Source organism: Caretta caretta, chromosome 1 (genome assembly GCF_965140235.1).
Source record: "Caretta caretta isolate rCarCar2 chromosome 1, rCarCar1.hap1, whole genome shotgun sequence".
Lineage (NCBI taxonomy): Eukaryota > Metazoa > Chordata > Testudines > Cheloniidae > Caretta > Caretta caretta.
Genome location: NC_134206.1, coordinates 142,572,731 through 142,710,317, shown reverse-complemented (window position 1 = coordinate 142,710,317; position 137,587 = coordinate 142,572,731). Strand labels below are relative to the sequence as shown.

At 42.5% G+C, this 137,587-nt stretch overlaps 1 protein-coding gene across 2 annotated transcripts; it reads right to left on the bottom strand.

The window, feature by feature from the left end:
* Positions 1–22,284: 22,284 nt before the first annotated feature.
* On the bottom strand, positions 22,285–100,089 carry SMS (spermine synthase). 2 transcript variants are annotated; one of them, XM_048862942.2, is made up of 11 exons: positions 99,880–100,089; positions 68,361–68,481; positions 57,234–57,327; positions 54,764–54,828; positions 52,514–52,689; positions 50,842–50,996; positions 49,984–50,073; positions 48,727–48,841; positions 46,285–46,364; positions 27,500–27,615; positions 22,285–25,124 (listed from the first exon to the last, which is right to left on the bottom strand). In XM_048862942.2, exons 1-11 carry the CDS (start codon positions 99,932–99,934, stop codon positions 25,082–25,084), a joined length of 1,110 nt encoding a protein of 369 aa, XP_048718899.1. In that variant the 5' UTR covers positions 99,935–100,089; the 3' UTR covers positions 22,285–25,081. The 2 variants fall into 2 exon arrangements, with proteins under 2 accessions (XP_048718899.1, XP_048718909.1); XM_048862952.2 differs by lacking the exon at positions 99,880–100,089 and adding an exon at positions 99,117–99,162.
* Positions 100,090–137,587: the final 37,498 nt, after the last annotated feature.

The following is a 137,587-nucleotide window of genomic DNA, read 5'->3' as shown; positions in this document are numbered from 1 at the left end:
ATATGAGTCGCCAGGCATCGGCAGACCCTGGGAATATCTGAACCACTGCTTGGTGGCAGGATTGTATGTCGGTGGATAAGGTGGTTGGCACTTGGGATCCAGGCTGTGAGATTGGGCAAGTGAAAAGGAGGAATCCAGGTCTGCGAAGCACTCGGACTTAGAGGGTGGTCCAGGATGGGTGGAGCTAATAGTGCAAGGTGGGAAGAAGAAGTGCGCTGCTCAGAGTGGAGCAGGGGAAATTCGTCTGCCAAAGAAGGCAGGACCCACGTGTCCAGGGGACTAGAGAGCTGTAGAGAACCTGAGTGTAGGAGCAACAGCTCCTCAGTAGGCATCAGTGGTTCCAGGCATCCAGAGAGTCACACGTGGTAGTCTGGAGAGGCCTGGTGGCATCGTTGGTGCTGGTGGTGACAATAGTGCCAGACCGGGAACTATGGCTTAAGGAGGCACCAGTGCTTAGCATTGGTGCTTCACCTTGTGCTCTGTCCAGGGTTTCTTGGGAGCCAGAGCAGTCAGGTCAATGCACAACTTCACACCCAATCTGGCTCGACTCAGGGAGGCAACGCTGCATTTCGGGGTGGTCCACTGTAGGTAGCGGCCCTTATGCCCATATCCGTGCTTCTTATGCTCACAGTGGGGCTTCACAGGCTGCAGCAGTCCTGATGGCTCCAGTGCCAAGGAGTAAGACAGAGGGGTGCTCACCAGAGAAGATGGACGTCATTCCAGTGGATCCGCCAGTCCCAGTTCTGACTGTGCATGTGAACGCATAGCCTCCTCCGTTAGGAACTTACAGAGGTGAAGTTATCTAGCTTCTCATGTCCTGAGTGGGACCAATCGGCAGATGTTGCAGCAGGCAACAACGTGGGCTTCTCTGAGGCAATAAAGGCACCATTGGATCTCATCACTCACGGAGAAGGAGCTCAGGCACAAAGCACAGCTTTTGAAGCCGACTTGCCTAGGCATAATCCCCAGAAGGGGGGATCTCCCCAACAGGGGAAGAAGACCAACGGGGAGTCTAACTATGAGTCTATCAGATACTATATACAACTATAAACAACTATATACAAAATGGACAATCAGCTCTTTTACTAAGCTAAAAGCACAGAGGTACAGTGGTTCCGACTCTGGCCATGTGGCAGTTAAGAGGGAACTGGAGTGGTGTCTCATAGCTTCGGATGCAAATTCGCGGACGATGTCATGACGCATGTGAGGGTCAATGGACGCTACTACAAAACTGTTCCAGTTCTGGCGCACGGCACACATGTGCACCACAGTTAGAGTCCATATGGGGACCATCACTTGCAGAAGAACCGTGAATACAAAGAAGTTGCACTATACATTTTTTAAAATAATACATCCAGATGATCTTTGTTAGCATTAAAAAAATGTTATTACACAATCATGCAGCTGTGCAAACTTAGCTGACCATGTGCTCCAGGAATACAGTTTTTCTCTCCGTAGTTTAATGTCCTTTTATCTCTCTCCCCCTCACCCTTCCATATGCTGCTGATATGGTAAAAAAATAAAGAATAAGGGGGAAAAGGTAATTTAAAACTATCTCCTTCCTTGTTGAGCCGTGATAATGCCATTTTTGTGGAGGGTGGGGGAGCTGACTGGGTGGAGGGTGAAAGAAAAATAAGCACCATAATGGGGGTGTCCGGCAGGACACAGCAAGATTACATGAAGTTTTGTGTATTCATATTACTATAAAAAGGAATGGAGAGTTTGTACAGTTTTCAGCGTAGCCTTTGCATTGAGCACTGGAGGGGATGGGGATGGGGTAGTTTGAAAGTCCAGGAGGAGGAGGAGGAGAAAGTGAGACTGACATGGGGGTGTCCTTTCAGTTCCTGGGCCTGCTCTCCCTGGCAAAAAAAAAAAAAAAAACCAACAGTAGAAGGCAAGCCGCAGAAAAATTGCCTCTCCACCCTTAGGTGAGCCTTGCTGGTACACAGGGGGAATCAAGTGGCATAGGCATGCACAATATACACCTTCTTCTGGGAGCTCAGGCAAACTTGGCCCATAATCTGTGAAACATCTTGGGAACTTTTAGGACAGAAAGTGAGAGAGACAAAGTTATGAATAAAATATGAGCAGCCTCAACCCACAGCTGCAAAAGGTGATTTCTGGCAGTTTTTGAAATGTTACATGGAGCATGTGTGAGTCAGCATCTCCAAGTACCCCCGAGCACCAAGAGAAGGTTAATGTTGCAATCAAAGCAATTTCGTATAAGTGTGCTGTGATGCGACCCATTAGCAGGTCATGTCCCCACAAATTCCATATCCATGCACACTACTAGAGCTGCAAACACCTCCCTTGACTATTCTTATCCAAGGAGAGGTTGCACATGGGCCCAGTTATATAATGTTTGCAAAACAGTGAACAATCTCAGGAAGAAAATTGTCATTTAAATGGAACATTCATTGACTTATTCGTTCAATCAGAATTACCCTGGCTGAGATTCCTAACAATAGGATCATTATTGTAACAATGCCAGAACTAATGTTGTTAGCATTTCCATTAGAATTCTATTTACAAGAACTGGTAGATAAACTGTAAACTATTTTAAGCCAAAGCAATGTGAAAAATAGCCCAGAAATGTTGGGTGTGTGTTTTTAAGACACACACACAAACTGCAGATCTGGTTGTTTTTAAGGTGGGAGAACAAACTCAATGCTGGTGTAAGTGGATACAACTCCCATAGAAATCAACTGAGTTGTGTCTGCTTATGCAGTGGTCAGTTGACCTAAAGAGCTCAGGGATTGTCTACAGTGCCCCGCAGTTCAGACCACGGGGAATGAACAGCAGTGCACACCAAGGGGCTGCCCTGTAACTCCCTTGGTGGATGCTGCAGGCACAAACTAAAAAGTTCCTTGTTAGCCTTAACATAGTCCTCTTCAAACAGGATTACATTCTTCAATTGGCAATTCTTCAACAACAAAAAACTTCAAAAACAGACTCCAATGAGAAACTGCAGAACTGGAATTAATTTGCAAACTGGACTCCATCAAATTAGGCCTGAATAAAGTCTGGGAATGGCTGGGTCACTAAAAAAAACTAATTTCCCCGTGCTGATACTCACACTTTCTTGTCAACTGTTTGAAATGGGCCACCTTGACTACATTGGCCCCATTAGCACTACAAAAGTGATTTCTACCCCTTCTTGTCAACTGTTGAGAATAGCCCACTTCTGCCTTAATTGAATTGGCTCATTAGCACTGACCCCCACTTGGTAAAGCAACTCCCATCTTTTCATATGATGTGTATTTATACCTCCCTACTGTATTTTCCACTTCATGCATCTGATGAAGTGGGTTTTAGCCCATGAAAACTTATGCCCAAATCAATGCGTTAGTCTCAAAGGTGCCACAAGGACTCCTCGTTGTTTTTGCAGGTACAGACTAACATGGCTACCACTCTGAAACCTGATTACATTAATGTGAACCTCTGAGATCACAGCTGTATAGGCCCCCCAGGGCAGTTTGATTGTTGACAACTCGTGATTTTGTCACAAGTCTCACTCTTAATTCAGTTAACGTGTACAATGACTGTATAACCATTTAGACAAAGGCCTGATATAAAACTATACTTTGATTAAGAAATGTTAATTCTAAATTGTCTGAAATTAAAAATGAATAAGTGTTTAAAGTAGAGTAAATATAGATAGATAACACAATATGGCTGTGTAATTATAAAATAATTTGTCCACAATTGCTTCACAGGAGTTCCAGTGCCTTCAATACCACAAAGCCCACACATTTTGCCTATTTTCAACTGGAAACGATTCAAAACCACAGGGATGTGCAGTTTGTACCGTAAGGCATCTGGAATTATAAAGCAGCACAAACTTGTTCCAAACTCTGCCTCGGTTTGTGGAAAGTTTTGAGAATAGCTGTGCAGAAGTATTTTCCTGCTTGTATAGTTCAAAATTACTGGATTTTTTTTTTTAAAAGTAACTGGCAAAAAAGAAAATGACTCATTTTTCACGAAAAAATTAAACAATGCATTTAAAATACATTGCTAGCTCCTTAGAGGGTTATGTTATTTATCCTCAGTCTTTTTTGCAAAATTTCTTAAGCTTTTGTTCCTCCCTGTGTCCTTTTAGCATTATTTCTAGCTCTAGCATGAGAGGAAATGGGGCATTGGGAGCAGAAGCACAGCCACTATCCCACTCACTTCTCTTGGCCAGCTGAACCGGAGGTTAGGCCATTTATCCCTTGTGTCCTCACCCTGAGTGTTGCTACGAAAAAAACACCAATATTTATTGACAGGTTGTCTTATAGAAACCGGTCTAAGCTTGACCTGATCAGTTCAGAGAACAACTTCCTGCTGCAATAAAAGTAGTTTGATTTCCCTGGGGAGTGTTTTTAACTTGTTGTAAGAGGAAGAAAGCTGCTGCTTTAGCTTCCAAAATTGTTGGGAGAAAATATTCTCTGTAGGGTTCAGTGAGCAGCTGTAGAATATCACTCTACAGAAAAGGGTGGAGTGTCTGGTGCTAGGAGCTAGTGTGATGTGTGTGGGTGGGAGGTAGGGCGGTACAGAATGTGAGTCAGTCTTGAAAGAGAGCTGAATGCTGTTGGAGAGAAATCTAAAAGGCTGATATGCAGCCAAAGTCACTTCCAGGAACAGAGAAGTACAGTACCTAAGGATTGTGTTTCCTGGATATGCAGGTCTCAAACTGAGGGAGAATTCTGAGCTAACACTGATGAATTTGGTTAATATATTGTATATGAGAAAAGGAAGCGAGAGAAAGAAAGTTCCCTTTTTGTTTAGGGACTGATCAGGCCAGTGAGCTTTGGATCAGGGCTTTAAACCCTATGATTATGCATCTGTTCCAGACAGAATAGTTGTATGCAGTGTAGTTGTAGCTGGGTTGGTCCCAGAATATTAGAGAGAGAAGGTGGGTGAGATAATATCTTTTATTGGACCAACTTCTGTTGGCGAGAGAGACAAGCTTTCAAGCCACACAGTGCTCTTCTTCAAAGGCTGTGTTTCCCAGGCCTGAAGAAGAGCTCTGTGTGGCTCGAAAGCTTGTCTCTCTTGCCAACAGAAGTTGGTCCAATATAAGATACTACCTCATCTACCTTGTCTCAGATAGAATAGGTCAGTTATGTTTTAAGGACGTGCAACATGGACAAACACAAACACACTCTGAACATCTGTCACTAGATTGCTGAATCATGTGGGCCGTACCCTGAATCTCTCAGCTATTTAAAAACTTTCCGTTATAGCTGGGCAGCTGCCAGGTTCTTGGCGCAAACATCCTTTTTCTTCATATGTCAGGAAGTCAGAGCGCTCTACGTGCCTTGCCAATGTGGACGGGGAGTGAGTTGGAGGGCTCTGGGCGGCTTTATTGCAGTACAACATGCAAGTGCAGCTAAGGCCTTTGTTACCTTCTATTGATATAGCAACATCACAGAAAACATCAGCACAGCTGTGGGAGTATGGGTAGTTAACTAACAGCCACCACAGAGCAAGCAGAAGAGGACTTCAGAACCCCAAACTTCGCTTGTGCCTACATCTTTCACCAACAGTCTCTTTCTTAATGCTGGAATGGTAGATTTTACATAGAGGCAGAGAATATGGAAAGTATGCCCTGCTAGACTGAAACTAACTCCAAACTGGGGCCTAACCTAAACGCGTTAATCCAAGAAAAGTGTGTGCGTGTGTTGCAGGAATACTTACAAAAGCATCCTCTTTTCAAATAAAGTTTGTATCTAACCCAAGGAGCAACTCTGAAAGCCAACATCTCGAGTGATTAAAGTTAAAGTTAGAACTGTTCTAAGAACCACACCAATTCAATCATAATATATGTGTGTTTATCAACAAGCTCAGAATGGTTCTGAGAGGAGTTGTTTTAGGCCTTTGTGTAATTTTCTTTAAGAAACAGAGTGGATTAAGGCTAAACTCAATAGAGCCTAACTATCTTAAAGGCCCTGTTTGCACTAAGATTTGAACAACTGATAGCAAAAGAACATGCTTATAAATGGCCACCAGCTGTGCAGCAATAATCATCTATCACCCTCTAGCACAAATCTAGGATGGAGTCCTTATGCAGTGTGTACAGACATGACTTCTGAGAAGTGTTATAAGAAAAATCCTAATGCTACTCATTGGCCCCATCAATGCGAAAAGAATGTTTGAACATGTTTGGGACACCTGGGCCCTGTCTACACTAGTCTGATTTGGGGAATCTCCCACTGTTTCACTAGCACCAGTGCAGCTCCCCCATTGGTAGCAACAGTAGGTGAGCTAATTGAGATAGGACACTAGTGTTCACTGGTTTCCTTAAGCAATGTGTCATCTAGACCAGTGGTTCTCAAAGCCAGTCCGCCACTTGTTCAGAGAAAGCCCCTGGTGGGCCAGGCCGGTTTGTTTACCTGCCGCGTCCGCGTGTTCGGCCGATCGCGGCTCCCACTGGCCGCAGTTCACCGCTCCAGGCCAATGGGGGCTGCGGGAAGGGCGGCCAGTATGTCCCTTGACCTGTGCCACTTCCCGCAGCCCCCATTGGCCTGGAGCGGCGAACTGCGGCCAGTGGGAGCCGCGATTGGCCAAACCTGTGGATGCGGCAGGTAAACAAACCAGTCCGGCCCGCCAGGGGCTTTCCCTGAACAAGCGGCGGACCAGCTTTGAGAACCACTGATCTAGACCAGCTCTGAGCATCAAGAGCCTGAATCATCTGCTCTGTTCAAACCAGTTGTATCATCACATCTGCCACCGCAACAGGAGTCACTCTGCTCTCTCAGGTATCATTACAACAAGTTTTGGATCTTTGTAAATGCGATTTACAGTTGTCATGTCTTTCCCTCAAGCAGAACCCTTTCCCTCTTCCTGTACTCAAAAAGAAGAGGATTAGAATTAAGTTGTGGTATTCATATTGCTAAAAGCCAGAAAATTCAAAAATTTAGATTATATCCTTAACACTTACGCCACGGCAGCAAGAGACTAAGGTTATGTCTACACTATGGATTGAACCACTGCAGCTGCACCACTATAAGGACTCCCATGTAGCTGCTCTGTGCTGGCAGGAGAGAGCTCTCCTGTCAGCACAATTAAAACCACCCCCAACAAGTGCTGTTGGCTATATCAGCAGGAGAGTGTCTCCCACTGACAGTGCTGTCCACGCTGTCACTTTTGTCGGTGAAACTTATGTCCGTCAGGGGTGTTTTTTCACACCTATGCCCGACAAAAGTGCTAGCGTAGACAAAGCCTCAGTGAGACTCAGCAAGAGACTTTGGCTTAGAGAGTTCTAACTGTTGACTATGTGTGTCACATCTTTAATGCTACTTAAATGATTGTGTGAGCATAACAACTACAAACAGCAGCAACTTGGAAGGATTTAAATGGCATTTAATTGCTGAAGTTCTCATGATGGGAGCGGGGGACCCGAAACCACCATACAAAGCCCCATTGAATGGAATAATGGAGACCAAATGTTTGCTTTCCTTAAAGCACAAAAGACCCGCAGAACCAAACATTAAAGAACTAAATATAATTATCTTGGTAAACCAAATTGCAATGTCTGGCAGCTCTTCCTTGAGGTTCCCTTTATAATTAACATTTATATCTGAAATAAAGTGTTTTTAAAAAACAACAACAACAAGACCAGAGGAAAGCATACAGCTAGGTCTCCTTCATATTTTTATTTGTATTTATATCCAAGCTCTATGAAGAACCTTTGAGCAAAATACATGGAGCTCACACAGATTATACGCCATGTTCATAAATGCCAGGTTTCAGAGCAGCAGCCGTGTTAGTCTGTATTCGCAAAAAGAAAAGGAGGACTTGTGGCACCTTAGAGACTAACCAATTTATTTGAGCATAAGCTTTCGTGAGCTACAGCTCACTTCATCGGATGCATAAAGTGGAAAATACAGCGTTCATAAATGTATCTCGAGTTAGTGACTTAGGTCTTCATTTTCTTTAAAATGTGTCGTGATTCATCAGGGGGTGTAAAAAGCCGGGCGGCGGAGTTATTATATGGGAAGGAAGGAGGGAAAAGTTAGCCCTGTTTTCGTTTTATCAGGTTTTGCTGGTTTTCATTTCTTTCCAACTTCTGTGCCCCTTTGAAGAATTTACATTAACAAAACATACGTCTGAAAGCTTTTGGATACTAGAAATATTAAGCTCGATTTTCACTGTGGATGAGAATGTTTAGCTATTCTAAGTTAAAATGGAGGGCGAGCTAGGTTCTTTTTAGGCTTCTAGAAGAGATCAAACTTACAGAATTGTCTATAAACATGAAGGGGAATGGGAAGGAGTCATTGGTGACTGGAAAGAGGGGACTGGCTCATGAGCAGAATAGTCTCATTATATTTACATTCAGGTTTCACCCATTAGTGGCCTACAGTCAATGCAATGACACTGATGCAAACCTGAAGTATAGATAAGAAAGCTGTGGTTTTCAAACCTGAGCTAGCCACAGGTTTAAATTGGGGTAAAATCAACAAGTTGTAGTTTTCTTTATCTACATTTTGGGCAAAATCCTGGCTCCACTGAAACCCCAGGTAAAAATTCCAGTGAGGCCAGTCTATTACCCTTGAAGTTTGCGACATCTGGCCGGTGGGCAGAACATCTAATAAAGTAGCTGAACATAAAGCTGGCTAGATATTAATTTTTATTCTTCATATTGTTAAACTCCCTTGTCATAAATATAAAGGGAAGGGTAACCACCTTTAAATCCCTCCTGGTCAGAGGAAAAATCCTTTCACCTGTAAAGGGTTAAGAAGCTAAATATAACCTCGCTGGCACCTGACCAAAATGACCAATGAGGAGACAAGATACTTTCAAAGTTGGAGCGGGGGGAAACAAAGCGTTCTCTCTGTCTATGCTGTTTTTGCCGGGACCAGAGCAGGAATGCAGATCAGAACTCCTGTAAAGAGTTAATAAGAAATCTAGTTAGATATGCATTAGATTCTGTTTTGTTTAAATGGCTGAGAAAATAAGCTGTGCTGAATGGAATGTATATTACTGTTTTTGTGTCTTTTTGTAACTTAAGGTTTTGCCAAGAGGGATTCTCTATGTTTTGAATCTGATTACCCTGTAAGGTATTTACCATCCTGATTTTACAGAGGTGATTCTTTTACTTTTTTCTTCAATTAAAATTCTTCTTTTAAGAACCTGATTGCTTTTTCATTGTTCTTAAGATCCAAGGGTTTAGGTCTGTGTTCACCTATGCAAATTGGTGAGGATTCTTAGCAAGCCTTCCCCAGGAAAGGGGGTGTAGGGCTTGTGGGGATTTTGGGGGGAAGACGTTTCCAAGTGGGCTCTTTCCCTGTTATTTTTGTTAGACACTTGGTGGTGGCAGCAATAAGGTCCAGGGACAAAAGGTAAAATAGTTTGTACCTTGGGGAAGTTTTAACCTAAGCTGGTAAAAATAAGCTTAAGGGGTTTTTCATGCAGGTCCCTACATCTCTACCCTAGAGTTCAGAGTGGGGAAGGAACCTTGACTCACTGAATGGTTGTTCAAACATAACATTAAGGCTACTGATCAATACTGAAAATAGGTGATTAAACATCCATGTATGAGTTTCTCTAAATAAAATGTGAATATTTTCAAGGTTCATTAAGTAGCAAGAGAGAAAGTATTCATGCTCCTTTAATAAACACAGAAAAATAAATGCAGAAAATCAATTTCTTCAGCTTCAAATGTGCCGTGAAGGAAAGAAAGTCTATTGAAGCAGAGATTGATGATCTCACAAGTAAAATATATTTGTTGCCATCATAGTCAAAGCATAGCTGTTTAAGGCTCTTTGAAATGTCTGTAAACACCATCAGTCTCTTGGCTGATTCGATTGGTTGATTAAAATGGCGGATTAATGACCAAGCTTCCCAATGACACTTGGTCGAACTCTCAAGAAGATCATGCCTGTACATTTTGATCCAACCAGTATCAGTATTTTGAAATTTGTATGAAGGATGACTTTGGTCAAAACTTACTAGAAGTCCATATTTTATATAACAGAAACTCAACAGACAGGTACCAGAACTTCCAAAAACAACTGGAAGAAGTTTCAGAAGAACTGGGCAGGTTTACAGAGGGATGGATGACACTGTAGTTGCAGTTGATAAAGTGTATTTGTATTTAAGGGTAGAAAGAAAAATGTTAGGCCAAAATAGGCAGCAGAATAGAATTATGATGTTTTACTTACAGAATTGCAGGCTTTGTATTTGTACATGGGAAACGTGGCAATATGCTCATGAAGTGAATCTCATAATATATGTTTTGAGTTTCACTTGAAAAAACTTTTTGTAGGTTTCTGGATCCATTCCCCCAACCTAGTTTCTCTCTCACAGACACACTCTATACTTAAGTTTGGGGAACCACCACCACCCTAGTTAAATTGACTGTAATATTGAGAAATAATTGCTATTAATCTTAAGCATTTATAAAATGTCTCATTGCATGCATCAAGGCATGTAACAGAAAATTTAAAATTAAAGCCATTTTGATGTGTATGGGGTGTATTTTGCCACAATACATGTACATGACTCAAGGGACAGGAACTACTAACCCTGGTTTACAACTGAATAGTATAGACTACTGAATTTAGATTATTATAGAGCAGTACACTTCATATTCTATCAAACTTACTGTTCTGTTACCAATAAAATGCAAGCTTATGCCTTCACTCTTACATCTTGTGTCCTCAGATGCAGCAGGTTTCCTTCCCTAACCTTTCCAACACCAAAGGAAGATATTTATATTCGAGGACTGCTGAACTGAAATCAGTACTCATTCAGTCATACTGGGATTTGCAATGAGTGTTCCTAAGAAGTTGGTTCACATTCACAACTCAAAATAATCTTAAGATTTTCCAGTATCGAGCACGTTATACGACATAACAGTGACTGCTTCTGTTAAGCGAAGGAAACAGTCTCAGACTGCTTCAAAACAACCCACTGAGAACATTTTTGCAGCTATCGCTAAGGAAGCAAGTCCAATGGCCCTCTTACCCTTAACAAAAAGCATCAGGTCATTTCATACCCCGTGACATTCTTTTTTTTTCCTACAAGCAGCTCAACAACTGGATGTAAAACACATTGCTAATTTTGCAAACAATTGAAATAAAGGGAGGGGCTGAACTTTATATTTTGAGAAAGCATGAGCGTGCGTGCACACTGTTGTAGCTATATGGCTCAATTGCCAGGAAGCTTTGAATGCATAACATAAAAATAAACTGTCTGTAAACCTGAAGCTTGATCATGTCGTCCTTAGATCTTAAACACGTAAAGAATGTACATTATTCAAAATACATTTATCTAAAATGAACTGGGATGGGAGAGCATATGTTGCTAATTAATAGAGATGGAGGTTCCTTGACAATCCAGGAGGTAAGCCTTGCAATAAACAACTGAAAAGAAAATACACCAGTTCGTGGATCCAGTTATAGACCAAACTCTCTTAACTACCTCCCAGTTAGCCCAAGTGTCATTGTAGCTTCTAGTCGACTGTCCTAAATTCATCCCAAACCCAAATTACCTGAAAGTTTTGGATAAATGGGTTAACATGGGAATCAAAACAACAACAAAACAATCAAGCCTTAACTCCATTTCAAACGATCACTTCTTTCTTTTCAAAGGTGATTTGAACCAAGAGACTGATATTTCAACCATATACTAGGAGGGATGGGCAAACTGGTTTGAATAGAGTAAAAATCAACCACAATGTTCAAACAAACAAACTAACCTGAAATACTTTTGAACTTTGAAAAGCTGAAGTTAATTAAATGTTCATGCACCTCTGCATTTTCTGTTATCAACTGGAACCAGAATTAAAGGTACCAAAATACCAAGAGAAAAGCTATTTTTGCTGAATTTTGCAGTCACACTAAGCCAAAAAATGCTGTAAATGAGTCAGCTCTTGTGATATTTCTAGTACAACCTACAAAATAAAGATAAATTTGGAAACGTTTTGCACAATCATCCAAACCTCTTGATGCTCCTCTGAATCAAACCTCTTACAATCACTATTGCTCAGGGGCTTTCCACGGTCAACATTTCCAAAAGTGACTTATATTCTTGGGTGCCCAACCTAACAGTGGCTAGGTCTCTTTCATCTCTAATTTGACTAAATCTGCTCTTCCATCTGCCAATGCAGATGTTCCTTGAAGTACGTCAACCAGCTTCTATAATCACTCTCCCACCTTGTTTATCCTCTTCACATACTCACATTTACCATGTCCTTGTCCAGTCCTGTGAACATATTTCCCATCTCAACTTGTGAACTAAATTTAGTTTTCTGGAGAGAGCTAGATGTTGAGTGACTGGATCAGGTTACAGTTCTATATGTAAGCACACATGATTAGCCCTGAACATCCCATTTCTTATTTTTAAATGGAAGAACTGCTACCATTCTCTATTACAGTAAATCCTCACTTAACGTCCTCCCAGTTAACATTGTTTTGTTGTTACACCGCTGATCAATTAGAGAACATGCTCATTTAAAGTTGCGCAATGCTCCCTTATAACGTCGTTTGGCCTCCTGCTTTGTCCACTGCTTGGAGGATTCTCTGGAAGAGCAGCCCGTACTTGCGGGGGGTTTGGAAACCAGGATGGGATGGCAGCTCCCCACCACCACCCGCAGTGCCTCCCGCCTGCCAGTGGGCCCCATGGATCAGTGCTTCCACACTAGGGTAACCAGATGTCCCGATTTTATAGGGACAGTCCGGATATTTGGGGCTTTGACTTATATAGGCTTCTATTACCTCCCACCCCCATCCCGATTTTTCACACTTGCTGTTTGGTCACCCTCTTCCGCACTGCCTCCCCGAGCCTCCTGCCCACTGCAATCAGCTGTTTCACGGCATTCAGGAGGCTGGCGGGGGGGGGGGTAGGAGTAAGAGTAAGGCTGTGGCGGGCTCGGCAGAGGAGCAGGAGCGGGAAGAGGCGGAAGGCCTTGGCGGGACAGTGGTGGAGGGGGGGGCTTGCGCAGAGCCGGGGGTTGAGCACCCCCCAGCACTTTAAATCAGCGCCTGTGCTTGTACCCGAGTCACAATGGGGGACTCCGCCGCTGCCACTGGTCAAGGTGCTTTCTAGCCTAATGTGGCACCTTCGTCTGCAGGGGGCTGTGCCTGTGTGGGGTAAGGCAGGGGCACTTCCCAACTAGGTTTGTAAACACACTCCTCATGCACACTACCCTGCAGCGATTCACCATCCCTTTATAGCCCAGCTGCTGCCCTCTTCCCTGCAAAGCAGCTGTGGGGGGTGCACAGCGGTGGCCCCGCCTTGCTGCCTTGCGCCTGCTGACACAACATTCCACCTGCTCCCCCCCGTTCACAAGCCGGGGGTAAGGACACAGGGGGCAGCAGCCCACACAAAGCGATTTAATAGCTTTCCAGGCCTGCCTCGCTCTAGCAATGGGGAGAAGCAGTGTAGGGATGCACAGAACCTGGCCCTGCTCCCACGAAAGTCTACAAAATCCACGGGAGCTTTGCCATTCACTTCAATGCCAGTTGCATCTCTCTGCCCCTGCATGCACGCAGCAGGGAGGGGCGCAGGTCTGCAGCAAACATTATTTTCCTCCTCTTACAATAGTCACAGCTTCATTGGCTGCAATGCTTCCCCAATGCTGAGTGAATGGTTTCTATGGGAGGTACAGCAGGGCTGGTTTTTCCAGGTCACCCTGGAAGCCAGGCCTTTGGTCTTCCAGCAGGGCTCCTGTGAAAGTAGGAACCTGCAAGTGAAACTGACTCCATAACTAGTCCTAGCCTAAACCCACACAGCTTCCAGTAGGGGAGCAGATTACCATGGAGAATGACATGGGTTTTCCAAATTGTTTCCCTTTCAGTAGTTGATTGATGCTGCACGACCCCAACCACTCCAGGCTGAGGGGAGTGAAGAGTAACACGTGCATGCACCGTCCAGAGGTGTGCTCCTGAAGGCTGGGATAGCGTGGGTTCATCACCACCTTAGGGAAGTGTTTGCAGCCACTACCATGCATCTATTGTGTCTCCTCCCTCCTGCCTCAGTCAGTGCTGCCTTGTAGAGTGGGAGGCTACATTAACAACAACGAGCAGGTCCCCAGACAATCTTCTGATTAGTGACTGCAGGGAGATTTGGGGAAAGGGGAGCTGCTGCTAACATGCATGAGCAAGAAACAGAAGGGGCTTAAGGAGCTGACATAGGATATTGTTCCAGTGGCCCGGTGCGAATCTGTTTTAAATGTAATGATGGAGGGCTCGTTGGGATTGTACTGTACAGTATCACCCAGCATCAGGAGTCAAAAATGCCCAGCAAGTGATAGTGGAGTGCCTTGCAGTAGCAGTACCACTAACAGTAAGAAAATCAGGAAAACCATTAGTATGGGTACTAAATTAGACGTTTTAAGGCATTTTGATGCAGGCAAGCATGGGGTAGACATTGGCATTGCTCTAGGTCTTACTCTGTCCACTGTGAGAACAATTTGGAGTAATGCCGACAAGACCAGGGTAGGGCTCGGCATGTAACACTGCTTAGTGCTACTAAAATAAGTCGATCAAGAAGTAGTTTGATGGAAAACGTGGAGCGTCTTCTCTCAGTGTGGATAGAGGACCAAAAGCAGCAGAACATACCTCTAAAGTTTGCTAGTGATACAAGCTAAGGCAAAAGGTTTGTATGATAATTTGAAGAGACACCACGGTGAAGAATCACAGAGACGTTCACAGTAAGGTTTGATCGGTTCAAGAGGCGGCTTCCACCTGCATAACATCAAGATGTCCGCTGAGGCAACTAGTGCTGATAATGCAGCAGCCAAAAATTTCCCCATCTCAAGAAAATAGTTGAGGAAGGCAGCTATTCACCTAAGCAAGTCTTCACTGTCGATGAAACGGGCGTCCACTGGAAGAGGATGCCCGAACAGACTTACATTGCCCGAAAGAAGACAGCACCCAGATTTAAAGCAGCTAAAGACCACCTAACCTTGCTTCTAGATAGTAATGCTGCCGGAGACATGAAGATGAAACCGCTGACAGCGTACCAATCCAAAACACCACAAGCTCTCAAGGGATTTTTAAAGCAACACCTTCCAGTCATTTGAGATCCAAAAAGAAGGCATGGATAACTGGACCTATTTTTTTCCGAATGGCTGATTCTCTATCCCATCCCTGCATGGAAGGAATACTGTGCCAAGGAAAATCTTGATTTCAAGAATTTATTACTTATTGATAATGCACCTGCTCATCCAATCAACTGGGACAACCTGTGTGAAAACATCAAAGTTGTCTTTCTGCCACCTAACACCACATCACTCATCCAACCTATGGACCAAGGAGCCATTGCTGCATTTAAGGCATATTATTTACTCCATACTTTCGACCAGCTCATCAGAGGCACCGATGGGGAACACAAGCCTACAATTCAGCAATTTTGGCGTGACAACAACATCAATAACACTGGTGAGCCCTGGGCTGAAGTTACTCAGGAATGCATGAATGGTGTGTGGGGGAAGTTGTGGCCTGAATGTGTCAATGACTTAAAAGGATTTAAAGATATTGTCCCTGCTATGAAGAAAGATATCCTCGGCTTGGCCAAGAAAGTGGGTTTTGATGAGGTGGAAGAAGCCGACATTACACAACTTCTGCAATCACACAGAGAAGAGCTAACCAATGAAGATCTGATGCAACTAGAGGTGATGAGAGCAATGGAAGAAGAGGGCCAAGAAGTAAAAAGAACCAACCCATCAAAATTTGACCGCCAAATGTTTTTCTGAAGCTTTCAAAATGATTGAAGCTGGCTTGCAAATCCTTTGCGATGATGATCCTGACAGGGAATGCAGCTCCAAAGTGATTAGGGGAGTTGGTCATGTAATTAATTGCTATAAAGAAATTTACCAAGAAAAATAAAAGGAAAGCAAAACAATCTCTAGATGTGTTTTTTCAAGTTGGGAAAAGTTCAGCAAGAGAAACAGCCAGATGATCCACCCTCTTCCACCCTAACTCCACCACCTCAACCAAGCTTCACAATCATCATTTCTGACTACAGTATTAAATTGTTTGTTTACATTGTTTAAAACTTATACTGTATATGTATATAACATCTTTTGTCTGGCGAAAAAAAAGTTTCCCTGGAGCCTAATTCCCCACCCATTTACATTAATGCTTATGGGAAAATTGGATTCTCTTAACATCATTTTGCTTAAAGTCACATTTTTCAAGAACATAACTACGATGTTAAGTGAGAAGTTACTGTATTTAGGATAGTTTGAGGAATTGGCAACTTCAAATCCACCAGAGATTCTTTTTCTATTAAATAGGAACATCAGAAATGATACACCCAATACAGAGCTTAAAAAGCAAAAGAGCCTTTGTCATAAATATAAAGGGAAGGGTAAACCCCTTTGAAATCCCTCCTGGCCAGGGGAAAGCTCCTCTCACCTGTAAAGGGTTAAGAAGCTAAAGGTAACCTCGCTGGCACCTGACCAAAATGACCAATGAGGAGACAAGATACTTTCAAAAGCTGGGAGGAGGGAGAGAAACAAAGGGTCTGTGGCTCTCTGTATGCTGCTCTTGCCAGGGACAGAACAGGAATGGAGTCTTAGAACTTTTAGTAAGTAATCTAGCTAGGTATGTGTTAGATTATGATTTCTTTAAATGGCTGAGAAAAGAATTGTGCTGAATAGAATAACTATTTCTGTCTATGTATCTTTTTTGTAACTTAAGGTTTTGCCTAGAGGGGTTCTCTATGTTTTTGAATCTAATTACCCTGTAAGATATCTACCATCCTGATTTTACAGGGGGGATTTCTTTATTTCTATTTACTTCTATTTTTTATTAAAAGTCTTCTTGTAAAAAACTGAATGCTTTTTCATTGTTCTCAGATCCAAGGGTTTGGGTCTGTGGTCACCTATGCAAATTGGTGAGGCTTTTTATCCAACATTTCCCAGGAAAGGGGGGGTGCAAGTGTTGGGAGGATTGTTCATTGTTCTTAAGATCCAAGGGTCTGGGTCTGTAGTCACCTCGGCAAATTGGTGAGGCTTTTTACCAAACCTTGTCCAGGAAGTGGGGTGCAAGGTTTTGGGAAGTATTTTGGGGGGAAGGACGCGTCCAAACAGCTCTTCCCCAGTAACCAGTATTAGTTTGGTGGTGGTAGCGGCCAGTCCAAGGACAACGGGGGGAATATTTTGTACCTTGGGGAAGTTTTGACCTAAGCTGGTAAAGATAAGCTTAGGAGGTTTTTCATGCAGGTCCCCACATCTGTACCCTAGAGTTCAGAGTGGGGGAGGAACCTTGACAGCCTTTTACTGTACAACAGGTCTTTGCAGGAAGCCCCCTCCCTTTCTGTCCAGTGGAGTGATAGTACTGATACAACGAAGATTACTTTCAATACCAAATGTAAAACTGAATTTGCACTTAGTAAATATCTGGGCTTCTTTGCTCAGGTGAACTACACAAACAGTTTTACAACAGGATTCTACATGGTTTTTTTACATGGACAGATTACTGGCTAGCTTTGAAGTTTGTTTATTAGTACGTAATATGTCGCAGTTACTCAGTGAGCTGTGCCTTAGACCCCCATTTAGCCTCTCCCTAGTGCATCCCTCAGGTGACAGGCCTGGCTCCCAGCGCCTTACTTTGGGTAGAACCTACCACTCTTCACTTGGATCTCTGAGCTTCAGTCCTCCCCTCCCAGTTCCCAACCTTGTTACCCCAACAGACCCAATGGAGTTCAGCACTTGTGAGTCTTTTCCTCCAGCAGCCTATGACAGTGGCTGACTAGTGACTCAAAAACAGCTTCTTCAGAACAAAGCATTTTTTTATTTTCATCCAAAAGTATATAGCACACAAAGGGTTAACACAAAGTCTTCTATATGCACATTCATTTCCCCTTTCCTACACCTTAATCTTTCCTTACAAACATTTGAGTTGCTCTGCCCAGCTAACCCCTCTCAGGCTGGGGGAAGCAGACTGTCTTGCTCACGGCATGCTTTCTCTGTCTCTGCATCTCCTGGCGTACCTGTTCCCTCTCCTGGACGTGCCCTGGGTAGCCCCCTCCTTCCCAAGGCCATCATCAGGAAGGTTGAGGATCCTCTTTGATCCTTGGCTTAGCCTTGGGAAGATGGAGCCAGGTTGAGGATATTCCCCAATTAACAGCTTCTCTATTGATTTACCTCTGGCAGGCAGACAGGCAGGTTAAAACAGATAACCTGAGGGGCATATGATATTTATAAAAAAAAATAGTGCTGTACAGCTCCCTCAGCCTCCATAATGCAACAGCAATTATTAAATGAATAGTATTACGTAAATGTCTGGAATCACCACTACGGATGGCAGAAAGAGACCAACAGATTGCTCCTTGGATTACAGGTGTAATGCTTTTTCTCCTTTTCCATTCTCCTCTTCTGTGCATGGAGAAGGTCTGATTCTGATCCACTTACATGGGAGAAATCAAGTGGAATCATTCAAGGAAGGGGAGGGTTTGAAGAAAACCATGCTGAACTTGAGCTGAAGCAGAACATCTGGGAGGAAATGTGTGACGTATGAGAGACCTGGGAAGCTTCAATGGGCTATTTATTATATTGAGATGGGCCAAATGCTGTGAGTGCCAGGGATTAGTCAAACTTAGGCATCTATTAATGTTTTATATACCATTGTGCGCCACGGAATTTATATTAGCTCCAGGGAGGAGGGTTACAGAACTTTCTGCAGGAGCTGAAATCAATGGGGAGTAATTACTGAAAATCCTGAGACAGGTAAACAACACCAGAGAAGAGACATCCCTGGGGGAATTACATAGAATCATAGAATCATATATACTGGCTCAGACTGGGTTCAAGAGGCCCAGCAGACAAAGATTTTGGGCTTGAAGGACCAGTCTGGGCTGGCCGAGGATCTCTCATTTATATCCAAAAACTGATATAAGATTGTAACCAAGAGGGCAACACCACACCCCCCCCCCGCAAAGGTTGAAGGATTGAAGTGTGCCACGGTCTCCATGTGGAAAATGGGTGACGCCCAGCAAGCTTAGCATGTGTGATCATTGTTCTATACATTTTCTCTGTAATGCTTTTGTGCTAAAATAAATGTACTGTGCTTTGCAAAAGCTGGCTTGTTGTTAATAACCTATCATTGTCCCTGAGATAGTGAGAGGGCAAAAAGCAGGTGCTGGACTAAGGTCAGACCTGCTGGGATAAGCACAGTGAATTGCAAAGGGACAGTAAACCTAAATCCCTGGTCTAAAGGGAAAGGGACATAGGCCCCTGCCCAGAGAGGTGATGACTGGAGACCTCACACCTAAAGGCAACATCCCTTGAGCAGACCAGAGGGGGAAAGAGGTGCAGTTAACCTCAAACTGAGACATGGTATCTTGAGAAGCAGTTGGAGATGCAACTCAAGAGGTTGGTTGGTGTGTGGCTCTCCCTTCCTCCGAGTGTTTTAGTTACTTACAAGTTAAAGCTTCTGACCCTGGAGGTGGAAAAGCTTTTACAAAAAAACCTAGGTGTTTTGAAAATTTTATCCTCAGTGACTTAAGGGTCTAAGTCTTTTTTGAGAATTGAACTTCAGCTCTGAAACTCAATTAGATGCTTTTCAAAATTTTACCCATTGCCATAAGACTTGTTGCCTGGAAACTCAGGTTAGTTTCCCAGAAAAAAATGCATTAAGTGGTTATAAAATAGCATTCAAAGTACACAAGAATCATAAGTAAAGCCAACAGTTGATACACACTTTCCCAAGACGTTCCAAAGTAAGGTTTTAGAGCAATATTTAGACAAGCATGAGAAAAAAGGAAGCAAAAATATTAGTTTTGATATGGCACTAAAGGAAAGCAAATAGCAAATTAATATACATTAGACGCTGCCCGAAAACTAAAAATATTTGACAATAGCGAAGTGCTAGATCTGCATACACTGGTTATGTTATTGCTGGTCAACTCAGGGCACTGTTTTGAAATTCCATCACTGTTTGCCTTGTATATACAAAGATCACTCAGATACTGCTTTATTAGTGAAGAATAAAGCAGAACAAACTTTAAATAGCCCAAGACCCAAATAATTAATATTGCCCTTTCAAGAACTTCCCTCTTCCCACACCTTTGTGCTGCATAATATTAAACTCTGTTCTTACCCTCCATGTCACTGTCAACCAATCCATCTGCAAGATCTCTTCCAGGGTCCTTCTCTCTGATTCCCAAAACAAGCTCTCTTCCTCTCCAGTTAGTCTCCCACCCTTCAACTTTCATATTGATAGCCCAGCCAGCCACTTCACCTCCTACCTCTTCATTTGACCTTAGTTAACTCAACTCACCAACGTACCCAACAAGGCTATTTCCTGGACTTTATCTCCACTAAGGAATGCTCATTCTGATCTCTTAATAGAGTTCCCCCTCTGACCATCAACTCATCTCCTTTAGCATTGCCTACTCCCCTCTTGCTCACCAGTCCATCTTTACCAGGATATCAGCTCCATTATCATCCCTTACTAATCTGCTCTCAGAACATTACTTCACAGCTGACTCCCTCAAATTCGCTCACCAACAATGGATGAGTCATTTACTCCTCTCTCTAGTGCACTACTCACTCCAAATCTCAGACACTTAGCATGCTCCTAATTTAATGTCATGGTTTTTCCGCTTGCCTTCTCTCCATTTCCAATCTCTCCAATGGTTTCATTTACCCCAATTCCTGCCCAGTTTCTCAAGACCCTTGACCCTATGCTCCCTCCCATAACCACTATTTTCCCCTCACCAAAGCACCATGCTTTCCCCTCCCTCCACTCCTAATTTTTAAACACTACCGACTCCAGCCAACAATCGTATTTCCCAATTCTTCCCTGTACCTGTAAAGCTCACTGAACATGCTGTTTACAATCACTATCTCAACTTCCTTACCTAACGCTCACTCCTGATCTAATCCAGCTTCCACTTTTTCCATTCCACAGAAGATATCGTCACAAAGGCCACTAAGAACCTCTTCCTATTAAGTCTCAAGTCCATTTTCCTAACCTTTCCACTGATAGTATTAATTCCTCTTTCCCTCACATCCTCATCTCCTGGGTTTCTTTCTCTCTGGCTGCTTTTTCAGCCTCTCCTTTGGTGGCTGATCCTCCTCTCCACTGCCTTTCTCCATGGGAGATTGTGTGGTGCTGTCACTTATTTTTGGGCAACCTCATCCAATCACACAGTTCCCCATTACCTAGGCTATTATCTACACTGAGAAATCAAATCTTCTGCTCATCTGGTTTCCCCCCTCTCTTCTCTCTCAGATATTGCATACAAGGCAGTTTGTCAACAACTGAAGCTCAACATAGACAAAACTGAGGTGCTTTTTTTCCCTCTTGTATCTTCTCCACCATTCTCCATTATTATCAACACAAGTAGTTTCTCCATTGCGAAAGTCTGCAACCTAGAATGACCTTCAATTCCTCTCCCCATACACAGTTGCAAACAGATCTTGCCTTCTTCCCCAAAGTATCTAGAACCTGCTCTCTTCTTTTCTGCACCAATGCCATAATCACCCACCATGATATCTACAACTTCCTTTTCTCCAGTTATCTTGATCCCACCCACCAAAATCCATCCAGCATTATGCCTCTAAAGTCATCTTCCAGCACTCTGACCAGAGGAATCCTCTCTTTGAAACCTGTTGTTAGCTCATTGTCCTGTTAGCAGGGTCAAACTTGTTCTTTCAGAAGCCCTCCACACTAACTCTACCCTTATCTCCTACGCTGTGTCACAAACGATGCTATTCTTGACTCCTCTTTTCCTTCTGATGCCCCCTCCTCAGCATCTTTCTCTATACCTCTCCAGGTATGGAATGTCCTTCTAAAGCCATTTTGCCAACCCATTTTGCCAGCATACATACAAACCATCAACTTCCATTTAAATCCCTCCTGAATAATCACTTCTGCAATTTCTCCTACGATTTAACATTACATATGTAAAAATAAATGCAGTTGTGCACTTGCCATTGTCAATACCAAGTAACCCTATGATTATGTTGTTGGAACCCATGTCCTCCCACAGTCCTGACCAGTCCTGTTGTTTTGTTTCCCCATCCACAGGGCAGGCTGGAAATTTTACTGTAAGCTGTTCCTGGCAGGGACCTCTTCTTTTATAGGTCACGATAAAGTTCCTAACACATTCCTGCATGATGGTAAAAAAAACCCAAAACCTGAAATTACGGATCATGAGAGGCAGGAAAAACTCCTTTAATATCTCAATAAAAGGACATAAAACTCAACAATATTGTGCATCTATATTGGGTGGGGATTGGAAAAGAATGGAGACATGTTGATGGTCACCACATCAGACCATTGCATGGTCTTTAATACTGAATATGGGAAGCCACAAGTGAATTTAACAATTCAGTCATACAGCTAATAAGAGAGTGTACCTTTATTTTAACATGTGCACTGCACTCGTGCAGTAGATACAATGCCAGCAGTCTTCCTTCAGCACAGTCAAATGACTACCAATCAAGTTTTTAAATATTTAATCACATTTCTTGGTGGAAGCAGCATTTAGTGCAAAGAATAAAAACCATTTTTTCAGTCTCTGTTTCCATGTGTAGTGAGGCACTCGTCCAACTATGTCCCAACTGGCTTTAAATGTAAGATGTTGTTCAACTATAGCAAGTTTCATCTGAAATTCACATGAAGCTGATTTTGTTTAAGTTTACACTACAGCAATAACAAATAAATAATGAGTGACAGTGTTTTAAACAAGGCAGTAATGTAAAGAGAAAAACAGCTGTGTTCAGTGTTTGCCAGTTTGTTTTCTACTACATCTATCTCTTTAAGAAAGTCTACATAAAAACATTCCGAATCAAAAGAGTTACACTCCCCATCCTCTTTTCACAATGTCAATATACGAGGAAAAATTGTCATATGTATTGATCAGCTTTCAAAACAATGCTTCCTCCCACCTCCCCATCACCCATCAATTTAAGACTCCTCTCCCTCATTGAACATTCCAGGGACTGATTTCACAGCATCTTTCCACTTTCAAACAGCTCTAATTCCATGTATCTCTGCAAAACAAAGCAAGTCTTGGTGCTAGAAACCTATCAAGTGTATTAGATCATGTTCTAATCCACAAGCCTGTGGAGGATGGGGGGTGTACGTGTCTAGAACCACTCCAAACACCAGGACATGGGCTATCTTAAACCTCACTCCTGCATGCATCCATGCACGCACACTTAACCTTACTTACATGAGTCATCACAACCAAGTCAATGGTACTACTCATACATGTGAAGTTAAGCACGTGTTTTTGCAGCATCAGGGCCATATATAATCCCACTGACTTCAACCTTCAGCCACAGATGCACAATTACAACTGTTCAGGGTCTAGCAGTATGGTCACTACAATGTTCTGTGCTCTGGATGTGACACTGCCACGAATGCCAAGGACCAGGAGAGGGCTCTTTCCACTTTCCTACAAGGAGACTATTCTGTAAGAGATGGTGGGACTGCACAGGCTGTAAATCAAGGAGTGATTTGGCCTCAGGCGTATGAAATCAGTAATGCTGCTTGCAATCGGTTAAAGCAGCAACTTAAAACAGGGAATACAAAGAACCTCACTTAGCTTCCCAAGTTAAAGTGGTCCCTCTAATAGCATAATCATACATACAAAAATATACACCAAGTGAAGAGCAACGGGGATTTTTTTTTTGGCAAGGGTTCTAATTAATATCATTTTGGATTTCTTCACAGGCTATTTACAGTTCGCTCGTAGTTTTGACACGATAAAACACATCAGTTGTACTGTTTCTTCAGAGTGTAATAATTGGAAATTAGTTTTTTGACAATCTGAATTCACTGTTAATGCGGGGGGGGTGGGGGGGGGAGGGAACCACTTCACCTCAAACTACAGTACATGGGAAACCTGGTGTTTAAAGATAGTCTCATATTGGTCCACAATCTCAGATCCTCAGGGAGGGACAGTGAATTTTTTTATTCTCTCTTTCAGACATACCAAAGGCTTAGACTTCTTACCTCCTCTGAGGTGGAATCTTTTTAATGTTCTGCTTACAAATAAAGTTGGCAATCGGTAAATAGCAAGCTTTTACAAAAATATAATTTCAGATGATGTGCAGAAATATTGAAGGGAAGAAATTTTTTCCTTAAAAAATCCCACAAAAAATAATGCACCCTTCCTTCCATTGGAATTTTGACTTACCAGTGAATACCATGTCTGGGCCTAATCCTGAATTAGTGTCACTGTGGACACCTGACTCCCTATGATCAAAGTTTAACCTAGTGAAGTGAATACATCTGTTTCAAAACACAAACTATGAATGAACAAGGACCTAAATCACTTTCTCTCGTCTTCCCTTTTACGCGACTTTCATTCTCTATGGACATAATGTTCTGCCATAAAGCTAATGGGTGTCTGACTACTAGAAGCCTCATTACACATTTCAACATCCCACATTCAGGTGGGAATGAAAATAGGTTTTAATTTTCAAAAGTTATGGTGCTGAAAATACCTCTATAACCTACTCTTAATCCATATTAAAATCAAACTAATAAATGTGACAGGAGCTAAGTAATTCTAAGTGGTGACAGGTGAGAGCTTTGTCTGCTGAAGAGACTGCAGCAGCATGATGAATGAAACTAAGGCGTAAACAAATGAAACCTCATATTAGCTCCTCCCCTTTATAAGTAAGGACATAGAGTATTCTTTTAAAAAGTTATGCCCTTCACGTTTTCTGTAATGGAAGCACAGTGGTATTCACTTAAGAGAAACCCGCAGTCCTTTAAAAGCACCATAATCTATAAGTGAGTTAATATCTGGAGAAAAAAAAATACAGGGACCACCCTCAGGAATGAAATGTTAAAGATGTTTTTTTTTTAATCAGTTTGTGAAGATCTACAAAAAAATAAAAAGGATCACATTCTAAAGGTTCAGTGCATTCAGCAGCTATAGTTTTGCTGCTAATTCATCTTTAAGTTGACTTTCAAAAATAACACCCTACCTCATCAAAATATACATTTTCCATTTGCTTTTAAATTAAAATAATAATAAAAAACATTTAAAGAATTCACAATCAATAGCATGACTAAGTTTCAGGATCATCTACAGCATATAATTTAAAGGTTCAAGATGCCAATATGCAGCACGCGGCAAGCCTATATGCTCCATGCAGCACACAATTAGAATATCTTGATCTTCACACTTCAGTTCTCGTCTTCCAAATGGTGTAAAACACCCACCTGAAGAAAAAAAAAGTCAAGGAACAAAGCAAACTGTGTAGTATATTGTCAAAGAAACACTTTTAGAACTAAAGTTAAATAAATCTCCAAATAACCCCTGTTTATTATAACTCAGAAAGATAGGGTGGGTAATATCCCCAACATTCCTTCTGGATCCCAGGAAGTAGCACCCCTTTGACATGTAGGGGTAGATGCCATTTTTGTGAAGTACCTCTTTGCCTCACACTCATTTTTTTTATTTAGTATCATGTATTTTTCCTGTAGTTATATGGAAAGATTTGTTCCACAACTGCCATGACTTCTACTTATAGTTTCTGTCATTTCTGTCCCTTTCTTACTTTGCCTGCCATCACACTTTCTTGGGTATTCCTCGTAATGTTTCCCTCTTCTTGTTGTACATTGGGCTGGAAGCAGTTAGCACAACATTTTGTTCTGCTGGCAGCAGATTCTGGCCCCTTCTTCATGAGTGCAGAGGGATCCAGATACAGCAAAACCAACACACTTCCACTGTGCAGAAGATGTGAAGAGGCAGTGGCAAGGAGAAGTGATCTGCTTGAACTCCCTGTTTTCTGTTATTCATGGGGCATGATGAAAATTAGATCCACTTCTGTGTAAATCTACTTGCCCCCTGTGGTATGGGAAGGAGGGAGGTAAGGCGAAGACTAGGGCAAAGTTTAGGATGAGAGTAGTATGCATTGCTCTGCAGCACTAACAGATGACAGTGATCTAAACAGAGTACGGATGGAATTTCCTTCCCATTCTTATGTCAATTTTTCTGGAATACTTATTAGTTTTAATATCTAGTTTTCCTTTTTTTTTTTTTTTTTTTTTTTAGAATAAAATGTATGCTGTTCACATTAATGCATACCAGAAGTCTAAGTTAAACAAACAAAAGTTATGTCCTGCAGACATGCCGGAGGCTAGTCTGAAGGCAGCATGACTCCTGCTGCCCTTATTAGCATTTCTGTATATATGGTGGGTTATCTTGTCATGTCGACAGTTAGACAGAATGAATGAAAACTTGCCCTTTATAAGAGCTGTTCACTGGGAAGCCTGATTATGCCTATTTAGTAGCCAGAATTAATAGAATTATCTTTAGTGGCATTTCATGTCAATTACCTCACCGGAAACATTTAAATATACTTTCCAGAGGAATGAGTATTCTTCTTGCCATAGTTCATGTAGAAGCATTTTGCAATACTACTGCACAAACAACACTTAAAGTCTTTCATACAAAATACACCCAAACCATTTACAGAGTTAAATTAAGCAAAGCATGGCCTATATAATAGACAGTGAAAAATATGGTTTACTAAATACATTAAAGCTGTTAGTCATAAGGGTAAAGCCAAAAGAGATGGCATTTACGTCTTTTCTATTTGTCTTAAAGATGCTTTAAGATGCCATCTGAATATTGATGGATAGTTGGCAAGGTCAAGAGAAACAGGAAGATCGTTCCAGAGGGCAGGGCTTCAGAACAGAAGGCTCTGGAAACAACTGTACCAAGACAGTACACAGGAACAGAAAGGAAGCTGTACAGGGAGAAAACACACAGAGACAGAGGCAGAGTGTGGCAAAACCACACAACACTTTAAAAACCAAGCAGAGCAGACCTAAGTACGCAGGAAAAAGTGGGCAACACCAAGCAAGAGTCTGGAGAGAGAAACTCTAGGAGATCACAGAGGAGGAGCTGCAATAATCAAGGCAAGCGCAATCCTTTCAGGGCAGGCCACCCATGAAGATGCCTCTATGGAGGTGAAGACTTGGGCAGCCTTTTCATGCCTCAAACCTCTTCCCTTGATGGGGGGAGAGGAAAAAAAATACAAGCTCAGAGGAAAGATTTCCTGACTCTCATTCCTCTGTTTTTCCACAGGAGGTGGCTATTTAGACCAAGGAGGGAAAATAATCATCAAGGTGAAGGGACAGAGACAAAGACAAGTTGAAGGGATGAGGGGAGGGAGGGAGGAGCAGCTTGTCCTGGGCCCTGAAAATCCTGGCCAAATCCCTGACTCCTTGATTTTTCATTCCCCAGGTTTATGAGTTTATCCTATGGAGGTATACTCCACCACTGACTACTTTATAGGAGAGTTAAGGAACAAGTGGCCCAATTTTGAAAGGTGCCGGGCCCCTCTCACAGGGACATCAAATGGGAGCTGTGGTTTCATGGCACTTTTAAGCCATCCTCTCCCCCGTCCCCTACTACAGTAGTTCACTTCCTGTTTAGTAATTACAAAACATGTTTAGATTAGGGCATTTAAAACTGTTGTCTTGTTCGTTTAAAGAAAAAAACTATTCAGTTCACTCCAACCCAACAAACTGGGGTTGTTTGATTTATTAATCATGCAGGCTCAACCTTTTATATTTGTCAAGGATACAATTCCATGTATGAGGGTACACATACAGTTTCCTTTGAGAACTCCACAGGGCAATAAAGCCTACCAAGCTGTTCTTCATAGAGGGTCAAGGCTTCAGTCAGATTGATACAGTTTCCCTGAGAGGAGGACAAAAACAAACAAAATACATCAAGTCCAAGTTACAATGAAGTAAAGAAAAATTACAGGTGCATAGGCACAAACACATTATACATTAATTCTAGGCTGCTCTGCACTACTGAGATATGTTTGAGCTCTTCTTAATACACAGTGCTTCTAATGTCAAATGCAAGATGAAGTCTGAATAACTTGTTTTTCCATCTCACTTACCCATTCATGTAAAGACACCTACCCAATCACAATTTGTAATGAATTTGTAAGTACTAGAGGATTGTCTGACTCCCTTCTCATTAGCAGGAGCATTCACTGCATCAGTGCTTCCAATTACAGCAGACATTAATGGTATTTATATGAACAGCATCTACTCCATAATCATTTACTTTATGATTGTTTCCATACATTAGTAAACAGCATTATAAGTCAGGTTTTTCTTAATTAAAATCTTAATCAGACTATGTTGTATGAGTTAATCTACATTTAACAATTTAATCTACTCATCCATAAAACAATATGTTGAAACAACAGAGATTCAGCAGTGGGATTTCTCCCTTACCTTTAGTTCCTTTGTGTCACATTACTGAAATGCAGGTGCTTCCCAAGAATACTTTTTTTGTATCTAAGCAACCAACAGCAGTTTTCTCCCCTCCAAAAATATTAGCAATTATTTGCTGAGCAAAAGAAAGTAAAATCTAAATGACCTGCTATTATTTCCCCTCGTAACACTATCACCAAGACACCACCACCTCCACAGGAGGACAAACTAAAAACCATATTCTTCCATTCCAAGTAACGAACTCCACAACAACCACCCACCCCAACAAGCCAGGCAGTTCTTGGGGTATACAACCTTTTATGAGACTAACTTGAAAAACTGAAAAGCCATGGTTTAAGAATCATACTCTTCAACAGGCAATTGAGAAAGTGAGATATGAGGTCGCCATGTAAAGAGGGTGGTAAGTAGAAGTCATGCAGACACTTCTCTGTACCTGGTTTGAAAAAAAATTAGGGATAAGTCAATCCCTTCTGAACATCTCAGGAAAAGAAGGTAAGTCCATAGTGTAGGCTATTATTTTAGGTGGTTCTGCAAGTCTAAGAAAGAGGTCCATATCAAAAATGTATGTCATTTGTTCCATGGTAGCCATCCCACTTGTGGATTTTGGTACCAACTGTAGAATTGAAGGCAAGACAACCAATTTTGAAGAGGAGGTGCTCTGCCATTTTAACAAAGTGCTCCAACAACAATTCCCCATTTAAGCACATGTACATACTTGCAGTTCATTTGTTTTCCCAACTGAACAAAAACATGCTCTCTCATCACTTTAACCAGGAAAAGATGTAATGTTGCTAGATAAACAACTTTATTCAGTGACATTTGCTGGAAATGTTATATTTTGTTCCTGAAAGATATACTGAGCATACTGACAGTCCAGCCCAGGCTTGTACTCACTGAAGGGACATCGGATTAAGATTCAGCAGAGGCATTTCCTCCTTCGAGAGACAGATACAAACACACCTTACATTTGGTGCAATCTGCTCATTCTAAAGTTCTAGGTTTTTTTCCTTTGGTATATTTTTAAAGGGTTCTTCAGAAGTATTTTTATGACTCCCAGAGATAAGTCATCTGACAGGGATAGTTTAGCAGCCCCCAAAGACTCCATCAGAAACAAGAAAATCTTCATTTCAATTTGGTTGTCCAGGAGATTTACCAAATAGCTTTCCAGATGGTTTCCAGGAGTCCCATTCAGCACATCCCTGTTAGAGAAAAGTCAACTGGGGAACTAATTCAGGATCTCTACTGTCACAAACAATCAACAGTTTCCTCCGCAACATGCATATATTCTATTTTAAAGAAACATCTAAGAAAATGGTTGTCATAAATATAAAGGGAAGGGTAAACACCTTTAAATGCTTCCTGGCCTGAGGAAAAATCCTTTCACCTGTAAAGGGTTAAGAAGCTAAGACAACTTCGCTGGCACCTGACCAAAATGACCAATGAGGAGACAAGATACTTTCAAAGCTGGGGGGGGCTGAGCGGGGGAGAAACAAAGGGTTCTCTCTGTCTGTGTGCTTTTTTTTGCTGGGACCAGAGCAGGAATGCAGGTCAGAACTCCTGTAAAGAGTTAATAAGAAATCTAGTTAGATATGCATTAGATTCTGTTTTGTTTAAATGGCTGAGAAAATAAGTTGTGCTGAATGGAATATATATTCCTGTTTTTGTGTCTTTTTGTAACTTAAGGTTTTGCCGAGAGGGATTCTCTAATGTTTTGAATCTGATTACCCTGTAAGGTATTTACTATCCTGATTTTACAGAGGTGATTCTTTTACTTTTTCTTCAATTAAAATTCTTCTTTTAAGAACCTGATTGCTTTTTCATTGTTCTTAAGATCCAAGGGTTTGGGTCTGTGTTCACCTATGCAAATTGGTGAGGATTTTTATCAAGCCTTCCCCAGGAAAGGGGGTGTAGGGATTTTGGGGGGAAAGACATTTCCAAGTGGGCTCTTTCCCTGTTATTTTTGTTAGATGCTTGGTGGTGGCAGCAATAAGGTCCAGGGACAAAAGGTAAAATAGTTTGTACCTTGGAGAAGTTTTAACCTAAGCTGGTACAAATAAGCTTAGGGGGGTTTTCATGCAGGTCCCCACATCTCTACCCTAGAGTTCAGAGTGGGGAAGGAACCGTGACATGGTGGCAGAACGGTGGGATTAACTTGAAATCATTTTGAGATCAATTTGAACCAGAAGCACAGATTTAAAAGGTGTTTACCCTTCCCTTTATATTTATGACCATGGTCTATAACAAAAAGTCTATTGGTTCTTTACAGTCTTATGCCCAAGTAGAATATTTCGTTATTCCACACTAGAAAACACTCCCTTTATTCCTCAAATCAATCTTACGTCTGGACTCTTATGTTAGCATTCAGCGAGTATCTGAGTGCACCTTATACTTCAAAAATACTCAATTGGAAGACACTAAACACTGCTTTAGATGTCATCTGTTGACACGCTAAGAATGCTAAAATCAAAACAGGTTAGCTTTGGCTGGTCTGCTGAGGTCTCTGAGCATTACAGCCCTTGGTTAACAAAATTCCCTTTTATTATGAGTTACATAGAGGATAAATGCAAGGTTTTTCTTTTTCTCAGTTTTCTCCTCAATAGATTAATACAAGAAATCTTTATTGGCACATTCTTGCTAAAGGTAGATTTGAGATCTCTAATCTTTGGGGTCAGCCTAGTAACATTTTACCCCTGCTGCAATAGACTAGACCTGTAAAAGAGATATCGGGGTGTGTGTGTGTGGTGTGTGTGTGTGAGAGAGAGAGAGAATCATAGGGGGCACCTCGAAAGGTGTTCCTTCTTCAAGGAACAAACATAGCTACATAGGACTTAGACTTGTATGAAACGCAAAAAATCCAGATGGTCCAAGTGAGAAAACAATGAACAATAAAACCTGAGCTGGCATTTATTTTTATATATATATGTATATACACACACACACACACACACAGAGGGCCTGTACTGGACATTTCCAAGAGATTTCCAAGAAGGGGATGAATCCTTTCTCCAGATTTGCAGACCTGCACCGGAATCACTACTGCATCCTCAGCCAAGCCACTCCTTTCCCCCTAATCACAATGGCAGGTGATCAACAGAGTTGCAGACTCAGCTCCCTTATTTGCTCCTTGTCTGGATTCTGCTGACTCTGCATTGAGGCACAGGGAACCCAGGACCACACAGGTAAGTAGATATGGTTATCAGCTATCTAGATGAGGACTGGAACAGCCAACCTTCCATCTAAAGAGATAAAAGCTACTTACCTCTGTCACTTAAACCAAAGGCAATGCTGCTTACCTTCATGTGGCAGGAAGAGAGCTTATATTTTGCAGACCTCCAGTCACTAGAAGCAGAAGCATGAACTAACAGATCTTCAACTCCACTTTCAGTAGCAACAATAGCTTTTTTACCATTTTTTAATTTCCAATGGATGTGTCACATTTATCATAGCAGACAAAAAACAGAAGAACTTATATGTAATGGTATAATCAAATCTTACTGACGTAATAACGTCTGAGCAAAAGTCCCTAAAAACATGTTCACGAGAAGAACTAAGCCTCAACATTGTCACTATTTATTGAGAGTAGCACTCATAATAATAGACCATTAATCTTAATAACATAGGAGAGTCATCATTAAACAAACTCTTGGCTGCATTCTAATCTTTCAAGAATTTTAAAGAATTGGATAATTCAACAACCAGCACCAGCTTCACAGTTTCTAGAATGACCTTTTCATTACATGCCCAAAAATCTACCCATCATAACCCTAGAAGATGTATTGCTTTTGACCTTTACATCTTAAATTTGCATGGAAAAGAGACAAAGGCAAAAAAGCCTAAAGTAACAAAACACTGCCTAAGCAAAAGCAATTTTTTTCACCTGTTTTGAGAAACTTTTGGAGTAGTCTGAATACAGAGATTTAAAAAAAAAAATTAAGCAAGGTATCTTCTTTTTTTCCTTCCAGACTACTTGCATGATTTGTACCTGACTGGAAAGACGTAAAATACTACCACTGCTATATATATATATATATATCTGGTTCTCATTCTAAAGACTTAAATTTCACCCTTTTTTCTAAAAGTCCTCTTATCTGAAGGTGAGGATCAAGCTCTTTTAATGACTTTGATGACAAAAACCAAGGTGGATAAAAATCAAATTTTTTTAAAAAAAATAAATAAAAATCGGGTTTTATTTAAATCGGATTTTTTTGATAAAATGCTTTTTGATGAAAAACCTATCTCAAGATAGTTTTAATTAAGATACATTATAGCTCAAAGATATCATCATGGAATAGGGATTATAAATTCTAACTGATAGTATGAGACAACATATTCATGTAATGTTTAAGAAAAGTTTTGTAAATGAGTTCCAATAGTTTGTGGATTAGGGACCCAATCTTATGGGGTTTCAGGGGCTTCTGCATAGATGATTTAGGCTAATCTTTCTATCTACCCAATGGGACTCAGTGCTCAGTCTAGAAGATACCATCAAAGATGCTTAGTTTTGCAGTTCTCAAACTGTGGATTTGTGTCTCCAGAGATAACATGCTTGTTAACAGCAAAAATGTAGATAGACAGACAGACAGACAGACAGCCTATTGTCCCTCTGCACATTTGTGTACACAAAGTCAATCCCTTACCTCTCTCTAAAAGTGCAAAGTTTCAAAAAGTTCAATGAATAGAGGATTGTTGGAGGCGGAATAGAGCTGGACAAGCAGAAGAAGTCTGGAGATAAATGGGAGAAGGGAGGGACAGGCAGTACAAACAAAAGTGAAACTGTTTGAGTGGCATATTCCAGCGGCATATTCCATTTCTGAGTATAGCCTTCGTTGATTTGAGATCTATCATACCATTCTCTCACTAGAAGGGAAAACCTCTAATGGCAGCAGGCCATAAAAGAGACCCAGTTTGGGAATATTTTAATGAAGTTCTTCTACGTGTGGATAAGACAGGAATGCGTGCAAACAGCACAACAAAGAAATGCAAGGCTTGGTGATGTTCTCCTCCTAATACAACATGGCAAGAAAATCCTCCAAATATTAATTTGTTGAATTGGAGATAGTTCACCTCCCTGTGACTTCATAAATATCTGCTTCAATTACCTTTGGTAAATGAAATAACCAAACAATCATTCATTTTCTGATATAGCTGTAAAACTAATCTGAAAAGTTTTCAAAAATACATCACTTTAAAAAATATATTTACTTCCAAAAATGAAACCTACATGTGTGAAATCCATGATTAAATCGAGTCTTCCTGACTAGTAATTTAAATCAATTTGAAACAGAGTTAATTAACGCAGCACTTTCAAATGATCTTTCACATACAATATTCATATGTTTTGCTAAAGTATTATAGAGTTTTGTTTTTTGAGAACAGACTTTACTTAAGACACCAATCAGAATTTTACTATTGTGTTTCTTCTTGGAAGACAATTTCTAATTTGTTAAAAAATAACTCTAATTTAATATAAGCTTATTTTTGGACACAGACATAAAAAAATCAGCCCAAACAACAGACACATGTAATTAGAAGAGACTGAACCAAGCAGATCTTATATTTAATCTAGTATAGTTGAGCAGTTTCTTTCAAGACTGTTTCTTCCATGTGGCAGGCCCAGATAATAACTAGAAAGTAAGCCCAACCTGTCTATTTTGACTTTGGGAATGAAAAGGTATGAAACAGTTTCTTTGCTTCCTACTATTGAGTATTTGAAACAAACCTGAAAGTGTTCAGAGGAGTTTGGAAGGGAGATAGGGAGAGATGTCATCCCACTTTTATTTTATTGTACCTTGATTTTTTGCATTTACTGTAAGTTCCATGGATGGAATAAAGAAAGCTTTCGGTCTTACAAAGTATTTTTTTAAACATCTTTTACCCTTAAGATGCTCACTTTCAGTTTGCTGGAATGCCAAAGAGAGTTGGGAAAACAGTGATCATTAAAACTGAAATGATATTTCATTTACAAATGCACTCTTGATTACACAGCCCAAGATTGCACATGCCACTCTGCAATGTTTCATACTTATTTCCGAATAGGTTTACGACTACTATAGGTATCAGGAAATGGAAAAGAAGAGATTTATAAAAAGGTAAGAGTTAGGTACTTTAACTTAGCACAACTGTATAAAGCAATACACTGAAGAGACTATTGTAGTACTCGTTTAGTAACCTATTATTATCCAGAGGACTGCAATGGTTATTTGGTTCAGCTGTCCTTTACCAACCATATAATTTTGTTTTGACATCAGATTGAATGAGAGTACCAAAACAGCTTGTGTGTGTAATTTAAGATTCACAAATAGAAAATAGTGCTTGGTAATTTATGGAACATACCACCATTATGGAGGAAGTTTAATGGTGAGACCAATAAGGCACACAATGACATATATATATATATATATATATATATAATAGACTAGTTTCCCAGACTGTCATCTTCGTATCCTAGCCCTTCTCCTGTCTTCATATATGACAGAGGAATCACTATAGCCAATGTGACAAACAAATTACAGGAAAGAACAAAACACTTCAGTATGTAATTTCTACATTTTGTCAAACCCACAAACTCCCACCCCTCAAATCAAGACTTGCCCTAAGAGTGGTCAGACACATTCCATTTTACAGTATTTTTAACACCCTCTTTGAATTGAGGTATATAGAAATGTACATTTTATATTGGTTTTGTTTCAAAGAAGTTGTCTACTTTTATTTAACAAGCCAAAAACAATACAAAAAACACTGCCTAGAAAATTTAGATATGGCCATTACAATAATCAAACAAATTATCTAAAAACATCCCCTCCTCACTAACAGTTGACAGGCAACTAGAATAGTTTAATCAATTGTAGCAAAAGGCTTCACTTAGATTACTTGCAGGTTGCAGTTATGATGCCAAGTTAGAGCAAATTTAGGAGAGTTCCTGCACCACCGAAATTATTCAGAAAGGGATCAAGACTAACACACAAATGACCATCTTCAGTCAGATAGGGGAAATAGTTAAAAAATTAGTGTAGGTTGAAGGAACACAATTCAAGGGTGTAGCAATACACTTTTTCTTCCATCTAGCCATTTTGTATTCAGTAACGGACGATATTAGACAAAGCCAGAGGCTTCATTCCATCTCACTTATACTGAGTTTAAACAGGTTGAGTAATGGAATTACTCCTCTTTTATATGGTAATATGTGAGATAAGAGTTAGGCCCTTAATTTTTCCCCTTTTTGTTCAGCAAAAGCGTTCAGCACACCATAGAGTTGGAGAAGTCTTTTCTATTTTGTACTTTAACCATCTTGAAGGAAGTTTTCCCAATTTATTTTGGTTTTGGCTTTTTCTTTATAGGTGCCATGATGAGATAGCTCTGCAGCTTTCTGAACAGGAGAGTACCTAACGTGATTTGTAACTCTCAAGCATATTAGACATGGGGAATTTTAAATAAGCTTACTTGCATTGTAAAAAGACTACATATTTCTATACAGTAAGATTTAAACATCCCTTGCATTCTTACATGGATTAGAATACTTACGCCTTTCACTGTCCATGCCTTTCTCCAAATGTAAACTATCTCAACTCTTAGAGACTGTAAGCTCTTTGGGATACAGGCTATCATGTATAATATGCACAGTGAAGAACTAGCCAGGCTGACCTCGAAGCACTATTGCAATATGAATAGTGAATCCAGAAAGTGTCAAAACTTTTCATGAAAAGGTTGTCCCTTTCTTATGCACCATACCCCACCCCACCTCCACGAAGTTACTCAAAAACTTTCAACCAGCTCCTGTTAAATCCCCACTACATACACAATATTAGTGTCAATACTTCCCCAAGTCATATTTTAAGATAAGCCTATCCCTTGCAACATTTTTTCTTTCGTCTGCCACATAAGCACATACCCTTCCACCACGCTTTGTGTGGTAGCAGCCAGCTTTCCTACTAAAAGGAAACAGGAAGGGTAACATCAATAGCTCTTTTCTTAATGGGACTAGGGCAAAGGAAAGAGTTGAATTTGGCCAATATTCCCTTTCCCTTTTATTTCAGCGTGACTAAGGGCCAGAAGATATCTATTCTACAGCAAGACAGAAAATCATTTTGGCTAAGTGTATGTGCGTGGTGGGAGATGGGGGCAGTTATCAAGAGATAAGTGAGCTGAATCGGTTCAAAGGAGGACTCTGCAGTGTTTTATGAAAATACAGTTCATTTTGAAAATTGGATACAATTAACTTAGGCTTGAATAGAGACTGGGAGCAGTTGAGTCATTATATAAAGTAAAGCTATTTCCCCTTGTTTATTCCCCCCCCCCCCCCCGTTCCTCAGATGTTCTTGTTAATTCCTGGATGTGTGCTGGAAATGGCCCACCTTGATTATCACTTTAAAAGGTTTTCTCTCCCCCCACCCCACTCTCCAGCTGGTAATAGCTCATCTTAAGTGATCGCTCTCCTTACAATGTGTATAATGAACACCCATTTTTTCATGGTCTGTGTGTATATAAATCTCCTCACTGTATTTTCCACTTTATGCATCTGATTAAGTGAGTTGTAGCTCACGAAAGCGTATGCTCAAATAAATTGGTTAGTCTCTAAGGTGCCACAAATACTCCTTTTCTTTTTGTGAATACAGACTAACATGGCTGCTACTCTGAAAGAAATACCTATAACTGGAGGTTCTTGAGATGCGTGGTCTCTATCCATATTCCATATGTGGGTGTGCATGGTGCACATGTGTACCCATGTGTGGAACACACACAAACATACATAGGAACCATGCCTCAAAAGTAGTAGTGTTGGTCAGAAGAATTTTGAAAGAACAAACTGACAAGAAATTACACACACACAGGAGCAGCTATGAGGCAATGGCCCAACGGGTCTGAAGAATCTACAAGAGCAGACTTCTAATATATTGGAGAGTGGCTGGGAAGGAGCAACATGACAGATGGCGGCGTGGGGGAAGAAATCTGATCCTCACGACAGTAGTTAGTGGAATGCACAAAAACCAAACCATAAACATTCTGAGAACATTTTTATCTGGATGGGAAAGATGACCCAGACAAGGAAGTGCAGTTCCCGTACAAAAATATTTTTGAAGTATTCATTTCATAAACAGGCTCAAGATGACAGCTATTGGCTGAGAAGGTTAGATCAGCAGGGCAAGTACCTGGCATCAAGAATAGTGGCTATCAGTTAAAATGGCTGGGTTATACAAAACAGCCAATGACTGATAATTAAACAGCCATCAAACAGCAGCTGTTAGAGACCCTTCCAGCAGGTTTGGACAGCATGCAAAAAGGTAGTTTTGAGGCAGTCAGGACAACTCTGAGTGGGATTTTCAAAAGCACGTAAGTGATTTAGGAGTGGGATGGTTTTCAACCTTTTTTCATTTGCAGACCCCTAAAAATTTTCAAATAGAGGTGCAGACCCCTCTGGAAATCTTACACATAGTCTGCAGACCCCCAGAGTTCCACAGATCACAGGTTGAAACCGACTGACTTAGGCAATTTTGAAAATCCCACCCTATTCCTTTAAGAAAAGAATATTTTACCCTGCATGGAACAGAAACATGGCCCAAACAGCATTGTAAGTAGTGAGATCTGGAAAGAATGACAATATGGGACTCAGTCAGGAGGTCCCAAGTTCTAAGATTGGTCAACAACTCAGGGCTCTATCCTTCAAGATTCTGAGAAGGGTACTCAGCACCGCATAGGACCAAGCCCTCACCATGTAACCTTTGGCAAATCAGTTAACTTCTCTGCTTCACAGAAGAGGGAATGATGAAAAACAGTAATTACACCATGGGCCAACCCTTTAAACCCTTAGCACCTCATGCATTCCTATTCAAATCAATGGGACTATGTTCAGTAGTATGTCTTCGGGCCCTTTTTGCTTCTTTATGATATATAAAGGACTGAAAGGGTCTCTCTCCAACTCACAACATGCTGGGGGAAGTTGTTGGCTTGCTTTTTTGCACTGGAGATTCAGATCCTGTGTATGCTGCAGAACTATGATGCCTGAGGAACTACTGAAAGAGTGAGGTTATAAGAGCCAAGAGTCCAAGCTGAACAACTGAGAGGAAACTGAATAGTTTTCATGTGCTGTACATGTGTGTCAAGCATATTCAGAGATAAAAAGTCACACTATCCTATCACAACTATTAGCCACGTTAAAAATCTAATCTTCTCTTTTCAAACTCAACTTTCCAACTTATATATATCTTCTTACTATATGTTCCATTCTATGCATCCGATGAAGTGGGCTGTAGCCCACGAAAGCTTGTGCTCTAATAAATTTGTTCGTCTCTCAGGAGCCACAAGTACTCCTGTTCTTTTTGCGGATACAGACTAACACAGCTGCTACTCTGAAACCTGTCTTCCATATCTACAATATAAAAACAAATCCTACAACTAGCCAAGTCTGTCCTAGCACTTTTGTTAATGCAAATAAATCCTCAAAATTCTCTCACACAAAACTTTTCCGTAGACTCTGGTGTGCTGAGAAGTTGCTAGCCAATATTAGTCTTTTTTCTCCACCTAGTGGTACAAGATCATACTGCACAATACTCATATTATCTAAGTCAGTGGTTCTCAACCAGGGGTACATGTAGGGTACTCTGGGGGTACTCAGAGGTCTTCCAGGGGTCACATCATCTCATCTAGATATTTGCCTCATTTTACAACAGGCTACATAAAAAACACTAGTGAAGTCAGTGCAAACTAACATTTCATACTGCTCTGTACACGATACACTGAAATGTAAGTACAATATTTACATTCCAATTAATTTATTTTATAATTGTATGGTAAAAATGAGAACGTAAGCAATTTTTCAGTGACAGTGTGCTGTGATACTTGTATTTTTATGTCTGATTTTGTAAGCAAGTAATTTTTAAGTGAGGTGAAACTTGGGGTTTGCAAGACAAAGACTCCTGAAAGGGGTCTGAAAAGGTTGAGAGCTACTGCTGTAATCAGTCTCCGAATGTCTAAGAAATGATCAAGCTGTGGAATGGAAAGCATATGAAGAAAAATTTGGAAAGAACAAGTATATTTTGAGAAGGTTGGGAGGGCAGTGTAACTCTGTAAATCACAGCTATAAAAAGAATGTAAAGATACAAGCTCATTTCTACCCTTTTTCATGATATATTCCTGGTACAATAGAGACTCCTGCCAAGCCTAGAAAAATACCAAACCTGCCTTGTTTAAAAGCATAATGAACAAATTTTACATCACAGAACCTGGCTAAATGTTCCCGCGAGCCCTCACTATTAGGCAATTTCGGTTGAGAATAACGTGCAAATTTTGCAGAAGAAAAAAAGACAAACAAATGAAGCCTCACTCCATTTTACTACCTTCATTGTGCTCACCCTCCAAAAGACATACATCTTGTCTGGATAATTCTTCTCTGTGTGAGCCTGATCCAAAGCCCACTGAAATCAACAGAAAGCCCCCCACTGATTTCAGTGGGCTTTGGATCAGGCCCCAGATGTAGCTCCGTTTGGAGTCTTTCAACTCTGGTTGGCAGTGAAGACTTGAGAGATAAGCAATAGACTGCCTCTGCACATATTTCACAGCTTTCCTGAAGAACACTGATGGACAAACCCCCGGCCAGTTACACCTACAGTTTCATTTATTTCGTGCCCTTTTGTTCATGAGGAGTATACAGATGTATTATCTGCTCAACACAGTCATGCAGAAACAAGGATTTTGGTGTGCCAGTGAAGCTTTCATGAATTTGGAACTTAAGTTATTTAATTAGAAATAGTACCATGTGACCAGTTTGAAGGATTGGTGACTTTTTTCCCCATTCATGCATGTTATACTCTCAAAAGATCAAAAAAATCCCTAAGAAATAAGGGAAAAAACAGCAAGTTCTGATTTCAGAACAAACCAAAGCACTGCATATGTACAGCACATAAATTCATAAGACTGAATTAGCCTAGGAACAGTAACTAGAATATTGGAGAAGGAAAAAAAAAGGATATTACACAGCTAGATGTGGAGGATAAAAATAATTAAGCAACAGCAAGGTACATTCAATTACTATTCTTTCAGACTTTCATCCTGGCTCTGCAGCCTACAACTATTACCACCCCCCTTCCCCCAACACTTCTGTATTTATTTACCTGCTAGTAACTGTTGGTATTTCTTGAACTTCCCTAGCTACTGTCAAGGAGCTATCTATTTGATACTCTTGGGCTCTACATCCTGTGCTTCTGCACTACATAAAACTGTATCTGCAAATGCAGTCTGCTGAGCCTAAAGTCGTGCAATACATGTAATTGTACTGTTAGTTTATAGTGATACAGTTGTGGTACAGTATAATCAGTGTGTATAAACTTTTTTCTTCTATATCCAGCACATGTAAGGTAGTTTTTACTTAACTCATAAAACCAAAATTTTAAATGCTGTTTTTGTGCCTTTTTAATTGAATGCAAATTTCCATCCAAATTCAGCTTAAATGCAAATCACAAGTAAAAAATGAATCTAGTTAATAAGTAATATAACATTCACCATTTTCTAACAAAAAATATAAGAGTTCAGAATCTTACTAAACACATGTTAAGCTATATAATTGCTTGAATTAACGTGTACAGCTATAGCGTACCCACTTGGTTTGCATAAAGTTCCTAATTTAGTGTAAAGACTATATTTGGTTGCAAATCAACATGTTTTAATGATTACTATCCTATGAGAATCAATCTTTCTTTAAAAAAAGAAAAGGAGTACTTGTGGCACCTTTTCTTTTTGCAAATACAGACTAACACGGCTGTTACTCTGAAACCAATCTTTCTTTAGGATAACTAAAAAGGTACTTATACAAAACAAACGGTTTTCAGCTTGCTCATTTAAAAAAAAAAATCAATCCACCCCCAAGTATATTTGCTTTAAAAAGCATCAAGATACTAAAAAGGTAAACTTTAGCCTAGTGAAATATGTACAAATCATTGATAACACGTAATCTGACTCTGTAACACAAGCTAGTCATTGAGAAAGTAACACTCCAAAGTAGGTGGAAGGTTTGGGTGTGTAAATGAAGCTATGTTGTGGGAGAAAGTTTGCCCAGACACTGGGAAGAAACAATATTCTAACCAGACAGCCCTTCATCTGACAGCTTTCCCAGTTGAAAGGTTGACTGTACTGCATGCTTGGCAACCCCTACAGCCAGTGTTCAAACACCAGCACAAAGCACAGCAGACTCCAGCTGGAGCCTTGTTGAGGCAGCTGGCCAGTAATAAGTAGAAGGTCTACTCCATTATTAGACACCTTGATTTCTGCCGACAAGTGTCTGCTCATTATGGGAAAAGCCAAGATGTAACATAGGGAGAAGTGACAAGCCAGAATGAATAGATGGGCAAATAAACCATTACTTTTTCTGGTATCACTTAATACATTATTTTCCAGCTTCAGAGTTTTCAGCTCCCTGGGGAAGGCAATCTCAGTTTTTACAAATGCCTTCTTTGAGAAAATGAAGTTACTTTGCTAAGCAAATACAAACGACACCATGCAGACCCAGACAGCAGTCTAAGACATAGCAAATTGGAGTAACACTATGTAACAGAATCTATAAACTAAACAACCCTCCACTACCAAACCACACAGACTGGCAAACTGCAATACAGAGACCAATACAAGTCAGCATTTATCAAGACATCATAGTATTCAACAGGCTGCAGTTTTCAACACTTGCTTAAACTAGGCTCCAATACCATAAAGGTTACTGTTGGTAATGTTGACTTTTACTAAAATAATTAAAATTGGCAGATTCCTCATGAATACGTAAAACCGTGGTTACAATTTTACATATTTTACAGTTATAGAAGGCTGATTTTACTATATTTTACAAGTGAAATGAGTTAAACTCTGATGACTGGCTATCAAAAAAATAAACCAAAAAAACCATTACTACCTCCCCCCACACACACACAACCAGTGAAAGTGTTTGTTTGTTTGTTTGTTTTTTTAATACACACAGTGTGTAGATTAAGATCAGTTTGAAAAAAGCCAAACTTTTTCTATGGTGCCTTTATACTTTCTGAAAATAAGTAAATTTCAACTCCTCAGCAGGTCAAGCTGTGTAAGAGCACATGACTCCCGTGCTCAGGACCCTCCATTGGTTACCAGTTAGACTACAGTGCCAATTTAAAGTGTTTCCACTGATCTTCAGATCTGTAAATGGTCAGGATCTAACTACATGAAATTGCCTCTCCATCCCGACAACTCTCCATCATTGGGTTCCTTTGGGATAATGATGCTTTAAAAACAAAAGAAGCTTACCACCCTCCCAACCCCCTGACACACACACACACCAGGCCCCCAGAATCTGAGGACCAGAGATAAAGTATTCTTTAAAGGGGAGGGGGTGTCTGTTCAACAAGCTACTAGGGGAGATTAGCCTGAGAAAGTCTGACCAGTTTTAGAATACAACTCAAGACCTACCCATTTGCTAAATACTTCCTATGTCTAACCAGAGCACAACATTCATACCTGTCTGTCCACTCCTGTATCTGCATACAGAACTAATTTAGAGCAGTCACCTGGGTGATAAGCATTATTGCAAAACCTACAGTTATAAGGGGAAAAAAAACCCAGAACAAATTGTGTATATATTCTCTTTGTATATGAGAATTAATTTTGTGTCTGCTGCAGATATGGCATCAGTCATCAAAATATGTCCTGCATCCAATAAAAGATGTAGATATTAAACAGACTCTGAGCTTTGAAATGAGATTTCGTATTGTTACATTAAAAGTCATTAGAGAGAACTGTTTAAGCTTTAGACAGCACAATAAGAATGCAACAGTGATTTTAAAAGATTGTATTACACATTACAGTGACCAGATTAAGAGAATAACTCGCCTGTACAACCAAGAGGGTCTACAATAATGAAACACATTAAGGTGGGTAATAATGGAAACCAACACAAAATAAGTGGTGGTGGTGGCTGGGGGGGCTTTTGTAGGCCAACCTTATTTTTTTGGGAACTTACGCACTGCAATCTAGCATAAAAGCCATTTCCTTTACAAACGCCTAGCTTAGACAGACATTAAGTTCACAGACTTGTTCGCCATTCAAGAATTATTGCAGAGTACTAAGTGGAAAAAAAAATTCAACATACTACAGCTGCATGCTAGATATATTGAAAGACAAGTTATGCTGAGTGCATAGGGAGGGAAAAAAAATACCTTAAGAGTTACAGTTCAGATATGTGCTGGAGAACAGAAAATAGCAGCAAACATTTTATGTTTAAAACAATGATAGAAAACTGTATGTGCAGTTATGACTACATATTTGTGATAAGCAGAGTCCAGACATCCCAGAGGAAGAAAAGGGGCTTGAAAGCTCCAAAATAAGCAACTGAATACTGTATACAATACTATTATACTATAAAAGTGTATTAAGTAAGGTCTTTTATGAAAGCCAGCAACACACTGGTCATGAATATCATTGTGAAATGTATGTATTAATTAATGATTAATTAATGTATGTACTGTGAGGAAGCATGGATACTCACTGATATTATGCACTCAAGTCTAATCAGACTAAAGCCTTGGCTATACTTACAGACATACAGCGCTGTGAGTTAAACCCGCCTTCGTACAGCTGAGTAGGGAAAGAGCTGCAGTGGCCACATTTGCAGCACTTGCAGCTGCATTGCGAGTGGTGCATTATGGGCAGCTGTCCCAGCATTCAAGTGGCTGCAATGTGCTTTTCAAATGGGGGAGGGGTGGGTGGAGTGTGACAGGGAGCGTGGGGGGGAGAAAGTGTTTTTTGGGGTGCTGAGAGTGTGTCAGTACCTTGTAAGTAACAGATCTTCCTCCCTCCCCCCGCCTCTCTCTCACTCACTGAAAGCAAACAGCAGCTGTTTCTTTTTTTTCTCATAGATGAGATAAGCAGCCGCTTTCGGAAAGGGACCCCAATCCCCTGCCCCTCCCCTCCCCTCCCTTCCCCCTGCTGCCTCTCTCTTCAAGCAAACATTAGCTGTCGCTCCAAACAGAGCCCTCCGCCTGCCCCTCACTCACTCAAAGCAAACAGTAGCTGTGTTTTGTTTTTTCGATAAGCAGCCCCCCGGAAACGGCACTTCCGCGTCCGGAGTTCACAACAAAACAAGACAGGACGCTTCAAGTGGTTTGAGCACTGGCCTGCTAAACCCAGGCTTGTGAGTTCAATCCTTGAGGGGGCCATTTAGGGATTTGGGGCAAAAATTGGGAATTGGTCCTGCTTTGAGCAGGGGGTTGGACTAGATGACCTCCTGAGGTCCCTTCCAACCCTGATATTCTATGAATTAAAAGGATTATGGGGAGTTTCCGGAGGTCAATCCAGCTCCGTTTACACTGGAGCTGGAGCATCTCAGCCAATGCGCAACAGCTGTTAATCCTCTCGGGGAGGTGGAGTACCAGGAGCGCTCCAGCCAGGGAGTCAGAGAGCTCTACGTGCCTTGCCAGTGTGGACGGGGAGTAAGGTAGAGCGCCCTGGTAGGCTTTATTGTGGTATAACGTGCAAGTGTAGCCAAAGCCAAAGGGAGAAACACGGTTTCTCTCAGAGAGAGGGAAGGTAGCTCTCTCCCTCTCCCTAATATAAATTAGGCAACATGGAACCAACACAATGGAAGCTCCATCTACATATGAGTCAACAGGGGGATGGGAAGTCAACAGGAGGAGATGAACAGCGGGGGGTCATCCTGCTTCTGGAGACAAAACAATGAGTTTGGAGAAGTATAAAGATAAGCAAGAAGCCATTACTTAATGGACACAGAGGCCAGTACTCCTGAAATCTATGAAAAGTGGATCACTCAGCCATGTGGGTTGAGGACACTGATCTGACTGTAACAGTGAAATTGCCTGAGACCAAGATTGTAATCTGTTAAATTTTAGACACTGGAAAATATGTTTTATTTTTGTTTTGTCACCATTTTCTGTTTCTATTATTCTTGCTTATTCTCACTTACATCGCTATTCTTATTAATAGACTTACTTTTGGTTTTATCATAATGCAGTGTTGTGCATTAAAGTGTGGATTGTCAGCTAAATTAACAGGCTGGTGCATACACTGCCTCTTTAGATGCAGTAAACTTGATACTTTCTGTGAATGTCTAGTGATAGGAGCTGAATACTGCAGAGGAACGCTCTCCCAGGGCCGTCAGGAACTCGGGTTCACTGAATGTTACCTTCAAGGCTAGGTTAAGACTGACAGAATCTTGAGGAGTTTGCTGGTGAGGTGGACACAATGGTGTGGCAGGGACCCGACACACAGTTTAAGCTCCAGCAAAGCTCTCTCTTGCTGAGGCAGAGGGGTAACAGTGGCTTACGGTTTTGGGCACCCAGAGAAAGCATCACAATATTTTAAAAGTCTCTTCCAGTGAAAGTTTGATTAGAATTACACCTGAAGTGGTTTTACATCAGTTACTATATTAAAAGGCTTTTATATTTTTTCAATCATTTAAGTTAATGAATATTAGGCCAGAGGTTTCAACATTAATGGGCACTTGGAGGTGCCACAAGTACTCCTTTTCTTTTTGGAAATCAGAGTTTTGCCACTATCTTCACCTGAAGTGTTTTTACAAGTGCCAAAATTAGACCAGGTTTTCAAAAGTTGCCTCTAATTTTGTGGCTGGAAAAATGCAGGCAAAAATTTACATTTGCAAATCTGGTCCTTGAAGTTGGAGCTAGCAATCTAAACATACTATGGGGATGTGTTCTTTATTAACTCTCCATTTATTGCTGGTTCAGCACCCAGTAGGTCAGTTTTCAACTCACTCATGCCTTATGGACAACATAAGTTTTCATCTTTTGTTTATATATTACTAGAGCCATTGGCCTGAAAACTGGTTCATTGTTTAACAATTCACCAGTTCTTGCTTTTTTAAACACCACTTGAAGACATAATCCTCTGTGACAAGCCAACTAGTTTCTGAAGAAGTGATTATAAATGTCAAAACTAATACACTATGACCTCAGCTGAGAACATGCACCACCAGAAACAAATGAGTCAGCAGCAACAAAGACCATGTTTCAAACAAATATCCCTAGCAATATATTAAAGAAAAAGTCAGACAGTATTTTTTCAAGATCCGAAAATGTAAGTCACTATATAGAGAGAGAATGCAGAATTATTTCTTTTAATCACAGTGTCATACCTGCGTGAAATATTTTCCATCATGTTTCAGGACTTTCATTGAAAGGTCAAGAATCAATCGTAGAAACTCCCATGTAGAATCTGGATATAAAGAATGAATTAGAATTTTCAAGTACTAGTGGCTTGCTAAGCATTACATAACTAATATTTAAGCACTGCTACGGAATATTTCAGCAGGATGATTATTTTTCTCCATCATTAGTTTAAATAAAGTGTTGATTACCAGCACGTGGGCTGTTTGGATTTTTGTCAGGTTTTTTAAGCATTTCTGAGAGACTTTCCATAACCTGTAGTGTGAATTCCCACACGTATTTTCATGAGTTCCCACTATTCAGCTGACTGTGCTTAAAGTCAAACTAAAGGGTAAACAAAGAAAATTTCAGGAAAAAAAATCAAGTCTTCGATGCCAGTAATTGGACTTTTTAAGCACAGAATATCAATAGAAAAGTATTTCATTACCAATAAGGTAATGCAGTTTCCACACAGCCAAGGGCATAGAAGAAGCAAGCCTGCAATCCTAAACTATGGAGGTTAGATGCGTGACATTCCCCCTTCAGCTCTAATTTTTCCACACTGCAAGGTGCATATTGGGAGCAGTTCAAGATGAACAGCTCCAGAGCCCTGAAAATAAGAAAAATCTGCAGAAGAAAAAATGTAATGTGATTCTTTACGTCATTGGATGAATGCATTACACTAACCCTCAGGAAGATTTAACTTATTTCTCAAGCATAACTGCAATCGGCAACTCAAGCTAACAGTTATCTGTCATCTAGAAGGCATTACAGGAAAGAGACCTAAAATAGCGCCACCTAATGAAATATTGAGATCTTACTGTCCTTCAACATATAGCACAATAAGACTTCAACTTCCTCTAGTCATTCCAGCCCCACTGTGTCTTCTGCAAGGAAAATTCTATTCTCCATAGGGAAGGTATCTTATGTTCCCTAAAGTGTTCCACATCCATATTTTAACAGAATGGTGATATAGTACATAATAATTCTGAAGTCCTCAACTGTTTTGAAAAAGGACCTCAACTTTCAGCGTAAATGGGAGGAGAGGGAAGAAATGCTCCAAACAGAAAAGAAATCTGGGCAAAAAGTGCTCCAAAAATGTACATGCTAGAGCAGCAACTCAAATATAGGGATACACTATTACATTTATTTTAAAAAAACACATCTCCCTGCCTGAGAACATAAAATAACGTGTCCCCCAATTTCATAAGACCCAATTAAAGAAAACGTACATTCATGTTCTGTAGGTCACAAATCTATGGCAAGCTGTAAAAAACAGATTTGTGTTTCCAAAGTCTTCCATAGTTTATAAACTAGCTGTACTGTTTAAATTCAACTCGGGAAGTGGAGGTGGGGGAAAATAAAGATTCTTCTGTGACATTTACTTCAAAATTTGCAAGGAAAGTGCTCCTCACTTCCCCTTTTTCCCAATTCAGGAACTGAATGCTAAAATTTAGAAGTCCTGATAGTCACAATTCTTCTCTCCACCTGCATGCATGTGCACTCCCTTTCCTCCCCCCCCTTGCTTTTCTTCCTAGTGCTCCTAATTATGAGAACATCTCTGGTCTCAAAAGAGCATGTTACTTACAGAAACTGCTGCGAATACCACCCCACGCACTGCTGAATGAGACTCTGACATGGCTGAAATAAACTCTTAGTAAGTGTACAGTTGGGTTCATTGCTGTGCAGTGACTAGGTCCCCATCACCACCAATATCCAGAAAAGGGGGGGGGGGCCTTCGGGAGGAACGATGTACTTGTGGATATATGTCTATACTTCTGCAGGGGAAAAAGCCATGGCAGAGTCTTAGAGCCCACATCAACTGACTCAGGCTCACACTACAGGGGTAAAAATAGCACTGCAGATGTTCCCACAGCAAGACGGGGTGGTCTCAGAGCCTGTGCTCCGGCCCAACTGGGAACACTGACACTACTGTTTTTAGCCCCGCATGAAATGACCCAGGCTGAGATTCCCTGCCACAGGTTTTGTTTTGGGGTTGGTTTTTTTTGCAGTGTAGGTGTACCCCATCACTGCACTCTGCTATTTAGCTTTTGGTACAACTGGCTGTGACCCAGGAGCCCCATGGGACTAGACAATCCAGGCAGATGCTCCGGAGTTGGAGTGTGCCTTTCACTAACCTGCAGAGAGTCAGCAGGGCTGAGTAGGCCTAGAAGAGCATGCTTGTGTTGCCCATGGAGTTGGGGAGCTGACCCATGGCAGGTACAGACAAGGTTTCCTCAAGGTGAAGCCAGGAGGATGGGGCAGGATGCACAAGGGGCAGCAAGGTTCCTCACAACGCAGGGTACCCCCAAGCAGCAAGCATCACATAAGGTAAAAAGATCCCCCTCATTTTAACCCCCAAAATAATATTTTGCTGCAAACTGTCAAGAAAGCGAAGTGTTAAAAACAGTTAGTATAAACAAAGAATTAACCTTCTTCAGGAGATGTGGAGATTGGAACAGCTGTCAGATCATTAATTACATAATCAAACATCCTTCCTTCTTTGGCATACCTCTTCAGTACTGGAACACAGTCTTCTATTAGAACCTAAAAAATTACTATGTTTTAATAAGTGATCAAAATCTTCTTAAACTGACTGGACTAATATGATGTATAAGCATTGAAATAGGGAAAAAGGTCAGAATTAAGTCTGACTTTAACATAAGGTTCTAATCTTAGCTTTTTATATCTCCATATAGAAGGCAATGCGTGGGGGATGGAGCGCGGGAGTGATGCAGCAGCGAATCAGAATTTCCATTCCCAGCTCTGTCACCGACTGCTGGATGACGACTTAGATCACTTGTGCCTCTGTTATTCCCCATTTTTTAGATGGGGAAGTAGTTACTAGCCTCACAAGATAGTGGCAAGTTTTGAGATCCTTGGATGAAAGGCACTTAACACATGCAAAATATCATGCAATTTTTGCTAGTTTTTCTCCAAGAAAACTAGCAAGTATTCAAAGATATGTCCTTAGGAAGAATAACCTTGCAGTTAAGATACCGAATTATGATCCAGTAGCTGTGGGCTAGTTTACCTGCTCTGACAGACATGATATGTTACATACCCTTCTCAGTAACCCAGTTTCTTCTTTCTTCCAATGGGGGAAAGAGGGTAGAATATTTACTCGTATGAATAGAATTTGCCAACAGATTTCAAGCAAATAATAGCACAGATAAAACCAAATTAACCCCTCAATCATGTGAACTATATCTGAGATTCTGAATGATGTACTAGCAATTGAATTAAGCTTATGATTTGCATTACTTCTCAGCCAGTTTATACTGGGAGTTATTAGATACCATACTCTAATTTTATATTAATATTACCTATTTTCACTCAGCTACTAACAAGGTTTGGTGATGCCAATATGCATTATTACGCTTCAAGTTTCTTTATTATTCCAAGTGTGGGTTGTAAATATTAAGAAAGCAGAGTGGGTTTGGAGAGGCAGAGTTAAATATTCCAAAATTAATGAATCAGTGTTTTGAATCCAAACCCTAGTGCAAACTATACCATGATTCAGAAATGCAGATATGGATTAAGCCTAAAATAGTAGGAAAGAAAATGTTAAGAAGTCAGATGGCATACAAAAAACTTCCCAAAACAATAAATTGCCAGATCTAAATCTAGATCTAAATCATATTTTCATTTGTAAAAGTTACTTGCAATGAAGGCAACAGATAGATTACCTGATAGCATTCTCCTTTAAGATTGTCTAAGACATCTCCACATGTTTTACGCATGTATTTTCTACACCCGTCGATCACCATTTGGTCAATGTTTGATGTTAGTTAAGGAACATTAAATTCTGTTCACCTTTTATTAACCAAAGTTTTGGGGGTTTTATCCTTTTATCAAAGAGATACAGTCAATCTTATGGAGGAATAGTAATAGTAATACATATTTACTGCAACATCTAGGATTAGGAATTCATTCCCAACCTCAATTAGAGGTTTAAGATATTATTTATATTAAAAAAAAATTCTTTCCAACCAGCATTGTTGGCACCATAATTTACCATACATTTTAAAAGTGTACTGTTTTAATACAATGATGATGATAATTATTTTGGTTTATAGACTAATGAAATTTGCTATGTACAGTGACTAATAGCAAATCAGATCTGGAAAATGGAACTTTGAAATCTTATTTATGAAGCCACCTTTGGATCATTTTCTTTAACTGATATCTGAGAAAGAGGATACGGTTGACATATGCCATCATCATTAAGAACCAAATCCTGAAGTCTTTAATCAGACATCAATGGCTTTAAGTTACCTAAATAAGGAAATCAGGATTCAATCAAAGTGCAGAAAATGCTGTTCGAGAGCTACGATTTGGATTAGGAACTTGGCCAGGATCAGATCTCACAGTCAGTGCCTGCATGTTGTAGTGATTGGGTCTAAAACCATTCCTATTTTTTGGCTTAGACAGAACCAGTCTCCCAACACAAGTTCATACAAGAGACATTTAACTTGAGGTCCCAAGATACATAAGGAAGAGTATGCTGGATTATTAACATGAATGGTCATTTGTTGAAAGGATATCTCCACCATGGTGACCATCTTTGGTTTCAGTTTGACTATTTCATACAGTATACCCCCATCACCACCTCCTAGGATCAGCACTTCTTTCCCAGTGAAGTCTTCTTTCCCACTGCCCATTATGGCTTGCGTATATGCCAGGTCACTCTCTGCCAGATCTGGAAGGAACAAAGAGAAAGTTGGTCAGAAGCTTTGCATTTGTAAGTCTGTTAATTACTAACTACAGTAGACCAGATGCATCTTAAAAGCAATGCTGTGTATTGTCAGTGTGAAAACCAGCATGGATTTTATATTCTTCCAGAACAAAAACACCAACACTTACAAGTGTTAACGTTACAAAGTCCAGCTCTCCAAAGTGAGGACATGCCAGAACTAAGGGCTTTCCCTGCATGGAATTTTTATGGTTACTTCGGTCCCCATCCCATCATTTACTTTGCATGGGTAGATCTGCATGATGACCCCTACTAGGGTCAGTGAACTCTGTGCAGATGTGACCACAAGCAGCCAGTTGCAGGTGGGGGCATTACTGCATACCCTCTGCTAATTCATTGGCTTTTTCTTACACCTCAGTTAATTGAGCAGTTCCCTGGGCTATCATTTTATTATATATATTTATTTATTTGTCTACACAATGCCTGCAAAGCGCACCATAGGGGTTTGAAATCACGGCAGATCTGGCAATGTTCTTTCCTGTGGCCCTCCTCCAGACACTTGAGACAACTTAAGTGAGGGTCACTGGTAGGCATAGGCTTGCCACAGGAAGCACACTGTTTAAACCCCAGTGACCGAGGCATGCCCCGGTACTGGGGGAGGGATGGACAGCCTCTCCGGGCATGGAGAGGAGCCCTACCCCTACTACACTAAAACAACTAAAAACTAGACTAAGAAACTATGTACAGGAAAACTATAGAGAGAACCACTAAAGGCACTTTGCAAACGCAAAGAGGCAGTTCCAACAGCCCTCACGGACAGTAAGAAGGAACTGAAGAGCACAGGCTCAGCGGGCCCCTTATATCAGTTCTATGATCACACAGCTCCAGGGGGTGCCAGAGCTAAGCCATCGGATACCACTAGAGGAAACATTCCCGACAGCTGTGCTCAGGGCATGCACACACCCAAATCAGAATGGACATGTACAAGTACTCGAAGAAGTAGTATTGATGGAGAGATTGAGACTGCTAAAAGGCTGAGATTTGGCTACCCCTAGCTGGCCTCAACCAAAGAAAATTAGTTAACAAGTAGAAAGCAAGTCGCCAAAGGCCCAAATATTTTACAGGGGGAAATAAGCCATCTAACAAGGTTATGAAACCTTAAGGCAGACTAGGGAAAATCATTTCATTTGTCTTTTAAAATAATGGGCAGTTGTTTAGAAGATAGATCACTGAGTTTGCTTTCCTGTCCATTAAAGTAGCTCTCAGAGGTTGCATAGCCTGGGGAGTGGGAAAGGGTTAAATATAAGAGAGTTTTCTTCACTTATACATTTTCTCTGAAACTTTCTGTTTGATACTTTGAAAAGGGTGCCTTTAAAACACGCACACGCACACACACACACACACACCGCCCAAAAAAATCCACACAACCTCTTACTTGCAGGGAAACTAACAAAGGGGTGTTCTGACAAGATAGACTCCAAATGACCTACAGCTTTAGCACATTGTAAAAAGACTATACTTACTAACATCCCCACTGAGGATAAGAATATTCCCAAACTGTTTCGAATGTAGAATTTTAATATTCTGATAAGGCGACTCTTCGTCATAAACAACCTCATCTATGTCATACTCTACCAAACGCCCATCAGCCGTGGGCCAGTATCTATCAATGGCTCCTCCTCTCACAGTTGCTGGCAATCTAAGGAAGGGGAAAACAAAAACTATTCACGATTCACTCTGAAAGTTAACAAACATTCCTCATTCTCCTTTAATTTAGCATGAATACAATACATGAGAGATGCTCTCCCACCCCATAGTACTTAACATTTTCTTATCATCATTAGGAATGCAGTACTACATAACTGAATGTTGTGGACACCAACTCAAATACACGTTTAATCTATGATTTTGCAAGAAAATACAATCCAAATAGCATTCATACAAAAAATAAAAATTTTCAATGTGATTTTTACATTTTTCTTGTATTCAGTAAAATTGCACTGTATACAAAGTTATTCCAATTTGTGTGTAATGCTCATGAAGGTTATTTGAAATATTTTAGCTAGCAGTCAAATATACAAGGATTGCTAGTGTCTACAGGAGAATCTGCGTGTTGATACTTTAATTTAGCACTACTCTAGCAACCTGTGTGTGAATCAGTCTTTTATCCTGGGGAAGAGGATTTGTGGAACACTAGACACTTAATTTGAAACTAGAAACTGAAATTAATGACACAAATGCAGAACATGGGCAAAAAGACACCAAACAAGTTTAAGCACTGTCTGCCTTTATTCTTAACGTAGATGTGAAACACATTTGGATGTTTCCACCAGAATTTGCATTAATTTCTGAAAGTCTGGCTCAGATATGCAGCCTCAAAGTTGGATGAATCTAGTAAGTCATTTTACAATTTCTTAATCGAGTATAAGTTCAGTTTTAAAAAATTAGTTAGCTTTAAAAAGACAAATTCACATTCAGCGTTCATGGTTAAGGTGACACCAACAGATCAAAATGCTTTTGTTATTCTTCTGTGCAAGACCGTCTAAACACTGATTTAATTTGTTTCATATTTAGGAAAATTAAGCTTTTTGAAAATATAAATTGATCTTTTGAATGCCCAGTGATTCTAAAGGACAAAAGTCAAAATTATACCTTCTGAGAGACACTAGATGGCAGTACACAGTGGGAGAAAGTACAAAAATATACATCGACAAGCACAAATATGGGAAGGCAAAAAAAATCAGGACCTGCAATTTCTGGCTGTTCTGCTTTGAGAGTGAAAGACCTTTGCAGTCCTTATAAAATAAACACACATGGACAAGATAGCCTCACCATTTGAGCACATCAAAATATCAAACTGAAATTAAAATGCTATTTTCTCTGATTTTTTTATTTATTCAACTCAATTGTTATGAAAATATTTCAAACTACTTTTTCTTTATTTTGGATTCCCTTTCTCTCTTCATGTACCATAATTATTACATAGTATGCAAAGGATTAGTATTACACAATGGCTTAGTCTATGTACAATTTTAACAACAAGCCGAGTGGCAATATTTATTAATTCTGAAATAAAACCACCACATTTATAGGTATTGAGAAAGCAGACATGCTCAGACTTAAACAAAACAAACAAAAAAAACCAAACCAATAACAGACTGTGTGTATCTCTCTCTAAAAATTATATATAGATATAGATAAAGGCAGTAATTTATTATTGGTGATTTTAATAGCCTCTTAGAAACCTGAAACTGAGTTTCCTTACAAACTCCACCACAGCAGAGATAGTTGCTATTGGTACGTTACAACAGGATTGCTTACCAGTACTAGACAGCACTATAGAATGTGTCTGGGAAACAAAAATCTCCCATTAAAAAAAAAGTAATGTGGAATTTGCTATATACCAAGAACTCAGTTTTGCGCCTACCAATCTTGACAGTGTTTCTTTGAACAGGTATTTATTATAGAAGTTAACTGCCATATGAATTTTTCAAAAAATTATACAAAAATATATTTATATACATGCATTTGTTTGAACAAATCTGAGGATTAGAAAGAAAAATTAGCAGTAAATCAAAAGGTATGTCCACAGACCTGTCCACTACACTACAGGATCAAAACGTTGAACCAAATTCTGTGTCAATCCAGAGTGATTCCCTGGCTTCAGAAGAATTAGGCCCTACTTACACCTGTGTAACAAAGCAGGATTTGACTCACTTTCAATGTTAATGTAAATCAAGTTAAATGGTGATGATACATTAAAAATAACATACCGCTTTACCCTTTTGATACTGCTGTGAAACAACTCTTTCATTCTTTCTTCTATCTTATTTAGTAGCTGTAAGAAACATGAAAGATGTTGAATTTACGAAGTTCAGAAATACACTTCCCCACCCACGATACAGTAATTTGAAATAGTGTTAAATAATGTGTAAAAAGAGTCTCCCTGTGGTGCCTATACAGCTGGGTTGGGGCCCCTGGTCACGCCCAATTATCACCCGGAGGTCAGCCCAGCCCAGTCCAGGCCCCAGCACCTTAGGGCATGTCTACACTGCCATTAGACACCCGTGGCTGGCCCATGCCAGCTGACTCGGGCTCGCCAGGTTCAGGCTGTGGGACTGTTCAGCGGCAGTGTAGACTTCCGGCTTAGGCTGGGTTTGGGGCTCTAGGACCCCTGTGAGGTGGGAGGGTCCCAGGACTCAAGCTGCAACCTGAGCTAGAACACCTACACCACAGTTTATCAGCCCCACAACCCGAGCCCCACAAGCCCGAGTCAGCTGGCCTGAGTCAGCCTTGCAGGGCTGAAAACTTGCAGTACAGATGTTCAGGCTTGGGCCTGAACGTCAGCACAGAAATTTTATAGCCCCACAAGTCCAAGTCAGCTGACCCAGCCAGCCACAGATGTTTAATTGCTGTGTATGGGTAAGAGCCCAAAGGGTAAGAGCCCAGAGTCAGCAGAATTCCAGTTAGCAGTCCATGGGTTTGTTAACTTGCAGCTTGAGTGTCTAAACTCATTTGTAACCCCAGGTTAGGAATTGTCGAACCCTGGGTCCCAACCAGCATCTACACTGCATTATGTGGGCCTGAGTCCAGTCACCCAACTTCCTAGTACCCTCCCAACACAGGGCCGCTCTAACCCTTGGTTCATGATGCAGTGTGGGAAACCTTGACTAACCACCACACTTGACTGTCAAGAGGACAAAGAAAGTCAGCACCTGGGAGCATGGAATGCCTTTGGTGGACTCCCAAAGCACAAGTCCAGTTGGGCTGTGTCTACCCTGTAAAGCAACAGGTCTCAAACCCTGGATCCTGGCTTGACTCGGGCTCGTGGAGTCCTGAGAGCCTGGGTCCAAGCCCTGAGTTAACACAATTTGCGTTTAGATGGAAGGAAGGCGTTAGGCTTGAGGCTGAGTTTGAAAGAGGTCAGTAGCACCACCTTACTTTGGGGGTGCCTGGGTAGCAGCTTTATGGACTCTTGGCCAGGTAGCCACGCCAGTCTCTCCCTCCTGGGCTTCTCTGAGGTTCACCTGACTCCTTGCAGAGCCGGGAGGGGGGGGGGGGAGGGGAGGGGAGTGGGAGGGCAATGACACAAGGGAGGTATAGGATCTCTGGCATTGGGAGGTTCCTCCTATTGCTTCAGCAGCCACTTCCTTCTCAGGACTTCCCCCTTGCTGATAGTAGTTTCCTCTTTACCATGCATGAGTGGCATAGCTACCTTAGCACACAGAGCCCACGCTGGCCCTGGCCCTTTCAATGCGGTGTTTACACACCCTGTCACACTGGGTGTCTCAAGAGAAAAGTAATGACACACAGCCTTTCACTTGTAAGTTACCAATACAGATCTGGTCAACTTTATGACAATGTGAAGTTAGCAGTCTTAGCCCAATTCCTAGTGAATAGTATCCACATGACAGCAGCTACAACCACAATTGGCACATTTATTGACAGTATCAGCCTGGAGGCCAAGGATCAAATGGGCATACAGAGGCTCTCATTCTAAGTAAAAAGGTAGCTGATTCTCCAACTTGGCATTAAGACACAGCAGCATATGGAAGTTTGCACTACCACTAAGCAGTGTCACCTCCGGATGGTGGGAATAAGGCGCTTCAGTTGAACAGCAGTTGCAGTACAGCTCTCCCAAACTTGGCATCTGACCTGGCTGCTAAGTTAAGGGCATGAAGTTTGACAAAAGTCAGTGGGTTACTCCATACTGCTGCCTTGTAGATATTCCTGAAACTGGCAGAAGACATTGTTTGTGCTCCAGTGGAGTGGGCCTTCACATTTGGAGGGAGAGGTACACCAGCCATCTGGTGATCTAGCTAGGTAAAATGTCCTAAGTAGCCTCATATGGCCACAAAAAGACATCCTGAAAGATTTAGTTCTATCAGTATACTAGAGCAAGTATGTATACACACACACACACAGTGTTAGTTCTTGAGTCTAAATCAGGTAGATAGAGTCAGGCAGAAGATTTAGCCAACACTAAGAGATAGTGGGCTGGACACCACGGTTTTATTTTGTTGCCACAGGTGGTAAGAGGCGAGGGGAGGGTGGCAGCCACTTTTACTCCTGCATGAGAGCACAAGGAGGTACAGGATGCATGGCCAGCTGCAACAGACACTGCTATTCAAAAGACTCAGATCTTGTGGACACATTTACCTATAGTGGGATCCACACTGACATATTCAAAGAAACTGCTAGGATTTCTTCTATGTGCTTTGAGATGGCTAATGGTATACTTACATGATCAATTTCATCTCTTCCTTTAATATCATCACTGTGGCTCTGCAGATCCACCAATACTAATCCATGAGGGTAAATTCTCAGATTGGAAAAACTAAAAAGCAAAATTATAGTGATTAGGATTTCATTTATTAACAACACTGTAGTTTACCAAGAGGAAAAACTATTTCTTAATACAATGCAATGCTGGAGGGTAGGTATAGGATACAGAGGGACCTAGACAAATTAGAGGATTGAGCCAAAAGAAATCTGATGAGGTTCAACAAGGACAAGTGCAGAGTCCTGCACTTAGGATGGAAGAATCCCATGCACCGCTACAGACTAGGGACCGAATGGCTAGGCAGCAGTTCTGCAGAAAAGGACCTAGGGGTTACAGTGGACGAAAAGCTGGATATGAGTCAACAGTGTGCCCTTGTTGCCAAGAACGCCAATGGCATTTTGGGACGTATAAGTAGGGGCATTGCCAGCAGATCGAAGGACGTGATCGTTGCCCTTATTCTACATTAGTGAGGCCTCATCTGGAGTACTGTGTCCAGTTTTGGGCCCCACAATACAAGAAGGATGGGGAAAAATTGGAAAACGTCCAGCGGAAGGCATCAAAAATGATTAGGGGACTGGAACACATGACTTACGAGGAGAGACTGAGGGATCTGGGATTGTTTAGTCTGTGGAAGAGAAGAATGAGGGGGGATTTGATAGCTGCTTTCAACTACCTGAAAGGGGATTCCAAAAAGGATGGATCTAGACTGTTCTCCATGGTAGCAGATGACAGAACGAGGAGTAATGGTCTCAAGTTGCAGTGGGGGAGGTTTAGGTTGGATATTAGGAAAAACTTTTTCACTAGGAGGGTGGTGAAACACTGGAATGCGTTACCTAGGGAGGTGGTGGAATCTCCTTCCTTAGAAGTTTTTAAGGTCGGACTTGACAAAGCCCTGGCTGGGATGATTTAGTTGGGGATTGGTCCTGCTTTGAGCAGGGGGTTGGAGTAGATGACCTCCTGAGGTCCCTTCCAACCCTGATATTCTATGAATTCAGAAGTCTAGTAATTTTTCCAGCTCCACTGTCAAATAATGATTTTCTCTCTCTGTTTCTTTCAAAAAGTAATTGAACAACATACAGAGTTGGCAGGAGCATGACAGCCACCCCCTAAAGATCATACAACTAATCTTAAAACAAACAAACAAAACCACAGCAGTGCATAAAAACCAACACAGACATAACAAGAGGGAAAATACACTGCACATCAGTCTCTATTCTTTGAATATGAGAATTTGTTTAGAGTTATAATTAGATACTTAAAAACAAAACAAGTTTCAGAAAACAATTAGCTATTCCCTTGCCTTTCACTTCAAGAGAACTTAAAGTATTAGAGCCACCTCATGCAGACAGCTTTCATGTTAACAGATTAATGACTATTCATAAGAAATACAAAGTGTATTTTACGGGAGGGCGGGGGGGCAACAAACACAATTAAGTGACAAAACAAGTACTAAGTAAGAATGGGTAACTAGTTTCTGCTAGTTTAGTTACTGGAAACTTTTAAAGTGATTAAAAGTTTCCAGTAATTTTGGCCTTAAAGTGATTACCCTAAAAACTAAAAAGGAAGAGGCCATGGATGACATGCACTGAACCAACCACAAAACCATTTGCTCTATTCTAGAGGCCATCCATCAGCCATTTGCTTTGGATATCAGCGGGATTTGGTTTGGTTTGTTGGGTTTTTTTAAGCAAAGAAGAGAAGGCCTTTAAGATGGAACTCCAGTCCCTTTAAGAGATGTCTCGGTTCACCAAAGTCTCTATTACAGGACCTGACTTAGGAGAAGGATATACAGCATATCCCCTTTGGAGTAATTTTATTTTTAAATCTACAGTAACATCTGTAAAGTACTTTTTAAAATATGCAGATTTATAGTTTTCATCTGAACCAGATGGTATCAGAAACAGTCCACTCAAGGCCTTTCCCACTAATATTTAAGACTATCTATGAGACATCTGTAAACTAACACCATTAAAACCATGGTTCATCAAAGTCAATGGACCAGTCTTTTTCCTCCTACTATCTAGTAAATAACTTTTGCATAATAAGCAACCTGCTAGTTCAGTTTGATGGAGGAAAGTAGATGAACAGTGATGTGACAGATCAGGCGTTGATAACCTGTGGCTCGTGAGCCACATGTGGCTCTTTTACAGTTAAAGTGCGGCTCGTGGACCCCCCACGCACCCCGCATTCTCTGCCTACCAGATGAGAAGGGGGAAGAAACTCGGAGTATCTGCCCTGCAGCAAGGTGGTAGAATTAGGGGTTTCTGCCCTGCAGGGAGGGGAATGAAAAGGCTTTAGCCCCATGAAGGGGCGGTGGAGCCAGAAGCCCAGCACCTCGGCAGATCTTGCAGCTCTCAAACTTCTCAAGATTATTGTATGCGGCTCGGAAGGTCAGTAAGTTTGGCCATTCCAGTGATAGATTCATCTTTGTCTTGTAATTATAAGCCACAATGGAGGTGAAACATGGCAGTCGTTAAACCATCAGCTTAGTCACTAGGATGTTGTTCCATCATTTTAGAAACACTGTGACATTACCACTCTCTTAGGAGAAGGCACTCACAGGTACTTTGTTCTAATAATAACGATTTGGTTTTTTCTTCCATCTCAACACTATGGTAAAATGTTAGTGAAAATCCTCAATACAGCAACTTAGTTATAAGCACATTCAGTGCACTGATGGACATGAGCAATAGCAATGCACACACAGTGAGACTTTCTCCAGCTTTCCAGAAATATGTACAACAGTAAAAACCAACCAAGTTACGCCATTTATTTTTAAAGCAACCATTGCCACTGCAGTCCCCATCTATTCTTCAGATTCACCATCTCCCCCCCCACCAGCCACTCTTATATGGCAGAGTCAGCCCATCAGACATTTTACTTTGACAGCCCTGAACACTCCACCAGCATCAATGCTTGGGTGTAAGAGCTGGTGTTTTTGCAAGATTCTGCACACTGTAGCATTGCCTATACACAAATGCTATAAAAGCAACATCAAAGCCAGGAAACTCTGGAGTGGTTTTTGTTTCGTGAGTGGGATGGCTAGGATCTGGTAAAAGTTAGCAGGAGATTGGCTCCAGCAAAGCAGGATTTGCTATAGTATAAGTAAGTTTTGCGCTACCAGAAAATGATAACTTTTATATATGACTGAGAGGTTATTAAGTTAAGAACCTAGAGATGGTCAAAATTTTTGACATTCAAGATTTCAGGCCACATATCAGGGGAGAAACATAAAAGACTGAAAATATTTGTGATCTTTTCCTCTTTTTCCCAAAAAACAGCACTATAAAGAGCTGCGATTACTGTTCTCTAGCCTTTATGCATGTGTATCCCTAAAAGCATTTTTAGCCCTTTCTCTTGGTCTGTTTCTTAAGGCACTCTGGGCACATTACAAAAGAAACCCTGGCTGGCAATAATCCTGCTGGAAAGAAACAGTCAAGCATGGATGCAGAAGCCTGCATGACAACTTCTTCCAATAGCTGGACACCCTCCACTACAGAAAGGGATTTTAATAAAGCGTGCTTGCTCAAGCATGCTATAGACTAGCCCTATAGGTATGTACAATGCCTTCAGTCCAGGAGACTACATGGTTTTTATCAAATACTTAAATAGAAGTACTCCTGTTGACTTTTTAAGTCAATTGATTCAAACCAACCCCTAACCACCACCCATAGTGCTAGAGCATGTAGCTAGGTGGCACTCTTACTATTCTGTACTAAACCCATGCTTCAACATGGTGCCAGAGAATGCTGCACAATCAAATGTGCCATTTCAGAAATTTATCCCCATACTGTAACAACTGGAGGTAATTCACCTCCCATTGGCCATTATTAATTTGGGTAGTCATCTCCTCTACACAAATTCCCTCCTGTAATTTCAATTTCCTGTCCTGAAGTGAGGCATTGCTATTACTGTTTAACAACTGCCATGTTTCACTTCCAATGTGGCTCATTCCAGGGCTGGTTCCTCAATACATACATACATACTTTGTAAATTTTTTAAAATAGAGACACAATATAAAGGCAAGGCTATTTTACAGCAGGTATTAGAATATAAACAGAGACTTTTCTAGACCTATGTGGATTTTATCTATTTGTTATTTTAACTGTTACCACAGGATCCTTAGGCTTCACATGAGTGGAAGATTGCTGTCATGCCTCCTTTCTTCCGCAAACTGGCATCTGAGTGGTTCAAAGGGTCCATAATTCAACTTGTAAACCTAGCCCATACTTCCTGCCTCTAAACAGAAGACAGTCTTAGCCTTTTTCTAAAGGCAAGTTGCACCAGTTTAACTAAAATTAGTTTTTAAATCTGCTTAGCTGGATGGAAACCCCTGCTGGTTACTGATTTACTTGTTTACCAAATTAAGCTAAAACCGATTTAAGTGTGTCCACAAACTAGGCAGGCTTGAAAACAGATGTAGTCAAACCACTGCAATCATATGTTTAGAAAAACACCCATTAACAACAGCAGAGCAGCCCAAGGGTGCGGCCAGGAGACTCATTAGCTTCCGCTGTAAATAAGACTCAGCAAAATCAAAAACAGTTACTATGCATTTCTGTTCAAAGTTCATCCTCTCTCCTAAGGCAAGTGTTTTCTTATTACCGGTGTTATCTATACTGCTAAGACCAGTTTCCCCGAGTTGCCAATGAGCACAGGCTAGCTTCACCACCCAACATCCAATGAGAATGCTTCATACAGCTTACACAGGGAATCCAAAAATGCAATGACATTTTTGATAGAGCAGTGAGATATCACACTGTAAGTAACCATTGGGTGGCTGCCATCAAAAGCTGTTCAGTTTTCTTGAATAAATACTGACTATAGAGAAGGAAACAAATTTTTGCCACTATTAAGTTAGACCTAACTTTGAGTTGGCTAGGCAACGAGAAGGGGACAATTGACTCAATGGGCTAGAGTCCTCTCACTTAAAGGTTGGGGGTGGCGGGCGTTTTAAATCAGCCACACTTACTAGTTTAAGTCACAAAATTATCAGGAAGCAAATGAGAGCAGAATCTAACCCAGTATCTTACCACCACATCCCACCAACTCAGTCCTCTTGTTTGGAGCCAGATCTAAAGCTCACTGAAATCAAAGGGAGACATTTCAGCAACTTGAAATGGTATTGCATCAGACCTGTAGATACTTACTAAGACGGCTGCTACTCTGAAACCTACATTATTAGAGAAGTTTTCAAGGTGTCACTTCTAAGATCAGCAATTTTTAAGATTGAAAAGTAGATTAATACTGGAGTTTAAATGTTGTAAATTCTAAAACAAGACTAATTTTTACATTAATAACGAGACTAGCTGAAAACAGCCAATGTAGTCTGTAAGATAGAAATAGTCAAACATTTATTATTATGGTAGCACTTAGGGGTCTATCAGGTTGAGGCTCCTGAAGTGACACTCCCTGCCCACAGGAACATATATACAAAGATTTTGTTTTCCAGTAATGTCAGATGCTTTACTCTCCTTTCCTACACCTTACTTCTGTAATTAAAATTCATCTTCAGTGGTGTGGGGCAGCAGTGTAGAGGAATAGTGAAAAGAGATGAGAAGCAGCCCAAGTCAAGCAAGTCTTTCTCCCCTTTAAGGGGTAGTGGAGGTAGACTCTGAGCAGAAGCCTGGCTCAGCCATGGGGCCTTGGTGCTGCTGAAGCTGTGGGCCTGAATCCTGCCAGCCACCCTTCTCTCTACACAGGTTGAAGGAATCACATAAGAGCTTTTCCCCCTCGCCCCTTTGGGGGGGGTGAGAGCATGCATACCTCATCGGAGCAGGGTTTACTTGTTTTATTTGTTCTAACATTTAACAGTCAGGTCTCGCCTACGTTGGTTGTCTTGTCCAACCGTCTGCTGGGGTGGTTGGACATTAGAGGTCATCAGTTCATCAGGTTTCATTTCCTTTATACTTATGAACTAGGAAGTGACTTTTTTATACCACTTGAAGCTGTGGGATGGAGATCTGAGTTGACTCCTGTTAAATTTAAAAAAACTGAAAGAGGAGTCCACTTTGCTAAGGATTCAGCACCCTGACCCCTTCAATTAAGGCTTGAAAGAGGACTACGGGGGGGAGAGTAGGAGACAACACAACACACCCCCATTTTAGGCCTTTTTTGCATATCATACAGCAGCCTAAATATTTTCCTAGACAGGTCACTTTTAAAATGTTGTCTTCTGTCACTTAGGTATTCCTCATAATAGGGGAGGGGACAGAAGCCAATCCTGATTGATTTATTAAAATAATACCATTGAAATGTCTCAAACTTTGCACATCTATTAGTATTTCCCAATGGATTTCAGAGCATTTACCAAACATGAATGAAAGCCATCACTACACCATTCCTGCATAGTAGGTATTTTAATTATACAGATGGGAAAATGAAGGAATTTAAGATATACCCAATGTTACAAGAGACAGTGACAGGGCTAGAAAGTGACTACACATCTGATTATGCCTTCTGACTCTAGGATGATTCCGAGGGTAAACCACACAATTTATAGCCTGAGGCCAGGTCTACACTTCAGACCTACCACGGTATAACTAAGTTGTTCAGGGGTGTGAAAAATCCACCCCCTGAGTGACAAAGTTACACCCACCTAACCCCCAGCGTAGACAGTGCTATGTCAATTGGAGAGCTTCTTCCCACAACATAGCTACCACCTCTTGCGGAGGTGGATTAACTACACGGAGAGGAGAAGCTCCCCCGTCAGTGTAGGAGCGTCTCCACTTAAGTGCTGCAGCTACGCTGCTATAGCGCTGTATGTGAAGACAAGCCCTGAAACAAATGCTTGGAGAGTGTCCAGACTAGGCTTTTTTAAAGAGGTGTTAACATGAGATAAAAAAAATCCTTCACCCTCCTGCTGTAGGCCAAAACAGAATCATAATCTACAGAACACAAATGCAAATAAAATCCCAGTGCTCTATTGTGTTCCAAGGCTGAACAGAGGTTTAAAAAAAGGTGAAGGTCACAGCTACTCAGAGAAGTAGCTCATTTTTTTTTTTTTTTTTTTAAATGAGAAAGAGGGATTTTGCTTTTAAACAGTTGTGCAGGCAGACCATGAGTGTGGATTTGAAGCAACTCCTCCCCCTTTCCCCACATACACTGCCTGCCCAGACACCACGTGCAAATCTCAAGTTTACCCACACACGCTATCAAAGCTGCCACTACAACACAGTAAGATACAGTATTCATGTATATGGCACCATCAATTAAAAACAATAAACCTCGAGCAGTTACAGGTACTACCTTTAGTGCTCCCCTCACCCTGAATTCCTCTGCCAATTTTTGAAGTTTTACGTTTTCTTTTAATCATTAGTTTCTTGTCCAGTTGCTGTATGGAAGGTGCCAGCACATACGCAAAAAGTAAAAATACACTGAAAGTGCAGTAATAATTTTCCCTACAATGTCATGCACAACCTGTAATGAGAATCAGTAACATTTCAGGTAGAAATGTGCTGCTTAACACAAGGCACCCTTTTAAAAGTTAATGCAATTTACATAAGTGACTTTAAAGGTATTGGTCAGAAACAAAAATTGCTGAAGTCCCACAATGCACTTTGGTGTATTTGCCAGCTCAGTGTTTGGTCAATGAGGCTGGTACAGCAAAGAAAATATTCATTCACACCACTACTGGCAATGATTTGATTGGTTAAAGTGGGCAGTATCTTGCTTCTGTGTGGGGTGTGAATGGTTATTTCCCCTACGTTTGTGTTGACAAAATGATTAGTGAATATTTTTCAAGTGAGCCTTCTTCAATTAGGTTCTTTGTCAGAGTAAATCATGAATTAAATGGACCAGGTAGAGTTGCCAAATGTGACTTTTGCTAGCTTAACTTCAGACAAAGAAGGACGCAGCTCTGTTATTTTGGCAATGACAACAGGAAAGTGTGGCGTAATCCGCAAATCAACTCTGATTCATTTAACAGCTGCAGCTTTCCAAAGGGCAGTTCAGATAATGTCTTTGTCAGATAAATTTTTGTCGACAGCAACGGTAATAGTCTGAATCTCTAATATATTAGAACTAAAGAGTAGCATGCTCATTTTACAGAGTTTGTATTGCATACACAATGTTTAACAATATATCTGAGTTGTTCAAAACATTTTCGTTTTTCTAGTTTTAGCACTTTTGCATGTGGCCCTGCATTGGCCCAGCTTTCGTTGCCTGGTTCAGGGCATAGGTAAGTACTGAAACTACCCAAAGCAATTACTTTGATATTAAAGCTGGCTATTCTCCCTCCTGGGCGTCACCTGACACACCTCCCACTCAGCGTGCAGTGTTTGTGCCTGACAAGACCCAGCAATCCAGTATGAAAGCTCCTCATTCAGGTTCACAAAGAGGAGACATTGTTCAGCAAGATGGATCTGAGTACAGCACCCTCCACTTAGGCCTTATTATCAGAGTTACAAGGTTTCCTACCAAAGCCAAAATAGTTTTGTAAGGTAACTAACTCCAGCCACTGCCAATGGAATAATATGAAGGTCTTTTGACAAAGGTCAAACTACAGCTGCATGACAGAACAATGTACAAACTTGCTAACTGTAAATCTAAAAAGAAAAGGAGTACTAGTGGCACCTTAGAGACTAACCAATTTATTTGAGCATAAGCTTTCTTATTGCTGAATGCATCGGATGCAGTGAGCTGTAGCTCACGAAAGCTTACGCTCAAATAAATTGGTTAGTCTCTAAGGTGCCACTAGCACTCCTTTTCTTTTTGCGAATACAGACTAACATGGCTGCTACTCTGAAACCTGTAAATCTAAAGGCATTGCTTTATTAACATACAAATTCTATATGTATAATTCAAGCAGTACATTCTAGTATATACAAGGCCTCAGAGTTTCCTTAAGTCCAGCTAACATTTGACTAAATGTATAACTATGTCCACAAATGTTTTAATGGGCTGTAACAAAAGTTACAAAATTTGGAGTTTCCTTTTAACCTTTTTAGTAAAGAGGGTTCAGTTTAAAAAAAAAAAATAGAATGAGAGCGCGCTGCAGTCGGGCAAGCCTCCTAGCTAACAGAAGATTCAAGAAGCATCTTTTTTAGTGGAAGATATAAGGCCTTTTCTGCACTGAGTATTTTTGTACCTGTGTAGCGAAACTGATATAACAGTGAGTGTAAGCTCCTATCACAAACCCCCTGCCATAGTGTAAACCGCGATTTTGCACCGGTACAGCTCAAAATTGTGTAAGAAAGAAAATAAGTCCCACAAGAAAACCCCGTACAGCCATGGTGACACTTCTCACTTTGCAAACTAGGATAAACTGCAACATCTCTATACTCTGAGCTTGCACCACTGCATTTAGATTAGCATAGCTAAGCCAGCGCAAACAAACAAAAACCACAAAGCATAAAAACCACGTCAAACTGCACAGCTTTTGGTTTCTGCCCTCAACGATGAGCCAAAGTTACAAAATGGTTAGGCATGAACGCAGTAAAGCTCATCTAATTCGTGATGTGAAGCATCAAATAGGCCAATTATATTAAATATGCAGTCCTTCAAAATATATATATATATATTTCTGCATGGTAAAGCAGCTAAGGGGAATAAACTGAGCCTGGTTTTATTTATTAGTTTGTCTCAATTAGCTCTGCTTATATGAAAGCGTGTCCCAGTCATATTTTTTGGGAAATCACCAATGGGTTTGTAAAATAGCCAAAAGCAATGGCAATAAAGGGGCAAAAATACCAAGTTAGCATATCTAGGGACAAGAGGGGTGACTTTATTGGACCAACTTGTGTTGGTGAGAGAGACAAGCTTTTGAACTACACAGAACTCTTCTTCAGATCTGGGAAAAACAGAAGCCCTGGGGACTTCATTTTTCTTCTCTCCAGAAAATGCACTTCAGTTAGTACATCTATCATTCACATGCTGCAATTTTCTAAAGCTAAAACGTGGTTAAACATATAACGATCTTATCGTTGGAAAATTGAGAATCCTGAGTTTAAAGCAGCAGTGATAAACTATGGCAGGGCTTCAAATACAGTAATCCATGGCAAGTAGGAAGTTCTCTCAAAGGGAGCTGGAAGGAGTGTAACTTTGGATTTCTGCAGAATTTATGATCTCATTATTCCCCCCCACCCCCCTCCCAAAAAAACCCCTAGCCATTCTGACTGCAAAGATGGCATTCAGTTCACAATGGGAATGTTAAGTGATGGTTGTCCTAAGTCTGAAGAGAAACAGTTCCTGGCTGTCTGTTTCTGAGATGTTTCCTATGCTGCAACAGAGGATAAAACTGATTAGGGTGGTCAGTTTTCACTGCTACTGTTCAGAGTTTTGTGCAGCAATGAAACTGGACGAAGTTTGGGTTAATTTAATTCCACTACAACAGGAGGACCCCTCTCCTCCTCTCTCTCACACACATACACACACACAGAGAAATAAAAAGGAGCAGGCGGATCAGCTCAGCCTAGGAGACTCCATGATCCTTTCGGGACCCACAAGGGAGAAATAAAATAAGAGAAAAAAATATATAGGGAAGGAAGTAAAGCAAGTACGGTGTGGACAGGGGAGAAAAATAAGGTGGCTGAAAAACAGGAAGAGACACACCATGATCTAGAACAGAGATTGGCAACCTTTGGCACGTGGCCTGCACCTCTTCCCACAGCCCCCACTGGCCTGGAACGGCGAACCGCGGTCAGTGGGAGCCTCGATTGGCCGAACCTGTGGACGCAGCAGGTAAACAAACCATCTCGGCCTGCGTGCCAAAGGTTGCCCGATCCCTGATCTAGAATAAGGAAAGAAATAAATAAAGGTAGGGAAGAAGGTAAAATGAAAACAACAAGGACACAGTAAAACACCTTCTAAATTTAAAATGTTCAAAAAAGTTTTAGTTAAGTATGGTATTTAAACTAAGTCTCAGGCAGTACCCAACTGTTTTGTTCCTTTAGGGGTTTTATTTTGTTTGTTTTGTTTGGGGATGAAGGGGTGGGCAGAGGTTTTCAGATATACGGTTCCTTTTATAGATTGCTTTCAGAAGCTCAGATGGTGTTAACGCTGCTTTTCTTACATAGTTATAACTTTGCTCATAGATGACTTCACTCATCTGGTCAGAATATGAACCCAGGGTCCAATATCCAACTCACCTGCCATTTTTGTTGACGTAAGTTGCTAAGTAACCATGATCCTCCCAGTTATGAATTGTTTCTGTCATTCCCTGCTCTTGAAAAACAGGCTGTAGACCTTTAAGAACGGCATTGCAATCAGCTGCAAGATGAAGGGAAGGAAGGGAAAATACAGTCAGTTAAGACATTCTCAGACAAACGTTAAGTTTACTACACACACCTGCTGCTTTATTTATATTTTAAAAAGGTTCTGTAGTTCTTGGCAGCAGTCTGGTAGCTATACTCTGGACCGCCTTTGTTCCCCCACTAAGGCAGTGGCTTTTGAGTCTGCAATCTTACGCTATGAGGGTGCCTTGTCCCCTCCTTTATGACATCTTTCTGGTCAAGGAAGTTCCATCAGACTTTTTTTTTTTTTTTTTTATGAAGAGTTGGGTGATCATAGGGCAAAGTGTCTAGTTTAATAGGATTAATATTATTACTCAACCATCTCTATCACCATGATAGCAAGACTCCAGACTTGTACTATTTTAATTATGATGAGACCTAATAATAGAGAAGCTACTGTACTGGATGATCTCGCAATTTAGTATTCTTCCCAGGTTAGGACTTTTAACATTCTCTCCAATAACAATGACTGACTGGGCAAGATGAGCCAACCAATTCCACTCCAGACACAAGCCAAGCTTTTCCTGGTTCCTTTTAGGAACAAAAAGACGATTTTCCTCAGGTGAAGAGGGAAACTCTAAGGTGAAAGTTTGTAGCTAAGGGATACAAAGCAATAGTAAGTGCTAATGCACGTTTCTCACCACCACCACCACCAATACCAACAGTGAGTTAGATTTTTAAATTGACTGTCAAGAAGCCCTCCAACAGAGACTTCAATCTGCAGGTATTCTCTGTTGGTCATCACTTTTCTATCAATCTACTGATTTATGCGCTGATCCCTGTCTGTGGTACAGAGAGGTCTGTTTGCACAGAACTCAATAAAGGCTCAGGGCCTTAGTCATCAAACTAGAGATGTTACAGAGTTTAGTAGACTTTCACAGGCCAAATCTAAACTAAAATGGAATTACTTAGAGCCGGTTCCCTCAGTTATTTACTTACATTAATTAGACAATCCCGAAAACAGGAGGAGCAGAATGGTCATTCCCTTATTTAAGAGAAAGCCATTATAACCTGCCAACTATAATCCAGTTATTCTGCTAGAGTTCATATCCAATATACATAAACATTTGTCCAAAGTCATCCCTAGTGTGATCCCATTGAGTTTAATGCAAGTAACATCTGAGACTCGTTTGCTCTGTTATCTCCAAAAAAAAGATAAATCTACTTTTGTAAATCAATAATCATCCTTTTATAGCTAAAACAAACAAGTTACAGCACAAAAGTCTAGTGTGCATAAAATACAGAGACTGCATCTTTTGCTTCCTCGTTATGGTATTTTAGAAGCTGTATCAAGAGTGAAATACAAAACTAAATTGTGAGAAGTTAGTTGACCTTGGAATTAGTTATCCATGCTAAATTAGTGATTCTGGTAAAATTATATGAGACTCAGTGTAAAACTGGCAGAAAAGTGTCATACAACGCAGGTTCTGATGATGTACATAGCATTAATCCTCAAAGCATAACCCACAAGTTTCAATTAAAAAAAAAAAAAGGAGAGAGACATCAAGCCCCAATTAAACCTCTGTTGCCATAAGACCATTCAGCAAGACAGGCATAGCAAAACAAGTAGCTAGTCTACACGGAGAAATATATTGTTTAGCTACAGTGGAATAATTATAACTATAGCTAAGCCAATATAGCTATATGCAGACACTATTCCAGAGTTAAAGTGACTTTATTCAACCATTACTCTGCTTTAGCTGGTCAGTTTCTCCAGGTAGACAAGCCCTAAAACTTAGGAACCCCTATCTTCCACCGAGTACAAAGACCACTAGACTAAACTGCCAACCTGATTATTGATTGCTATTATGTAAAAGCTGTACTCAGACATGTGGGCTATCATCCATATAATTTTACCAAAGAAATTGAAATACTAGAGAGGAACAAAAAAATATTTCCCTTATTTTTCCCTGTCAACAAGAATGATGTGATTCATCTCTCTTGCCAAATGTAGTAAGCTGGGAAGGCAATGCCTTTTAGATAAAGATCAAATAATGTTAGAGCTAACAAAGCAAGAGTTCACATTTTCCTTTTATCTTCTAGGTCTCATTCATTACACTCCTTGGGTTGCAATTTATGCTTAATTAGAATTAAGAAAAAACAAACTGTACTGAAAAGTACTGAAGAATTTGGATGCTGACATGTCTACTAATTTTACTCGTGTGTAGTGTTCACACATGCACAACTATAAGTGGACTCTCCTTCCAAACCTCCACAATATACATGCAGTGTTAAGCGGTGGTATAAATTCAAACTTTACTGGGGAGATTTTATTTCCAAATTTCTTTGGCAAATTAGCTCAATTAACTATTCCCATTATAATGATAGCTGAAACATAATCAAATGCAATCTCTACCCTCCTTCCTCAAAAAAACACAACTTTTTTTTGCCTTCTTTCATATTCTACATTTTCTAGGAAGTTTTAGAGCCTCTCCCTGGCTTCATATCCACTAGCAATTTTTATACCTCCTGTGCAGCAGCAGCAGTAAAGATACACCATTGGTGTAAGCCCTAGCACAGACTAGACTCAGGTGTTTACAGCAGTGGCTTGAAAGAAGGTTTTCATGACTCGGTGTTGAACACCCTGCCCTGCTCCTGTTGTCTGCCCTGCTAGTACTGGTACAACCACTCCCTGGCAAGAAAACTGGTTCCACATTTTTTAATTTAGACTCTGCACTTGGTGCTGTCTCTTGTGTTGTCCATCCCATCACCCACACATCCTCCCCACTACTACACCCGTCCGTCGTCATCTCCCTCCCACTTTCTTTCCTTTCCTCCTACAAGATCATAAGAGTGCTACAGGAACATGAAAATGAAACTGATGGGTGCCTCGTTAGTTTAATTATACACACAGCACTTTCCAGGCCAGCAGATTAGAGTGAAAACCAAAAAGGCCTGGTCTACACTTGAAAATTAGGTCAGCATAACTACATCGCTCAGGGGTGTGAAAAATCCACACCCCTGACCAGCATAGTTAAGCCAACCTAAGGTCTGTGTACAGAGTGCAAAATTGATGGGGAGAATTCTTCTGCTGACCTATTTATCCCCCTCAGGGAAGTGGATTACCTATGCCAACTGAGCAACTCCTCCTGTCAGAGTAGGCAGTGTTTATACTGAAGCTAAGGGCTTGGCCACACTTGCAAATGTAGAGCACTTTGAGTTAAACCAGCCTTCGTAGAGCACAGTAGGGAAAGCGCTTCAATATGTCCACACTGACAGCTACAAGCACACTGACGTGGCCTCATTAGCAGCTTTTGCAACGGCCACAGAGAGCAGTGCATTGTGATAGCTATCCCAGCATGCAAGTGGCTGCAACGTGCTCTTCAAATGGGGGGGTGGGGTGGAGTGTGACAGGGAGTGTGTATGTGCGGGGAGAGAGAGTGGTTTTTTGGAGAGGCTGAGAGCATGTCAGCATGCCGTCTTGTAAATTCAGACAGCAGCAGACCCCCGCCCTTCCTCCCCCGCCTCTCTCTCTCTCTCACACAGCATTCCACAGTAATGGTTGCTTAGTCTTGGAGCAGATAAGCAGCTGGCTGTCAGAAACAGCGCTTTCAACAGGCATATCCGCATTCCTACAGCAAGTTCAAAACAATGAGAAGAGTGGCTACTTGACTTAAGGGGATTATGGGACGTTTCTCAAAGCTGATCAGAGCGCAGTAATGCAACGCCTCCTTCACCCTGATGCCTGGGCGTTTCAGCCAAGGCGCAACAAGCATTAATCTTCTCGCCTAAGTGGAGTACCAGGAGCGCTCTACGTGCCTTGCCAGTGTGGACAGGTAGTGAGCTAGGGCGCCCAGGGCTGCTTTAATGCACTCGCAAGTGTAGCCAAGCCCTAAGTGTAGACATGCCCTAAATGAATTCCAGACCTTCACTTGAATGCTGCTGCTGCAGCTGCATCATCACCACCACTGGGTAGCCAGGAAGTATTTGGAATATTGACACCCACCACCTCATCCCCCCCACTCCCCAGTTTTAAAAATAAATGAACTTGCCCCCCTACCCAAGTTCAGAGCAGGAGAATCAATACACTGAGCAACCCCTAGCAAGGCAAAGTGTATCCTCTGACCATAACAGCAACTTAAGTGAAAGAAAGCCTTTCCATTCAGCTCAAATTTTGATGCAAGTTCAGGCCAGGGAAATTTCTCTATAGTTCACATGGAAATTTAACAAACTGCATTTATTTAAAATGTGACAGAATTAATAATTATCCAAGTATCTGGCATTTATGTATTGAAAGGAATGGAACTGCAAGGGATTAGATATCAAAGAATACAAAACAAGAATTACTATTACTTATAATGACATCACATCTGCATAAGTTTTAAGCATCCAGTCTGTGCATAACAATATGCTTCTAGAAGAGGCAATTTGGAATAGCTACAGACATTCCTCTGAAGTTACAGTTGCCAAAAGGCTGCTCACTGTTAAAAATCAATTAATTTAAATACTGTCTTAAGGAGAAAAAACATTATGATCTGCTAGTCTGACTTCTTGCACAATACAAGCCACAGAATTTCACTCTGTAATTTCAGCATTCAGCCCCATAATTTGTAGCTGAACCAGACCATCGTTTTTAGAAAGACATCCAACCTTGATTTAAAGTCTCCCTGTAAGAGAGAGTTTCCAACAATATCCCTTGGTAATCTGTTCCAATAGTTTATTACCCTCTTGTTTATTACACATCCTTTTTCCAGTTTGAGTTGCTCCAGTTTTAATTTTGAGCCATTTGATCTTGTTATGTCTTTATCCTGTGGATTAAAAAAGCCTTCTAAATTTCTGGTTTGTTCTCTCCTTGTAAGTACTCCTACACCACAATTAAAGTTGCTTCTTAAACTTCTCTGTAAGATAAACAGACTAAGCTCCTTAAAACTCATTGCATGGTATGAACACAATTAATGTGATGGTTCCAAGAATACAACATCAACTTCTATCTGTTTAGTTCTTGCTAGTCAGATAAAACAAATTTAATAAGACTGTGATGGGGTTCAACTAGGGACTGTGGGACCGCTGTGCCTCATTAACTCACTAATCTGGGTTGTCTCTCACAATGCCTTACTGGAGACAAGCAGCAAACCCCTCCACATGTTGTTAACACTCAGTACAACTGCACGTGGAGCCCCACACCCAACTAGATTGCATGAATGCTCCCAGAGCCACTCATGAATCACACAGAGAAAGGCACCCACCAAATCCCACCCTCTCCAAACCTAGTACCTGAGGAATATGCCATCTTGAACTGCTCAAAACCCTTTCTTGAGCAATGCAAGTTTATTAATTGGTTCACTACTTCATCAATGGAAAGTGGACATATACAAGCCTTTGTAACCTGAGCAGATTTACCAAGCACTTCAGTCAAACTCACTGATAAGGATAAACATTAGAATAAACTTATTGATTACAAAAGATGGATTTTAAGTGATAGGCAAAAGTCAGAGTAGTTACCAAAGGAAAATAAAAGATAAACACACAGTCTAAATTCTCAACCTTATTAGACTAGGCAATCTGGACTAAGAAGTTTTTCTCACCCCACTGAATACTACAGGTTGGTTACAATCTTTCATATGCAGGCTCTTCCTGTTAGCCTGGGGACTAGTCTCCTCAGCGCTACCGATCTTGTTGCCTTCAGCATTGATGGGGGAAGATATAGGACAAACCATGCAGCCTCTGTCCTCTATTTTATATCCTCATTCCATGTGCTTGGAGAACACAAGTCCAGGTATGTCTGATGGGCAGAGTCACCAGGCAAGATTGAGAAATTCCCTTGGTGTGGACTTGTGCAAATGAATCACTGAATTGTAACTCCCTTGCTGGACAACGGCTGCTGATGGTTGTTGGACATGCACCCAGGCATTGGTTAGCTCCCTTGTTGTTGTTTCTGGGGATCTAATACCTCGGCAATTCCCCAATTCACAGCATATTTTAGTGACAACCATACAACACAATCTAATAACTTCATATGCACTAATTATATACATATTTAGATAGAACAATGGTTTTCGGCAGATCATAGTCCTTCCCATGAGTCCCTACCTGGCATGCTTTATATGAAATATGACAATTATATAAAAATTATGAATATGGGGTTTACAAGGTGCCTTCCCCATCCCTGAGGTACAGTGTGTCACAAAGACCCCACTGTTGAATACTTCTCCAGTTTTGAAGACTACTTTTTCCTAAATAAACCCATGGACTAAGTTACAAAGCAAAAATTCATAAACCTAATGTAAGATATGACACCGAATATGCATGGTCTGAAACATCATACCTGTGCAAATACTACTGTATAAGCACATATATTTATGCCACTGGGTGTTAGTATGTGTTCACCCTCCACACAACGTGCAAATATACAAGTGGCCTGGGAAAAGAGCAATCTGAATGCCTGACAACTTGTGACAGTTCAAGGTATTGGATGCATGAGTTTGAACTTGCAAATCTATAAAACCAGTGCTCTGTAGTCCATAGCTACATGGCTCCAATAGCAGCAAGTCTGATCCTTTACGATCGCACTGTCATTTGCTCTTACCTTGTAGATATATCCCATGATATAGCAGTATGGCCCTATGAAGTCTATGCCTATAGATACACTAGCTATGTGTATTACCTACATGTGCATTTGTCAGCACATGTACATTCAGGAATTGGGGTTGAGGGGGAAAGGCAGAGGCCCCGCACTGCGCGCTTTTTGATTTAGGAAGTAGCAAATAAATCTGTGGATTATGGACGGCTGTAGAAATGGCAGAAATAAAGTGCATTAATCATATAAATTAAGAGGTACATTTTCATTTAACTGATAGCATGCAATATTTCTGGCTCCTATCCCAAACGTAATTTGGTGCTGTGGCAGGGGGGAGGAAGGGCGAATTCACCCACTTGAGCAGATTACAGGAGCGGAGCTTATAAAACTAAGAATTTATATACCTCCGAAGATACTCCATCTCTAAATGTGATGTTTCTCAGGGCAGCAATATAATTCATTAATTAACTATGTTTCTCACATTTACTTATTTTGAGTAGAGTTTTAGACTTCCAGGTTTTCTAAAGTTTAGGAAGGCTGTTCTTTCTTGTATTAATAGCTTTTAATTGTAGCTTTTGTTGAAGGGATGTTTTTAAGAAGAAACTGAAGAGCATAAGAAACCCCATTCTAACATGACCTTTCAAACAACTGAGCTACTTTTTGCCTCAAGTTGGTGAAAATATGTCCTCTAAAAACAATTGGCCTTTGCAACAAACACCTCCCGCAGTACTAAGTTTAAAAGCATTCTGTTCTCTGTAAGAAAAACACCATAGGAAAATCCTTTGTTTTATGCACACTAGGTCCAGCCAGACACAGAATGCAGGAAGCAGAGCTCTGTACCAAGACTTTCAAGGCACTTGGGAACTGAATTTTTAATAATGTTCACATGTGAGCAGCCACTAATATTTCAAGTTGAAATGACCCACCTGTTGTTTAGTTGTACATGGGAAAGTGGATCAACATTGGATTTTCCTGTGCACCTGCTCTGTTTTATTAGGTTCCTCATGTGTATAATACGGAAGATGGGTTCAGAGGGCTACTTTTCCTTAATAGATTATCACAGTAGTAGTGAAGTTCTAAAATTATGCTACCAAAATAGGAATGTAGAAACTACACAATGAACACAAACCAAGTGCAAAAGTGAATTTCTTTAATACTCATAATGCTTAGCCCACTTGGAGCTTCTAGGAGATAGCGTAATAAAAGTAAGGTGATCGCTAGGGAAAGGGAAAATTTGCACAGAGAAGACCTAAAAGGATTTCTTCTTTGCTTTTTACGTTTGCATGTCTTGACTTCACTGTTTTTGCTGAAGTACTCCTTGGTGGACTGGGAAGGGGGAAAAAAGTAAAAAAAAAACAAAAAACAAAACACCATACCCCACTAGTGAGTGATGTGATAAGACAGTGAAAACAAGAGCAACCAAGACAGGAAGGAATTTTTATCTAGGCTGTTTGAAATGGAGTTTAAAAAAACCTGATCAAGCCATTGCAGTTGGGAAAACTGCTTTCAGCAGATTACCTTTCAAACTGATTGAGAAATCTTCTACTCCAGTCCTACCTATCCATATCTCCAACCAAGTCACCCAAAAAGGAATTAATTACATTGGGGGATGGGGAGGATTATAATTTGGATCAGATCTTATTTACATATCATAAATCAAGAAGAGAGAACTTTTATTTTTTGCAGGTTAACTTTGAACTGTCGCCCCTCCTTCCATGAAAGCAGACAATCATTTCGCGCCTTTTTTCCATGTGGGCGCCATACTGCTTTCAGCAGACGGTGCAGTAGGACTACTAACCGTCGTCATCAAACCACCGCTTCCGCTGTCACTCTGCTCTCCTGCTCTTGTCTCGATAGCGAATTTCTCCATGTTGTCTCTCATGGGCTCCCGCTTCCGCTGCAATTCTGTTCTCATGAACCCACCTTGCAGGTTGTCAGCCACCACTTCCACTGCCACTCTGCTCTCCTGGTGGTCTCGCAGGGCCGCTTCCGCTGCAACTCTGCTCAGCTGCTCTTGTCTCACCATACCATGGCAAGCATGTAGCCTGCTCAGCTGTTGTGTCCTGGCAGCAGATGGTGCACTAGGTCTGCAAACCATCGTCACTGAACGACCACTTCCACTGCCACTCTACTCTCCTGCAGATGCCGTACCATGGCAAGCATGGAGCCCGCTCAGCTCACCGCAGCAGTTATGAGCATTGTAAACAGCTCGTGCATTATCATGCAGTATATGCAGAACCAGAACCTGCAAAAGCAGACGAGGAGGCGATGGCAGCATGGTGACGAGAGTGATGAGGACATGGACATAGACTTCTCTCAAAGCACGGGCCCTGGCAATTTGGCCATCTTGGTAGCAATGGGGCAGGCTCATGCCATCGAATGCCGATTCTGGGCCCGGGAGACAAGCAGACTAGTGGGACCGCATAGTGTTGCGGGTCTGGGACGATTGCCAGTGGCTCCGAAACTTTCGCATGCGTAACGGCACTTTCATGGAACTTTGTGACTTGCTTTTCCCTGCCCTGAAGCACAAGAATACCAAGATGAGAGCAGCCCTCACAGTTCACAAGCGAGTGGCAATAGCCCTGGGGAAGCTTGCAACGCCAGACAGCTACCAGTCAGTCGGGAATCAATTTGGAGTGGGCAAATCTACTGTGGGGGTTGCTGTGATGCAAGTAGCCAACGCCATCACTGAGCTGCTGCTATCAAGGGAAGTGACTCTAGGAAACGTGCAGTTCATAGTGGATGGCTTTGCTGCAATGGGATTCCCTAACTGTGGTGGGGCAACAGATGGAACGCATATCCCTATCTTGGGACCAGACCACCGAAGCAGCCAGTACATAAACTGCAAGGGGTACTTTTCAATGCTGCTGCAAGCACTGGTGGATCACAAGGGATGTTTCACCAAAATCAACGTGGGATGGCCGGGAAAGGTACATGACGCTCGCATCTTCAGGAACGCTGGTCTGTATGAACAGCTGCAACAAGGGACTTATTTTCCCGACCAGAAAATAACCGTTGGGGGATGTTGAAATGCCTATAGTTATCCTTGGGGACCCTGCCTACCCCTTAATGCCATGGCTCATGAAGCTGTACACAGGCACCCTGGACAGTAGTCAGGAGCTGTCCAACTATAGGCTGAGCAAGTGCAGAATGGTGGTAGAATGTGCATTTGGACGTCTAAAAGCACGCTGGAGCAATTTACTGACTCAGTTAGACCTCAGCAAAACCAATATTCCCATTGTTATTACTGCTTGCTGTGTGCTCCACAATCTCTGTGACAGTAAGGGGGAGACGTTTATGGCAGGGTGGGAGGGAAGTTGAGGCAAATCGCCTGGCCGCTGATTACGCACAGCCAGACACCAGGGCGGATAGAAGAGCACAGCAGGGCACGCTGTGCATCGGAGAAGCTTTGAAAACTAGTTTCATGGCTGACCAGGCTACAGTGTGACAGTTCTGTTTGTTTCTCCTTGATGAAACCCGCCCCCTTGGTTCACTCTACTTCCCTGTAAGCCAATCGCCCTCCCCCCTTCGATCACCGCTTGCAGAGGCAATAAAGTCATTGTTGTTTCAAATTCATGCATTCTTTATTAATTTGTCATACAAATAGGGGGATAACTGCCAAAGTAGCCCGGGACAGGTGGGGGAGGAGGGAAGGACAAGGCCACTCTGCACTTCAAAACTTATTGAATGCCAGCCTTCTGTTGCCTCGGCAATCCTCTGGGGAGGAGTGGTTGGGTGCCTGGAGGTCCCCCCCAACCCCTGCATTCTTGGGCATCTGGGTGAGGAGGCTATGGAACTTGTGGAGGAGGGCGGTTGATTACATAGGGGCTGCAGTAGTGGTCTGTGCCTTTCCTGCACCTCAATCATATGCCAAAGCATATCAATTTGATCCTCCAGTAGCCTCAGCATTGCATCCTGCCTCCACCTCTCCTGTTGCTCCAGCCATCTGTCCTCGCGTTCATTTTGGGCTTTCTTGGACTCTGCCATTGTCTGCCTCCACACATTCTGCTGGGCTCTTTCAATTTGGGTGGACTGCATGAGCTCAGAGAACATTTCATCGGAAGTGCATTTTTTTCGCCTTCTTATCTGCCCTAGCCTCTGGGACGGAGATGTTAGTTGCAAGCGTTGAAACATTTGCAGCTGCTGGAGGAAAAAAGGGGAGATTAAAATTGAAAAAAAGACACATTGGCCATTTAAAAGGAGGGGCTGATATTTTCGGGTTAACGTGCAGCACAAACTCAACTAACCCCCCACACACACACCTAATTCTCTGGGATGATCGCTTCACCCCTCCCCACACCATGTGGCGAACAGTGGGATGGATTTCTTTTCAGCCTCAGGCAAACAGCCCAGCAGGAACGGCCACCTCTGAATGTCCCCTGAATAAAATTCCCCTATTTCAACCAGGTGACCATGAATCATATCACTCTCCTGAGGATAACACAGAGAGATAAAGAACGGATGTTGCTTGAATGCCAGCAAACAACGGGACCACACGTTGCCATGCTTTCTTATCCAATGATTCTAGACTACGTGCTACTGGCCTGCCGTGGTAAAGTGTCCTACCATGGAGGACGCAATAAGGCTGCCCTCCCCACAAAGCTTTACAAAGGCTTTGGGAGTACATCCAGGACAGCTTCATTGAGATGTCCCTGGAGGATTTCCGCCCCATACCCAGACACATTAACTGGCTTTTCCAGTAGCTGTACTGGCTGTGAATGTATCCCAAGTCTTATGGGCAAAGTAATCAAACACACTTGCTTTTAAACAGTGTATTATATTTACAAAAGTACACTCACCAGAGGTGCCTTCTCCACCTTCATGGTCCAGGAGCCCTTGGAGTGATATTGGATCCAGAGTGATAAACAGTTCCTGGCTGTCGGGGAGAACCGTTTCTCCGCTTGCCTGGTGTGCATTATCTTCCTCGTCCCCAAAATTCTCATCCCTGTTGTGCGAGACTCCCCCCTTGCAGGAGTCCACATACAAGGTGGGGCAGTGGTAGGGGCACCCCTTAGAATTCCATGCAGCTCATCCAGAAGCGGTATGTCTGGGGCTCTGACCCCGAGCAGGTGTTTGCCTCTTGGGTTTTTTGGTAGGCTTCCCTAAGCTCCTCAGATGTCACGCGACACTGCTGTGGGTCCCTGTGATAGCCTCTGTCCTTCAAACCCTTGGAGATTTTTTTCAAATATTTTGGCATTTCGTCTTTTGGAACGGAGTTCTGATAGCACGGATTCATCTCCCCATACAGCGATCAGATTCAGTACCTCCCGTTCAGTCCAAGCTGGAGCTCTTTTGCGATTCTGGGACTCCATGGTCATCTCTGCTGATGAGATCAGCACGGTCACCTGTGCTGATCAGCTTGCCACACTGGCCAAACAGGAAATGAAATTCTAAAGTTCGCAGGGCTTTTCCTATCTACCTGGCCAGTGCATCCGAGTTGAGAGTGTTGTCCAAAGCGGTCACAATAGAGCACTGTGGGATAGCTCCCGGAGGCCAATACCGTCGAATTTCATCCACACTAACCCAAATTCGACCTGGCGATGTCGATTTCAGCGCTAATCCCCTCGTCGGGAAGGAGTACAGAAATCGATTTTAAGAGCCCATTAAGTCGACAAAAATGGTTTTCTTGTGTGGATGAGTGCAGGGTTAAATCGATCAAACGCTGCTAAATTCGACCTAAACTTGTAGTGTAGACCAGGGCTAAGGGCATGTCTTCGCTATCAACGTTAGAGCTTTAACGTGGCTGTGTAGTCACAGTACCAGCGCTGGGAGAGAGCTCTCCTAGTGCTGTAAAAAGAAACCACCCCAAGAGGGGAGTAGCTCCCAGCGTTGGTGCACTGTCTACACTGCCACTTTAGAGCACTGAAACTTGCAGCGCTCATGGGGGTGTTTTTTCACATCCTTGAGCGAGAAAGTTGCAGCACCATAAAGTGGCAGTGTAGACAAGGCCTTAGTGACTAAAGTTTTTGCTATGTTTAATTCTCACAAGCAGTGCAAACTGATTATTATGAGACAAGTATGATTCTATTCTTTCATGTGTATTGAAACAAAAATGGTTTGATGAGTTCCAGCTACAAGGCCAATATGATACAAATGAGTAGGAGCTACAGGACTGGGACCATTGCCATCAATTCAATCCAATGCACATGGACAAGATTCACCATAGTTACAGATCTCGTCTATTTGCATTCCATTATACTACAAATATTCAAGTAATAGTCTTTTTTTTCCTTTAATCCTAGTAAGGAAGATGTTCACTTTTCTCTTTGTATTCACACAGGAATGGGAGTATAAGAGAAACCCTGTCTCTCTTTAAAAATGTGACTGCAAGCCAGACAAACTGTCAGGAGATCTGGAGCAACTATGTGCCTGAATTCCCTTGATAATTTTTGTCAACTGAAATAACATTAAAAAAAAAAAAAAAAAAAGTCTCTCCCTCCCCTTCCCTCCAAGATATACAAATGAGTGGACAGTTGTGAAAATTTAGACATCAGTACATGTAAAACAAAACAAAGCACGATTTTCTAGTTGCTGTACTCTGCCTGTGCTCACATTGCAAATACCTTAAGGGGTTGTCAGATGTATGAAGTAAACTGTAAGAGGTCAGTTAAAAAATCCAATGGGATGTATAAATTGATGTCCCTTTAAAGCACATATAGAGTCCCAATTCTCAGATTACAGAATTAAAAAACTGTTAATAATTACTAGTATTAGAGTAGCATCCAGAAGTCCCAATTAGTATCAGAGTCCCAGTGTGCTAGACACAATAGATATAGAGGACATTGCTCTAAAACATGAGTGCAAGTCTTGATAATAACTAAAAATGTGTATGTTCACAGTAGCATAGGTTTTGTGAGACACCTAATCACTCGAAGTTCTGCGCCAACTGCACCCAATGACTTCGGCTCTGAGAGAATTGATAAAGTGACATGGCAAGATGTATTTACTCAGTCTTTAAAAAGGACACTAACGGACACATTTCTGTCTGGCTTCAAAGACAAAAACTTCATTTTAAACAAGAAGAACAGAGGACATGGATTAAAATGTTTCAAACCTATACGAGTCATGACTGCGTACTAAGAAACTGGTAGCCAGCCTCCCACCCCATAGCCTATAATTAAACACAGCACAAGCAGAATGTGAAGTCTGTTAGAAACCATAATCCCAGTATCCTGAGGAAATTCCATTCTGCCTATCTAAATCCCCCTTGAAGTTTCAATTGGATAGACCATTTTTTACTTCCCATTCTTAACGACTGCATAGCTGTATTAAGCATTGGTTACGTAGCACCACAGTTTTGCATGGCTCTTTACAGCTAAGAGAGATGGTCACTTCCCCAACAAGTTTAAAAGACTAAACCGGATAACGTACGACAGAGAAGGCCAGGGTTGCAAATGAAGGTAAGGAGACTTAGGCCTGATCCACACTAGAAAGTTAGGTCGGCACAACTAGGTTGCTCAGGGGTGTGAAAAATGCGTGCCCGTGAGCGGTGTAGCGATGCTGACCTAAGCCCTATGTAGACAGCGCTAGGGAGACGGAATACCATGTCAAAGCATCTAGCGTACTACTGGTATTATTTAAAACATGTTTCAGAGTAACAGCCATGTTAGTCTGTATTCGCAAAAAGAAAAGGAGTACTTGTGGCACCTTAGAGACTAACCACAAAAGCTTATGCTCAAATAAATTGAGCTACCGCTCACTTCATCGGATGCATACTGTGGAAAGTGTAGAAGATCTTTTTATACGCACAAAGCATGAAAAAAATACCTCCGCCCCACCCCACTCTCCTGCTGATAATCTGTCTAAATCTTGCTCTGAGTTGGTCTATTTGGTCTAATTAACCTCTTACAAAATGTCTCAATGTTGGCATTAAGTACTAAAAAAACGTTTCCTTTTGTATGGGGTATATTTATTGGCCTCTGGACTCCTGCTAATCTGAAGTCCCACCCATATTTTTATTTGCTAAGCGCCGACTGGGAGCTCAGGAGGATACAAAGAAGACATGCTCCCTGCCTTGAGAAGTTTAACCATCTAAAACCATGATCCCGCAAGGATGCTCTGAGTGGGCATTACAGTTCACCCTCTCAGAGCTCCTTGATGGATCAGGGCCAGCATAGACAGACAAATCAAATCAGACCCAAGAGTCACCAGCCCACAGGATGGTTTTTGTAACTGGCCATCACTATAAAAATCTTCATCCCAATATAAAAGTCTGCCTATCCTACAGCCAGTTAAGGATCTAGCAAAGCCAGATTTAAAATACTTTCCGGGTGGTTGAGATTTAAGCTATTTGGGAAGGGAAGGCCATTTGTTTCAAAGTTTGAAAAAAAAAAAAAAACAAAGGTCACACTTCAGTATCTGCTTTGATTTTTAGTTGCATTAACATGCATTAGCTTCACTTGTCAGAGATGACAAATCGATCTCCAAAGCTGTTGACTCACAAAGACTAACTACATTTCCTCAGTATTAAAAGTACTTTTCCTGGCTTGCGTACAGCACAAATAATATTCCTTGCTCATTGGAATTCAATAACCCTGCGCCATCCCTTTTCTATTTTTGACTCCTCCTACTTAACAGTTGCCCTAATGCAATTAAAACACACACAAGTTGTTTCTTGCTGTGTTAAGTATTTTATGGTTTTGCTTGGTTCAGCCAAGCAACTTTTAGATCCCTTCAGCACTGCTGAGGAACTGGGACCATTTTAGGAACCACTTCCAACTAATCAAAGAATGTTTTTCTATTAAGCTAGGATGAGTCCCAAAATAACCTTCCCCAGGAGGGAAAAGAGGCTTAAAACCACTAATCATGCCTCTCATAATTTGGCATGCTGATTCCATAAAAGGCATACTTCTTGCAAGACAGCCTCTAGAGAAAGAACGAACACTGGCACAGTGACATATCACTTCTTTCATAGACAGCGCTCACATAGACTTGCACCAAAACAAAAGGGTGCAAATAAAAATAGAGATTTTCCAAAAGTTTGATATTGACAGAAATAAAGAAAGGGCTGTTTTGCCACCCAACCAACTGTAATTATAACAACTGATTGTTTTTTTCAGCATCTGTTCACATTCGTTCTTAAAGTAAGGCCTGGGTCGGACACACCACAGCACTATGCAAAAACTACTCAGCAATGGTAAATGGAAAGCTTTTCCCAGCAAGCGCCTTAAGCCAGCAATTTCTACAAAATCTAATATTTCATTAAAAGAAAGTTTACTAGTCCTTCTGGCTAAAATGATAAACTATCCAAACGTAAGGTTTAGAGTAGCAGCCATGTTAGTCTGTATCCACAAAAAGAACAGGAGTACTTGTGGCACCTTAAAGACCAACAAATTTATTAGAGCATAAGCTTGGGTTTGAATAGAGACTAGAGTGGCAGGGTCATTACACATATTGAATCTATTTCCCTATGTTAAGTATCCTCACACCTTCGTGTCAACTGTCTAAATGGGCCATCTTGATTATCACTAAAAAAGTTTTTTTCTCCTGCTGATAACAGCTCATCTTAATTAATTAACCTCTTACAGTTTGTATAGCAACTTCCACCTTCTCTGTATATATGTATATATCTTCTTACTATATATTCCATTCTATGCATCCGATGAAGTGGGCTGTAGCCCACGAAAGCTTATTATGCTCTAATAAATTTGTTAGCCTCTAAGGTGCCACGAGTAGTCCTGTTCTTTTTAACCAAATGTAAGGCAAGGCAATGTGTTTTCTGGGCTCACAGATGGCTCCAGTCCCTTTTGCCATCCTTAAGTTTGCCAAGCAGCAGCGGAGTGAAATTAAATGAGACTGACCAGTTTAACTGCTGCTACTCAGAACCCTACTGACACCTTTGACACTATCAAGAATCACACAGTTTCAAGCTACTGATCCTTGGGAAAGCAACCCAGCAGCATCATAGGCAGACAGTGGAAGTCCCAGTAAAAGAGAGGCAGGGGAGGAAAGAACAGATGTGTAGAAAGAATAGTAAATATAGCAGGTGACCAGCTTGGCTTAACAGTGAAATCCTTGCTGACCTTAAACAGAAAAAAGAAGCTTACAAGAAGTGGAAGATTGGACAAATGACCAGTGAAGAGTATAAAAATATTGCCCAGGCATGCAGGAATGAAATCAGGAAGGCCAAATCACACTTGGAGTTACAGTTAGCAAGGGATGTTAAGAGTAACAAGAAGGGTTTCTACAGGTATTTTAGCAAGGGAAGGGGGAGAAAAGAATACACTAGCAGAGACCCACGATCTAACTAACAGTTCTGAGGGAAGGATTCAATAAACAGAAACCCTCCATCCATTCTTTCAGCAGCTATGAGGAAATGCAAAATGTAGAGACAGAAAGCTGCTTTCCTCCACCAGCTAGGGAAGGATTGAGTTTCTAACACCTATTATCCAGAGGCTGAGAGATGCAGCCTAAAGCACCTCCTCCTACCCAGAATCCAAGGTAGCAGGGGTTCTGGCCTTGTTCCCATGTTACTGATCCCACATATACGCCTGTTGGGCTTCCCTCATCTTTCATATCTACCTTTGGCTATCAGATTCAGGCCTTCTGCTAGCAGGCATCCAATAACATTTTCAAGCACTGGCAGTTGAGTATTCAAGTCATGCCACTGTGCTGTCAATCTCTGTGTCCTGGAAAATAAAATACTGCAAGATATTAACTACTTAATTCCTTTTCCAAGATACAGTGTACCTGAGGGCAAGACCAAGGACTTTACTGTACTATTACATAATTCATCCTGGCTTTAAGTAATTAACAGCAGTGATGAAAGCAAGGTTTACTGCTTGCTGATTTTAATAACAATTTAAGGCACTTCAATTTTAAACCTCATTCTGCAACCGTGTTTTATTTAGGGAAATAAGTACTGGTTCATTCTCATTGGCTGATATAATAATTAGAACACATTGATATGCAACCAAGTACGAAAATTTGGTACTTTTTTTTTGTTAACTAAGAGGATGCACTATCTATACACATTTATTTTAGTAGTTATATAGTTTAAGTATACATTTATTCAGATTTTTTTTTTATTACTGTTGGAATATGCAGGTGACCCAAGAACCTCTTAAAGCCAGCTGAAATGGGTGTAGAGAGGGGTTACACAAATCTCAAATCTGGTGTGCACGTTCTAGTTCACCAAAGCATGTCACGTGAGGTTTCAAACGAAAGCCAGTATCACACTGGTCATTAATGTCATTGTGAAATGTATGTACATGTACTACACAAGGAATTATGTATCTGTACCAGAAAATTATGTTCTTAAGCATGTAAGGTAAAAAGTAGATCATCAAAAGGTGACATGCCTCAGACCAGTTCTTCCAGACAGGAGGTAAGAAATGTGCATCTCTCTGTCAGGATATAAATTAAGCTTTGTTAGCTAACACAATGGTTGCCAATTTACACACACAGTCAAATGTTAACAAAGAGATGTGAAGTCAAAAGGAAAGCAGCATGCAGGAAAAAAAAGCCATGGAGCATTATCCCCTCTCGGAGTAAAGACAATGAACTGGGGGGGTGAGGGGGGAGATGTCTAGAAGGCAAAGAAGATAACCTGGTATCCTGCACCTATGAAACAAACAGTCAGCATGTTTGTATTCATGAAAGTAGGGGTCTCAGCCAATCTTGGTTAAAAATGCTGCAGAAGACTGTGTGAGAGAAGCTCCTTTTGACAGGAGGTTAACCTTTTAGTTGAGTTTACTTTCTAGAAAGCATTTAATGATTTTGTTTAAGATTAAGGCATTTCTTTCCACTATTCTTACTCACTATTACTTGAATCTTTGATAATAAATTTATTCTTGTTTTCACTATATGTATATATCTAACTGTGATGTTAAGCAAAATGCCGATCCTGAGCTGAAACTAACAACGTGGCATGTACCATTCCATTGTGAATAGCAGATCTGGTAACTGTGTAGAGTGTCTAGTGGATATGGGACTGGACACTGCACAGATCACTCCAAGGACTTGGGCGTTGGTGTGTGCCTATCACTACCTGTACAGAGAGAACGAGGACTGCAGAAGCTGGGAAGGTGGTTCTTGTGCTGCCAGACGCTGCTGATCCACAGCAGGCACGCACAAGACCCTTTCACACCAAGGACGGGTAGCAGTGAGGTGCCTCACAATCCTGGGAAATGTCACAATGCATCATACAACATCTTCTATTTACTACATGATTTTTTTTTTTTTTACTTGATAATTGTGTCAAGTTGCATTTCAATGGAAATTTGGAATTTAATTAAATACACAAAGTTAAATAAAACTACCTTAAGTGTGCTGGATACGTTAAGAAAAGTATCAAATGTGTTTTGCATTTAGAACGGATTTTATGAAACGAACTATTTCGGTAGTTAGAGAATTGAACTGATTGTTTCTGGTCACCATATCTTAGATTTTCAAAGATATTCTAAAACATATAAATAGGTGCCTACTAGGATTATCAAAAGTGCCTATGTGCAGCTTTAGGCACCTAAATATCTTTGAAAAGTTAGCCCCCCCATTTCCCTCACATTTTTCCAATTACTTGCTCTCCTCCTCCCCCACCTGTTTTTTATTAATAGACTGATTAGGAGTTGGAAGAAGCAGGAAACCTTATTTTTTTCTATCAACTTCTCAACTTTGAATGAACTAGCCCAAAATTAAGAAAATATTCTCTGCACCTGCTAGCTAATCTTAAACCAAAAGTAAGGCAAAAGATTTTCTGCCCAACAGAAATTGAAAGTACTTTTCCCCTCCTTAACATCAAATGCATATTTAAATGATTAAAAGATTATACTAAATGTAGGCATTAATGTAAGTTGTCATAATTTCAAGTTTAATTTGACAGGTTTATTTTTAAAAAAGAAAAATGTATTTAAATACAAAATCTGTTAACTGATTTGTATCCACTCTGCTTAAAGCAGTAGTCACTTTTCAGACTGTACCATGTAAAAAGGCACCTCATTCAGCACATCTACCACGTGTCTATTCAGGGTTACACTTGATTTAAAATAAAATAAGTTTGTATTGATTTCTAGTATTCTTTATACTGCAATGCCAACACAGCAAAAAAGGGGAACTGGATTCTAATTCTTTTTGAACTTTGAACAGAATGAATGTTCATTCCATTTGCCACCCAGCTACATTGGTATAACCCTATTGTACACAAGGGGGTTACACAGGTGTAAATAAGCAGCATAGCATGGCTGCTGGTTTTAGCACCAGCATCTCTCTTTCACACTGAGGCAGAGGGGTTACGCTGCAACCTACAGCTTTAGATGCCTCGAGAAAACATCACGGCGTAGTCGCTTCAGGAGTTGCATGCCTATATCAGTGACCTGAGGTTCACACGCCAAACACTTGCTAAGCAGACCATAACAGATTCAAAAGTGAGGGAGCAAAGTACAAGGTTAGAGTCCGTATTTGTTCCTGTTTATTTAGGGTAAAGGAAATAAAAACAAAAGAAAGTATACAGAAGAATAAAAGCAGCAGAAGAGTCAGGCTGAGCAAAGAAATGTGTGATAAAAACTCACCAAGAAGCCGTCAGAAAAGCTGTGTGCACAGCAAGGTCTGTCAGCTGGTGACCAGAAGAAATTGGAGCTGGTGGCCATGCTGCACTCATGTGCAATGAGGCAGGATGGGGCACCTACTCCAAACTAGCGGCTAAAAGAAGTCCCTTTTTCTCCTACAGCACATGCAAGAGACCAAGCAGACCATTGCCCATATGATCGAGCAGCAGCGGTGATAGTGAGAGGCCCAAAGGTGTGAAGTCTGGAGTGGGAAAGGATGCTCGTTAAGGAGAAACACATGGAGTTGGAGGCCAGGTGTCGGTGAGGAGGCAGAGCTGGAGCACCAAGCTTGCTGATCGGGACAAACGCAAGCAGCATGAACCTGAGAAGAGAATCAAGTACTGCCCATGGGACGCAAAAGGAAGAACATAAGGCTGTGTGCCCAATTACAGGCTAGCAGGCAAACAGATAGGGGTGTGATGCCTGTAGCCTGAATCATTATGGACACCAAAAATGGTCTGTGATTTTGACTGTGGGAATGTGGGAAACTGGTTTCCTTGATGTGTCATTTTCTGTAATAATGTAAAGGCTCAGGTATTTGCTTGCCATAATCAGACTCAGTGTCAAGGGGGGAAATCAAGTCAGTGCTGAGTGTGTCTGTGGCACAGTTAAGAGGTGTTGTTGGCACAGAATCTGCTGGGAGCGGTGGGACACGGATAAAGCCAGGAAATGCTACTGGCCAGTATTCTGCTGAGAGCAGGAAGACTGCTGGGAGAGGCAAGACTCTGATATAATTAGGAGATGCTGTAGGCCAGAGCTCCACTGAGAGCAGGGACACTGAAGCACAGAGAGAAAGTGCTGTAGCCCAAGATCTGCTAGGAGCAGTAAGTCACGAGTACAACTAGGAAACAGCTGGGAGGCAGAACTCTACTGGGAGCGGGGAAGACTCTGGGTGGTAAAGGGTCTGGTTTCATGCCTTCAGGGGTGACAGAACTCTTTGCTGTTCAGGGTGACCAAGATGTTGTGTGAGATTAAATGAAAGCCAGTGACATATTGGTCATTAATATCATTGTGAAATCACTCTATGGGGAATTATGGATACTTACTGATATTATGCTTAAAAGAGAGAGAGGTTTTATTCCAGACTGGAAGGAGGATAGTTGCCTCTAATGCAAATTAAGCATTGTGGAACACCACTAAAGGAAGTTCCATTTGCATATGAAGTCAACAGAAAAAACAGGATGACAGAGGGATGTGAAAACCAACAGGAGGGAATCTGAACCCCAGGGCGTCATCCTGATTCTGGAAACTAAGACAATAAACTTAGGAAATATAAGGAGAAAGACATCTCGTTATCCATTTCACTGCTGAACACCCTTCCTGGAGGGAGGTGACTCAAAAAAAAAAAAAAGTCTGGATCCTGATTTAATTGAAAAAAGTCAGCAAGCTTTTCAGAACGATTCTGAGGGTGAGAAACTGTTTGAGACAAATGATTATAGCCTGCTAAAGTTGTTTACTCTCTTAGGAGCATATTATACTTTTGTTTTATTTGTAACCAATTCCGTTTCCACTATCCTTACTCAGTATCACTTGAAGCTGTGCTCTTGTTAATAAGCTTATTCTTGGTTTTATTATAAACTCATCTCAGTAATATTAAATAAAACGTGAGGCCTCAGCTGAACCAAAACAGGCTGGTGTGTACAATGTCTCTTTGGAGACTGCAAACTTGGCAATTTCTGTGAGTGTCCAGTGACAGGGGACCACTCTTCACAGTGACAGGGGACCACTCTTCACAGTGGGCTTGGAAGCTGGCATGCACCTAAAGTTAACCTGGCAAAGCGAAGGAGTAGAGGAGGTTGTTTGAGTGGCTAATAAACTGGTGTGACAGGGAGCTGACACCCAGTTTAGCACCAGCAAGTCTCTCTCACCGTAGCAGGGAAATAACAAGGTGACCCCAGTCCTGGGTACACCAAGAAAGCATCAGAGCTTCACTCTAAGAACTCAGGATGAGTTTGCAGAGCTCGTAAGGTACTTCTACACTGCAAAAAAAAAAAAAAAAAAATCACAGCAGCAAGTCTCAGAGCCCCAGTCAACTGATTTGGGATAGCGTTATAGGACAAGAATGTCTACACTGCTACTTTTAGCTCCATAGTGCAAGCCGAAAGCAGTTGATCCAATCTCCGAGGCAGGCTGCTTGAGGGCGAGAGAGGACTTGCAGTATAAACATACTCATAGTTAGAAAACAAAAACAAGTCAAGACAAAAACAGAGTGCCTGTAATCTGAAATCAAGTTTCACACATACTTTCAGCAACTCCTTGGAAGGGCAATCTTGGAGGAGAGTATGGAAACAGCAGACTAAAACACTGGCTCCCAAGGCTCTAGGAGAATTCACTCCAGCTCTACTACACCACAGGAAGTTATCCCTGCAATGAGTGAAACTGAATAAAACTCAGTTTCTCTCTAGCTGCATCTACACCAGAGAATTGCACTACTGTAGTTTACACTGGGATGACTGAACCTAGGCAAGCTGCAACAGTGCACCCTTCCCATCCCCCACCCACCAGCTGACTTTTTGTAAGCAAGCAGTACTTATGCATCAATAGGCAGGCAGCACTCCATGCAAGTGACTGTACATTGTAACATCTTCTCCACAGTCCTAAGACAGACTGCAGATGCCATGGAAAAATATCTGCAGTTCCAAAGACACTTCAGCTGTATCTACGCTAGGCTGTTTTGGCAAAGATCTTCCAGTGATTCAGCTCTGCCACTCCTAGCAGCAGCATACTTAGACCTTGGCCCACTGTGTCTCATCCAAAATGCCTCAGAGCAGGAATACGCAACGTGGTGGTTAAAATGCCAGTGACCAGCTGTCTACACTCGCAGTTCCACAAGTGGTGCTCTGCAGATGTAGTCTTGGGGTGGGGAAGAGGAGAGACTAACAAACCCTGGTGGGGGGAATAAACACAAATCATCCTGAGTTTTAAGACTGGAGATTATATTTTAATTTCTTTCAATTACTGTTCTAATTAGTGATAGTACTTTAAGGAAATAACCAGTCTCAGAACCTTTCAGATCAAGTTTCTTCCTCAAAGAAGTTCTGCTTGTCTGCCACCAGATACATTCGAATCATTAGCTTGACTTGCTGTAGCTCACGAAAGCTCATGCTCAAATAAATTGGTTAGTCTAAGGTGCCACAAGTACTTCTTTTCTTTTTGCGAATACAGACTAACACGGCTGTTACTCTGAAACTAATATATTGTTACCATACTAGCTAAAATAGGCTCTTTACATACAAACACAAGAGATTATTATTGTCAAATATTTTTACAGTAGACAGAACTATTGGGCAAATTTGGTTTTTATTTAAATTAGTTTTAGACTAATAGTGTCTCTTCTTAAAAAGTATCCCACAGAGCGTGGTTTGTAAAAGAAAAAAAATGTTTTTCCTACAATTTGAGTGAAGCTGAAGTATACCATTTAAAAAAGGGACTTCAACTTACATAGCATCCCATTACAGCTAACCATTATTGTTTGTACAACAGCTTCATAATGCCAGCAATGCTCTGGGAACAGTGGCTAACTGATGTTGCAGAACCAACAGAATAGCAAGTATTGCTTATGGGGTTCCAATCATAACCGCGCGTATTTTAAAATAATTTCTCCTTTTCTGCTTAGTGAGCTTATTAATGCTAAACAACACTTTAAAACTGAAGTATGAATGTTTTTAACATTTCTCCCCCACCCCAAAAGTCATGTGCACATACACACACATTATTATAGGGTTCCCAGTTCTTACTTGGCTGCCTTTTTAACTACAGAGAGAACTTTCTATAGACTTTGCAAACAGTTAAGGAAAAGACAGGTCACATTTTGGGTTAACCCAGTGAGTGACATTATCCTTCACACATCTAGCCTTATAATGGGCATTTCCCCATTTAGGACTATATGGATGGTGTTTGTGTTTGGTCCAATTGACATCTTGCTGTGGGAAGAAGTGAGATATTTAATGAACTCCTACTGCAAGAGACCAAACAGCAGATGGTAAGGAAAGCCTACAAACTGAACATTTCAAGTCCACTTAGCATTTCAAGTTCTCCAGTACCAACATTTGCATATTGATGTACACATGCCTGGGACGTTACTTACAAATTCCAATGCATGAGGAAGAGAATACATCTTACTTCCTTTAAGTGCCTGAAATTCACTGACTGACCAAAGACCAAAAAAAAAAAAAATTATATATATTCTCTCAGTATGCTTGTAAATTAATTAGTATAAATTTATAAAATAATTGTGTGCATGGTAAACTGCACATGGTTGCCCCAAGAAACATTTTCCTGGTAGTGTGCTTGAATGAAGCTCCACCCCACTCCACAAGTTTAACAAATTTAATAGAAGATATTTGCTTCTTCTTGACTCCCACTTGTAACTAGAGCTGATAAAAAAGAATGAATGTTTCATGCAGGTTTTCCTCAAGAACGTGTTTAAAATGGCAAACTGCGGCCACTGGGAGCTGTGAGCAGATAAACAAAGCGTCTTGCGGCCCACCAGGGGCTTCCCCTGAACAAGCCGCAAACTAAGTTTGGGAACCCCTGCTTTAGATGCAAGAAATGTCATATTTCTAGAATATCAAATACAATTATCTAACAGGAGGAATCATTAAAGGGATATCAACTTAAAAATCCACACAACACATCTAATTAAAAAACACTACCATTATTACAATAACCAAAAGAGTAGAGGGCAAAGTTCCTTTTGTTTACTGTGACAATTTGACTATGTTGGGTTAGTTTCACTCTTCCTCCCGCACAGACACTTACTCCTGTTTCTGTGGGTCTTTCACCCAGCAAGAAGGAAAATAAAAAACCCTTAAAAGAACAGGAAATTATAAAACCTCAAAGGGAATGAAGAGGCTAATACAGTACCTCTTCCCCTCCCCCCCAAAAAAATTTTATTTAAAATAACTAATGCAGTGTGGCAGAGAACACGTCCATAAAGAACATCCAAGAAACACAGATTTGTGTACACAAAAGAATCCAAGATCCGCAGAATAGAGAGACAAGAAGAAAATGAAAATACTTCACCTGGCCCTCAACCTAACAAGCTTCAAAGAACACCATATTTAACTTCACAAGTCTTGTATTAGTTAACCGGGTCTACAACCAGGTTCTCTACCAAACTCTAAAGCACGCTATGGCTCTTGCCATTCCTTTACCAAGGGATGTGGTATGTTTTCTGTCACTTGGGAGCCTGGATATTTTTCTGATCCAGGACTTACTAGACTTATATTATACAGGAAGAAAAGGAGTACTTGTGGCACCTTAGAGACTAACCAATTTATTTGAGCATAAGCTTTCGTGAGCTACAGCTCACTTCATCGGATGCATACTGTGGAAAGTGTAGAAGATCTTTTTATATACACACAAAGCATGAAAAAATACCTCCTCCCACCCCACTCTCCTGCTGGTAATAGCTTATCTAAAGCGATCACTCTCCTTACAATGTGTATGATAATCAAGTTGGGCCATTTCCAGCACAAATCCAGGGTTTAACAAGAACATCTGAGGAGCAGGGGGTAGGAAAAAACAAGGGGAAATAGGTTACCTTGCATAATGACTTAGCCACTCCCAGTCTCTATTCAAGCCTAAGTTAATTGAGTATGTATCAGATGAAGTGAGCTGTAGCTCACGAAAGCTTATGCTCAAATAAATTGGTTAGTCTCTAAGGTGCCACAAGTCCTCCTTTTCTTTTTGCGAATACAGACTAACACGGCTGTTACTCTGAAACCTGTCATTATACAGGAAGTCAGCCTAGATAACCACAAAGTCTTGAATTCCTTGTTTCTCCTGGATGAGGCTCTGGAGGACTAGCTAATTGTTATGTCATGATCCCACAAGCTGCTGGGAGAAGGATGGAGACTTTGCATGTTCTTGTTGACAGGGTTTGACAAGTATTTCAACTGAACGATCCATCCCTCCCCTCCCACTCAAGAGTTTTAAACACAAAATCATATCTCCCCCACCCCTCCCCCCATTTCAAATTAAGGCTGGGAAAGATGGAGATCAGGTTTGTCCTGCAATGCCGTAAGGTACAGGAGAAGTTAGACAGAGGAAGCACTGGTCTGCCAAACAATTGCAAGTGTTCATTCAACAGAGAGTTTGTGAATTGCTGGTCCAACAGGTAGCTAGTACTTTATATTGTTTAAATCTCTGTGACCCCAATCCTATGATGATCTATACATGTGCTTAATCACAGTGCATAAAGTTATGCATATGCTTACATGATCACATTTTCATAGATGCCTTAGGGAGTTAGGTTCCCAATTATTAAGGGTGGGATTCATAGGTGGGGGAATTTAGGTGCCTACAGGATTAAGCAGTAGCTGATATTTTGTAAATGCCACCTTTTACATACCAACATTTAGATACCATTGGCATTCATAAAAATCCTTTTAGCTATTGCTTAATTCTGTAGGCACCCAGGCACTTTAGGCACCAAATTTCCAGTTAAGAGTCCCAGAAGCACTTGCGTTTCAGCAGCTAGGCACATGCACAGCCGCCCAAGTCCTGAGATCACCAAGCAGAGAGGGCTGACCCTGTTCAAGCACCTAACTCTACGAGAGGATTCACAACTGTGAACCCTGAAGGCAGGGAGATATCTCCCTCTGGCCTGGAGTTAATTGCCTAACTCACTTTGAGGGGAGGAGCTTACACAATAATACCCGTCTCCCAGCCAATAGGAAATGTTGAGTTTAGGTGCTCCCCACTGAGCATGTTGGCTTTTGTTAATCCCTTTCTTAGATCCTCTCTCCCCATACATTGCATAGTGAGCCCGGGTGCCTAACTCAGGATTAAGAATTCCAGTAGGTGCTGCAATGCCTAAATCCCCCTTAGGCTGCTATAAAAAAAGCCCAGTCTAGCTTTATCTAGAGGAAAGGAGCCTAAGTATACTTTTTAATCATCTGCTTTATATTGTCTAGTAGATTTCAGCTATTGCAAGTACTAGATATAATTAGGTATCACAGGGTTACTGAAGTCTTCTTACTTTTATATAAACTGTCCATTCACAGAGAGACATGATTTTAAAGACTGACTATATTACCACACATTAACATTTCCTAAACCACGTCATTCAATAGCCTAAAATTATATATTTGGGAGTAGGAGACACTTGAAAAGTTATATACTAAAAACAAGACTCTCTAGTTGCTGTCCGATGGCAGAGAAATCTAAGGCATAAAGATAACGTACATTACTCTAAAACAAAAACAGTTCAAAGATACATCAACAGTTTGTTAGTAGTTTCAGGACATCCCAGAGCACTTTACCATCACACTGTAACACTGCTAGGTGCAGCTGTTATTTTTCTGTTCAAAAATTGTATTGCCCATATAGGAAATACAAAACCAAGCTAGTTAATAACCTCTGATTCAGCCTTTATATCCAAAACTTATTTCTATGGATGATATGTACTCATTTCACTACAGAAATCATACCAATATTTTGTTTTGAGCCACAACTATATAAGAGGTGAAATTCAATATAAAAAACCCCCAACTTGAGTTGAGGATACTGTCATCTGCAGAAAAGAGACTCACTCCTCTCCAAAGACTGTTCACCTACTGTTGTTATAGGAACACACAAAAGTAAAAGTAGATTTCATCATTCACTTATGTATTGGACAACACTTCCCTGTTTAGCCAACTTCCCCTTTTGTTGTTAATGTGAGTACTTCACACACACTAACTGGAAAGAGGACAGTGTTGTAAAAACAATAGGAAAGTATGATTTTAAAGACACAGTAAAGCAGATGTAACACCTGAAAACACTGCCTCCATTAACTAAAGGAGGGAGGGAGAAATAGGAAAGTACAAAAACTTTTACAATTATTTTCCCTTCTGTGATATCTTTTTGGTTTTTGCTGGTTCACTACAAAAAATGTATCATTCTGCACTGTCAAAAATGCTATGGATTGCAATAAAGCTTCTAGAATCTATGGTATCTTCACTGAAACAGAATTCCCAAAAAGGATTTGTTTAACAGGGGAGGGGAATGCCTGTCCCCAACCAAAACAGCCTGGAAAAAGTACTGCTGGGGACATTCTGCAGCCAAAAAAATAAGAACTCCATGCACAATATTTTAAAATTCTGCAAATCGTATTTGTCATATAAATGTAGAGGCTCCAGCATGGCATTGGGGAGCACAGGACACTGGCTGCACAGAGGTGGGAGATCACTGTGCAGCTTCTTTCCCCCCCATAGGACACAGACTCTGCAGCGAGGCTTGCACCCAATCCACACACAGCTCAAGGACCAGGCCTGCCCCAGAAACACCCCAGGGCCCTGCCCCTCCATGCCAGGTGCTCCAGGTGTGGGAAGGCAGGATCTAAGCGTGGAGAGGCTAAGTGTGGGGGGATCCAGGTGTGCGTTGAGGGCAATCTGGGTGCTGATGGCTCAGGGATCCGGGTGTGGGGGGGACCTGAATGCACAGGGGCTTGTTGGGGGGGGTGGGGAGGGTTCTGGGGGCAACCGTAAGGGGACTCTGCAGGGGGGTCCAGCTGAATGTTGTTGGGGGTCTGTGTGGGGGGGGTATAGAGCTCAGCAGGGGGATCTGGATGTGGGGGGAGTGGGGCTCATTGCAGTGGGGATCCAGGTGCAACTGGCTGGGGCTTGGTGAAGTGGGAATCTGGGTGTGGGTGGCTTCCAAGTCACGGGTGAGGCTCAGCAGGAGGATCTGGGTATGAGGGGATCTGGATGCACGGGGGTTGGGTGGATGAGGGAGCAGCTCCCTGTACACAAATCCCTGAGCCAGGAGGTGCGATGGATGCAGAAAGCGGGGAGCAGGGCTAAGTGTGCAGAGCTTCCTGCAGCTGGGGGAGAAATCTGGGGGTGGGTCTTACCCAGCCCTGGATGCCGTGCAGGGGAAGACAAAGTCCAGTCCTCCCCAGCCCAGCCGGGATTATCAACTGAACCCAGCGCAACATAGGAGCAACCAGCCAGGTATTCCCCAGTCCCCCACCCCACCCCTACTTCTCTGACAGCTGCCCAAAACATACTTCTGGGGAGGGTCGCATGACCGCTCTTGTGGCTTCCCTTTGCTTCCCTGTCAGAAAGTCATTTTTCTGCACGGAAGCAAAGAAAACTGCAGGGGATATAAATTATGCGCCTGCACAGTGGCGCAGAATTCCCCCAGGAGTAAAAAAGGACGCATTCAAAAACAACTAAAAAAAAATTTATTTTAAATAAATATTGTCAGAGTAATTAATAAATAGCAAGATAATCCAGTGTTTACTTGCCTCTTTACAAAGCTATCTACAGACTTAGACTGGCACTCAAAGTTCACTACAGCACTCTCCAAAAGCGAAACGTATCACCCACCTAACTTACCAAATAAAGTGAATACTTTTATTGAATTTTGGCTCAAACCCGCCTCCCCATCCCTCAACTGACCAGTCCATGACTGAAGTCAGTAGTTAAAATCTGATCCCCAGCCCACTTTTATCACTAATTACTGCAAGGAATTCTGCACACCACCATCTGACAAGAAATTCAGGAATAGCTTATAAAATCATAATAATCATGTTGGATATGTGTCCCTCTACTTTGTGTTGACCCAGAAAAAAATCAGCAGGTTATTGCCTGTTACCCCATTTTAAATAAGAGAAAAATGCTACTTTTAGCATTTCACTGACAAGTCATAATAGACTACATAATGAAATGCCACAGGTCAGATTTTCAGGACCTCCCATTTTACAGTAATGTCTCCTCCCCAAAGCAACCTCAGAATGCCTAATATGGATAGGAAGTTTTTTAACAAAAAATCTAGTTTTTAGTAAGAACAGATTTAAAAAATTAAGATGATGTTTTAAAAAAGTGAACGGTACAGAGTTTAAGTGTAGAAGTTTCTGGTTATCAGGGAATAAAGTACAGATTATCAAGGGGTGCAAAATTCGGTTTAAGATCGGATGGCGTAAGGAATACATAATCTGCAATATCCCAATTAGGGGTAAAAGATTAACGGGTCAAAGTACAGGCACTGCGCTATGAGAGTATGTTGTTCACATAATGGCTATGTTCAGGTGTGGAGTATAATGAGTCGATACGACGATGAGAATGGATTGACCCTCATTTGGTGAGATTTAATGTTCAGTGAGTTTATGGTTCTAGTTCATATGGTTCAACGGACAAGTACATGCATAAATCAACCCCAAAGACTGAAGTCATCATGCTAAAGCACAGCATGTAAGCCACGAATGCACACCCCCACCAACTCCCTTCCCATAGCACCATAACAAAGGGATAAACAACTAAAAACAAAACCTGAGTCTTTTCTAGCTTTGCTACCCCTGTCATTTGCAAGAGGCCGACAATGCACATTTCCAAACCAGGCCTCCGAATCCGGGCACTTCCTTGTTTCGTTTCTCCATATCATATTGTTGTACTTCCCTCCAACCCTCCCAAACAAAAATACCTCATTTTGCCTCGCTTTATTTCCACACTAGGCCAAGCATTACCTTGGCCGGATCCCATTTCCCACCAGGATAATGGCAGAAAAATAAAAATAACCTCGCCAAGAGAAAGTCACCCAACCAAGGGACAGAAAAAGGTCACGCACGCGGCAAAGAAATGCTTAATAGCAGCGACATCCTTCCCCCAGACACACACACTTTCCAGTGACAATCCACTAATTTGCATTAACACTCTAGGCTGCCGAAGAAGAGCTGCACTAGGTGCGTTGCTAGGCTGGCCGCCGATGCCGAGCGGACTTTGTATTTTTTTTCCTCGGGATCGCGGAGATGAATTGTGCAGAGAGCGACAGGAAAGGGGTTGCATGGCGCGTCACGAGGGGACTGCGCGCCCAGAGTGGCGGACGCCTCTGCATGCCCGGGGAGAGGCGGGGAAGCTCCGCACGTACGGGGAGGCAGGGGGAACCTGCGTGCCTGAAGGGAGAGGGCAGTTGCACACATAAAGGACGAGGGGGGTTACCACAGGGGGCCCTAAACCGTGGGGGAGGGGGCCCACAGGAGACTTGCAGGCGGGGGGGGGGGTCAGGGAGCAACCTACACGCCGGGAGAGCAGCCGGATGCCTGCGGGGAGCTGGGGGGGAAATCAGCTGCCTGCCTGGAAGGAGAAGGGGGTGCAGGGTGGGGGAGCTCTGGGAGGAAGGAGCGCGAGGATTTGGGGAGGGAAGCGCTCGCATGCGGCCGCTGGCGGATGGGCAGAGCGTGGCGGCGGCTGGAGCCGCAGGAGGGCCTGCGGCAAGGAGCGGGCCGGGGCCGGCTCCCCCTCGCCCGCTGTCTGACCGGGCAGAGGCGGGGCGGTGCAAGGGGGACGCGGGGGGGGGGGGGCGCTAGCAAGTGGGGACGGGGGGCGCTGACCTGGGGCGCTGAGCAGGAAGTCCAGGGTGCTGTGTCGCGCTGCTGCTGCTGCCATGGCGAGGCAGAGCCCTGTGCCATGCCTGGTGGCGGCGGCCGCTGCTGCGCTGCGAGTGCCACTGCCAGAGCCTGCCTCTGGGGGTGTGTGTGTGTGTCTGTCTGTCTGTCTGCGCGGGGCTGCGGCGCTGCCGCCTGTGCGCCGGGCTGTGGGAGCGCAGGGGGCGGGACCGCCAGCGCCGCCCAGCCCAGGCTGCGGGGAGCGCAACCGCGGCGGCCTCCGGAGGCGAGGCTGTGCGGCAGGCGGGCTGCAGAGGCCGAACCGGGGAGGCGGGGGGGGGTGTCTCCGCCTTCCCCCTTCCCCGCCGCCCGCGGGTCAGGGAGGCACGGGGGTAGTAATTACACAGCAAACCAACCCTGGGGCCCAGCCCAGCCAATATCCCTTCTCCCTCTTCCAGGCCCCTGGAGAGCCCACACTGTGCCAGCAGCGGGAGAGGGGAAGAGTGAGCGCAATACGTTGGTTCCTTGGGTTGTAAGCCCAGCAGGGAAGGAAGAACGGCCATACTGGGTCCGAGCAAAGGTCCATCTAGCCCAGTATCCAGTCTTTGGCCAGTGCCCCGGGGGAATGAACAGAACAGGCAATCCTCACATGATCCATCCCCTGTCGTCCAGGCCCAGCATCAGGCAGTCAGAGGTTCAGGGACACCGTAAGAACCTATAACGATCTTTTTGTTGTGCTTGTTCAGGGCTCAGCCCATGACTGGGGCGCCTACCTACAACTGCACTGCAAAACAAATGCTTCTAATAGTTTTGTGCGTCTCCTTTGCCGCCCTGAGCCTCGCTTTGGAACTTGATGGATTCTAGAGTTGGGCCCTTCCCAAACCTTCAGTTGTGTTTGGAGCAGACAGATGCCGCCCCTGCTGCCAAAACAAAAATACACCCCCAGAGTTCTCCCATGGACTTGTTTCACAGAAGTACCTCAGAGTGCCCTGTGATCTTCCAGCATTAACTTCATTGCCTAGCAGGGAGGCTGCTGTCACTCTCCTTCAGAACACTTAAGAAAGGCTGCTGTAAGGAAACTTCAAATCTCTGAATAAAATGAAAATTGCAAGATGAGATGCTGCATGTCACAAACAGCAAATGAAAGAGGCAACATATAAACAATGGGTGGTAGGACAAATTTTAGTTTAAGCAGCTGTGGCTGGTGTGACATCCAGAAACGTATCATTTTGTGGCATCAGGGTTACCAAAAACTTCACTGGAACATGCAACCAGACCATATAGAGGCCAAGAAGACACGTGTGATGGACTAGCTAGCCCGTTGAGGCAAGCTCTGCCCATCGTTTAGCAGCTATCCCTAGCTTTACCAATGAGCTGGCATTAGTTCATTAGTGACCCCACTGGGTATAATGGGGCTTAATTAGAAAGCCTGACCCCAGCAGTGATGGTGAAGCAGGGTGAGTACTACTCAAATAGAGCTGGGAACTCAGAAGAAAGGAGGACCCTAGAGAGAGAAACAAGGGGAGTTCCCCTCCAGGAAGAGTCTGAGGCAGTCAAGCTGAATCACCCATAGGGGATAGGATAGGCTTGGCTCAGGGAAGAGGGGGAAGAACAATGAGCTAGGGCCTAAAAGTACCAGGAAGCTCCTCAGAGGTAAACTGCTAAGAGTCCCTAGCAAAGGGAAACGGGGGTAACCCTGTTCAAGGGTGTCTCTAGAGGGGCCAAGAAGCAAAAGATTTCATGAGAGTTTGAGATGAGCAGAAGTTTGGACATTTTGAACTTAAATTGGACCTTTAGTTACCCTAGAAGGAGAGTGAATTATTACGTGACTGGGCCGGAGGGCTGAGCCACAGAAGAGTGGTGGTTATAGTTCATGTAGGTACCAGTGACATAGGGAAAGGTAGAAGAGAGGTCCTGGAGGTCAAATGTAGGTTATTAGGTAAGAGATTAAAGTCCAGGACCTCCATGATAGCATTCTCAAATGCTTTCAATTCCATATGCGGTTCTGCCTGTCTAACTGGCTCTGCAGGGTCTCACTGGATGAGATAATGATGTTAGAAGGAGAGATTAAGGCTTACTAGGAACTAGGGGACCTTTTGGGAAAGAAGGAGCCTATGTAGAAGAGATGGGCTCCACCTAAACCAAAATGGAACCAGATTGCTGGCATGTAAAATTAAAAAGGTTGTAGAGGAGTGCTTAAACTAGTGGCTGGGGAAAGCTGACAGGTGCAGAGGAGCACACAGTTCAGACACACACATCCTTTAGGTCAGTGGTCTCCAAATTTTTGATCGTGTACCCCATCAGTAAAAAATTTGAGCACGCACCCCCAATATATGTATAAATTATATACATGTACTATTATGTAAATTATAAAACATACACAAAAATAGAAAAAACGATGAGCTAAAGATGAATATTTTTAAAATAATTTTATTTATTAATGGTACAAAAAACTTTTGCTCTCACTTAAAAAAAATAATTTTAGTAAAAAGAAAAGGAGTACTTGTGGCACCTTAGTGAGCTCACGAAAGCTTATGCTCAAATTTGTTATTCTCTAAGGTGCCACAAGTACTCCTTTTCTTTTTGCGAATACAGACTAACATGGCCACTACTCTGAAACCAATCATTTTAGTGAGAGCAATGCGATTGAATAGGCTTTATTATTTTTGCAAATCTGGGTTTAACACTTTGCGATGCAGCGGGCGCTCAGGGTGGGGTGCGGGGTGTGGGAGGGCGCTCAGGGCTGGGGGAGGCAGGAGGTGCAGAGCACTTACCTGGGGCAGCTCCTGTTTGCTGCAGGGGTTTGCGGGTGGCTCTGCATAGCGCAGCCCCACCCCCATGGCCACGATTCTGGGAGCTGCCCCCCCGGCAGGCAGGGCACCCGGAACGCAGGGCCTTTAGGGCCCTGGGCTAAGGGGGCCCGGCCTGCAGCTCTAAAGCCCCGCTCGGCACGCGGCCCAGCGAGCACGGGCCGGGGGACTCAGGAGGAGCAGGGGCAGCCAGCGGCTGGAGAGAAGCGGTCGGCTTTGAAGGGGAAAGCGCCGCTTCTTTCCGGCAGCTGGCTCCGCGGCTGCCCCTGCTCCTCCACGGGCCGGAGGACTCAGGGCCGCCCCCACCGCCTCTGGCGGCGATCCTCCTGCTGTGCCCCCCAATCGGTCATCTGGCGCACCCCGCTTTGGAGACCACTGCTTTAGGTGAGGATTTATTAAAAGGGATACTCTATCCTAGTAAAAAAGGAGAAGATAGGAGTGGATACATTCAGATAGGAACTGGAAGGAAACAAATAAAAAGAGTCCCATTCAATTATATTTCATGAAAGCAGACAACTAAATGTTGACAAATTTTGTAAGTGCGTATATACAAATAATAGAAGTCTAAATGCTAAGATTTATGAACTTGAATGCCTGGTATTAAATGAGGATATTGACATAATAGGCATCACAGAAACTTGGTGGAATTATGATAATCAATGGGACACAGTAATATTAGAGTATAAAATATATAGGAATGACAAAGTAGGTTGTGCTGGTGCAGGAGTGACAGAAAGCACAGAATCAAATATAGTAAAAATCTGAAATGAATCAAAAAGTACGTGGAATCTCTGTATAGAAATTCCATGCTTGAACAATAAAAATATAGCAGTAGGAATATACTACTGACCACCTGCTCAGGATGGTGATGGTGACTGTGAAATGCTCAGGGAGATTGGAGAGGCTACAAAAACAGAAAGTTGATCTCCATATTGATTGGGTTCACGTCACCTCAGAATGGGATGCAGAGAAAATTTCTAGACACCATTAACGACTGCTTGGAGCAGTTTGTCCTGCAACCCACAAGGGGAGAGGCAATTCCTGATTTAGCCTTAAGTGGAACACAGGACCTGGCCCAAGAAGTAAATATAGCTGACCTGCTTGATACTAGTGACCATAAAGAAACTAAATTTAACATTCTTCTAGGGGGGAAAATACCAAAGAAACCCACCACAGTAGAATTTAACTTCCAAAAGGGGAACTACACAAAAACGAGGAAGCTAGTTAAACAGAAATTAAAAAGAACAGCACAAAGGGGAAGTGCCTTTAAGTTGCTTGGAAACTATTTAAAAAAAGTTATTTATTTGGGGTATACATTTAGTTTGAACCTCTTATGGTTTTTTAAAAGCCACCATGGCTTAACAATAGTGTAAAAGAGGTGGTTGGCAGCAAAAAGGCATCCTTTTAAAACTGGAAGTCAAATCTTACTGAGAAAACAGAAAGGAGAATAAACTCTGGCAAGGTAAGTGTAAAAGTATAATTAGGCAGGCGAAAAAAGAATTTGAAGAGCAACTAGCAGAAGACACAACTAAACAGCAAAAATAAATAAATCAGAAGCAGGAAGCCTGCCAAACAGTGAGTGTGGCCACTGGACAATCAAGGTGCTAAAGGAGCACTCAAGGAAGATAAGTTTCAGAGTAACAGCGGTGTTAGTCTGTATTCGCAAAAAGAAAAGGAGTACTTGTGGCACCTTAGAGACTAACCAATTTATTTGAGCATAAGCTTTCGTGAGCTACAGCTCACTTCATCGGATGCATACTGTGCAAATGTTTCCAAAGTATGCATCTGATGAAGTGAGCTGTAGCTCACGAAAGCTTATGCTCAGATAAATTGGTTAGTCTCTAAGGTGCCACAAGGAAGATAAGGTCATTCCAGAAAAGCTAAATGAAATCTTTGTATAAATCTTCATTGCAGAGGATGTGAGGGAGATTCCCCACACCTGAGCCATTCTTTTTAGGTGACAAATTTGAGGAATTGTCCCAGTTTGAGGTGTCAGTAGAGGAAGTTTTGGAACAAATTGGTAAATTAAACAGTAATATGTCACCAGGACTAGATGGTATTCACCCAAGTTCTGAAGGAACTCAAATATGAAATTGCAGAACTACTAAGTGTGGTATATAACCTATCACTTAAATCAGACTCTGTACCAGATGACCGATAGATTAGCCAATGTGATGCCAATTTAAAAAAAAAAAAAACCCAAAAGGCAATCCTGGCAATTGTACACTGCCATGCCAAATTTCAAGTACTAAGCAAATTGGTTGAAACTATAGTAAAGACACATAGATGAGCACAATGTGTCAGGAAAGTGTCAATAGAGCTTTTGTAAAAGGAAATCATACCTCAAAAATCTATTACAATTATTTATTTGAGGGGGTCAACAAGCATGTGGACAAGGGTGTATTTGGACTTTCAGAAATCCTTTGATTTAGCAGGTGTCAAAATCCTTTGACAAGGTCCCACACCAAGGGCTTTTAAGCAAATTAAGCAGTTATGGAATAAGAGGGAAGGTCCTCTCAGATCAGTAACTGGTTAAAAGACAGGAAACAAAGGGTAGGAATAAATGGTCAGTTTTCCACAATGGAAAGTGGTAGATAGAATCTGTAGTGAGATCAATGTTAATAAATAATGTGGAAAATTAGGTAAACAGTGAGGTTGATAAAGTTTGTAAGCGATACAAAATTACTCAAGATAGTGAAGGCCAAAGCGACTACAAAGAGTTACAAAGGGATGTCACAAAACTGGGTGACTGGGCAACATTGTTGATAAATTCAAAATTAAGCACACTGGAAAACATAATCCCAACTATACATACAAAATGATGAGGTCTAAATTAGCTGTTAACGCTCAATAAAGGGGGAGGGATAGCTCAGTGGTTTGAGCATTGGACTGCTAAACCCAGGGTTGTGAGTTCAATCCTTGAGGGGGCCATTTAGGGATCTGGGGCAAAAATTGGGGAACGGTCCTGCTTTGAGGAGGGGTTGGACTAGATGACCTCCTGAAGTCCCTTCCAACCCTGATATTCTATGATCTTGGAGTCATTGTGGATAGTTCTCTGAAAACATCTGCTCAAGGTGCAACAGTCGTCAAAAAAAGCTAACAATCTTATGAATCGTTAGGAAAGGGAGAGATAAGAAAACAGAACATATCATAATACCACCATATAAATCCACATTAGACCCACACATTGAATACTGCTTGCAGTTCTGGTTGCCCCACCTCAAAAAAGAAAATAGAATTGGAAAAAATACAGAGAAGGGCAACAAAAACAACTGGGGTATAGAATAGCTTTCACACAAGGAGAGATGAAAAAGATGGACCATTAATCGTAGAAAAAGAGACAATTAAGGGTGGATATAATAGAGGTGTATAAAATCATGAATGGTGTGAAGAAAATGAATAAAGAAGGGTTATTTACTCCTTCTTATAACACAAGAAGCAGGGCCCACCCAATGAAGTTAATAGGCAGCAGATTTTAAACAAACAAAAGGACATACTTCTTCACACAATGCACAGTCAAACTCTAGAACTTGTTACCAGGGGATGTTGTGAAGGGCAGAACTAGAACTGGGTTCAAACAAGAATGAGATAAATTCATGGAGGATAGGTCCATCAATGGCCCTTAGCCAAGATGGTCAGGGACACAACCCCATGCTCTGGGCGTCCCTAAAATCTGATTGCCAGAAACTGGGACTGGACAACAGGGAATGGATCACCCAATAATTGCCCTGGTCTATTAATTTCCTCTGAAGTATTGGGTACTGGCCACTCTCGGAAGGATACTGGGCTACATGGACCATTGGTCTCACCCAATATGGCCAATCTTATGTTCTTAAGACCCAGAAAAGAAGTCAGAAGAAGATGCTAGCTGGGACTGGTCATTGTGGGGCCAGGACAGTGGGCATCAGAGGAGTGTGAGAGGCAAAGTTCCCTGAAATGCTGCATCCAGGTACAAAAGGGCACCCTAGAAATAAGGACACATCCATACAGCATGCATTGGGTTTTTATAATAAGATATGGCATGTGTGACAAAGTTCCTCCTCTACCTTCGTAGGTCTTGCACTTATTGGCGGATTTGCTCAGCTTGGAGCTTCACAGCAGCCCTCAGTTTAGCCATTTTCATGAGCCCACAGTCTAGGTCAACTCCTCCTGTGTCTGACCAGGAGTTGGGAGGTTTGGGGGCGGGGGGGAACCCAGGCCCACCCTCTACTCCAGGTTCCAGCCCAGAGCCCTGTGGAATGCAGCTGTCTAGAGTGCCTCCTGGAACAGCTGTGTGACAGCTACAACTCCCTGGGCTACTTCCCCATGGCCTCCTCCCAACACCTTCTTTATCCTCACCATAGAACCTTGCTCTGCCTGATAATGCTTGTACTCCTCAGTCCTCCAACAGTACACGTTCTCACTCTCAGCTCCTAGTACCTCTTGTTCCCAGCTCCTTACACACACCACAAACTGAAATGAGCTCCTTTTTAAACCCAGGTGCCCTGATTAGCCTGCCTTAATTGATTCTAGCAGCTTCTTGATTGGCTGCAGGTATTCTAATCAGCCTGTCTGTCTTAATGGTCTCCAGAAGGTTCCTGATTGTTTTGAAACTTTCCCTGTTACCTTACCCAGGGAAAAGGGACTTACTTAGCCTGCTCTCCTGCTACTGCCCTCTGGCCTAGGCTTGCCTTGCTTTTTGCCCCTGCTTTCGGCTTCCTCCCCCGACTGGGCCAGATGCTCTTCCCCCTTTCTCTTCTTTTTGTTGTTTTTTTTTCTTTTCTCTGCTGTTGCTAGAGTGCTGGCCGGCTGCCGGCCGGCTGTTAGCCCCCACCCCGCCTGCCCTTGGACGCTGCTGCCGCTTCAGCTGAACACCCCCCCCCCCCCCGAGAGAGGGGGGTCTGCTGACCCGTTCCCCAGAGGGGGGGAGTGGAAGGACCCAGCCCCCAGAGCCAGCCGCTTGCTCTTTGTTTGCAGACCCGTCTCCGGTCGAGAGGACTCTTAGCACTTGCTCCGGCATTTCTGGAACCCTGCTACTGCAAAAAAGAAAGCCCAGAACAGAGAAAAAGCCGTCCACTGGAGGAACACCGCCCGGGGAATCTACAAATCGCCATGGAGGGGGCCTAAGACTGAGTAACTTTCGAACTGTACTCTCGTGTGGGGGGAGGCCTTGACTGTGTCTTAACTGTGTTTGTAGGGACACAAGGGGTGTGGCATGGAGCTGCCCCCCGATCCATATGTGTCCTCCCAACCCCCACACTACGATCTTCACCCACCCCACTCCACCATCTTTGCTGGCTGTCTAACATCTGTCTCTGGACTCAGCTGCTCGCCCTGATTCCACCGCGTGGGCAAGAAGCACCAGCCAATCAAACAGGACTCTCTGGACAAGCGTATGGTGGTTCATGTGCCCCCCCCCCCCGAATTGTCCACCTCAAAGCTTGTCCCTTTCTACCTGACCCCAACTCCTGTTAACCACCTCCCACCGCCCCCGCTGGGGCATCGGCAATGGAGGGCACCGGGGTGACCTCTGCCGCTGCCATGCCCATCGCCTCCCCAGACTCTAGGGAAGCCCCCCCAGCCAGCGGGAAAGGCCAGGGCAAGAAGAAGAGGAAGGGCCCCGCTAAAGCCACCGGGCCCTCCATGGCAGGGGCCACCACCACTGCTGCGGCCCCGCCACCGACCACAGCATCCTCCCCCGCTGCCCCCTCCACCAGCTCTACAGATATCCCTCCCTCAGCCCCCAGGACGTATGCCCGGGCGGCGGCAACCCCCCTGCCTGCCACCTCGTCATCTCTCCCGCCCACCGCCTCCGCCACCATCAATAGCGGCCGAGGCCCCTTTCCCACCATGACAAGGAAGCACGGTGTCTGATGCCTCCTGGTGCCCGCCTCGCCCCACGTGGAGACCAACGTGCGGACGTTGGCGAGGGTAGTGGGGCCCTCGGCCATTGTGGCAGCCTCCAAAATGAACGGAAAGGTCTTCTTCTTCTTAGCATCGGAGGCTGCAGCCCAGGAAGTGGTGGATAGGGGCCTGGCGGTGGGGGGGTTGTTGTCCCCCTAGAGCTGCTAGAGGACCTGGGCGTCCGCCTGGTCCTGACCTCTGTCCCTCCTTTTCTCCCCAGTGCTGCCCTGCTACCCGCCCTTTCCACCCTGGGGAAACCTGTTTCTGTTATCAGTCCTCTCCCGTTGGGCTGCAAGGACCCCACCCTCCGTCACATTTTTTCCTTCCGCCGACAAGTGCAACTTTTACTGCCATCGGCGGCGCGTGATGGAGTGGTGCTCGAAGGGTCCTTCCTAGTCCCCCACCAGGGGGCCCGTTACCAGGTGTACTTTTCCATGGGAGAAGCCCGGTGCTACCTCTGCCGGGCGTTGGGGCATGTCCGGAAGGACTGCCCCTTAGCCCGGCAAGGAGGGGCACCTGGGATCCCTGAGACCCGGCAGGACATCGGCCCCGTCATTGCCAACGCCCCTGGCCGCCCGGTACCCGAACTCGCCCCACCTCCTCTTCGGACCACCACTACTCCTGCTCAGGCCCATGGGGCACCTCCCCTACAATGCCCAGACGAGCGAGAGAGCCCCGCCCTCACTGCTGACAATCTAGTGGGGCCTATGGAGGAGGGTGTGGCAGAGATACCACCAGGCATGGGAGAGAGCCTGCCCCAGGGAGAATCCTCCCTCCCTTATGCTGCCCCACCATTCCCCCCCACCCCCAGGCCCCTTTACCCCCTGACATGACCCCTGCTAACCAGCCCCCAGATGATGCCACGAAGGGCTGGGCCCTAGTCCAGGGGAAGCGAGGCAAGCGGAAGGCTCGAGCTCCGCCTCATCTACCCAAGGCGGAGGCCCCCCGGAAGACCAGGAAGAGGGGCACCAATGCCGAACCTTCCACTTTGCCCACGAGTGCGTCCCATCCACCGGTGTTAGCCGGGAAAGACGTGGCAGCACCGGAGGGTAGTGTCTCCCCTCCACGGGAGACCCTCCCCTTCGAGACCCTCGAGGAAGCCCCTTCTGTCCTAATGCTACCTGAAGCCCCCGTGAACCCCGAGGCAACCGTCGTGGTGGGTGCCGGAGGGGAGAACCCCGGGGCGGCGGAAAGTGTCCTCTCCTCCATGTTCGAGGAGATCAAGGCCTTAGATCTGACCCCAGTCGCCCAGGGGGAGGATGACCTTTTGCCAGCAAATCTCAATCTGGGCGACCTCACTCCACCCCTCTTTTCCCCATACTCCCTCCCCTTAATTGCTGCTTCCGCTCCCACCTCCGAGGAGCCCAAGGACTCCTCCACTGACCCAGCCGCTGATGGCACCCCGCTGACGACCACCGAGCCTGCTCAGGTGACAGCCAGTGCCACGCGGCCGGGACATGAGTCGCCAGGGGCAACCCCCGTTGGTGCGGAGCAATCGACTTCCTTCCTGGGCGGGGGCCCTACAGAAGATAATCCACCTCCTGATGCTGTGGCCACTAAATCCACCACAGAGCACGCGCCCAGTGTCACTGAGAGCTCCCTCCCCACCCCCTTGAGCCTGATCGAGAGGCGCCACCATCCAGCTGCTTGCCTCCCGAAACCCAGAACCTCGCCTCTGCCCCTGCCCCTACCCCTATCCAATTTACCTCCTGCAATGTCATTGCTGCCCCCGGGGCTGTCTCCTTCCCTTTCCCAACTGGTGACCCCCAGGAGCAGCCTTTGTGTTCTCCTGTCCCGACCCATGAAGAGCTTCTATTTTCCCTCCACCGCCCCCTATTGCCCCAGAGCTTGAGGTGGGCCTAGAAGCTCCAGCCCATCAGGCACCCCGTCGGGGGTCTGCACCCTGCTTGTCCGTTTTAGTGGACCAGAGGGCTACACCAAGGGCCCCGCCAGGGAACAACCCGGAAACCGTAACCCCACCCCCCATGAGCTGCAAGGAGAACTGCGGAAGTTTTTAGAGGATGTCCGTGGCTCCCGCAACAAGGTACAGCTTGCTCTCCAGCAATGGGGGGACTTTTTTCAAATCCTCTGGGCCACAAGGGCCCTGATGGGGGAAGGTAGAGGGACGGGGAAGCAGGAAGCCATGGCCTACTGGCGGGTCCGCGTCTTCCGTGACCAATTACTCACCTACGGGACGGGTCAAGGACTGTTGCGCGGTCCACTAGGGGATGCGAGCATTCCTGCCAGTGAGGACCCCCAGGCCCTCCCCATGACACCTCTCACCATCGCAACGTTGAACACCCGGGGTTGTAGGATGGCTCTCCGCAGGTCCCAGGTGCTCTCCTTCGTTCGGGAGGGCGGGTACTCTGTGGTTTTCCTGCAGGAGACCCATATGGATCTGACCACCAAAGACAGTTGGTGGCTGGAGTGAGGGGACAGGGTCTACTTTAGCCATTCCAAAGTTCGACAGGCTGGAGTGGCAACCTGTTCTCCCCTGACCTACAGCCCGAGGTGCTAGGGGTCGCTGAGGCCGTGCCGGGTCACCTGCTGCATCTCCAGGTCCGTATGGAGGGGCTCATGGTTAACCTTGTTAATGTCTATACCCTGACATTGGGCCCGGACAGCTGCAATTCTATCAGCAGGCGTCCACCTTCCTCGGCACCTTAGATTCTCACGAGTGCCTGGTCCTGGGAGGGGATTTAATACCACCCTCGAGGAGTGGGACCACTCGGGGCCGAGCAGAGCCCAGCCGCCATGGACACCCTCCGGGAGATAGTCAAACATCACTCCCTAGTGGACATCTGGCATGACCACCACCCGGATGACACTTCCACGTTCACCTTTGTCCGGGTGGAAGCCCATCGGTCGAGCCACTCCCGGTTGGACCGCATTTATTTATCACGCTTCCATCTCTCACCAGCCCACTCCTCCAGCATTCGGCTGGCCCCATTTTCTGACCATCTCCTAGCCACTGTGACAGCCTCCCTCTGTGCGAAGAGGCTGGGGCCGGCCTATTGGCATTTTAACAACAGCCTGTTGGAGGACGAGGGCTTCGTGACGTCCTTCCGGGATTTCTGGCTGGCCTGGCGAGGGCAGCGGTGTGCCTTTCCCTCGGCGCGGCAATGTGGGACCTGGGGAAGGTGCGCGCCCGGCTTTTTTGCCGCGACTACAGCCGGGGCACCAGCCGACGGAGAAATGCGGCGACAGAGCAGCTGGAACAGGAGGTCTTAGAGCTGGAGAACCATCTGGCTGCCAGCCCCGAGGACCTGCTCCTCTGTGGAGCGTGCAGGGAGAAACGAGAGGAGCTCTGGGCCCTCGAGGACCATCGGGCCCAGGGTGCCTTTGTTCAATCCCACATCCGCCTCCTTCAGGAGATGGATTGCAGCTCCCACTTCTTCTATGCCCTGGAGAAAACGAGGGGGGCCAAGAAACATGTTACCTGCCTCCTGGCAGAGGACGGCACCCCCATCACGGAACCGGTGGAGATGTGCAGGAGGGCCCGAGCCTTCTACGCAAGTCTTTTCTCCCCGGATCCGACCGACCCTGGCGCTTGCGGAGTGCTCTGGGAGGAGCTCCCTACAGTCAGCGCGAGTGACCGAGACCGGCTAGAGTTGCCTCTCACCCTGGCCGAGTTCTCAGAAGCCTTCCGTCATATGCCCACTAATAAGTCTCCAGGCATGGACAGGCTGACCATGGAGTTCTACCGCTTGTTTTGGGACGTCCTTGGGCCCAGACCTAGTCACAATCTGGGCCGAGTCTCTGCAGAGAGGGGTCCTCCCTCTTTCATGCAGGCGAGCTGTGCTTGCCTTATTGCAGAAGAAGGGGGACCTCCGCGATTTACGAAATTGGCGTCCCGTCTCGCTCCTCAGCACGGACTACAAAATCGTAGCGAAAGCAATCTCGCTGAGGCTAGGGTCTGTGCTGGCAGACGTGATCCACCCAGACCAGACCTACACCATCCCGGACCGCAGTATCTTTAATAACCTAATTCTGGTTCGGGACCTTTTGGAACTCAGGCATAGAGACGGTCTATCGTTCACCCTCCTGTCCCTAGATCAGGAGAAGGCATTCAATAGGGTGGACCATGGGTACCTCCTGAGCACTCTGCAGGCATTTGGCTTCAGACCCCAGTTTGTGGGTTTTCTCCGGGTGCTGTACGCTTCCGCAGAGTGTCTGGTCGAGCTCAACTGGACCCTGACCAAACAGGTCAGCTTTGGGTGAGGAGTACGGCAGGGGTGCCCCCTCTCGGGCCAGCTGTACACTCTGGCAATTGAGCCCTTCCTCTGTCTCCTCCCCAGGAGGTTGACTGGGTTGGTGCTGCGGGAGCTGGAGCTGCGGCTGGTCCTGTCGGCGTACACCGATGATGTGCTCCTCATGATCCAGGACCTGACGACTTGGCGCTGGTAGAGGCTTGCCAGGCCATCTATTCAGCAGCCTCCTCCGCCCGGGTCAACTGGGTCAAGAGCTCTGGCTTGGCGGTAGGAGACTGGCGGCAGGTGAGCTCCCTCCCACCCACGCTTCAGACCATCCGGTGGAGCGCGGGTCCGCTGCTGTACCTCGGCGTTTGCCTTTCTGCCACGCATCCCTCTCCGCCGGAGAACTGGGAAAATTTAGAGGGCGGGGTGATAAAGTGCCTCCGGAAATGGACGGGACTACTCCGATGTCTCTCCCTCGGAGGGAGAGCGTTGGTGCTTAATCAACTAGTCCTGTCCACGCTCCGGTACCAGCTCAACACCCTGGTCCTGGCCCCGGGTTTCCTGACCAACCTCTGGACATCGATTCTGGGGTTCTTTTGGTCAGGAATGCACTGGGCCCCCATAGGGGTTCTTCATCTACCCCTGAAGGAAGGAGGACAGGGCCTGAAATGTCTGCACACTCAGGTCCACGTCTTCCGCCTCCAGGCCCTACAGAAGCTCCTCTATGGTGCAGGCAGTTCGGCGTGGAGCATACTGGCGCACACCATCCTGCGTTGTGTCCGAGGGCTCCGATATGACCAGCAGCTCTTTTATCTCCGTCCGGGAGATCTTCCTCAAGACCTCTCTGGGCTGCCGGTCTTCTATCAGGATCTCCTCTGGACTTGGAAACTGTTTTTAATGACCAGGTCCATGGCAGCCACCGAGGGGGCAGATCTCCTCGCAGAGCCCCTGCTACACAACCCCCAGCTCTGTGTGCAGGTGGCAGAGTCCCACTCGGTGTGCCAGAGCTTGATCCTGGCAGAAGTCACGAGAATCGGAGACCTCCTGGACTACAAGCGGGGAGACTGGCTGGATCCCCTGACGCTCGCTCGGCGCATGGGGCTCTCCAGACCTCATACCCCCGGTGCATACTTCAGGAGGTGAAGGCCGCTTTGCTGCCCACTGCTCGAGCTTACCTTGACCGGGTCCTGCTCGAGGGCACGCCCTGCCCACCCTCTACCCCAGGCTCGCCGGACCTCTTAATCGGACTCCTGCCCCGTAGACCCAATCGACCCCTTCACCCCTTTACTGCGAGCCGGCTGCATGAACTGCAGCTGGTATGCCTCCAAACCGCACCAAGGAAACATCTATACACGCTCGTGCTCTGCTCCCTCCACACCCTCACCCTAGTGTCCCGCCCCAACACAAAGTGGTGAGACCTTCTGCCACCTTTGGAGGGTGAGCAGCCCCGGTGGGCCAGCCTATATTCCACCTTGGTTCCGAGGCCCGTCGGGGACATCAGTTGGCGGCTCCTTCACGGAGCTGTGAGCATGGGCACATACTTGGCGCAGTTCACCCCCATCCCAGATACTTGTCCCTTTTGGGGTGTGAGGGAAACCCTGGTGCATGTATATTTGGAGTGCGCCAGGCTGCAGCCCCTGTTTCAGCTCCTCACAAATCTTCTATTACATTTTTGGTTGCATTTTTCCCCTCACCTTTTTCTTTATGCACTCCCCATCCATGGCCTCACAAAGTCGCGAGATCTCCTAGTTAACCTCCTCCTGGCCCTGGCTAAAACGGCCATCTATAAAACCAGAGAGAAGAGGTTGGCCGATGGAGTTTCCTGTGACTGTGGGGCCGTTTTCCAATCCTCGGTCCGTTCACGTATCCGGGCGGAGGTGCTCTGGGCGGTGTCCACCGACTCCCTTGATGCTTTTGAGGAGCGGTGGGTGCTGTCCGAGGTTCTCTGCTCAGTGTCCCCGTCCGCTTCCCTTTGTTTGACCCTTTGATTGGGGGAGAGAGTAAGGGACCCCAGCCCCAGCCTTTGCTGCTATGGACACCACCATCTTAGAGGGGTCCTTTAACACGTGGGTGCACGTGCCCCCTCGCCCCCCCCCCCCCGGCTTGTCCACCCCACAGCTTGCCATTCTTGTTGGGTGCTTTCAGAGGAGGGAATTGTTGGTGACAGTGGGTGTGGCACCAGGTAACTCGAGGGGGTGGCAGACCTTGAGAGTCGATGAAGCCCCCTCGCTCTGGGCCACCAGGTAACTTGGAAGGGTGGAAGACCATGAGAGTCGAGGAAGCCACCCGCTCTGGGCCTGGGCAAGCTTGAACAGTTCCCTCCCCTGAAGCTAATGAGAAAACAATTGTGATTGGCTGCTGTATTATACATTGCGTATGCTGTTTTTACGTTGTAAGTGTGTTATGTAAATAAAAACATCCTTTTTGCTTCAAAAAAAAAAAAAATTACTCTCCTGTAGCCATCTGGCCCGACCCTGTCACACATGATTTTCAAAAGGGACTTTTTAAAAAAATCACTCTTTCCAGTGGAAGTGATAATGGTATTTATTTAGGGTATAAACAGATTTTTTTCCCAAAAACTTACCTTTTAAAAAGTCATTGATGAAGACTGGCTCCATGTTCCAGCAGGATTTCACAATAGCGGATACTAAAACCTTGATCCTGCAAGGAGCTCCATCACTGTGGACCATTCTGTCCAGGTGGAGCTCCTTGCAGGAACAAGGCCTAAATTTTATAACCTGGTGGTGGGTCACAGAGGTGATGCATAGGATTTGAGGTAAAAACACAGTGTTCAGAGGGTAAGTTTACAATAAGTCATTTAACTACATTTTTGCTTCTTGCTCTGAGGCATTCAGCTCACAACTTTATAATTATCTCAACACTCACTATCGGAGCAAATCACAGGTAGGAGGCCAGTTCACCCAGGATCTGCTCCCGAAGAGGTGCCCAGCAGTGTTGAGGGGATTGCAGTGCTGCAATGTGACCACAATCACCTCCGCTCTGAGAGCCCACAGAAAGCCAACTCTGCCCCAGGTGAACAAGGGTGGCCAGAGAAAGTAGAAATTAAAGCCCTCAGCAGAGACTAAAGCTATCTTTTCCTTTCGGGATTCCCAAGCGAGCGTAGGGGTGATGTTGATGCCTGTACCCAACAGGCCAGTTAGGCACGTTATAGGAGAATTTGTTTCCAGTTAATTCTGAAATTCAGTGGCACTACTTGCAAGGGTCAGATTCACAGGATTTGGCTTTTGGTTTAGAGAGATGAACACAACATTTAACAATAACTACACTTACTGATCTTTATCAAGGATCCAATGTCAAGTACGGTCTTACAGAATGAAGTGTAGTAGCCTCTAGGCATAAAGACTGAGTTATTTATTGTTTTGCGGCTGCCCCCTCACACCAGCTCCACCAGAGTAAAGGGGCCATACAGGTGGCTGATCCAGCCCCCATGGAACTGCTGTGACACGGAGCTGGCGTAACAGCTTGTCACCGCCATCCCAAAGAGCCCTAAGAGTAGGAGTGGCTGGCTGGAGAATGAGGGTGTGGGTGGAACACCGTAACTTTCCAGATTCCGGAAGGCAATTGGGCACAGGGTAAGGAAGCCTTCATCCCAGCACTGGAAGCCAAAATATAAAGTTCACTCTGGCTAGAGTTTGCCCCAGAATAAGACCTGAAGATGGCATCTAAACTGTAAGAAGTGCTTTCCTAGTTGTGGCTTGAAATATATAGGACTTCCCAGAACAACTCTTTCCCATTTGGCATTTATATATATGCATGAAGTATACAATCATTGCCTTCCTAGGAGGCTTTTTATATGATACAATTAAAAACATTTTGAATTTAATTACAGGTGGGGCTGGTAGCACCACGTACCATGAAGGCTATTTGATACTTCCCATTATAAATCCTTTTGTTCCTTGTAATTTAGCCAGACTTTAACTGTGTGGGCTAAAATTTTCCATAACAGTGTTTTGGGTTTGTATTTTTAGAGGGGGACGGAAGGTTATGCAATACATATAAACTATATTCCACGCTGAAGTTTGAAGGTTGTGTATGCATTCAGAATGCTGTAAGCTTCTCAATTTCTCTCATTATGTCACTCACACACACACAATACTACGGATTTCAGAGTAACAGCCGTGTTAGTCTGTATTCGCAAAAAGAAAAGGAGTACTTGTGGCACCTTAGAGACTAACCAGTTTATTTGAGCATGAGCTTTCGTGAGCTACAGCTCACTTCATCGGATGCATGCTGTGGAAAATACAGAAGATGTTTGTTTTTATACACACAAAATACCCCACAAAACACCCATTTTTTCATGATTTGTGTGTATAAAAACAAACATCTTCTGTATTTTCCACAGTATGCATCCGATGAACTGAGCTGTAGCTCATGAAAGCTTATGCTCAAATAAATTGGTTAGTCTCTAAGGTGCCACAAGTAGTCCTTTTCTTTTTACACAATACTACATACATTAAAAGACATTATTAAGGTTGTAAAGTCAAGCACTTGAAAGCTAGGAAATGCCAAAATTAAGGTTGCCTGTCTCTTTCAGTGCACAGACTGGACCTGCTTTGGGGATGAATCAGGGGTGTGTAAGTTAAGGAGACTAGTGTCTATGGGACCACTGCTCCATTTGTTGCAGAAATTAAGTGTGTAGTGAATGAAGTAGGGGACTGCAGAAAGAGAAGGGATGGTCTATGGTTAAAATAGTTCAGTGCTGCCCTAGAGAATTGGATTCTATTCCTGCCTATGCTACAGAATTCTGATGTGATGCTAGTCAAGTCACCAAATTTTCACGTTGTGTATTCCTCATTTTCTGGTGCCTGACTTTAGACCATGGGATCAGCTTCGTAGAAGTGCTGAGCATTCACAGCTGTAACTGAAGTCAATGGGAGCTGTGGTTTGAACATATAAAGTGCTATATAATGTGAAAACCAACTCTTGGGCATCCAAAATTAGTGGATATTTTTGATTAATCTCTCTGTGCCTTAGTTCCCTATCTGTAAAATGGGGATAATACTAACTCCTCATCTCATCAGGGTGTGGAAAATAAATTCATTAATATTTATGAAGTACTCAGATACTATAGTGATAAGCACCCTAGAGAAGCCTGTGAGGAAATTAATAATTCTGTCTTCGGAGCAGGGTTTGAATACCATGCAGTAAATATGGCAAAGAGCCACTCACTGAACAATGGGGAGAAAACAAAATATTGAATACTGCTCACTGAGTGAGCACCATTTCTTCTTTGCACTGAATGAGTCTGGGGGCTGTGGAAAAATAGTCTGTGATCATGTAATTAAAAACTATATGATAATACATGCAAGGGAGCCAAATTAAGATTGCACAGGCAACCTTAATATGTCATTTCCTATGTTTAGAGTGCTTGTTTTTGTAACCTGAATGTTCTTACAATTTTTATGTGTGTGATTCCATTGCTTTTTAAAAAGTAAACTTTAAAAAAAATCCATCATGTGGCTTTGTCACTCATGAGTAATGTGGCTATCCCAAACTCATGCTAATTAAAACCTTTAAACCATACAATGTGTATTTCCTGTATACACACACATATGCTTGATCCTGCATGCTTCTGAGCACTGATGAACAGGAGCACTCAACATTCTCTCATAAGAGGCCTTTCAATGGTACTGTAAAATATACACTGTAAAGTGTGCCAACCTTTAAGACCACACTAAAATAAGTACTGGTTAGTAATAGAAAAGTGGGCATACCTGGGGTTGGAAACATATATGACAAAATTGTGGTGCAGTGCCCTGATAGAAATCCCATCCCCTTTACACTTCCCTTCAGCTGTAGCCATGGGCTTGGCTTTTCACTAATGATATGCCTTTGGCTTTCCAAGTCTTTAGTATTTGCTTCTGGTTCATAGAAATCTGATAAATTTTTCAGGGCCTGTTTTGGAAGAGAAGGATGTGGAAAAGGCAGGATCTCAGAAGGTATTTTGGGGGGAATTGAAGGTAAAACTTACAGAGGTTGGGGACATAAGAATTTGTAAGCATTTACAAATATTGTGTCTTGTAATGTGAGAGAGAATTTAAGTATAATGTATTTTCTAAATGTGTCATTTGTTTAGATTAAACTTGTCTAAGAAGAATGGAATTCACTACTCTGAAAAAGCTGGGCCTTTAATTTATTAATTATCTATCTAGGTTCTGATACAATCCCCCTGGTATATCTGAGTATGTTCCAATTTGATAGAGCAAACACAAGATCTCTCCCTTGCCCACCCATCATTTAGGGACTTAGACACAGATTTTGAACAGTATTTAGGCTTTGGTCCACTCAAACAGAAAAGCCTAAGATCCAGATCCTTAAAGGTATTTAGGCATCTAACCCCAGTGATTTCAAAGGAAGTGAGGATCTGGGCCCAAGTGACTTAATCATCCAAGTCCCATTTTCAAAAGTGATTTAGGCACTGAGGACTCTAAGTCTCATTGAAAGTCAATGAGCAACACCTAAATACCTTTAAAAATCTGGGTCTTGGGTTTTATAATTAAAGACATACTTATGATTCTAGGAAAGTACAATAAAGTTTGACCTGGATTTACTAATTTCACTTCTATAACAACAGCCCTAGAAAGTCAAATTATATCTTGGAGTCTAAGGGTTCTTAAACAACATGACAATTCAGGAAAATTTTGGCAAACAGAAAAAAGTAAATTGCTTAAATAAATAATACTGTAAATTACAACAACCAGCTCTCTGGTATCCTAATTCTGTACACATGGTGCAATGGTTTAAAGCAGGAGTGACTCAGTTAAGGTTCATACTGGGATTTTAGTGGTCTGAAAGTGGAATGAAGCCTATGATGTTATTTAAAAAGTGGTTCCCAAGCCATGGGTCTTGCCCCATTTATTTTCTTGGTTGTCCTCTAGTTCTAGCTGGGTTGCATGCTGGCTCAGCCTTTAAAAATATTGTAAACCAGAAAAAAGAATATCTACTTAATCAGTGAATCTTGCTTAGAATTATGTGAAGGAAATAATAGTACTACTGATCAAAATGTTCATGCAGAAGGAGGCACCGTGGGGGGAGGGGCTGGTGGGAAATAGAAAGGAGAGAAAAATAAAAATCATTCAGACAGCAAGGGAGGCAGAGAGACTATACAGAGTCCACAGAGAGAAAGGAATGTAAGAGAGAAGATAGGGAAAAAACACAGTTCAGAAACAAGTACTGCTAAATTATTAATTATGCAATACTGTTGCTCAGTAAACTGGCTCTTGTCTTCTTAATTGTTTTATTTTTCTACTCCCTCTTATATGGAGTAGGTTTAAAAGGTACCACAGAATCTGTAGCATCAGGAAAACACCCAGCTATATTTATACAGCTAGCACCACACCATTCATAGCGGCAGACAAAGCCCCCGGCCCAGCAATATTTATAATCTGCAGCAGGCACAAAGCAAAATATACGTAATTTAAAGTACACAAGACAGACAGTATCTCAAGACAGCACAAGAGTACACTATGGTGGCTGACTGTGAAAAAACCTCCCTCAAACACAGCTCTACGCAGGGATCTTCTAACAATCCTGCAATCTGGCTTCTCAAATTCAGCAGGCAGCTGCTCCAGCACTCCCCTCTACCCTGGCAGCAACTCTTCCCCCTTTGCTTCCCATATATTACACAGTACACAACATACAGCTATAACCATGGGTATGTTTTACTTACTGAGATCTAATCTAGTGAGTAAACATCTAGTGACCCATCTTTCTACTAAAAGCACATTCCACTGTCATTCTGCACTTACTGAGCCATTAGTCGAATCTTTCCTTGGGGCTGTCCAGGTGGCCAGTGTATGGCTTCGTGAGCCAGGGGAGCAAGGCTCCAGAATCACGATTGGCATTTTCACATTGCCAGTGGTAAATCCATGAATCAGGAAAGAATATTTCTGCATGCAACTTTCTACAGAGTCCTGTATTCTTAAAGGTGCATCATATAACTTTCAGCAAAGCACACTCTGGTGATCCACTAGTGCTTGCATAACCATGGGAAAATACCCCTTTCTGTTGATGAAGTCAGTAGTACGGTGGGCTGGTGCCAAAATAGGGATGTGTATGCCATCTAATATCCCAACACTGTTCGGAAACCCATCCATTATTTCTTGCACACTGCCAAGAGTCACAGTCCTCCTTAGCAGGAGATAATTAGTGGCCCTCCAAACTTACAAGACAATGGCCCCCACTGTAGATTCTCCAAGTCCAAAATTATTTCCTACTGACTGGTAGCAATCTAGTGTTACAAGCTTCCAGAGGATGATCACCGCTCACTTCTCCAGTGCCAATGCAGCTCTCATTCTGGTGTCCTTGCACTGGAAGGCTGGAGTGAACTCAGTACATAGATCCAGGAATGTGGCCTTTCACATCCAAAAATTCTGTAGCCACTTCTCATCGTCCCAAATCTGCAATCCCACCAGTCAATGCTTCTCAGACCCAGAAGTGGCCCTCTGCCATCTGCAGCTGCTCCATGAATGCCACAAATAATCTGGAATTTTTTTCACTATGTTCATCAACAAACTCTCCTCATTGTAGTATTCCCTGAAGGCTTGCAAATGTTGGGGAATTGTGTGTCCTGTATTTGAAACATTAATGAAACTAGTGCTGAACTCTAGGGCTCCATGCCTCTCTTAGAGATGGCAAAGACCCCAAATAGTGTGAAAATTATGGGATGTGGAAGGTATTCTAGAACAGAGAAAGTTGCATGCTGGGAACTTGATCCCTGTTTCCCAGAAGTCAGTATGGATTAATTTAAATCAAAGTGATTTAAATCACCAAATAGAAAGCCTTGATTTAAATCATGAGTTTTAATCAACTTTTGTACTTCGCTTATATTCTAAAGAAAGGTGCATTCTCATAGGTTGCTATAACCATTAAAATATGTGGATTTAAACTAAGTAGAGCCTTTTCACTAGAATTGATACATCTTTTTGCTACCTTGGAGGGTACCCTATTTCTATATACATTTATTTAAGCAATTATATAGCTTTTTCTATTTTCAATCCTATTGTACATTTTTAGCATGTTAGAAAATGGTGAATGATATATTTCTTGTTTACTAGATAATTCACTTTTTGCTCATGGTTTGTGTCAAGCTGCATTAGAATGATAACCGGAATTTGAACAAACAATAAGTATCCTATAAAATTTATTTTTATGAAATAAAACAATCAATTATATTGGATACATAAACTTCTCTTATGTTTCACATTTACAACTAAATGACTAATTTACAACTTATTAAAGGAACAGAGGGATTCATTCTAGTCAGTGAATTATACTGATTATTTCAGGTCATCCTGGGAAAATTTTCAAATATGCCTAACAAAGTGACTAGCACTTAAATTCCTACTCACCCAAGTGTCTTGAACATAAGACAAGAGTTTCTTCAGTTACTTAGGCTGTCCTTCAAATTTTTACAACTAGTAGATCTCTTTTAATCCCTTCTTGTTTTTATTCATATACTAGAAGAAAAAGACAACTTCTCCTGCTTTTTCAACTCCCAACTGATTTTTCAACATTGAATGAATTAGTCCAAATGAAGAAAATAGTCTCTCTGTGCCTGCAGAAGCAGCTACTGCTGTCAAAAACTGGTTTAGCCCTTCAACAAATTCTGGTTCCAGGTGCTTAGCCAGTGACTTCCCCCGGTTCAGTTGTTGACAACGATTAGGAGAATTCTTTAGTAGGACCCTGTCCCCCTCCCATACAGGTTCGCCCCCTTAAATTAGCTTCTGTTGACTATGGCAATCCCCAAAAATCACATTAATCACTGTTAAAGGTCAAAAAGAAATAAGGTTTATTATAAATAAGGCTACATTTTAGTCACGCGTATTTTTAGTAAAAATCATGGACAGGTCATGGGTGATAAACCAAAATTCATGGCCCGTAACTTGTCCATGACTTGTACTATGTATCCCTGACTAAATCTTGACTTCCATGACAAACTCACAACCTTAATTATAAACACTTGGTGGTTTAAAACCCAATTAGGTTTTAAGCCCAGACCAAACTAAAAGCATACGTGGGTTATAAAAGACCACAAGTAAGTTATTTACTTTACTGAGTCTTGTGGAGGAATAGAAAAGGAGTACTTGTGGCACCTTAAAGACTAACCAATTGGTTAGTCTCTAAGGTGCCACAAGTACTCCTTTTCTTTTTGCGAATACAGACTAACACGGCTGCTACTCTGAAACTTGTGGAGGAATGGAGCCAAACAAATCTGGATCCGGAGCCTCGGGAGCTCGAACCAGGACCAATAGGAAACCAGGGACCCAGGAACCACAGGATGACATGCCACAGCGGAGATCTCAGGAAAAGGTAGATGTCTTGCAGCTGTCTTCTGTCTTCTCTGATGATACCAAGAGCGGGCACAGACTGCCACTGGGGCGGGCAGCAACCAATATGCTGTGCTGAGCCCTTATAGAGTCTTGTGTTTCTGGGCAGATTTCTACCCCAAGGTCAGGTGACCTTTCCTGCCTTTCTAGGTTTTCCCAATGTTTTCTTTTTGCTGTGCAGAACTATCCTGGGCTTTACCCAATCAAAGGTAAGGGTTCATAAAGAATGCCAGCAGAGCAACAAAAAGGTGAACTAATTAACACAGTGGTGTGACTTTCTTTAAAATGTCATCAGTAAACAGGTACTGCTTGAGTGGTTCACATCAGCCCTGAAATGTGGTTGGCATGATAGATGGGTGGTCTGGACAATATCACCATCCTGCTACAACCACCACAGCAACGCTCAGGCCTGTACCCCACGCATCATCTATGATTCACACCAATCTCCAGGTCCCCACATAGGGCATGTCTAAGCTTGCCTATTCTTTCTGCTTAACGTGTCTGCAACACATTGTTTCCTATCCAGCCACACAGCTAAAACTCTCATCCAGAATCAGCAGCTCACATCTCAATAACTGTAATTTCCTTTTCTCTCACCTTGACAAATGCAATCTTGCCTTGCGCATATCCATGCAGCTGCAAAGAATATTTTCCCAGTCCCTTGCTTTGAGCACATCGCCCCTCTCTTTGCATCCCTCTACTGGCGCCCGTTTTCTTTAGTAGCAAGCTATTTATCTTCACTGCCAAGGCCTTTCATGGTCTATCCCTACTTGAGCCATTGTCTTTCATTTGCTATTGAGATGTTGACTCCCGCATGCAGTCAGCCCATGATACCAGCCTCCATCTCCCAATTGTTAAATTATCAAACAACGACCTTTGTGCTTTCTCCCATGCTGCCCCTCACATTTGACGATCTTCCCATAAACATCCACAAAACTAATGCATTATCCCCCTTCATATCCTTCCATAAAACCCTCCTTTTCCATGACATCTACAAAACTCTTGACAACTGTTAAGCCATTGGTGTGCTGAAACTACTACCTGTCATGCTGACCAATATTGTCTTATTGTTTCCTTGTACTCCCCCATCTATTTGTCTGTATCCATCTGTTGTATCTTGTCTTGCACTTAGATTGTAAATTCTTTGGGGGCAAGGATTCTCTCATCCTGTATTTTGACAGCACCCAGCGCAATGGGGTCCAGGTCCATGACTAGGGATCCTAGGTGCTATGATGATACAAATGCTAAGTAACATTACTCTATATTTAAAACTAATCTCTGTGACCTGAAAATCACGCTCTCTTGTAAGGTAATCGTGCTGCACATTGCTTAATTCTAGCTGGTATAATTTTAGTGAATTTGTATGTAAGCCTACGCACATCTGCCCAGCAAACCAGGTGAATGTGTAGTGGACAGATGGAATAAAATTCTAATTATACACCATCACCACTAGCACTGCAAATAAGGGGTAAAATCCTGATTCCACTGAAGTCTATAGGAGTTTTGCCACAGACTTCAATGGGGTCAGTATTTTCACCAAAGGAGTACAAAATCCACTGCATAATACAGATTATAACAGTATTTCCCATCTTTTCAGTCCTATAATCCAGCTATCAGAAATACCACCATTATATGACCCTTTCATATGGCAAACTGTTCTGGTACATAGTCTGAATATTCACAAAATAGCTGGGATAGGTATGCTATGATACCACTTGCAGTATAGTGAAATAACACTTGACATTCCCGAAACAGAAATGGATTATGTAAAAACTTGGTTTATTTCTTTACACAGCAGATTGTTTTTCCTCTAAAATTATTTGGCTGGCTTCGGCTCAACATCATGTGATTATTGGGGGGGGGGGGGGGGAGGAGATTGTCAAAGGAAGACTAAGGGAGTTAGGTGCCCAACTCTCACTGAAATCAATGTGTGTTATCTATCTAACTCCTTTGGGCTCCTTTGAAAAAGCCCAGCCTAAATTCTGTTGCAGTTCTGATGGTTTCATGCGCTCGTAGGACTTCTCCAGAAGGGGCACCCTGGAACCCTCCCAGCTTCCGTGAACATCTATATATAAGAGATGTAGAGTCATCATTTCTGTAGGAAACTTTTCTTCTTTTTGTTATTTATTAGTATCAACACCATGGCTTCCTTTCTGGGATGTACTTCCACTATGTTTCTTTAAACATATTACTTTTTTTATATGTAATTGTTTTTAATAAATCATTGCACATTACAAGCAACTGGTACTGAGGAGGCACACCTTGCCCTGTTTTTTCCAGTGGATTACAGACTCAGACCATGTCTACCCTACAAACTTTGGTTGGTGCAAGTTACATCGGTGTACAACAATCAAAGTTTGTACATTGCTTATAAAGAGCTGGCTGCATGCACTGGCAAAGCACATACTCACCAGGAGTGCTTACATCAGTGTAAAGTGCAGTGCACTATGGGCAGGTAACCCAGAGTGCCAGACATTTCCATGCGGCATGATGCCTTTTCGGACATTTTTGCTTTGTTTAGTGCGATAGTAAACATTCACCCAAGAATTTTTGCAGGGTGGATACAAATTGATTTAAAAATATATATATAAAATCAGATATTTGTATTTAAATTGGATCTTTATTTTGTTATTTAAAGTAAAAGCTATAACAAACTGTGAACAAAAATTCAAGTGTCAAGCGTATAGCTTTGGCACAGATGATGCAAATGCAGCCAAGAAGAGAAGAAATCTTAAGTACAACTCCAGGAATAAAGGACGTCGTCGAAATTGCAAAAATACTTCTGTAATAACCACTTTGCTTCAGCTTCGCTAAAGAGAGCGGGAGGATCCAAACTAATTCTCCCCCAGAATGTACAATGGAATTTAGTAGTTGACTGTTTTGAGCTATTTATAAAGATCTCGCCTATTCTGATGACAATTTCTGAAAAAAATCATGACAAAATAGATGGAACTGTCACAGCCAAAGTAATCAACACTGGACTAAAGAGAAATGTAGAAGACAGGCTGAATATACTGAAACCAGTTTCCATAGCCTTGGACAAACTGCAGAAAGATTGCTGCTGTATTGCTGATGCTGCTGAAATTTGGAAAGAATTTCAAGAGACATTGAAGAAAGAAATGTCCCACAACAAAGTTAAATTGCAGGCAGTAAAGAAGTGGATGGAGAAAGCACATATTCCACCTCATTTTCTTGACAATATTCGCAATCCAAAATAGCAGGGTAGATGGCTAACTGCTGAAGAAGATGCTGCTGCTATGATCTGGGCATTTAAGAATCACTAGGGCTGTCAAGCGATTAAATTAAATCAATTGATTAAATTAAATCAATCACAATTAATTGCACTGTTAAATAGTAATAGAATACCATTTATTTAAATATTTGTGGATGTTTTCTACATTTTCAAATATATTGATTTCAATTACAATACAGAATACAAAGTGTACAGTGCTCACTTTATATTTTTGATTTCAAGTATTTGTAGTTATAAAACAAAAGAAACAGTATTTTTTCAATTCACCTAATACAAGTACTGTAGTGCAACCTCTTTATCATAAAAGTTGAACTTATAAATGTAGAATTATGTACAAAAAAACTGCATTCAAAAATAAAACAATGTAAGATTTTAGAGTCTGCAAGTCTACTCAGTCCTACTTCTTGTTCAGCCAATCACTCAGACAAACAAGTTTGTTTACATTTGCAGGAAATAGTGCTGCCCGCTTCTTGTTTATAAGGTCACCTGAAAGTGAGAACAGGCATTCTCATGGCACTGTTGTAGCAGGCATCACAAGATATTTACGTGCCAGATGCGCTAAAGATTCACATGTCCCTTCATGCTTCAACCACTATTCTAGGGGACATGCATCCATGCTGATGACAGGTTCTGCTCGATAACCATCCAAAGCAGTGGGGACCGATGCATGTTCATTTTCATTATCTGAGTCAGATGCCACCAGCAGAAGGTTGATTTTCTTTTTTGGAGCGTTCCTCTTTTAAAACTTCTGAAAGCATGCTCCACACCTCATCCCTCTCAGATTTTGGAAGGCACTTCAGATTCTTAAACTTTGGGTCGAGTGCTGTAGCTATCTTTAGAAATCTCACATTGGTACCTTCTTTGCGTTTTGTCAAATCTGCAGTGAAAGTGTTCTTAAAATGAAAAATGTGCTGAGTCATCATCCAAGACTGCTATGAACATGAAATATATGGCAGAATTCAAGTAAAACAAAGCATGGGACATACAATTCTCCCCCAAGGAGTTCAGTCACAAGTTTAACTAATACATCATTTTTTTTTTTTAACAAGCCTCATCAGCACGGAAGCATGTCCTCTGGAATGGTGGCCAAAGCATGAAGGGGCATATGCATCTTTAGCATATCTGGCACGTAAATACCTTGCAATACCAGCTACAAAAGTGTCATGCAAATGCCTGTTCTCACTTTCTGGTGACACTGTAAATAAGAAGAAGGCAGCATTATCTCCTGTAAATGTAGACAAACTTGTTTGTCTTAGCAATTGGCTGAATAAGAAATAGGACTAAGTAGACTTGTAGGCTCTAAAATTTTACATTGTTTTGTTTTGTAACAAAAAAATCTACATTTGTAATTTGCACTTTCACAACAAAGAGATTGCACTACAGTACTTGTATGAGGTGAATTGAAAAATACTATTTCTTTTGTTTATCATTTTTAGAGTGAAAATATTTGTAATAAAAAATAATATACACTTTGGTTTCAGTTACAACACAGAATACAATACATATGAAAATGTAGAAAAACATCCAAATATTTAATAAATTTCAGTTGGTATTCTATTGTTTAACCGTGCGATTAAAACTGATTAATCACGATTAATTTTTTGAGTTAATTGCGTGAGTTAACTGCAATGAATCAACAGCCCTAGTCCAGAGTGCTCGAGAAAGGAGATAGTAGGGATAGGTTGGGTTTTTTTCAGGGTGGGGGTGGGGATTAAAAGTTCTGTTTTAGCCATGTTGAGTTTGAACTGATAGCTAGACATCCACAAGGAGATGTCAGAGATACAAGCTGAGAATTTAGTTTGGACGGAAGATAACAGGTGTGGCTATACATAAATACATTCAACCTGAGTGACTCACCTTCTCAATTCCTCAACTTCACTGTTAGTGCAACAGTAACTAGAGCAAATTTTCAGAAATAGATAGGAGCAAAGAAATGGCTACTGAGCTTTTATAAGAAAGTCTTTTGCAATCTGAGGGGCAATAAATGAGCGAAAAGGATTAAATAGTCAGGCATCAAAACTGTGCCAGTCATTGAGAAAGCAGTGGCTTTCTTCTAATGATGGTTTTTATCAAAGGTGAAATAATTTTGGCGTGACCCTTTAACAGTCAACAATGTAAAATTTCAGTCCGAAATAACCCAGTTATTTCAAAATTCAGAAGATGCATTGGTGATAACATCAAAGGAGCCAGAGCAACACCACCTGTTTGGTTGTCCAGTCCATTCCCCAGCCAATGCACTAATGCTTTGTTCAGTCTTTAACATGGGTTAACGAGGACGGGTGCTCATGTGGTTAAAGCGCTTGCCTGGGAGTTAGGAGTTTAATGTTAGGAGTCAGTGTTTAATTCCTGGCTCTGCCACAGATTATCTGTCTCTCCTTGGGCAAACCACAGTCTGTGCCTCAGTGTCCAATCTGTAAAACGATGGTAATCCTTTCTCTCACTGCTGTCTTGTCTACTCTGATTATAAGTTTTTCAAGACAGGGACCACCTTGTATACTTACAGTGTCTAGTACAATGGGTCTCAAAGCTTGTTGGGGCCTTTAGGCACTACTGTAGTATAAATAATTACAATAGCAAGTCTTCCACTTTCTTCCGAAGGGAATTCAACAGTTCAGTGGATCTCTCTAGTAGGTGATTTTCCATATATTCAGCCTGAATTTTCTTTAATGCCATCTCTTCATTCTGAATTCCATCCCTTGTATATCCAAATAATTCTTCTTCCTCCTCCTCCATCTTTCAAATACTTGTAAACTATTATACCCTCCGAATTGTCACTTAGCCAACAGACAAATACCTCACAGTTTTAGTCTTTCCTCCGAACTCCGACAGCCAAGTGCAAACTGGAGGTACTGCTGCTGAATGCAAAGTGTACATAGCTATCCTTAATGATTAAGCAGTGGTTCAGAAGCTGTCTTTACCCACTGACAAAGACAAGGTTTCTTCAAGGCTATAGATGCAAAATTTATGGGATATCTACTGAATAGGAGGTGCCAAAACATTCAGAAAAAAATTCTATCAGAGATTATTGTTATGTTTCATGGATTCTAGGATAATATCAAGAGCCACACCAAAGAGAAATGTTTAAGATATACAAAACCCAATGTGCACCATGCTTTACTTTCTGATAGCACCCAGGATCTGGAAGGTTTTCCTCAAAAGAAGTGAGAAGCAAGCAAGATTTTTCAAGTAGTACACAGGATTCCTTACAAAAAGAAAAGGAGTACTTGTGGCACCTTAGAGACTAACCAATTTATTTGAGCATGAGCTTTCGTGAGCTACAGCTCACTTCACGAAAGCTCATGCTCAAATAAATTGGTTAGTCTCTAAGGTGCCACAAGTACTCCTTTTCTTTTTGCGAATACAGACTAACACGGCTGTTCCTCTGAAAAGGATTCCTTACAGAAATTGCAAGAATAGTGCATTAACAGCAGTTCAGTGGACGTTTGGGAAGCAAGACAATTAGACATTAAACAAGTAGGCTCAAAATACTGAGGAACATGCAGTGAACCTGTGTGCCTAGAACAGCCCACACTGGAAATGCCAAGATCAGGGTGGGCTGCAAAAGAGAGAGCAGATACTCCCAAGGCTGGTGGGTAACACTGAGGTTAAACTCCCCAACCAGTCACAAACTGTGCTTCTGATCCCCACACACTGTTTATCAAGAAGCAAAGAACAAACCGCTACAGCAGTGCTTAGGCCATACACTAACTGACTAACCTCATCTTGACTTCTACTACATATGTTTCATCTGATAGCATGCTTTGCCAGTGCTTCTTAGAGTTCTAAAACTGCTTAGTATCCCAGCAAAGTATGGTGAAAAAAGATTACAGACAGCTAAAGGTAATTTCTTTCTAATATCTACCATTTACTTTAGATTACAAAAAACTGCCATATGAAATATAATAAAAAAGTTAAGATTTGTTTACACAATTAACTCCCAAGAGGATTTTCCATGTACGGATATCTGTAACTTTTGGTTTTATTTTGGTAATGGGGGAAACCCATGAACTTATTTTCTCATTGGAAGGAAAATATCCATGAAATATACTCACAACGTTGCCATGCAGAATTAGCAAACTTTAAAAGGAAAAAAAAATTTCTGCATCATATAGTGTTAAGCTAACAAGGGTTTTCAGTTACAGTGCACTTTATAAACAAATATTTATTTCTTAGCGCAACTGCATAGATTTATTAAGACAACTGCATGCTATGCGGGGTTTCTCTAGCATGAAATTAATGATGGAAACATTTTTCTTTTGAGTAAGGAAGATTATTACTCTAGCTTGGACAACTGCAACAAAAAACAAAACAGTGTTGGATAGCTGGGTTTTGGACAAGTCACTCTGTACTGCTATCTGCTTTTCAGATGTCTGCATGTGTGACACTGTATGGAATCTGGGGGACACTTTAGGATATTATGAATACTAATATTATAAAATTGCAATGAGTTATGCCAGATATGCTATGTAAGGTATCTGCAAAAATGTTATAATTTGCCAGGTGTGATAATCTCATTTATGTGTTTGTATCACCTTTGTATTGTAAATTATATGTATGGTATGTCTGTAGTTCCAAACTTGTGCTGTGCATCTGGGTGAGACCCCCAGACAATTTGGCATCAGCACTGCCTAGCCTGCTTGACGGCCTATCACGGGACATCAGCTATACAATTGGCCCATTGAGAGAAGGCCAGGGATACACCTTATGACTCAGCAAGGCATGCAGGGGCCTGCCTATGGACAGAACTCTAAGGCTGTAAGTGCAGAATGTTTAATTACTTTATATTCTGTTTTGCTTGTTGCAGGCCCATCTGTATCACGGACCTCACTGTTGTGATGCACAGTGTGCCAAAAGACCAAGAGTGGAACAGCTCACTGAATCCATGAAGCACCAAGTGACATGGATTAGAATAGACACCTGAAAGCATTAAAGTGACAGTCTATGTTTCTTCTTATCCTTATTTTTAAGAATTCACTGTGCAGAATAAGCAATTGGGAGATTAAAACTGAAGTCAGATTTCTCCACACATTTTCCTATGTCATAGGCATACATAAAAGCAACCCTACAGTAATACACTTAAGTACTGGACCATTGGCCTTCAACTTTTGCTGTTTTTGCTTGCGAATTGAAAGAGCAATATGTATTTTTTTAAACCAAATGTATGGAGAATTACAGATTTGGGAGGTGAAAAATAGGGTGAGAACTGAGAAAGGTATGGTAAATTATGTATTGAACAACCTTGATTGTGCCAAATAGTGCCATATATCTGGACCCAATCACTGTAATGTTACAGATTTTGTGAAGCAAGATTATGCACTAGCATGACTTCATATATTCGAAACTACTTTTTTCCTAGATTTTTTATTCTGGGACACAACCATCCTGTGACGCTTCCTTTTATTATGCTATATGCATGTGCTTTAAATCATCCCTAAATCCCTGTTACAATAGAACCTCAGAGTTACTAACACCAGAGTTATGAACTGACCAGTCAACCACACACCTCATTTGGAACTGGAAGTACTCAATCAGGCAGCAGCAGAGACAAAAAACAAACAAAAAAAGCAAATACTGTATTAAACATAAACTACTAAAAAATAAAGGGAAAGCAGCATTTTTCTTCTTCGTAGTAAAGTTTCAAAGCTCGATTAAGTCAATGTTCAGTTGTAAACTTAGAAAAGAACAGCCGCAATGTTTTGTTCAGAGTTACAAACATTTCAGAGTTACAAACAACCTCCATTTCCGAGGTGTTTGTAACTCTGAGGTTCTACTGTAATTGGGGCCGGGGGGGGGGATTCAGAGAGTAAACAATCCTTCTCTGCTCTGCAATAAAACATTCAGTCTTCGCTTGTTGATTTATCTGGACAAATATTACAAGTATTAGAAGTCCTGCCACTTTAAATTTATTTTTATTTCCTCATCATTTACAGTAAACTGTACCAACAATTACGTTCTTCCATTATTTTAGAAAACCGTCTTCCTTAAAAATATGTAAACATATGAATCCTTTTTAATGTTGCCTGAAATATATAGATTTTGTGATGCCATCTAAACAAGCTAACGTATGTACTGATAAACTAAAAAGAAAGATACACACCTCATCCGTTGTTCATACTGGATGCACTAACAGAAGTAAAGTAATTAATTAAGACACGGTTTACACATAAGCACAATGCTATTCACACGACAGGTGTTTAACTGTTAGCAACACTAATTCTGTGTGTCCAACCTCTACAATTTTCCTGAATATGTAAAAGTTTAATTTTTGAATGATGAAGATATCAAGTTGTTGTCAGTTGGCATGGGTGTGTTTGTTCTGTGTGCTGTCCCAGCTCTACACAGATAGCTGGCTCAGCAGACCTCCAAAGCACTACCCAGAAAGACCACAGACTTGGTTCAGTGGTGGTGGCACTCGGCCAGGTTTATTGTTGACAAAATATGGTACTAGCTCCCTGGCTCCTTGTCTTCAGGTACATGAACATATGTATGGCCACGACAATGGTACCAGTTGCTGGCCCCTCGGCCAGACAAAGGTGCCCCTCCTCTGATTTCTCTTTTATACATTGTTACAAACAAGTTAAATATAACACTCCTGACATATTTACCAACCCTAGCCCTTGTACCTGTTGGTTCAAACAAAACATCTCTATCAATTGACCTGTCCTGTCCTCCCTCCTGTCCTGTCCTGGTCTTGCTCGGGGTCAGTGTGTTCCTGTGCCATCTCCCACAATTGTGTTTATGCCATAACTCTGTGTTGGGCTGTACCTGCACTAACTTTCTGGAATGTGTTTATGTGAATACCTAGTACTTCTTAGGAGTGCCTGTGTTTTTGCAACACTAGCTGTGTTTTTTTGCGAAGTTCGTGTACCGGACAGTGACCTTGTAAGCAAGTGTCTGATTTATGACAGGCCCTGACTTCGGTGACTGTGGTTCAGGCCCCAGGCTCCAAGCTCTCTCTATTACATAAGTGAAATACAAAAAGTGGTAACTGGGTTTTACGCAGTATTTTTAAGCACTTTGAGCATCATCTGTGAAAGTCTGAGCACAGTTGTAATCATATGTTCAATGGCATCCATAATAAGCAGTGTGCATAGGCTGTCTTTAACAGTCACCTTTCACAAGTAATCTATTCACATAGCCCTACTGATTTCACCATATTTTTGTTTTGTTTATTCTTAGCTTCTTTAAAGGGCAAATAAATCACTTTTCTCCAAAATTTAGAATTATTATCTATTTACATATTTTAAAGGAGATAATTTTGTCAATGGGAGCATAAAGACTACTCCTGTAAATAAGGGATTCTGGCCCTAAGAAAGAACGTTAAGCCTCTGGGGCTAGGAATCCTGTACATGTAGCCTTCTGTCTGGTTAAGCTGAACACAGGACATAACGAAAGTACTGTAGATCAACCATGCTGGTGCTGGTGGGGACGAGGAATCATAAAGTGTTAACGTGGAGAAATTCAGGCCACGAGCTCCCAACGCTGATAAGGGAAGGGAGGATTGCAAAAGCAAAGCTTTCAACAGTGTTTGTGTACTGAGGAAGTGCTTCCTATTGCTTTCAAGTGTCCCACTCTAGCCAACTACAGGAATGGCACTGACTGGGGCCAAAGGAAATTGCATGCAGCCCTTGTGGAAGGATGGGGGAAGGCAAATGTTTCCAGATGCATCCCTCACCTCCTGCCCCTTCAAACAAGCCAACAACATAAACCCCAATGATATTTGTTGCAGAAATGCAGAATTTTTACTGGGGGGCCAGACTTTCAGCTGATATAAAGCAGTGTGGCTGTAGCATAGCCAGGGGAGCTATGCTGATTTACACCAGCTGAGGATCTAACCCAGTGTTTCTGCTTGGGTCTACTTGAGTGACAGGCAGAAGCATCAAGTTGCAGCAAAAAATTTCACAGACTTCTAGGTCCAGACTAGATTCTTCCTGATGCCTCAAACAAAACTTTCACAGCACTCAAAAATAAAAATAAATGTTAAAGTGGGAGTCATAATAAAAGCCAACAAATTAATTAGTTGTGGCTCCTGCTTCTAACAGCGTCTAAATGATGCAAAAATACTAGTGTCTAGCATCTCAACACTGCTATGGTTGCTTCTTTCCAGTGGCACAAAATAGCCAGTGGATTCAGACCCCTGAGGAGTCTCCCTTCTCTGTGGAAACTTTAGGTGGCACAAAGCCACTGTAGCACCTTTGCCATCGATATTCCTAATGCCTAGCGCAGAGCATTCCCACGGGAAAAGGCCCAAACTGCCCTTGAGTGGTAGACAGCCAGGAGTAGCCTAACTTGCACAAGGGACTGGACTAGCAAATATCTTAAAACTTTGCCTCCCTGCCTACAATCTTGCGCAGAGCTTTCATGCCAGGCCAGTATGTATCAGATGTATACAAACATTATTTACAGGAACAATTTGTAATTTCATAGCAACAAGCGGCATAAAACCACCCTCAGAAGGTGTGAGCCAAGAGAGCAGTAAAGCGAACGTTAGAAGACAACATTACTCTCTTGTAATTCTGCATCTCTAAAAATGTCATTCTGACAGGATTCCTACACTTGGGTCTTTACTTCATGTAGTGAGACCATATGAATATAATTTTTCCGGACAGACTTCTCCCCCCTCATTCTCATTTTCCTAACAATAGAGTGATTAAGCATCCAGAAGACTGGCAGCAATTCTGAAGCTAAGGGAATTTGCCAGTGAGAGTGTGGTTTGTTTATGGTGGTGTGTTTTTGTAATTCAAGGAAAAAAGTTAGGTTAAAATCATACTTAAAAAAATCTTTCTATTTGTTCTTATATAGATTGGTAAACAAACAACTTATAAAATGTACAGTTATTTATTGACAGTGAAAACAGATTAGCCGGTTTCATTTAATTGCTTGTAGGCAGTAAAACTAATCAGATTATCTGTTGCAACTAATATTAGTTGTAATTTCAGCCCTTTTTAGTTTATGAATCATTCATGAACTGAATCAGATTTCTGATACTTTAATAATCAGCATATTCTGGTTTCCAAAGTATCCACTGAATAGTTTGTGGCAATAAATGTTAATTTGTAGGTTATTTGAAAACTATCATCTTTGACCTTCACTTCTGCTTGTTGGTATTTGTATGCACTGGGTCACCTGAGTCATATGGTATTTTCGTCTGTTCTCTGATTGCCAATCTGTTTAAACATATGAATGGCGCTTAGCAAATAAATTTCCAGAAAAATCATCACGCTAAAATTTCATGACATGTACAAGAGTCACAAATATCCTCAGAAATGTTTCCTGTCATCAGAATGCTCACGAGCCTCTCAAAAGTAACCGTAAAGTGAAATCTCCACATTTATTCACAAATCACTTTCTATATTATTTTACCAGCTTTAATATGACCTGATCGAAAGCACAGTTAAATCAATGAAAGAAAGACTTCCATCAACTTCAGTGGGCTTTGGATCAGGCCCATCATCCCTTTCCTTTTGACTCTCATGCAGGAACACAAGGGTGGAGTGTTTGTTTGCAATCACTGCTGGAAATGTTTAACTACAAACCAAAATCTGTTGCCATGGACACTTTATAAACATCATGGGGAAATTCCCATTGATATTTAATTATGCAAAACCTCTGTTTCACAAAACTAACATTGTAGGCTTAAACTGACTTTTAAAATGTGACAAGAAGAATCTAAAAACATACCTATTTGGTTTGTGCCCTGGCCTGCTCCTGCAGGATATACAAAGATGGTATCACTCAGCATTTCAGTCATGAGAGAAATGAACTGGAACACCTATGTTCCATCCAAACAGAGGTGGAATTTTGTGGAGGGAACGGTGAAAGATTGCTGTAAAACTGGTCCTTTCCAGTAGCCTACGTTTGAGGTTGCAGAAGTAGCATGGCACGTTAAAAGCAGATTGTACAATGTTGGTATAAATACAAAAATGCTATGTTTACCTCATAGAACTGAGAAAAAAACAAAGGCGCAAAAATGAGAGGAAAGTAGTGGTCAGTTATAACTCCCTTAGTATATGTTTACTAGCAGCATGGTTCTTATTTATCTCCCTTCTGCAGCATCTAGCCCTTGTCATCCCTCTTCCCTCCCACTTCTCTGAGCTCCACACATTGCAGTTCATCTTTCCCCTCTTCCTCCACAGGACCTTCATTTACCATCTCCTCCAACTCAAGACCTCCGTCTTTGATGCTATGACCTTCTGGGGTACAGTCCTGACCAGTGAGGTACTGAGTCACCCCTGCTCTGCAACAATGCTTTGCTGATGTAGCTCCCAACCTGGGCCCCTCACAAACAGCATGCAGGCCACACCCTGAGTTTCTGTGTATAGCTGCAACCTGCCAGCACACTCTAGTCTCACATTTGTTTCCACCAGTTTGGTTACCACTTGCAAGGTGACCCAACACACTCCCAGTCCCAAATTTCCCCCCAAAACTTGTGTTCTGCACTGTCCAGCCCTCTCCTGGACATTCAGATATTTCAGGTTTGTTGTCCTTTAAGGGGCTCAATGTCCAAGAGTTTGCTACTTTAATTGGAGTTACCCACATAATTCAGTTTAAACAGAACACTGGATTAGTTTTGATTAAAGAATAAAACAAGCTTATTTAACTTTCGGGAGATATTTTTAGTGAGAATAAGTATAAGGCATTATAGGCAGAAATGATTACAAGAGAAATAAAGATAAAACGCTTTCTAGTACTAAAACTTAAACTAGACTTGGTTCAAGGTGAAATCCCCTACCACATGTTCCCATTAACATTGCTGACCAAATTCTCAAACCAAGATTTTCTTCCAAAGTCCAAAGGCTGTTTCTACTGTCTTGAGTGAAAGAGAGAGAGAGATGGACAGGAAAAGATAAGTTGGGGTGCCTTTGCCCCTCACTTTCACAGTTCAGCCAACCCTTGAAATGCATTTTCTGGAAGGTTACCCCTAGATAAAGTTCCTCCTCACTGTGAGGAGAGAGACAAGGAGTCTGGTGGTGAAAGAAGTTCCATGCTGTTGTTTGCTAAGATGCAGAACTGTTTGTTTCTGCCCCCCTTCCTTGCCCATGAATGACCTCTTGACAGGAGATTGCCCATCAACTCTGATGACACCTGGGTAGAGGTGTCAGCTTGTCCTTTCTCTTTGAGAAACTGGCTTACCCAGACTGGTCTGGTAAACATATTTCAGACCTAATTTCAGCTTATAACTTTACATATAATGTTGCTAGACGCATATCATCATGGTATTAT

Bases quoted from the DNA above. Each gene is read 5' to 3' on its own strand.
- SMS (XM_048862942.2), bottom strand. From the start codon at position 99,934: ATGGCAGCAGCAGCAGCGCGACACAGCACCCTGGACTTCCTGCTCAGC. The intron at 68,482-99,879 runs GTCAGCGCCCCC...TTCATCTTGCAG, and splicing joins CTTCCTGCTCAGCGCCCCAG to CTGATTGCAATGCCGTTCTT. The intron at 54,829-57,233 runs GTAAGTATACCA...TGTTTCTTACAG, and splicing joins GAAGAGATGAAATTGATCAT to CTACTAAATAAGATAGAAGA.